A 121,896-nucleotide genomic window follows, 5' to 3' on the forward strand; every position below is an offset into this window, starting at 1 on the left:
TGACCCCGAGGGGATTCTCCCTGAGGGGCGTGTTGTCGGGTTGACTATCTGGGGAATTGAGAGGCAGGTAAAGCAAGCACTCACTCAAACTCCGTCGCCGCGCGCTTGTCCTAGGAACCTTCTTTTCGTTCCCGTTCCTACTCGTCTGGCCGTTCTTCAGTGGGCTCACTCTGCCAAGTTAGCCGGCCACCCTGGCGTTCGGGGTACGCTTGCTTCCATTCGCCAGCGTTTTTGGTGGCCCACCCGGGAGCATGACACGCGTCGCTTCGTGGCTGCTTGTTCGGTCTGCGCGCAGACTAAGTCCGGTAACTCCCCTCCTGCCGGCCGTCTCAGGCCGCTTCCCATTCCCTCTCGACCGTGGTCTCACATCGCCTTAGATTTTGTCACCGGACTGCCTTCGTCAGCGGGGAAGACTGTTATTCTTACGGTTGTCGACAGGTTCTCTAAGGCGGCTCATTTTATTCCCCTTGCTAAGCTTCCTTCTGCTAAAGAGACGGCACAAATCATCATCGAGAATGTTTTCAGAATTCATGGCCTTCCGTCAGACGTCGTTTCGGACAGAGGTCCGCAATTCACGTCTCAATTTTGGAGGGAGTTTTGCCGTTTGATTGGGGCTTCCGTCAGTCTCTCTTCCGGCTTTCACCCCCAGTCTAACGGTCAAGCAGAACGGGCTAATCAGACTATTGGTCGCATCTTACGCAGTCTTTCTTTTCGCAACCCTGCGTCTTGGTCAGAACAGCTCCCCTGGGCAGAATACGCCCACAACTCGCTTCCTTCGTCGGGTACCAGCCTCCGCTGTTCTCATCTCAGTTCGCCGAGTCCAGCGTCCCCTCCGCTCAGGCTTTTGTCCAACGTTGCGAGCGCACCTGGAAGAGGGTCAGGTCTGCACTTTGCCGTTATAGGGCGCAGACTGTGAGAGCTGCTAATAAGCGTAGAACTAAGAGTCCTAGATATTGTCGCGGTCAGAGAGTTTGGCTCTCCACTCAGAACCTTCCCCTTAAGACCGCTTCTCGCAAGTTGACCCCGCGGTTCATTGGTCCGTTCCGTATTTCTCAGATCATTAATCCTGTCGCAGTGCGACTTCTTCTTCCGCGATATCTTCGTCGCGTCCACCCGGTCTTCCATGTCTCCTGTGTCAAGCCCGTTCTTCGCGCCCCCGCTCGTCTTCCCCCCCCCCCCCCATCCTTGTCGAGGGCGCACCCATCTACAGGGTCCGTAGGATTTTGGACATGCGTCCTCGGGGCCGTGGTCATCAGTACCTAGTAGATTGGGAGGGGTACGGTCCTGAGGAGAGGAGTTGGGTTCCCTCTCGGGACGTGCTGGACCGTGCGCTGATCGATGATTTCCTCCGTTGCCGCCAGGTTTCCTCCTCGAGTGCGCCAGGAGGCGCTCGGTGAGTGGGGGGGTACTGTCATGTATTGTCATGTTGTGTCTTGTTTCTGTCCTTTCTCTTCACCCTGTCTCCCTCTGCTGGTCGTTTTAGGTTACCTTTTCTCCCCCTCTTTCCCCCAGCTGTTCCTTGTCTCCTCCTAACTACCTCGTCACCCCTTTTCCCACCTGTTCCCTTTTTCCCTCTGATTAGTCCTCTATATCTCTCTCTGTTTTTGTTTCTGTCTTTGTCGGATTCTTGTTTGTGTTATTCATGCCTGAACCAGACTATCGTCATGTTTGCCGCAACCTTGTCCTGTCCTGTCGGAATCTGCCGGTCCATCTGAGCCTACCTATGTTTTGTTATTAAAGAAGCTCTGTTTACGTTAATTCGCTTTTGGGTCCTCATTCACGCACCGTAACATTTTCATTGAAGTAAAACAAAAGTTAGAGGGAAAAAAGTATGCCTATAGTGAAAAGCCTACAAGGGGAATTTATGTTTAAATATTGTAGTGGGAGATGAGAAGAACGTTGCACGGCCAAATGCAGGCTACTGTGCAATTCCCTATTCAGGTAGGATGCAACTTTGGAACTGACATTTATGTATAATAATTTGTTTAATCATTATTATTATTGTATATCATTGTTATTATTGTAAACCTATTTATTAATTGAACCCACTTTTTTAAATATGCAAAACCTGTTTTGTTTAATTCTGTTGAGACATTTTCATTGGCTAAATTAAAATGATCTGCATTTTTAATTACGTGCTGCATATTTAGTTTAAGATGGTTTAAAAGTAGGTCTGTTGTAAAATAGTTAGTTAGTTTCTGTAATTTGTTGGGTAGGGTGGGCACTTGCCTTTGTTGGTAATTGCTGCAATATAGCCTGTGCAGAACGTTTGTGAAGGTTTAAACAACATTCATTCAGTTGTGCCATTTTCTTTGGTCAAACTAAGTTCCAACTGTAATGGTGTGTTTGCCGCAATATAATAGCCTGCTCCTATATTTCTTATGAGCAATGGCTCGACTTACTTTTGATATTACCGTAATAAAGTTTAGAAACTCTTGTGAAGGTTTGGTGTGGTGTGGTTTTTATTAAGCTTTAGCTACTGCAAGCCTATAATATGAACCAGCACTCCAACTGACTCCAACAAGCTTGAGGTGAGGAAGAATGTTTCAGGCCTGCCAGAGTTACTCCTATAATCTAACAATATAATGCTTATCTTTATAAAAACATATTCTGATTGAAAATGAACGAATGACCTCCTTCTGTAAGTCTATATCTGTATAGCAGACACATTACCCATCTGACATAAAGAAGTGTCATAGCATTTTTAAATATTAATATTATACAGTGGACACCTAAGCCTAAAAGCCTATACATGCAATTCCCTGATGCATGTGAGGTGAACGATTATTGTTTTGTGAAAGTACCCTAAAAATCAATCAAATAATTGACTATAAAGTTTTGCATATGCTACACAAGGAATAGTGTTTTGTAATTTGTTATAGGCTGTTTTTAAGGACATGTAAATGTGGCTTATTTGGCCAATTTCCCTCATTTCTTGATGGCACTGGCTGCTCAAGTCAGATCTGAATGCATATGGATGTCTGGTAAATGTATTCCCAGGCGCCAAACATTCCCTAAAGGAAACCCCAGAAATGCTCCTATTGTTGATATGCAGATTTTAGAATATTAGCATGAAAATCTGTCAGCAATTGTATGGAAACCTATAGCTATAGACACCCTAAAGACCGTGGCAAGTGCGCTAGTCCAGTGTCACTTTGATTATGTCTGCCCATCATGGTTCACCATCAGCCCCAAACATCAAAAGAATAAGATACATATTAGGTTTGGATATTTTCCCTGTATTTTACAAATGTTCCATGCCGATAATAATCACTTTTCTCCCCAAACCGGAAGTGTCATTCTAAAGCATATGTCTGGATTTGATTAGAGCTTTGATCGGCATGAAAATTCAAGTCTAATGCTACCTGAGTCTGAGGAGCCATAAATTAAATACATTTCACAAATCTTGCATTAAAGACATTTTTTTTAATCTTAGAATTTTTTTATTTATTTTAGATTTTTTTTTCTTCCAATACAGAGCCTATGATAGGCTATCGCACATTAACCAGGGCAGAAAAAACAAAAAATCCCATAGATGTAGCTATTCTCTCTTGGGTAAGTAAATGAAACAAGCTCCAGTAAGCTAATCTTTTTGGGTGTGGACTGTGTTATTGTATTGTATTATACTGTACCTGGGAGAGAATATGTGACGCTGGTGAGGCTGGTGCAGGACATGCCGCCTACTAAGTTACAATTATAGGCTAGCAAATTTGATTTTAATTTTGAAATATATTAGGCCCTATTTTACATGTTTATAATTAGTAGGCTGACACATGCATACCTTTCATAATATTTCCTCTAAAAACGTGCCATTTCCATGTTAGCCTACCTCCTCTTTCTCTATTGTTGCATCATTCTTTCCTCGCTTTCAACAGTTAAATGAAATGTTTTGTTTTCCTGATCTTCATCATTGTAATGACATGCTTGAATAATATAGGACTAGAATAAGATGCAGACAGATTTATTTACTCTTCATGAAGATTAAATAGTTAAGGGTATGAACAAATAACTGCTATAGCCCACCGCCATCCCGCGTTCTCTATTTTTTCAAACTTCCCGGCCGTGGCTATGAGTTCTATTGGCTGCTGTATTTAACAGTAAGCAAACAAGGGCTTGCATCCCTCTTCCAATAGTCTGTTAGTATAAGAAATGCTAAAAAGATCGGGCTCTGGAGGATCCTGGCTGACTGGCGGCTCTGGCGGATCCTGGCTGACTGGCGGCTCTGGCGGATCCTGGCTGACTGGCGGCTCTGGCAGATCCTGGCTGACTGGCGGCTCTGGCGGCTCATGACAGACGGGAGACTCTGGCGGCTCATGACAGACGGGAGACTCTGGCGGCTCATGACAGACGGGAGACTCTGGCGGCTCATGACAGACGGGAGACTCTGGCGGCTCATGACAGACGGGAGACTCTGGCGGCTCATGACAGACGGGAGACTCTGGCGGCTCATGACAGACGGGAGACTCTGGCGGCTCATGACAGACGGGAGACTCTGGCGGCTCATGACAGACGGGAGACTCTGGCGGCTCATGACAGACGGGAGACTCTGGCGGCTCATGACAGACGGGAGACTCTGGCGGCTCATGACAGACGGGAGACTCTGGCGACTCATGACAGACGGGAGACTCTGGCGGCTCATGACAGACGGGAGACTCTGGCGGCTCATGACAGACGGGAGACTCTGGCGGCTCATGACAGACGGGAGACTCTGGCGGCTCTGGACAGACGGGAGACTCTGGCGGCTCTGGACAGACGGGAGACTCTGGCGGCTCTGGACAGACGGGAGACTCTGGCGGCTCTGGACAGACGGGAGACTCTGGCGGCTCTGGACAGACGGGAGACTCTGGCGGCTCTGGACAGACGGGAGACTCTGGCGGCTCTGGACAGACGGGAGACTCTGGCGGCTCTGGACAGACGGAAGACTCTGGCAGCTCTGAACAGATGGGAGACTCCGGCTGCGCTGGAGAGGAGGAAGGCTCTGGCAGCGCTGGACAGGCGAGGCGCACTGTAGGCCTGGTGCGTGGTGCCGGCACTGATGGTACTGGGCCAAGGACACGCACAGGAAGCCTGGTGCGGGGAGCTGCCACCGGAGGGCTGGTGCGTGGAGGTGGTACTGGATAGACCGGACCGTGCAGGCGCACTGGAGCTCTTGAGCACCGAGCCTGCCCAACCTTACCTGGTTGAATGCTCCCGGTCGCACTGCCAGTGCGGCGAGGTGGAATAGCCCACACTGGGCTGTGCAGGCGAACTGGAGACACCATGCGTAAGGCTGGTGCCATGTACGCCGGCCCAAGGAGACGCACTGGAGACCAGTTGCGTAGAGCCGGCTTCATGGCACCTGGCTCGATGCCCACTCTAGCCCGGCCAATACGAGGAGCTGGTATGTACCGCACCGGGCTATGCACCCGCACTGGGGTAACCGTGCGCTCCACAGCATAACACGGTGCTTTCCCGGTCTCTCTAGCCCCCCGGTAAGCACAGGAAGTTGGCGCAGGTCTCCTACCTGGCTTCGCCATACTTCCTGTGTGCCACCCCCCAATACATTTTTGGGGCTGACTCTCGGGCTTCCTTGCCAGCCGTGTTCCCTCGTATCGCCGGCTCCTCTCTCCGGCTGCCTCTGCTCTCCTAGCTGCCTCCACCTGTTCCCATGGGAGGCGATCCTTTCCTGCCAGGATCTCCGCCCAAGTGTAGCAACCCTTGCCGTCCAACACATCATCCCATGTCCATTCCTCCTTGCGCTGCTCCTGCTACCGCTGCCTGTCACCACGCCGCTTGGTCCTGTTGTGTTGGGTGATTCTGTAACAGTTTTCTTCCTGGGAAGGAGAGGAGGACCAAAATGCAGCGTGGTTATTTATAAACATCTTTAATGAAAGATGAAAACGTGAACACTATACAAAATAAGAAAACGTGGAGAAACAGTCCTAACTGGTGCAAAACACAGAGACAGGAACAATCACCCACAAAATACCTAAAGAATATGGCTGCCTAAATATTGTTCCCAATCAGAGACAACGATAAACACCTGCCTCTGATTGAGAACCACTCCAGGCAACCATAGACTTTCCTAGAACACTCAACTGAACACAACCCCATAGACTACAAAACCCCTAGACAAAACAAGACACATAAATCACCCATGTCACACCCTGGCCTAACCAACATAATAAAAAAAAACACATATGTTGTTGCATTACAACCTGTAATTTAAATTAATTTTTATTTGGATTTCATTTAATAGACATAAACAAAATAGTCAAATTTGTGAAGTGGAACATTTTTAAACATTTAAAACGGAAAAGTGGTGTATGCATATGTATTCACCCCCTTTGCTATGAAGCCACTAAATAAGATCTGGTGCAACCAATTACCTTCAGAAGTCACATAATTAGTTAAATGAAGCCCACCTGTATGCAGTCTAAGTGTCACATGATCTGTCACATGATCTCAGTATACACCTGTTCTGAAAGGCCCCAGAGTCTGCAACGCCACTAAGCAAGCAGCACCATTAAGACCAAAGAGCTCTCCAAACAGGTCAGGGACAAAGTTGTGGAGAAGTACAGATCAGGGTTATAAAAATATATCCGAAACTTTGAACATCCCTCAGAGCACCATTAAATCCATTATTAAAAAATGTAAAGAATATGCCACCACAACAAACCTGACAAGAGAGGGCAGACCACCAAAACTCACAGACCAGGCAAGGAGGGCATTAATCAGAGAGGCAACAAAGAGACCAAAGATAACCCTGAAGGAGCTGCAGAGCTCCACAGCGGAGATTGGAGTGTCTGTCCATAAGACCACTTTAAGCTGGGCTTTTAAGAGCTGGGCTTTACGGAGGAGTGGACAGAAAAAAGCAATTGCTTAAAGAAAAAAATAAGCAAACATGTTTGGTGTTCGCCAAAAGGCATGTGGGAGACTCCCCAAACATATGGAAGAAGGGGTACTCTGGTCAGATGAGACTAAAATGTAGCTTTTTGGCCATCAAGGAAAACACTATGTCTGGCGCAAACCCAACATCTCTCATCACCCCGGGAACAACATCCTCACAGTGAAGCATGGTGGTGGCAGCATCATGCTGTGGGGATGTTTTTTTATCGGCAGGGACTGGGAAACTGGTCAGAATTGAAAGAATACAGGGCAATTCTTGAGGGAAACTTGTTTCAGTCTTCCAGAGATTTGAGACTGGAACGGAGGTTCACCTTCCAGCAGGACAATGACCCTAAGCATTCAGAAAGTAATCAGACCACTTTACTTTTTCCTTATTTTAAAATTGATTAATGTTTTTTCCCTCATAAATCAATACCCCATAATGACAAAGCAAAAAAAATGAAATTTTAGCAAATTCATAAAAATATAAAAACTGAAATATCACATTTACATAAGTATTCAGACCCTTTACTCTGTACTTTGTTGTAGCACCTTTGGCCGCAATTACAGCCTGAAGTCTTCCTGGGTATGATGTTACAAGCTTGGGCACACCTGTATTTTATCCCATTTCTCTCTACAGATCCTCTCAAACATTCAGGTTGGATTGGGAGCGTTGCTGCACAGCTATTTCAGGTCTCTCCAGAGATGTTCGAACGGGTTCAAGTCTGGGCTCTGGCTGGGCCACACAAGGACATTCAGAGACTTGTCTTGAAGCTACTCCTGCGCTGTCTTGGCTGTTTGCTTAGGGTTGTTGTCCTGTTGGATGATGAATCTAGACACAATCCTGTCTCATAGCTCTACGGACAATTTCTTTGACCTCATGGCTTGGTTTTTGTTCTGACATCCACTGTCAATTGTGGGACCTTACATATCAAGTTATAGAAACATCTCAAGGATGATCATTGGAAACAGGATGCACCTTAATACAATTTCAAGTCTAATGGCAAAGGGTCTGAATACTTATGTAAATAAGATATTTCTGTTTTATATTTTTTAACAAATTAGCAAAAACTTCTAAAAGCCTGTTTTCACTGTGTAATTATGGGGTATTGTGTGTAGATTACTGATGATTTTTATATATTTAATCCATTTTAGAATAAGGCTGTAACATAACAAAATGTGGAAAAAGTCAAGGGTCTGAATACTTTCCGAAGGCACTATATATAAAAAAGTATGTGGACACCCCTTCAAATTAGTGGATTCAAGCAGCTGCACACAAGCCTAAGATCACCACTCGCAATGCCAGGCGTGAAGGGAAATCTTAACTTTACAGAATACAATGACATTCTGGATGACTCTGTGCTTTCAACTTGGGAAGTCCCATCAATTTGGGAAGGCCCTTTCCTGTTTAAGCATGACAATGCCCCCTTTCACAAAGCGAGGTCCATACAGAAATGGTTTGTTGAGATTGGTGTGGAAGAACTTGACTAGCGTGCACTGCGCCCTGACCTCAACTCCATCGAACACCCTTGGGATGAATTGGAATGCCGACTGCGAGCACAACATCAGTGCTCGACTTCACTAATGCTCTTGTGGCTTAATCGAAGCAAGTCCCCATAGCAATGTTCCAACATCTAGTGGAAAGCCTATATGCACTGCATTCAGAAAGTATTGACACCCCTTGACTTGGTCCACATTTTCTTGTGTTACAGCTTCAATTTATAATGGAGTAAATTGAGATTTTAGGTCACTGGCCTACACACAATAGCCCATAATGTCAAAGTGGAATTATTTATTTTTTTACAAATGAATTAAAAATGAAAAGCTGAAATGTCATGAGTCAATAAGTATTCAGCCACTTTGTTATGACATGATTGAATAAATTCAGGAGTAAAATTGTGATTAACAAGTCAAACAATAAGTTGTGTGGACTCACTCTGTGTGCAATAATTGTATTTTACATGCTTTTAGAATGACTACCTCTATTATCTGTAAGGTCCCTTATTCAAGCAGTGAATGTCCAACATAAATTCAACCACAAAGACCAGCAAGGTTTTCCAATGCCTCACAACCAAGGGCACCTATTGGTAGATGGGTAAAAAAAAAACAGACATTGAATATCCCTTTGAGCATGGTGAAGTCATGAATTACACTTTGAATGGTGTATCAATGCAGGCATCCTTCCTAACTTCCTCTCCTAACCGGAGAGTAAGGAAATTGCCCAGGAATTTCACCATGAGGCCAATGGTGACTTTAAAACAGTTATAGGAGTTTAATGGCTGTGATAGGAGAAAACTGAGGATGGATCAACAACATTGTAGTTAGTCCACAATAATAACCTTTACAGAGTGAAAAGAAGGAAGCCTGTACAGAATACAAATATTTGAAAACATGCATCCTGTTTGCAACAAGGTACTAGAATAATACTTCAAAAAATGTGTCAAAGCAATTCACTTTTTGTTCTGAACACAAAATGTTTTGTTAGGGGCAAATCCAATACAACACATTACTGAGTACCACTCTTCAAATGTTCAAGCATGGTGGTGGCTGCATCATGTTAAAGGTATGCTTGTAATTGTTAAAGAATGGAGAGTTTCTCAAGATAGAAAATAAACGGAATTTAAGCAGTATTTACAGTATTTAAGCACAGGCAAAATCCTAGAGGAAAACCTGATTGAGTCTGCTTTCTACCAGACACTGGGAGATTAATTCACCTTTCAGCATGACAGTGACACAATGTCAAATCTACACTGGAGTTGCTTATCAAGAAGACACAATGTTCCTGAGAGGCTGAGTTACCATTTTGACTTAAATCTACTTGAAAAGCTATAGCAAGACCTGAAAATAGTTGTCTAGCAATGATAAACATACAATTTGACAGAGATTGAATAATCTTTTCAAGAATAGTGGGCAAATGTTTCACAGTCAAGGTGTGGACTCACAGCTGTAATCGCTGCCAAAGGTGCTTCTACAAAGTACTGACACAGGGGTGTGAATACTTATGTAAATGAGGTATTTCTGTATTTCATTTTCAATACACAGGCAAACATTTCTAAAAACATGTTTTCACTTTCTCATTATAGGATATTGTGTGTAGATGGGTGATTAACATTTTTTTTAAATCAATTTTGAATTCAGGCTGTAACACAACAACATGTGGAATAAGTCTAAGGGTATGAATACTTTCTGAAGGCACTGTACTGTATATGGACGAGATGGATCCTATTACTGTATGTCTGGTGAAAACCAAACACTGCATTCCACAGTAAGAACCTCATACCAAAAGTCAAGCATGGTGGTGGTAGTGTGATGGTTTGGGGATGCTTTGCTGCCCCAGGACCTGGACGACTTGCCTTAATAGAAGGAACCATGAATTATGCTCTGTATATGATAATTATACAGGAGAATGTCAAGCCATTCTTTTGTGAGCTGAAGCTGAAGCGCATCTGGGTCATACAGCAAGACAATGTTCCAAAACATGAAAATGGTTCAAAAGCAAGACATTTGAAGTTTTGGAATGGCCTAGTCAAAATCCAGACCTAATCCCAATTGAGAAATTGTGGCAGGACTTGAAACAAGCAGTTCCATGCTTGAAAAGCCACAAATGTCACTTAGTTAAAGTGGTTCTGCATGCAAGAGTGGGCCAACATTCCTCCAATGCAATGTGAGAGACTGATCAACAACTACAGGAAGCATTTGGTTGCAGTCATTGCTGCTCAAGGTGGCACAAACCATTTTTGAGTGTAATGGGGCAATTACTTTTTCGAATTGGGTATTGCGTAATTTTGTTAATTAAATTTTTTTATTTGTAAAGCGAACTCAGGTTCGCTTTATCTAATAGTTTTGGTTGAAGATCTCATAACATTCAGTATTAAAAATATGCAAACATTTAGAAAATCAGAAAGGGGGCAAATACATTTTCATGGCACTATATGTGTTTTTTTACTGACAGATCAAATCAATCAATCAATCCAAACTGTGCAGTGGCAATTTTATGAATGGAAAGAGACATCTGTTGCAAAACACTGAAAGGTTTAATGACATTCAGAGCTTGTCAAGCCAAGCCTTCAATACTGGGTAAGCCGGTCTTCCATCTAAAATGCGCGTAGTCGCGCAGCTCCCTTTGGACTGCCATGCAGATGAAATATCAGTATGCCCAGAGAAACACAAAATTGAACTTCACTCAACTTTCTAGAGTTTTCCTGTTTAGTTAACACTATGGAGGTTTCGGTCTGCTGTGTGGAATTGTGCTCGAATCAATGCAATATTAGACACTTTCAATGTAACATACCGAAACAAAATGAACTATGCAAGACTTTGTATGCAAAACTAACTGTGCAAGAGATTTTCTTGTAGTTGGAGTAGGATACTATTGCATTGACATGCATGACTCAGGCCCTTAATAAACACAGGCTGGTGCGCCATAACCAATCAGAGCAGCAGTAGGCCTATATGCAAATAGCCATGGCCATGTTTGGATCTGTTCACTTTTAACTAGACAGCATGAGTGGTCATGAGTAGATGTGCTTGAGATCAAAGCGAGAGCTACATGTAGCCAACTGTGTACATTTGTTCATATTATTTTCTAGTTAGTGAGTCATTAGCCCAGTTATAGCTATTTTCTAGTTAGCAATGGGGGAGTGGTTGCTTCCTACAAGAGCACAAAACCTGTACATTTCTAGACATATTTTTTACGTCTTAAAGGAGCAGTGTTGTATTTTGAGAAAGGCTTGAATAAGCTAAGTGGCCAACAGGCAGAGGGTAGAATAATTTGTCTGATTCCCTGAAATAATGGTATGGGAATAATAATTACTTTTATTTTGTAAAGTGGTTTCTTGCATCAAACAACACAACATTTTCAGTCACCTCCTTGTCTGAAGGACAAGTGGATAAATAGGTTAATGTCACGCCCTACATGTTTTTTTTTTTAAAGTCTCACGGAATTAGGTCGACATTGAACACCACACATTGGCTGCTACTGCGGCCTGAATGATATAACAGCTATTTCCATGTTAAATGTTATGGGATGCATTTTCTCTGTTGTTTTTGATGGTAGGCCACTCTGGTAGGCCTACATTATGATCAAATAGCCACAGTACCCTACTTGATCAGTGTCTGAAACTGTAACTTAAAGTGGGTACAGCCTCAGTGTTCACAGTAAATGTGCGCTGGAAGTTGCACAGAATTTTCACAATGTTCAAGTTTGCGCTCAGCAGACCTGAAATTTGCTCAGTAATGAAAATAATTTGAGGGAACATTGGTAGGGAGGGAAGTGTTTCTGTTTGTGGAGATTGACATATTCTATTTATTGCGGTGTTGAAAATGCAAACCATGATATTGAAGTGCCCAAAGTCAGTACGTTTTGTTTATTGTTTGTGTGGTGCATTGGTACAGAAACCTGTTGTTGGAAAAATTGTTGCATATAAAATCTGATTCCCCGTAGCTGATCATTGTCAGCAAATGGCTCTGATCGTGAAGTAATGAAACAGGCAGGGAGAGAGCTTGTCTGTGGGGTTCGGCAAACCCTCAACCTTTTGGCCCGTAGCCCTGCGTGGCATCGAAGGTGCCACAAAAGCATGCTGAAATGGCCAAGATGATTAAAAACAGGGTCGCAACAGATATTGTTATTTGTGGTCTTAAACATTATTCTGAGTTAATTCTATGAGGGGAGTGTGTTCAATTTATTTTACAGTACAAGGAGAAGGTCATGTAAAAATTATTTTTTTAATTGGGTAAGGGGGTTCATTTAAATTTTTAATGAAACTTTAAATTACATTTTGATTTTGTTGCAGCAAGCAAGGAGAAGCTGATCTCACATATCTAGGTAGAATGAAAAGGGGATTAACGTCTTCACTGCCATCTCACAGTCACGAGTATTCTAAGCTGCTGAACAGCCAGCATGTTGACATGAGCATCTCATTAAAACGAGTGCACAGGCCAAAGTACAGATCCAATAGTCATCAAGAACGGTGACAGCTGTGAGTCTTTTTAGTACTGGTGAACGGATTATGCACCTACTGCTTTCCCGGGCGTGGATCAGATTGTGAGGGGAAGTAATCCTCGAATTTGAGCAAAGTTTTGCTCAGATGTGACCCCATCAATGTATGCATGTCATCCATGTCTACATCACCCAGCCAGAGTTGAGAAAAGGGGGAACATATTGAAAATGTCACTCGCTCTCTCAAGACACCAATCTTTTCTTGAAATCTGCAATTTTATCTGTTTGTTTGGAAAATGTCACTTGAGTATCCCTGTATGGATAGGTTGAGCAGCAGTCTTGTTGGTAGGCCTACAGATCCCGATACAACGGTTCATCCTAATCCATGTCCCGTTATGTGCTCGTTTAGAACACAGAATATTTCACCTGCAGTTGTATTCTGAGGCAACACATTGCAACAAAGAAATTCTTCATATATGTATCGAATATATACAAGAAGAAGCGGGCATTTGAAATGTCAGTCGTCTCATCTAATTGGATTGCAAATCAATCTGATGTGCGGGCTCTGTCTAAAACATACATGTGATTCAATATCATCTGCCATATCCTGGATTCAACACGTGACCGTGTCATTGGGATTTCACTTATCTTTGTAGCAGCAGTTGGGCCTAAAACCTCTTAGCAAGCATCCACGACTGAGGGCATGACCAGCTTTTCAACTATACTGAAAGGAGCCTGGCACGTGGAAATATTATGAGAGAGTAAGTATGAATCCTTCAGTCAATCAAATGAATTTATAATGCCCTTTTTACATCAGCAGAAGTCACAAAGTGCTTATACAGAACGACGAGAGAGGTAGAGGTAGGGTCGAATACAGCAGCTTCGGCACAAGGTAGCACATCCGGTCAACAGGTCAGGCAGGGTTCCATAGCTGAAGGTAGAACATTTGAAACTGGATCAGCAGCACGGCCAGGTGGACTGGGGACGGGGACGGCCAGGATTCATCAGGCCAGGTAGTTCTGACGCCTGGTCCTATGGCTCAGGTCCTTCTCCGAGAAAGAATTGAATTGAATTGAATTGAGAGACACTCTGACCCTAGCCCCCCTCCCGGCACACAGACTATAACAGCATAAATACTGAAGACCGAGTAAACACTCATTGTCTGTGAAATTATTGTTCAGCATTTTTGTTTGGTTGGTCATCTATTTTTTGTAAAAAAATAATAATAGGCTTAAATAGGCTTAAAAAATATAAGGGCCTCCCGAGTGGCATAGAGGTCTAAGGCACTGCATCACAGTGCTAGCTGTGCCACTAGAGATCCTGGTTCGAGTCCAGGATCTGTCGCAGCCGGTTACGACCAGGAGACCCATGGAGCGGCGCACAATTGGCCCAGCATCATCCGGGTTAGGGGAGGGTGTGGCCGGCAGTGATGTTCATGTCCCATCGCGCACCAGCGACTCCTGTGGCGGGCCAGGCGCAGTGCATGCTGACACGGTTGCCAGGTGTACGGTGTTTCCTCCAACACATTGGTGTGGCTGGCTTCCAGGTTAAGCGGCGTTGTGTCAAGAAGCAGTGCAGCTTGGCTGGGTTGTGTTTCAGGGAGGACGCATGGCTCTCGACCTTCGTCTCTCCCGAGTCCGTATAGGAATTGCAGTGATGGGACAAGACTGTAACTACCAATTGGAGAGAAAAAGAGGTATAAAATCGGTGGATTCAAACTTGCAATCTTTGGAATCAGTTGCTTATGCCCATTTGCTGTCCCTGTCCACAACACCCTAGCAAAACTGAAACGTACTTGAAGGTAACAGCGCTCATTGTTTCCACGTCATCTCCCGACGTCCTCAGACATGGATGATGTCGAATATTGACTTGTATCATGGGTGACCTGGCTGGTTCTGGTCTGTGCTTCCATAATAAATTAGCAGTGTGGCAGTTTTCCTTGGTTGGAGTCTAAGCAAATTATTTGTTGGAATTGCAAAACTTTATAAAATGGTGTTTCCGATAGTCACAGATTATGAGGAAAAACATACAGATCCACAATATCTATTCCATGGGACAAAACTAGATCCAGGGTATGATTGTGGCCTAGGTCCTGAGACGGTTGAATAAACAGACAGAGTTGATGATGGCTTTGAAAACCTTGTGGAGTGAGTCTGTGGACTCACTCCACAAAAGACGAAAATGCAGTCTTTATTTTTTCTTTCGTTATTTCAAATTTTCTGTCATAAATGTTAGCAATATGGTCACTAGCATAGCAAGGAGGAGAGGCCTCATTTAACGCAGTAAATTCATCAGGCTTAAGCCATGTTTCAGTCAGTAAAATCACATCAAGTTTATGATCAGTGATTCGTTCATTAACAATGACTGCCTTGGAAGTGAGGGATCTAACATTAAGAAGTCCTATTTTGAGATGTGAGGTATAATCACAATCTCTTTCAATAATGGCAGGAATGGAGGACATGGTCTCAATGGGGAACGCTGAGCTGACTACTGCAAGGGGCAGACTCCACTAAGCTGGCAGGCTGACCTTCACCCTATCTCATTGTGAAGCTAGAGGAGTTAGAGCCCTGTCTATGTCGATAGATAAAATGAGAGTACCAGCTAGGATGGAGTCCATTTCTTCAGCAGGCCAGGCTTGGGCCAATTATCTACAAATTCTATCTTTTGGGAGGGGCAGAAAACCATTTTCAACCAGTGATTGAGTTGTGCAAGTCTGCTGCAGAGCTCATCACTCCCCCTAACTGGGAGAGGGCCAGAGGCAATTACTCGATGCCGACACATCTTTCTAGTTAAGTTACATGCTGAAGCTATGTTGCACTTGGTGACCTCCAACGTTAAGGGTGAAACAGTCATTGATGCTGACGTGGATAACAATATCCCTATACTCGCCAATTTTAGCCTGAGCCAGCACCATCTTCAGATAAGTATTTACTTCGGTAGCCCTGCCTACTAGTAAAAAAAATATATTTTTAAGTGTAATGTTGCGCTTAATGGAGTCGTCAATGACTAACGTTTTCAATCTGTCAGAGCTAATGGTGGGAGGCTTAAGACCATGTAACGGGTGAATGAGAACTCCGACTCACAATAAGATGTTAGTTCTCCTGAATATTATATTATGAGTACAGCAACTGCAATGAGAAGTCATAATGTTACTTAGCTTTTTTCGCCTGGTGGAGGTCCTTCAGATCCATGTCCAGAGAAAGCGTCCAGGGTGAATGACAAAAGTCGAGTGAGGACAAAACTAAGACGTTGGAAAACTTGTTAAATACAGAGTTTAATTGAAAACTACAAATCAGGTAGCGAAGTAGCAACAAACAGCACAGCAGTACAGAGACAAAGTAGACGAGAGACCATAAAGACCTAAGAGACCTGAGAGAGACAAGAGAGATCAGAGAGAGACCAGAACATGACCAGAGAGCAACCATAGAGACCATAGAGACCAGAGAGAGACTAGAGAGATCAGACACCAGAGAGAGACCAGAGAAAGGGACCATAGAGACCAGAGAGAGACCAGAGGGACCAGAGATCTGAGAGAGACCAGAGAGAGATCAGAGGAACCGGAGGGACCGGAGATCTGAGAGACCAGAGAGAGGGACCAGAGAGGTCAGAGAGAGAGACCAGAGAGAGGGACCAGACACCAGAGAGAGACCAGATAGAACAGATGGAGACCAGAGAGAGGGACCAGAGAGAGACCAGAGCCTCATTGAGTTTTTTAAAATTATTACATTTTTTATTTCACCTTTATTTAACCAGGTAAGCTAGTTGAGAACAAGTTCTCATTTGCAACTGTGTCCTGGCCAAGATAAAGCATGGCAGTTCGACACATACAACAACACAGAGTTACACATGGAATTAACAAAACATACAGTCAATAATACAGTAGAAAAAAAGAAAACAAAGTCTATATACAGTTAGTGCAAATTAGGTCAAATAAGAGAGTTAAGGCAATAAATAGGCCATGGTGGCGAAGTAATTACAATATGGCAATTAAACACTGGAGTGGTAGATGTGCAAAATATGGATGTGCAAGTAGAGATACTGTGGTACAAAAGGATAAGAATAAATAAATACAGTATGGGGATGAGGTAGATAGATGGCTGTATACAGATGGGCTATGAACAGGTGCAGTGATCTGTGAGCTGCTCTGACAGCTATTTCTTAAAGCTAGTGAGGGAGATGGGAATCTCCAGCTTCTTCAGTGATTTTTGCAGTTAGTTCCAGTCAGTGGCAGCAGAGAACTGGAAGGAAAGGTGACCAAAGGAGGAATTGGCTTTGGGGGTGACCAGTGAGATATACCTGCTGGAGCAAGTGCTACGAGTGGGTGCTGCTATGGTGACCAGCGAGTTGAGATAGGGCGGGGCTTTACCTAGCAGAGACTTGTAGATAACCTGTAGCCAGTGGGTTTGGCGACGAGTATGAAGCGAGGGCCAGCCAACGAGAGCATACAGGTCGCAGTGGTGAGTAGTGTATGGGGCTTTGGTGGCAAAACGGATGACACTGTGATAGACTATATCCAGTTTGCTGAGTAGAGTGTTGGAGGATATTTTATAGATGACATCGCCGAAGTCAAGGATCGGTAGGATGGTCAGTTTTACGAGGGTATGTTTGGCAGCATGAGTGAAGGAAGCTTTGTTGCGAAATAGGAAGCCGATTGTAGATTTAATTTTTGATAGGAGATGCTTAATGTGAGTCTGGAAGGAGAGTTTACAGTCTAGCCAGACACCTAGGTATTTGTAGTTATCCACGTATTCTAAGTCAGAGCCGTCCAGAGTAGTGATGCTGGATGGGCGGGCAGGTGCGGGCAATGATCGGTTTAATAGCATGCATTTAGTTGTATTTGCGTTTAAGAGCACTTGGAGGCCACGGAAGGAGAGTTGTATGGAATTGAAGCTCGTCTGGAGGTTAGTTAACACAGTGTCCAAAGAAGGGCCAGAAGTATACAGGATGGTGTTGTCGGCGTAGAGGTGGATCAGAGAATCACCAGCAGCAAGAGAGACATAATTTATGTATACAGAGAAGAGAGTCGGCATGAGAATTGAACCCTGTGGCACCCCCATAGACTGCCAGAGGTTCGGACAACAGGCCCTCCGATTTGACACACTGAACTCTATCAGAGAAGTAGTTGGTGATCCAGGCGAGGCAATCATTTGAGAAACCAAGGCTGTTGAGTCTGCCAATAAGAATGTGGTGATTGACAGAGTCGAAAGCCTTGGCCAGGTCGATGAATACAGCTGCACAGTAATGTCTCTTATCGATGGCGGTTATGATATCGTTAAGGACCTTGAGCGTGGCTGAGGTGCACCCATGACCAGCTCGGAAACCAGATTGCATAGCGGAGAAGGTACGATGTGATTCAAAATGGTCAGTAATCTGTTTGTTAACTTGGCTTTCGAAGACCTTAGAGATGCAGGGTAGGATAGATATAGGTCTGTAGCAGTTTGGGTCTAGAGTGTCTCCCCCTTTGAAGAGGGGGATGACTGCGGCAGCTTTCCAATCTTTGGGAATCTCAGACGATCCGAAAGAGAGGTTGAACAGGCTAGTAATAGGGGTTGCAACAATTTCGGCAGATAATTTTAGAAAGAGAGGGTCCAGATTGTCTAGCCCGGCTGATTTGTAGGGGTCAAGATTTTGCAGCTCTTTCAGAACATCAGCTATCTGGATATGGGTGAAGGAGAAATGGAGGGGCTTGGGCGGGTTGCTGTGGAGGGTGCCGGGAAGTTGACCGGGGTAGGGGTAGCTAGGTGGAAAGCATGGCCAGCCATAGAAAAATGCTTATTGAAATTCTCAATTATAGTGGATTTGTCGGTTGTAACAGTGTTTCCTAGCCTCAGAGCAGTGGGTAGCTGGGAGGAGGTGCTCTTATTCTCCATGGACTTTACAGTGTCCTAGAACGTCTTTGAGTTTGTACTGCAGGATGCAAATTTCTGTTTAAAAAAGCTAGCCTTAGCTTTCCTAACTGCCTGTGTATATTCGTTCCTAACTTCCCTGAAAAGTTGCATATCACGGGGGCTATTCGATGCGAATGCAGAACGCCACAGGATGTTTTTGTGCTGGTCAAGGGCAGACAGGTCTGGAGTGAACCAAGGGCTATATCTATTCCTGGTTCTACATTTTTTGAATGGGGCATGCCTATTTAAGATGGTGAGGAAGGCACTTTTAAAGAATAACCAGGAATAGATACTCTACTGTCGGGATGAGGTCAATGTCATTCCAGGATACCCCGGCCAGGTCGATTAGAAAGGCCTGCTCGCAGAAGTGTTTTAGGGAGTGTTTGACAGTGATGAGGGGTGGTCGTTTGCTCGCAGACCCATTATGGATGCAGGCAATGAGGCAGTGATCGCTGAGATCTTGGTTGAAAACAGCAGAGGTGTATTTGGAGGGTGAGTTAGTTAGGATGATATCTATGAGGGTGCCCGTGTTTACAGAGATGGGGTTATATCTGGTAGGGTCATTGATAAGTTGTGTGAGATTGAGGGCATCAAGCTTAGATTGTAGGATGGCCGGGGTGTTCAGCATGTCCCAGTTTAGGTCACCTAGCAGCACAAGCTCAGAAGATAGATGGGGGGGCAATCAAATCACATATGGTGTCGAGGGCACAGCTGGGGGCAGAGGGTGGTCTATAGCAAGCAGCAACGGTGAGAGACTTGTTTCTGGAAAGGTTCATTTTTAGAAGTAGAAGCTCAAATTGTTTGGGTACAGACCTGGATAGTGAGACAGAACTCTGCAGGTTATCTTTGCAGTAAATTGCAACAACGCCCCCTTTGGCAGTTCTATCTTGTTGAAAAATGTTATAGTTAGGAATGGAAATTTCAAGGTTTTTGGTGGTCTTCCTAAACCAGGATTCAGACACGGCTAGGACATCCGGATTGGTGGAGTGTGCTAGGGCAGTGAATAAAACAAACTTAGGGAGGAGGCTTCTAATGTTAACATGCATGAAACCAAGGCTTTTATGGTTGCAGAAGTCAACAAATGAGAGAGCCTGGGGGATGGGAGTGGAGGTTGACACTGCAGGGCCTGGATTAACCTCTACATCACCAGAGGAACAGAGGAGGAGTAGGATAAGGGTACGGCTAAAGGCTAACAGAACTGGACGCCTAGTATGTTCAGAACAGAGAGTAAAAGGAGCAGATTTCTGGGCACGGTAGAATATATTCAAGGCATAATGTACAGACAAAGGTATAGTAGGATGTGAATACTGTGGGAGTAAACCTGTGCATATAGTGATAATGAAAGAGATATTGTCTCTAGAAATAGCATTTAAACCAGGTGATGTCACTGCGTGTGTGGGAGTTGGAACTATATTGTTAGCCGAGGCGTGTTGAGCAGTGCTAGAGGCTCTACAATGAAATAAATCAATAGTTACAAACCAGAACAGCAATCGACACGGCATGGTGACGTTAGGGAAAGGCATGCGTAGCCGGGTGATCATACAAGTCCAGTGTGTGGCTTCAGGCAGCTAGCGGCACGGGGCTAGCAGGCTAACAGAATGGCCTTAGAGGGATGACGTGACGGAGGAAAGTCTGTTGTGGCCCCCTCGTTCAGTTACATCAGCGGATGGATCAGCAGGGCTCTGTGTGGTAAACCAGGCCAATTGGCAAAATATGTATAGTGGCCGAATAAATATGTCCGAAGGGCCTCTTAAGCCAGCAGTCCAATGTGCTTTAGATAGCTAGCAGGCCGCAGATTAGCGGCTGTGCTTTCAGGGGTCGTTAGCTGCTATAATTCCAGGTGGGGGGAAAAAATATCATAATAAAAATGTTTAAAACATTTTTTTTTTAAATTGGTTCAGAGCTTGCGGTAGGAATCCGGAGATATGGAGAAGAAAAAGTCCGACTAGCTCTGGTTTGAGTCGCGCTGTACAGACTGGTGGGAGTTGTCCAGGATAAAGGTAGCTGATGACCGCTAGCAAAGGATAGCTGACTGCTAGCTGGTAGCTTCGGAATGGATTCGATGGGCCTCGTAAGCCAACAGTCTGTTGTGCTCTAGACAGCTAGCATTCAGGGGACGTTAGCTGCAAAGTTTGGAAGGTGAGAAGATTCAGAGCTTGCGATAGGAATCCGGGGATATGGAGAGAAAAATAGGTCCGGTATGCTCTGGTTGAATCGCATTGTACAAACTGGCGAGAGCTTTCCGAGCTAGGGGTTAGCTGATGACCGTTAGCTGGCTAGTTTATGTTGGAGAGATTCCAGTTATAGAGGCAGGGAAAAATACTTTTGTGAAAAAGCAGGTCCACACCACATTGGGTGAGGCGGGTTGCAGGAGAGTATTTTGAAGTAAGGGTTTAGAAAAATATAAAAAGATATGCAAAGAAAAATATATTAAAATATATATACATGGGACACGACAAGACGAAGGACAAATACGTCTGACTGCTACGCCATCTTGGATTCAGGTTTGGTGGGTTTCTTCTCTCTACAGAATTTCAAAAGATCAATGTTCTTTCAAACATATGCTGGATATACAGAAATACATGTACGAGGTCTCTGAACATTGTGACCAGGATTAGTAGAAGTTAGAACCCCCACTGCTGTCTTCGGTCAATGAAACATGAGTTTAGCCCTACTTTTTACAGTCTATGGCTTAGACTAGTGACAAACTTGAGTTTGGGTTTGAGCTTATTTATTCTTGCTCACATATAAACTGAAATGCAGAATTTACATTACTAATAATTGCACATTTAAAATACATAACACATAATACGTGACATACAGTGACTTGCGAAAGTATTCACCCCCTTGGCATTTTTCCAATTTTGTTGTCTTACTACCTGGAATTAAAATGGATTTGTATCATTTGATTTACACAGCATGCCTACCACTTTGAAGATGCAAAATATTTTTCATTGTTAAACAAACAAAAAATAAGACAAAAAAATGTACAACTTGAGCATGCATAACTATTCAAAGTCAATACTTTGTAGAGCCACCTTTTGCAGCAATTACAGCTGCAAGTCTCTTGGGGTGTCTCTATAAGCTTGGCACATCTAGCCACTGAGATTTTTGCCATTCTTCAAGGCAAAACTGCTCTAGCTCCTTCAAGTTGGATGGGTTCGCTGATGTACAGCAATCTTTAAGTCATACCACCAGAGTAACTTCCATATGTTTGGGGAGTCTCCCACATGCCTGTTGGCGAACACCAAACATGTTTGCTTATTTTTTTCTGGACACTCTTCCATAAAGCCCAGCTCTGTGGAGTGTATGGCTTAAAGTGGTCCTATGTACAGATACTTCAATCTCCTCCTGGAGCTTTGCAGCTCCTTCAGGGTTATCTTTGGTCTCTTTGTTGCCTCTCTGATTAATGCCCTCCTTGCCTGTGAAGTTTGGTGGGCGGCCCTCTCTTAGCAGGTTTGTTGTGGTGCCATATTCTTTCCTTTTTTTTATAACAGTATTTTTATTGGAATTTCACAATTTTCACCCAAATTAAGAGATGAAAAAACAGCACGCACTTACATACACACACATATATACACACATATACATATACTGTACATACATACACAATCTTCCTCTCCCTGCTAGGCGCTTCTCACCCCATCCCCATTATTGCGTCTCTCAATACATACTTTTTGAACAAACATACAAGCAGAAATTAAACACAAAAGCTCAGTTTAAACCAAGAAGTTAGGTTCAACACATGGAACGTACAGTGTAATTCTGAAATACATAGATCACCACCATTCTAAGACAATCCTTGCAGCATAATAGCTGATATCTCAGGTTCTAGATCATTTAGATAAGGTTCCCATACTATGTAGAACTGATCTGTTTTAGAATGCAATGTACATGTCAGATATTCCAGTGGCACCCATTCAAATAGTATCTTATGCCAATCTTTAATGGAGGGAACCTTATCACTAATCCACTGTAAAAGGATGTTTTTCCTCGCTGCGAAGGTAAGGATGTTGTAAAGCCTCCTTTTACCCACAGAAGTAACCTGCCTACTAGGGAGACCTAACAGTAAAGAAACTGGGTCCAATTCTAGATCAACCCCTAGGATCTTTTCAATTTCTTGCAGAACACCAGACCAGTATCTTTGTATTTTGGTACATGACCATAAACAATCTTTCCATTTTAAATAATGGATTTAATGGTGCTCCTTGGGATGTTCAAAGTTTTGGATATTTTTTTTACAACCCAAACCTGATCTGTACTTCTCCTCAACTTTGTCCCTGACCTGTTTGTACTGCTCCTTGGTCTTCATGGTCTTCATGGTGTCGCTCGCTTGGTGGTGTTGCAGACTCTGGGGCCTTTCAGAACAGGTGTATATATACTGAGATCATGTGACAGATCATGTGACACTTAGATTGCACACAGGTGGACTTTATTTAATAACTAATTATGTGACTTCTGAAGGTAATTGGTTGCACCAGATCTTATTTAGGGCTTCATAGCAAAGGGGGTGAATACATATGAACGCACCCCTTTTCCATTTACATTTTATTCATTTTTTGAAACAAGTAATTTTTTAAATTTCACTTCACCAATTTGGACTATTTTGTGTATGTCAATTACATAAAATCCAAATAAAAATCTATTTAAATTACAGGTTGTAATGCAACAAAATAGGAAAAATACCAAGGGGGAGTCCAAGCCAACCTCTTGCAGGTAATAATTTAATGTAATAATTAGCCTTATATTTATTTACAGGTTGTAATGCAACAAAATAGGAAAAAGGGGGGTGAACACTTTTGCAAGGCACTTTAAATAGAATACAGAACACTTGAAACATTACAGGACATTTCTTCTGATGAAAATTGAAATATGATTGGGAAAGCCATTTAAGAGCTAGAGTTATTATACAGTCTGATAACAGAGGCTAGAGTGGCGTTTCACTGGCGATTCGTACAGGAAGTTATACAGGACAATTGGTGGCTGTTTCTCAGGAGCCTGGTGGTGCAGTTACCTCTTTTTGGAGGGAGCAGGTTGTTCAGTGGATGGTCAAGAGTGTGCATGTCCTTCACCAGGTGCACTGCAGCCTGCTCTCACTTGCTCTGCAGTGACGGGAGCTGTGGTTGGACTGCTCCACCTCTGGAGATGATCATCAAGGCCCTCCTCTGCACCTTGTCTCGTTGGGCCTGCTGCTTTTTGCTGCATCCAACTAACAGCACTCCACCATATACCAGACAAGGGCTGTCCATTGTAGTGTAGACTGTGACCAGCATTTTGAGGCCTTCCTCACAGACTGCTCCACATGTGTGTCACCACTGAGGTTAGAGTCTAGATGCAAACCAAGATACTTGGTTGTTGTTACCAATGGTACTTCCTGTCCTCCTATGATGAGCGGTGCAGTTTGTGGATGGTCTCTAGCCAAACATGTCCGCATTTCCACAGACTTTTTCCCATTCAGGAGCATGTTGTTGGATGTGACCCTCTGTTCCAGCTGCTTTGCCTCCAAGCCCATGGAAGTGTCCTCTTGGATGCTGGTTAATGGTATAGATCGGGACAGCCCTACATGGTCTGCATACCCAGTGTCCAGAGTGTCACTGAAAACAACTTTCGTGTTGACATGTGAAGGGGAAACAGATATGGTGAAACCACGTCCCCTTGTGGCACACCAGAGATTACCTCTGACCAAGGGCTATATGTGATTGATTGGTCTATCCTGCCACCCAGTGGTCATGCCAGGGACTGGAGACTCCAAGGCCTGAAAATAATATGAAACACAATTTGGACAATATCACAATCTTAAAATAATAAATGTAATCAATGTACACTCAAATAGCCTAATTAAACTTATATTGAGTACATAGTGAGGGGTGTGCAGAGTGAACCTTTAGGTGGATCTCATAGGCCAGAATCGACATCCCACTTCTCCTCTTTTTGTATCTCATACAGGGCCGTCTCTTGTCTTTTGGTATCCATAAGCAAGATTTGGTTGAGACCAGAGATCAGAGAGGGACCAGAGAGAGACCAGATAGATCAGATAGGGAGGGACCAGAGAGAGACTAAAGAGACCAAAGAGTTCGGTGAGAGACCAGAGAGACCAGAGAAAGACCAGAAAGAGAGGGACCAGAGGGAGACCAAAGAGATCAGCGAGAGACCAGAGACCAGATAGATCAGCAAGAGCGGGACCAGAGAGAGACCAGAGAGAGACCAAAGAGAACATAGAGAGACCAGATAGATCAGAGAGGGACCAGAGAGATCAGAGAGGGACCAGAGAGAGACCAGAGAGAGACCAGAGAGGGAGGGACCAGAGAGAGACCAAAGAGATCAGTGAGAGACCAGAGAGAGACCAGAGAGATCAGAGGGAGGGACCAGAGAGAGAGACCAAAGAGATCAGAGAGAGATCAAAGAGGGACCAGAGAGAAAGACCAGAGAGATCAAAGAGGGACCAGAGAGAGAGACCAGAGAGATCAGAGAGGGAGGGACCAGAGAGAGACCAAAGAGATCAGCGAGAGACCAGAGAGAGACCAGATAAGGACCCTAGAGATCAGAGAGGGGGGGACCAGAGAGAGACCAAAGAGACCAGAGAGAGACCAACGAGATCAGAGAAGGACCAGAGAGAGACCAGAGAGAGACCAAAGAGATCAGAGAAGGACCAGAGAGAGACCAGAGAGACCAGAGAGAGAGACCAAAAAGATCAGAGAAGGACCAGAGAGAGACCAGAGAGACCAACGAGATCAGAGAAGGACCAGAGAGAGACCAGAGAGACCAAAGAGATCAGAGAAGAACCAGAAAGAGACCAGAGAGACCAAAGAGAGACCAAAGAGATCAGAGAAGAACCAGAGAGAGACCAGAGAGACACCAAAGAGAGACCAGAGGGGCAGGATTAGTTTTCTCCAAGACATCTATGATATATATGCTGGACGTACATAAATACTTGTACGAGGCCTCTGAACATCGGGGCAGGGATTAGTAGAAGTTAGAACCCCCACCTCTGTCTTCGGTCAATGAAACATGAGTTTAGCCCTATTTACAGTATATCTATGCCTTAGCCTAGTGACCATCTTGGTCTATACTGCAACTCAGTGGTCATGCCAGGGACTGGAGGCTCCAAGCCCACAACATGGACTGCATATATGCCTGAAACTCAATTTGGACAATAACCTAATTCAACCCATATTGAATACCTAGTGAGGGGTGTGCAGAGTAAACCTCTAGGTGGCGCTCATAGGCCAGAATCCACTTCTCCTCTTCTTGTATCTCTAAGTGGCCCTAAGTGTGAAACGTTTTTTAGTGCCACCCCCCTTGACGGTGGAAAGTCAACGTAATATTTTAAAGTTAATTTTCTGCAGTTCTACACATTTTGCCATGTGGCAGAGACACATTTTAGCAATTTTATAACAAATGTAATGCAATTCTACTGATTTTGCCATGGGGAGAGATACTTTCTTTCAGTTTTATAGCTAATGTCCTTAAATTCTACATATTTTGCCATGACTTATGCCATGTTAATGATATCTGAGTGAGAATGACTAACAACATCAATGGGACCCCCCTGGAGGTCAGGGCCCCTGGGTACATCGGTATTCGGCCATGATTACTACAACTTTAGATAACTTACCAATAAAAAATGTGTTAGCTGACATGGCTAATTGAGTGACTGTCAGTGACTGACAAAACAAAATGTGATGGGTTGAGAGGGTGGGTGTTTGAAAGCTGGGCTGCTCAGACCCTTCCTGTCTGGAGAAGAACAACAGGCCTACTTTGACCTATCATATGACCAGGCTAAAGGCTACAAGGTGGTTAAGGCAGCGATTCTTGCCCGGAATGGCTACATGTTAATGACCCGGTCTTGAAGTTCCAGGAATGGACCTTTGTTCGCGCCCAGTCAGTTAGGGCCCAGATGCACGTCCTCATTCGGCTGACGAAGGCCTGGTTGCAGAGTGACCCTGCAGGGCCCAGCGTGGTAGAGAGAGTGAACCACTTCCTACGGGCCCTTCCCTATGATGCCAAGAAGGTGGCCAGGCAGGGCAATCCACAGTCCGTGGACCAACTAGTCCTCCTAGTGGAGAGCCACCGAAGCCGGATGGGTCGGTACGGTTTTGCAACGCTTTTGAAAACTAAATGAGATATCGAAATTTGACGCTTATCCTATGCCCCGTGTAGATGAGCTGATTGACAGCCTGAGCAACGCCTGGTATATATTTTCACTGCAGACCCCACAGTGAGTACACAGCAGCATATTTGGATGGCGTGATTGTGTACAGCCCTAACTGGGAATCTCACCTGAAGCAGCTCAACACTGTCTTGGAGGCTCTTCGCAGAGCAGGTCTAACCGCCAATGCAAAAAGATGCAGACTGGGACTTGAGGAAGCAGAGTACCTGGGTTTCACCATCGAGGGGGGCAACATCAAACTGCAAGAGATGAAATTTCAAGCCCTCTGAGAGTGGCCACAGCCCCAAACCAAGTCTCAGGTAAAAACCTTTGAGGGACTAACCAGCTATTAATGTAGGTTAATTCTTAACTGTGCAACTGTAGCTTGTCATCTCACAGACCTGACCAAAAAGACCCAGCCCAACGTGGTCAGGTTGACTGACAAAGCGAAAGAAGCCTTCCAGAACCTGAAGGAGGCCCTGTACTCCAGACCGGTCTTGGTGATTCCGGACTTTGGGAGAGAGATGGTGATCCAAACAGATGCCCTCGACACAGGGGTGCGAGCGGTCTTGTCCCAAGAAGTACGAGGGGAAGAGCATCCTATCCTATACATCAGCCGGAAGCTGTTGCCCCGAGAAACCAAATACTCAACAGTGGAGAAAGAGTGCCCAAGTTAAAGTACTACCTCTTGGGACGACACCTCACTCTGGTCACGGACTATACTCCTCTAGTCTGGATGTCCAGAAACAAGGTAATCAACGATAGAGTGACCAGGTGGTTTCTCTCAGTCCAACAGTATCGTTTCTTTGTTGTCCACAGGTCCTGGTCAAAACACGGGAATGGAGAGGCCTTGTCCCGTCTCAACACTCTGTGGACGATGGCCGCCCCGCCCGCCTGGTCAGAGCTGACGAGGGGGGTGTGTGACGGAGTGACAGGTTGGGTGTGTGAAGGCCGATATATTGCTGACAGTTGGCTACATCTGCTGGCCCGGAAGAGGAAGAGCCTAATTACACACATTTGAATATAATTAGCTTGAAGGTTGGGTTGTGTCTGTTTTTACCTGGCTTTGCCCAGATCCGTTTTTGGTCTGGAGCAGCAAGAGCTGACCTGCAGGGCCCTCCAACAATGGGAGGGATATCGAACCTAACTGGACGTTACTTGGCAGTAAGCCTGACCAAAGTAAGGACAAGCCTGTAGAATTTCTGTTTTCTTTTGTTGGAAAATACCTTGCCCTGCCTGTCAATTACAGTAGAGCCAACGTTCATGTAGACCTATGTTATCACACCACAAGGGCAAGGCATTTTGACAACATACTGTAAGTAGTAACCTAGGGATGTTCTTTCACCCTACCCACATGTTTAGGCATTACATCTAATAGCGGGCTATTGGTACTATCACTTTCATAGCATCATCCTTCACCCTTCACTATAGTGACACCTCTAATCTCAAATCATGCTTGTGGATAACGAAAATTTATGGGAACATACTATGTGGCTCTCAAGATCAAAGTAACGGTTAACTGTGGGTGAATGTCTTTTCCCTGGCAACAATGACAGTGTCCAGTACACAGTAAAAGATAACAGGTTTGAGTTAATTAGCCATTCATTCCATTCCTGTGATTCCAGTCACTATGCAGACTCGCTGCTGTGATAGGTCATAATGCTTGAGAAAAGGCTGTCATGTTGACCTAATAGGCTAGAAGCACACAAAACACAGCTTATCCATCCAAAGCATGTGTGGAGAGACTGGGGACCTTCCGTCTACTCTCTGCCTATTTATCGGACAGGAGATTAAGCTAGGCCTAATGCAAGACAAGTAAGTTCTTTAACTTGCTCACTTGGAGCAATTCCGAGCAAGGGTAGCATTCCAGAGGGACATCAGAGACTGTAACGTTCTTTGCTTCACGGAAACATGGCTCACTGGAGAGACGCTATCGGAGGCGGTGCAGCCAGCGTGTTTCTCCACGCATCGCGCTGACAGAAACAAACATCTTTCTGGTAAGAAGAGGGGCGGGGGCGTATGCCTTATGGCTAACGAGACGTGGTGTGATCACAGAAACATACAGGAACTCAAATCCTTCTGTTCACCTGATTTAGAATTCCTCACAATCAAATGTCGACCGCATTATCTACCAAGAGAATTCTCTTCGATTATAATCACAGCCGTATATATTCCCCCCCAAGCAGACACATCGATGGCTCTGAATGAACTTTATTTGACTCTTTGCAAACTGGAATCCATACATCCTGAGGCTGCATTCATTGTAGCTGGAGATTTTAACAAGGCTAGTCTGAAAACAAGACTCCCTAAATCAGCATATCGATTGCGCAACCAGGGCTGGAAAAACCTTCGATCATTGTTATTCTAACTTCCGCGACGCATATAAGGCCCTGCCCCGCCCTCGTTTCGGAAAAGCTGACCATGACTCCATTTTGCTGATCCCTGCCTACAGACAGAAACTAAAACAAGAAGCTCCAATGCTGGTCTGAACAAGCTGATTCCACACTCCAAGAATGCTTCCATCACGTGGACTGGGATATGTTTCGTATTGCGCCACTGACACGGCCTGCAACGAAAACATGCGGACTCTCCTTCACTGCAGCCGAGGTGAGTAAAACATTTAAACGTGTTAACCCTCGCAAGGCTGCAGGCCCAGACGGCATCCCCAGCCGCGCCCTCAGAGCATGCGCAGACCAGCTGGCCGGTGTGTTTACGGACATATTCAATCAATCCCTATACCAGTCTGCTGTTCCCACATGCTTCAAGAGGGCCACCATTGTTCCTGTTCCCAAGAAAGCTAAGGTAACTGAGCTAAACGACTACCGCCCCGTAGCACTCACTTCCGTCATCATTAAGTGCTTTGAGAGACTAGTCAAGGACCATATCACCTCCACCCTACATGACACCCTAGACCCACTCCAATTTGCTTACCGCCCAAATAGGTCCACAGACGATGCAATCTCAACCACACTGCACACTGCCCTAACCCATCTGGACAAGAGGAATACCTATGTGAGAATGCTGTTCATCGACTACAGCTCGGCATTCAACACCATAGTACCCTCCAAGCTCGTCATCAAGCTCGAGACCCTGGGTCTCGACCCCACCCTGTGCAACTGGGTACTGGACTTCCTGACGGGCCGCCCCCAGGTGGTGAGGGTAGGCAACAACATCTCCACCCCGCTGATCCTCAACACTGGGGCCCCACAAGGGTGCGTTCTGAGCCCTCTCCTGTACTCCCTGTTCACCCACGACTGCGTGGCCACGCACGCCTCCAACTCAATCATCAAGTTTGCGGACGACACAACAGTGGTAGGCTTGATTACCAACAACGACGAGACGGCCTACAGAGAGGAGGTGAGGGCCCTCGAAGTGTGGTGTCAGGAAAATAACCTCACACTCAATGTCAACAAAACTAAGAAGATGATTGTGGACTTCAGGAAACAGCAGAGGGAACATCCCCCTATCCACATCGATGAAACAGTAGTGGAGAGGGTAGTAAGTTTTAAGTTCCTCGGCATACACATCACAGACAAACTGAATTGGTCCACTCACACAGACAGCATCGTGAAGAAGGCGCAGCAGCGCCTCTTCAACCTCAGGAGGCTGAAGAAATTCGGCTTGTCACCAAAAGCACTCACAAACTTCTACAGATGCACAATCGAGAGCATCCTGGCGGGCTGTATCACCGCCTGGTACGGCAACTGCTCCGCCCACAACCGTAAGGCTCTCCAGAGGGTAGTGAGGTCTGCACAACGCATCACCGGGGGCAAACTACCTGCCCTCCAGGACACCTACACCACCCGATGTCACAGGAAGGCCATAAAGATCATCAAGGACAACAACCACCCGAGCCACTGCCTGTTCACCCCGCTATCATCCAGAAGGCGAGGTCAGTACAGGTGCATCAAAGCTGGGACCGAAAGACTGAAAAACAGCTTCTATCTCAAGGCCATCAGACTGTTAAACAGCCACCACTAACATTGAGTGGCTGCTGCCAACACACTGACTCAACTCCAGCCACTTTAATAATGGGAATTGATGGGAAATGATGTAAAATATATTACTAGCCACTTTAAACAATGCTACCTAATATAATGTTTACATACCCTACATTATTCATCTCATATGTATACGTATATACTGTACTCTATATCATCTACTGCATCCTTATGTAATACATGTATCACTAGCCACTTTAACTATGCCACTTTGTTTACATACTCATCTCATATGTATATACTGTACTCAATACCATCTACTGTATCTTGCCTATGCTGCTCTGCACCATCACTCATCCATATATCTTTATGTACATATTCTTTATCCCCTTACACTGTGTATAAGACAGTAGTTTTGGAATTGTTAGTTAGATTACTTGTTGGTTATTACTGCATTGTCGGAACTAGAAGCACAAGCATTTCGCTACACTCGCATTAACATCTGCTAACCATGTGTATGTGACAAATAAAATTTGATTTGATTTGGTCTCATCAGTTCAATTATGTTTCCAATCCCAGTTAAACTGTTGACCCCACTGCTGGTCCATTTAGAGTGCTATGGCTCATTAAACTACCATAACTTTTATGGTAGCGGCGTATCAACCAATTACAGCATCTGACCACCAGCAGTAGACTTTATAAGTATTTTTGCAAAGAGATCAGAGCCCAGAGAAATATAAGAATGAATGTTTTCCAATAACCTTTTTGAGGATAAGACATTTTGTGAATCCAGGCCTGACTGTTACATTAGATCAAATATAAACATTTAATACAGACTGAAACCAACACAGAATAATTTTGTATGTGACTTTATTGCTGTCAATATGCATGTCATTTGAAAAATATGCCAAATAACTCACTTTAAGTAACATACTCATTCAAAAATAGTCTATACCAATTATTAATGAAATACCATAAATCTTACAGGTATTCATTTATCTTAAAGTATAGTTTTATTGCTTGGATATTTTGTTCTACGTTTTACAATAAACTGACACTTGTATCTCAGTGCTTGTGCTTGTTAAATATGAACCATGTTTGTAGATAAAGATTCTCAAATGTGTCAACTTTATTAAAAAGAAAAGTTGATCAAATTAGCCCCCAATGAATCAACACATTTTACAGCAAAAACATGGACTAATCCTAAACTTAGAAACCTAGAAAATGAATATGCTGTCAAGATATACAGACAACTAACATTTGCCCCAGGACAGATCAAGATGGGAGCTGGCATATTTGGGATAGAAAACATGACATCAATAGGGACCATGATTAAGAGTGTACCATCATTTTGACATTCATCACAGTTCTATCATACTTCAGATACACTTACAATACAATATTGTTTTTGACATTATACCACGCAAGATTACAAATATAATTGTATTATATTAACGCTGCAGTATATTAGCTTTCATACACTCCTGTAAGAGTAGCATGAAGATAACAGCATAGATAAGAATCACAGTGAGTTTTGATTCATCTCATTTAATTGGCTGAGATGAATGCTTGAAGATGTTACAATTTAAATAATTTACAAACCCAGTAATCAATAAGACCACATAACCAAAAGCTCTATCTTCAAGCCACTTAGAAACTGCAATTAGTCCAAATGCAGTCCAGGATTTTTTGCACAAGTAAATAATTTAAGCCTACATTTCTACAAGGGCTGCAATGCATCTGTGAGAGCTGGCAACCGAGAAAGCTGGCAACCGAGAAAGCTGGCTGGTGGAGGAGATTAAATGTTGAATGGTTGTGAATGAATATTTGGTCATGGAACTTTGAAAAGCTGTACACTATATGCAACATTAGTTCTTGCAGAAATGCAAGACAAGTAACTTCAATATTGCATTGTCTCACTGATTCTTCAATGATATCGTAGATCATAATATTATTTAATATCCTTAAAAAACACTTACTAAATGATCACTTCATTAAAAAAGGTAATAATAAAAATGTTGCCCCACAGACAACTGGAAAAATTGTCATATTGTAAATACATGTAATTATTATTTCACTTAATCTCTCAGCGATATAATATGCGTCACTGTTATTGCATTTATTTAAATGTGATACAAATAAAAATCTCGAATTAATTAGTTACAGAGCAAAAGAAACTCAGAAAATGATAAGGTAGAGATCCTGTGCTGTGCCCTTTCATGCAAATAATTCAGTATTAATGATGACAAATCATTACATAATAATAATGGGTTCATCATACTGTACTTATAATGCCTGGCACCTACAGTACATTAATTAAGTCAAAGAGGTAGAGCTACAAATAAGTATATTTATATATTTCAATCCCTACTACAGATAATCGTAGTTGGTGTCCTCCTGTCTCTTATTAAGCCGATAGGAACAACAGACGAGGGTTAATTCCACAAATTCAATTATAATTCCAGGTCAGTCGTTGAATTAAGAGATAATTAATTTCCTCTGAATTCCAATGTTAGGTCAATTAAAATATTTTAATTCCCAATTGAAATGATCCCCAACAATTCCCTCAGGCTTTAAGGCTGATGTCAGTGTTCAGATAGCCAAGTTATACTAGAAATATAGAAATACAAGTTTAAATGATTTAAAACAAATCCTGCAGTCGATTTGACACTTTTTGCATTAATTATATTACCTGGGAAATATACAAATATTGAATTGCAATTCAATTCAAAAAACATTTTCTTTTCAATTCCAATTCAAACAGTATAATTCCAATTCAATTCCAAAACTTTAAAATTCTTTAAATTAGAATGTAATTCAGTCAGAAATTCTCCACTTCATGAGTGATTTCAAGAATTGAATTAGAAATTCTAATGACATTGCAATTGACCTCAACCCTGCAACAAACATAACTAATAGAACAGACCAATCAGAAAAGTTTATCAGTTTCATACACACTGGGAAGGAAAATAGCCAAACCAACATTTTGGTTCAAGAGCAAAAAATATTTAGCATATATAAATACGACAATACAGGTGTGAAGGACAGAAACACATGAAATCCAAAAAGGACACTATGATGATGGACAGTTGAACATGAAATGATAATGGGATTTTTAAGTTTGATCTGTTCTGGCAGGCATAGAATAGGACAGTCAAGTCCAACTTCACAGCTCCATAAGAGTTGCATAATAAAGTGTGTTGTACTTAATTACCTAACAGGCATGAATTATGAATACATGAAGCATTGTATTAGTTTAAATGCTTTATAAATCATTAATACCATACCCATGAATAAGCAATGAATGGCTTCCAAAGAACTTCAACGTTTTCCTTGGTGTAGAGCATGACCTCTACAGCAAATTAAGGATTTTCAAATGCAACCCCTACCCCTCTCATACAAACACTTACATCTCCCCGTTTCACAAGGCTCCCTCCTATACTTCTCTTCTCAAAACAAAGAATTCTGTCAGTTATCTTAAATTAAAAATATGTACTTCAGCAGGACATTTAAAAGAGAATTATAAAACAGTGCTACAGTATAAATGAGGCTGCTGTAGGGGTCTTTGTTTACATCCAACATGGCATCTCATTCCTTACATAGGGCTCTGGTCAAAAGTAGTGCACTAAGAGGACAAGAGTAGTGCACTATATAGGGAATAGGGTGCAATTTCAGATGCACTTTGTGCTGTGTTGATTAGTGCTGGTTTTGTTGGGTTGTTTGTGTTAGACTAGAGGGACATTTCAGATCCCAGAGACTAGTTTTTCCAGAAGAAACCGTTGTCTTCTGGCTCCAGGTCGATTCTAATCTGAGGCACAGCTTTTTTTCAATAGATTCAGACTGAGAGATAGAAAGAGAGGAGAGGGATAAAGAGCGAGAGAGTGAGAGAGAGAGGAGACAGAGAGAAGGTAGAGAGATTGAACAACCATGACACGCTATACTCTGACTGATTGTCACACTATATAAATCTGTGGGTGTCTGGGGGTATAGAATAAGTCACACAGGCTCGCTCACACAGATACCTTGCTACAGTAGTGGGCTCAAAGTAGTCCTCAACATGGTGAGTGTTGGTCACGGAAAGACGACGGGGGTCCTAAAAGAGAAGACAAAACACACACAACATTAACAAGTTTCAGCCACTTAAATATTCACTCTCAAAATATCATCATAATTCAGACCAGGTCCAGCAAAAGAGGAACATTTGAGCAAGCGTTGCAAAGCCATGATGTTTCACAGTAGAAGCAGCTGTTAATTAAGCATTTGTAAGCAGCTGTTAATTAAGCATTTATAAGCAGCTGTTAATTAAGCATTTATAAGCAGCTGTTAATTAAGCATTTATAAGCAGCTGTTAATTAAGCATTTGTAAGCAGCTGTTAATAGAACAATAAGAAAGGATTAGAAAAGTAAGCTCATCTGCGTTAGTGTGCAGAATACAGCTGGATGTCTGCAGAGTCAGAGAAAAGCGAGAGATCTGATCAAGACTCAAAGATGAGGTTAGTGCTTCACAAAGGGGAAGAGGGAGAAGGAGAGACAGAGAGAGAGAGAGATATACAGTGCCCCTGGAAAGTATTCAGACCCCTTGACTTTTCCCACATTTTGTTACATTAGATTTCTTATAAAATTGTTTAAAAAAAAGATATCCACACACAATACCCCATAATGACAAAGTGTAAACAGGTTTAAGGCATTTTTGCTAATTTAAGTCGGTTAGGACATCTACTTTGTGCATGACACAAGTCATTTTTCCAACAATTGTTTACAGACAGATTATTACAATTCCAGTGGGTCAGAAGTTTACATACACTAAGTTGACTGAGCCTTTAAACAGCTTGGAACATTCCAGAAAAGGATGTCATGGCTTTAGAAGCTTCTGATAGGCTAATTGACATCATTTGAGTCAATTGGAGGTGTACCTGTGGATGTATTTCAAGGCCTACCTTCAAACTCAGTGCCTCTTTGCTTGACATCATGGGAAAATTAAAAGAAAGCAGCCAAGAAAAATTGTAGACCTCCACAAGTCTGGTTCATCCTTGGGAGCAATTTCCAAACACCTGAAGGCACCATGTTCATCTGTACAAACAATAGTACGCAAGTATAAATACCATGGGACCACGCAACCGTCATACCGCTCAGGAAGGAGAAACGTTCTGTCTCCTAGAGATTAACGTACTTTGGTGAGAAAAGTGCAAATCCATCCCAGAACAACAGCAAAGGACCTTGTGAAGATGCTGGAGGAAACGGGTACAAAAGTATCTATATCCACAGTAAAACGAGTCCTATATCGACATAACCTGAAAGGCCACTCAGCAAGGAAGAAGCCACTGCTCAAAAACCGCCATAAAAAAAAACTGACTAAGGTTTGCAACTGCACATGGGGATAAAGCACAGGGGTGGCAGCATCATGTTGTGGGGGTGCTTTGCTGCAGGAGGGACTGGTACACTTCACAAAATAGATGGCATCATGAGGAATGGAAAATTATGTGGATATATTGAAGCAACATCTCAAGACATCAGTCAGGAAGTTAAAGCTTGGTCGCAAATGGGTCTTCCAAATGGACAATGACCCCAAGCATACATCCAAAGTTGTGGCAAAATGGCTTAAGGACAACAAAATATAATTACAAGCATTTCATTAGTGTCAAAGGCTTTTATTGACAATTACATGAAGTTGATGTAAAGAGTCAATATTTGACCTGACCTAAGTCAGGGAATTTTTACTAGGATTAAATGTCAGGAATGGTAAAAAACTGAGTTTAAATGTATTTAGCTAAGGTGTATGTAAACTTCCGACTTCAACTGTAGTATTCAGACCCTTTGCTATGAGACTCGAAATTGAGCTCAGGTGCATCCTGTTTCCATTGATCATCCTTGAGATGTTTCTACAACTTGAATGGAGTCCGCCCGTGGTCAATTCAATTGATCAGACATGCAAAAACAAAGCCATGAGGTCAAAGGAATGGTCCGTAGAGCTCAGAGACAGGACTGTGTTGAAGCACAGATCTGAGGAAGGGTACCAAAACATTTCTGCAGCATTGAAGGTCCCCAAGAACACAGTGGCCTCCATTCTTAAATGGAAGAAGTTTGGAACCACCAAGACTCTTGCTAGAGCTGGCAGCCCAACCAAACTGAGCAATCGGGGGAGAAGGGTTTTGGTCAGGGAGGTGGCCAAGAACCCGATGGTGTAGTGTGAATTTCCTGCATTACCAAATCATGAGAGAGCAAACCACACACCAGACAGTTATCATGAAGTCCATCTCTAATTTTATATGAGCTCCATCACAACCCTGTGACTCTCAGATCAATTCAGTGTCTATAAATGAATTCTCTGAGAGTGCTTACACATTGCAATTGAGATCCTTTATAGCAAAGACACACATAGCCAGACAGCATTGGCTATAAATTATCGTTCAGCTTTGGTCTCCTAAACTATGTTCTTATCTCGCTCTTGGTACCACTCAGGACCAACACCATTACCTCAACCAATGGCATATATCAAATACACCCCCTCCTGGACAAGATCACAGAGAGACAGTGACCTCCACACAGACATTGTGGAGCCAAGAGATAATTGGTTCCCCCTCAATCATGCCTTCACATGGTTTAAAAGATACGTTTACATATGAAGACAAGCTTGACCTCTCCCCTTTCTGTGGCCCAAGTAACTGAACCCTGACAGAGAACAGATAACTGCAAACGGCCAACACTATAGTACAACAAAATACATTATAAATGACAAGTATCTCACAAGCATATTATGAAAATAAAACATCTTAGCTATGTTACCTAACTAATTCTGATTCTGCCACGACAGGGCTCTAGAATTCCTCTGTGGATATGGGAGAACCTTCCAGAAGGACAACCATCTCTGTAGCACTCCACCAATCAGGCCTTTATGGTAGAGTGGCCAGATGGAAGCCACTCCTCAGTAAAAAGGCACATGACAACCTGCCTGGAGTTCGCCAAAAGACACCTAAATTGACTCTCAGACTATGAGAAATTAGATTCCCTGGTCTAATGAAACCAAGATTGAACTCTTTGGCCTGAATGCCAAGTGTCACGTCTAGAGGAAATCTGGCACCTTCCCTACGATGAAGCATCATGCTGTGGGGATGTTTTTCAGGGACTGGGAAACTAGTCAGGATTGAGGCAAAGATGAACGGAGCAAAGTACCGAGAGATCCTTGATGAAAACCTGCTCCAGTGCGCTCAGGACCTCAGACTGGGGGGTGAGGGTTCACCTTCCAACAGGACAACAACCCTAAGCATACAGCCAAGATAATGTAGGAGTGGCTTTGAGACAAGTCTCTGAATGCCCTTGAGTGGCCCAGCCAGAGGCCGGACTTGAACTCAATCAAACATCTCTGGAGAGACCTGAAAATAGCTATGCAGCAACGCTCCCCATCAAACCGGACAGAGCTTAAAAGGATCTGCACAGAAGAATGGGAGAAACTCCCCAAATACAGGTGTGCCAAGCTTGTAGAGTTCTACGCAAGAAGATTTGAGGCTGTAATCGCTGCCAAAGGTGCCTCAACAAAATACTGAGTAAAAGGTCTGAATACTTATGTAAATGTTATATTTCCGTTTTCTTTTTTTTTGTTGTCATTATGGGGTATTGTGTGTAGATTGATGAGAAAAAAAATGTTTTTTAATCCATTTTAGAATAAGGCTGTAACCTAACAAAATGTGGAAAAAGTCAAGGGGTCTGAATACAGACAGACAAAGAGCGAGCGAGACAAATAGAGACAGAGGGGGAAGGAGGCAAGAAGGTAAGAGAAACATTTCCAAGAAGGCCTTAGCAGCACTCATTAAGACTGCTTTTACACATAATACGTAAATATGTGTAGTAAATATCTCTCTCTCTTCACCACAGATGTGCAACTTTCCTGCTTACACTATCCTTACTTTACCCATGTGTGCAGTTATTAGCATACCGTAAATACACAGTACATAGACAAACAAAACAAGGATAGCTATTCAAACTATACAGGAGTTTGTGATCTAAACCATATTGCACATACTGTTAAACACTTGATTAATAAAAATATTCACAAAAGTGTGGACCTTTTAAAAGTCTTGGCTGACAACAAATGCCGTCTACTCTACTGGTATAATGGTAATTAGCATCAGAGAGTCATTGGGAGAATCTCAATTGCATATTCCCCGCGTCCTCTCTCCGCGCCTCCTTCTCAAAACCCCTTGGAAGAGAAGGTCAGAGGGGACGGACCTCTGGCTTCCTCATCTAATGGATTTTGAGAAGGAGGCGAGGAGTATGCAATTGAGATTCTCCCATTCTCTTTACACTATACCCCTCAGAGGGGGGTATGTGGTGCAGAAGTGTCCAACACTACCTAAAGAGGTGGCTTGGAAAAGAGATTTGAATCTAGATCTGTCTCTTTACACAACAAAATATGTGTTGTGGAACTGGTATGTGTCGTCAAAGAAGTATAGTGTAAAAGGGCTCTAAGCCCCGTACAGTTGTGGGTACGAAACCCCATGCAGTCTTGTTGTACTCACTGTCCGAGGCCTTATCCTTATTCCCCAACATGGGCTCCGTCTCCATTATATCCATGGAGATTTTAATACTGGGGATTTTGTCATTGTAGGGGTACTCAGGGGGCTGGAGGGAGAGAATAACAATGGCTATACTTTCTGCTACTTACTTCAACTCATTTAACACATTGGCAACTAACTACCTGGGTCATACTCATTAGGGCACACTATAGCAAATCATTTTGCAATGGAAAACCAAAATGGGGGTTTCTCATAAGTTTAGGTACTGTAGTCCCTCCCTGTTTCATTGTGTTTTCTTCTGTTTGGTACCTAATGAATATGACCCATGTATCTACTGTAATGGCGTCCAGTGGTGCGCCGTTTAAACAAACAAACAAGTAATTAATGATGTCATCCATGCTGTGTAATTATCATTTTACAATGTAGTTTCTACACAAATACCTGGTGATATCTGTACCATATGTATGTCCGTAGGAAAAGACAGTGCTCAGACAGACAGTGTTCATTTCAGTACCGTAACATAAAGTGTTAGCCAGTTCTCATTTGGAGAACAGTGTTCACAGAAGGGATAGTTTCGGATAGGAGGAGTGGTGTGACTGTTAGGAGGGAGGACAGGTCATGAGTTAAGCGTGCTAGTGTTCTACAAAAAGTAACATGCTACTGTTACTACTACTGTTACTACTACTACTACTACTACTGTTACTACTACTGTTACTACTACTGTTACTACTACTACTACTGTTACTACTACTGTTACTACTACTGTTACTACTACTGCTACTGCTACTACTGTTACTACTGCTACTACTGTTACTGTTACTACTACTACTACTACTGTTACTACTACTACTGTTACTACTACTGTTGCTACCACTACTGTTACTACTGTTACTACTACTACTACTACTACTACTACTACTACTGTTACCACTACTGTTACCACTACTGTTACTACTACTACCACTACTGTTACCACTACTACTACTACTGTTACTACTACTACTACTACTGTTACTACTACTACTACTACTACTGTTACTATTATTGCTACTACTGTTACTACTACTGTTACTATTACTACTGTTACTACTACTACTACTACTACTACTACTACTGTTACTACTACTACTACTACTGTTACTACTACTACTACTACAAGGTAGATCCCTTGGGGGAAACACATAAAATCAAGCAGACTGATCCACTTTCAATAAAGCCTCAAAATGACTTACAAAATCGATTTCACTGTCGATGCTTCCTTTCTTCTGTTTCTTCTTCCTCTTCTCATCCTCCTTCTTCTTCTTGTCTTTCTCTGGGATGACATCATCCAGGTAGCTGAGATCTTGCTGGGAGAAGATGTAGTCCATGGCCTTTCTGACTGCCACCAGGGCCAAGATCTGGAGAGACGGACACAGACACGTCAGTGGGGATAGATAATGGCTACTATATACTGTGTTGGTGGGTACATGGCTGAATGCATTGTATAGTATTGTGTGTTTGTGTCTGTTAGTAACGGTTTCCACACTGCTTAAGTGAATGTGTCACTACTGTATTGTACACGTGTATGAATGGTTTATTATTGGCTCCTTGGTACATTTCATCGTGTAGGTGTACTTGTTTGTGTATGTCGGACTCTCACACACGTACCTGTGAGTGTGTGTCTGTGCATGCCTAGGTGTACTAAAACTCTAAACCACTTTTATTCTCCCCACAGAAACACATAAGGCCCTCCCTCACCCTCCCTTCGGCAAATCTGACCATGACTCTCTTCTCCTGCTTCCTGTTTACAAACAAAAGCTCAAACAGGAAGTACCAGTGACGCGTTGAAGCAGTGATCCGATGAAGCAGACGCGAGGCTACAAGACTGGGAGTACAGACTGATATGTTCCAGGATTCTTCCGATAGCATTGAGGAGTTTACCACATCACTCAAGGGCTTCATCAATAAGTGCATAGATGATGTCATCCCCATAGTGACTATTCAAATGTGTCCAAACCAAAAAACATGGATTACAGGCAATATCCTCGCTGGGCTAAAGGCTAGAGCTATTGCTTAAAAGAAAGGGGACACGGACATGGACGCACACATAGAAAGCATGCTACGACCTCTGATCAGACATCAAACATGCAAAAGAAAAATATAGAAGGAAGGTGGAATCCTATTTCAACGGCTTCAATGCTAAACGTACTGTATGTGGCAGGGCTAGCAAACGATAACGGAGGAAACCCAGCCGTGAGATGCCCAGTGATGCTCCAAAACGAGCTAAATGCATTTTATGCTCGCTTCAAGGAAAACAATATTGAGTCCTGTTGTTCCGGATGTGATCTCGCTCTCCATGGCCGATGTAAAACTTTTAAACAAGTTGACATTTTCAATCTCCACCTGTAATGTTTTAAACTGACCACCCATTGTCCCTGTTCCCAAGGACTCCAAGGTAACCAGGACCATCTACCTGTAGCACTCACATCTGTAATTATGAAGTGCTTTCGAAAGGCTGGTCATGACAAAAATCAACACTATCATCCCAGGCACCCTGGACTCACTCCAATTCGCATATTGCCCCAAGATCACACAGCTCCACAGATAAAGCAATCTCAACTTAACTTCACAGTACCCTCTCGTACCTGGACAAGAGGGAAAATAGCTATGTGAGAATGCTGTACATAGACTACAGCTCAGCATTCAACACCATAGTTCCCTCCAAGCTCATTACTAAGCTGGGGACCTTGGGACTGAACACCTCCCTCTGTAACTGGTTCCTGGACTTCCTGATGGGACTCTCCAAGGTGGTGAGTGTAGGCAACAACACCACTGCTAAGTGAACCCTCAACACGTGGGCCCCTCAAGGGTGTGTCCTTAGTCTGTTTATCCACGATCGTGTGGCCACGCAAGACTCCAACACCATCATTAAGTTTGCTGAAGACACGACAGTGGCTGGCCTGATCACCAATGGTGATGAGAGCCTACAGGGAGGAGGTCAGAGACTTGGCAGTGTGGTGCAATGACAACAACCTTTCCTTCAACATCAGGAAGAAGAAATAGGGGAGAGCATGCCCCATCCACATTGACAGGGCAGTAGTGGAGAGGGTTGAGAGATTCAAGTTCCTTGGACCACCCCACACAGTCGTGAAGAGGGCACGACAGCGCCTCTTCCTCCTCCGGAGAGTGAAAAGATTTGGCATGGGCCCTCGGATCCTCAAAAGGTTCTACATCTGCTCCATCGAGAGCATCTTGACTGGCTGTATCACCGCTTGGTATGGCAAATGCACCACCAGACCACAAAGCTCTACTGAGGGTGGTACAGACAGCCCAGTACATCACTGGGGCCGAGCTCCTAGTCTGTCCATTAGACTAAGTTCACTGATGTTGAAGGAAAGGTGCTCTCTAGATGGAGGGTTGACCACATGTTGACAACATGTGACTAACAGTGCATTTTTATGTGGGGATTTAAGTGCCTTGGTCAATGGCAGGAGGTGGTAGGTCTACATGGGATCAGACACAGCAGCTTTCCAGTGTCAATAATGCTTACGTTTTCATGTAGGCTATAATACTAGCCATGAACATTTGGTTAAAGGTCATAGAGAGGTCATGGAAAAGGTGTATGAACCCTTAACAGTGAATATTCAGAGGTCTCTATAGCATAATGTAATTTAGGATTTCGGTAAAACTTAGTCTAATGGACAGACTAGGAGTGTCACTATGGGGATGACATCATCTATGCACTTATTGATGAAGCCCTTGAGTGATGTGGTAAACTCCTCAATGCTATCGGAAGAATCCTGGAACATATCAGTCTGTACTCCCAGTCTTGTAGCCTCGCGTCTGCTTCATCGGATCACTGCTTCAACGCGTCACTGGTACTTCCTGTTTGAGCTTTTGTTTGTATATATAGATATATATCAATAAAAGGCTCAAATATGAATGTTTCAGGCGAGATCTATGCACACTAAGTTAGTTGTAAATTAGACTATTCTTAGAATGTTTTTTACGTTGTCACAATTACATGGCTACTGTTTAATAGAGGGGAATCCCAGCTTTCCAATGGTGCAGATTTATTTAGGCTCTACAGTGCCGGTGGAAAGGCCACAGCTAAATGAAGGCTTAGTTAGCTATAGTTAACTAGAGAGATACGTGCTACTAGTTATGTTTTGAATTGGTGATCTAGTTGGTCTGTCTGTCATTATTGTATACCTGCTCTTTCTCCGCGGGCAACGACCCACTCACACTGGTACACTCGCAGCACCACAGACAGGAAATGAAGGGTCAAAACGATAATGGCTGATATGTAGTTTTATTATTGATTGATCTTATTTAAAAGTGTCCTTTCATGAATTACATTAACAACAATTATGAAACTAATTTCCATGACCTTACAAACCCTAATTTGACGACTTGGCACAGTGCATCATGCCATTCAGGCTGGTGAAATCTCAAACAGCCTACTGTCACACACAGATTCACAGACTAGCAGTAAATAAACTGAAACAAAGCAGAATCAGTAAATGAATGCACATTCTCCATTACTATTCAATGAAGATCCCGCCTTCATTCTGCTTTGATCAACCTTTTTTGCCTCGTGTGTGAATCTGGGCCAGAGATAGGCTATTTTGTTTTTATAGAGGAGCCGGTACGCAATTCCCCAAAAATGTGCCGGTACTACGTTCCGATCAGCTCCGGCCCAAGTCAAGCACTGGTCATAAGTTAATTAATGGTTACCTGGACTGTCTGCACGGACTCTATGCACATTCACAAAACTATACATTTATATACACACTATATGCACACACACTACACTGACACCCTCACACAAAACCCTCACACATTCACTACATACGCACACACACACAAACATACTGACAACACAAACACACACACTTTTACCTTCATTTGCTGCTGCTACTCTGTTCTTTATTTTACTCTTATTATTATCTATTATGATGCCTAGTCACTTAACCATGTGTTAAGGGAATTTTTATCAATGATTACTAATTATGTATACATTTCAATCAGGACTGACTAATCAGAATACTATTATGTTACTGTATATGTACTAATCCGAATACTATTATGTTACTGTATATGTACTAATCAGAATACTATTCTGTATGTGTATGAGTTTTCTTTCTTGATCCCAGTACTGAATATAATGTGTGTGAATGTGGTCAAGAGTTTAGAACAATGACTGTCTGTTCCTTGGTAGAAATGAATTAACTATATCTCCAGACTGACTAGAGTGCTTATCTACACTGGCTGACCTTGGCTCTAGGCGAGGAGGGAAGGCTTGAGAACTATAGAGCCTTTCTACCAGTGTCAAGAAGAGACGGAACATTTAGAAAACGCTGACGTCATTTTCAGTTTATAACCTGTGGTAAAATGTGTAAGGAGCAGTACTCTCGTGAATAAAGGCTGCTATTTGACTTTAAGACCGGGCTCTGTCCATTTCTATAAAATAAGGGTCTTACAAATTCTTATGAATTGACAGAGTGTTTAATTTTAATTGGGTATTAGAAGAGAGGAATTAAATTCCTGTAACACCATGCCTTCATGTACAGTATACCTCAAATACCTCGCACACTTGCACAACGATCTAGTACTGGTACTTCCTGTATATAGCTATTACCCCTGCACATTTATCTGGTACTGGTACTTCCTGTATATAGCTATTACCCCTGCACATTTATCTACTTTACACCCGTTGTATTCGGCGCATGTGACAAATAAACTTTGGTATGTGTGTGTGCACGTGTGCTGCATGCTTAATCTTACCATGACAGGGAAGATGATTGCAGCGACAGTGGACTTGAGGACCCATAGAAGGGCAAGGCAGAGGGCCTGTATGAAGGTGAACAGGTGGATACGACGCTGGGGAACGTGGCGCAAGTATATCAGGTCAGGCTGGTGCTTGGCTGGCATCAGGAGCAGCTGCAGCCGGTCCAAGAACTGATGGACAGACACAGTCGTACAGAAGTAAGGCCAGGATACATGGGGTGGGGAGCGACTGGCATCGCAGACAATATTATTGATGGGCTAATAACTAACAGGCATAGAGTTACAGACTCCATTTTGGCTCTATCTGAGTGTTCTTTGACTTACAGTTGTACAGAGGTAAGGCCCAAATACATGGGAGTGGATGCAGCTGGTGTACCATGTTGGTTAGCAGTGGACTAATATCACTAACGCCTAGAATTTCAGACTGCATTTTGGGTCAGAGTCACTCACCTGGACACCGTTGAGAGATGCCACACCCATGTAGAGGAACACGCCATAGAGCACGGGCATAGGGATGAACTGGGAAGACAGAACAGGAATGGGTGAACAAGAGAAAGGTAATAGAGGCTGTATTTCCACAGAAATAATAACCAAAAAACAGCATTCCTCCCTTTTACTATTTTTTAGGGCTGATATGAAGTTAGGGTTAACCCTGTTTTCAATAACAACAGTGAGAGACAAATAACGATGCAACATGTTGTCAAAAGTTAACTCTCCAATTAATCACTGGGATATAGAGTATATACACATAGATAGGGTGTGCTACCTTCTAATGTTTTGCAAGTTTATAGTCGGTTAGTCTGCACCTCGTTAACCTTTTTGGTGTATGTCGTTAGCTTCTACTAAAAAACATGTTGTATTAAAACAACACACACATTTATTCTACGTAGAAGGTGATCAATGCATTTACAGTCAGAACCAGCCTAAAATAGCAGTCTGTCGACATGGCCAAAGCACCTTATCTGGCATTACTAGAATGTGCTGTTACTAGAGTCGACCTGTCATGTGGCTGAGCTCTGAACAGATCTGATAGAATGTGCTGTTACGAGAGTCTACTACAGTAGAAGCTTAAGATCTCATCTTCATTAGAGATAGAGATATCCCCCAGGTAGTAGCTTGTCGTCTCTAGCTCTCTATTCTGGTCTTGTTGATCCATTACTTTCATGTGTTCTTTATTCTGATGAAATGTTCACATGACGTTTCGCTGTCTGCTAATGTATATTATATATATAATGTATAGATCATGCATTCTATTGTACTTTTCTTTTTTTCCTTTTACATTTTATTTAAATGTAACCTTTATTTAAACAGGCGCGTCGTCCGGCCAAATCCGCCGCCCTATGGGACTCCCAAGCACAGCTGGTTGTGATACAGCCTGGAATTGAATCAGGGTGTCTGTAGTGACGCCTCTAACACTGAGATGCAGTGCCTCAGACGGCTGCGCCACTCGGGAGCCTAAGTTGTACTAGGTACTGATTTATAGGTTTCCTGATTTTCTTTCTTGATCATGTGACATATGTAATTATTATTTAAACAGAAGCCAGGTGTGGGTGCCTACCTATTACACTGATGGTGTGATTTCTGCCAAAACATTTATATTTTGTTTTTCACCTTTTTGGCATCATGACGACCAAATAAAATAATTTAGATTTTTGTATTTAAGCATCAGTTTTGGATCTTTATTTTCACCAGCGTGTGGGTTTCCATCTAAGTATTCCTAGTTTTGATACCTCGCACCTGGAACTAACACTATTTGATAAAAATTACCTTTAAAGAGCACAGACGGCCTCATAATTTATACTACTCTAAAGTGTCCACAAGGGGGAGTACCATTCCCACTCACTAAGGACAATGACAGCTTTTATATTTATAATGGTCAGGTTAACAAGAGAACAAGAAACCTGACTAACCTGCTCACTGAGCTGCAAACTGAGCCTAAGCCCCGATTCACATCACCTCAATTAGGCCACTCACTAATTGGATGACTACAATATTTCACAATTTGAATGAGTGATGGGATTTTCCACTAAAAGGGGAGGACAGTGATCCAGTAAGATTTAAAGGGAATGACCATGTCGATTTGTGGGTTAGATTCCCGCTGGGACCACACATATGATAAAGTAAACAAGTACTACTGTAAATCACCTTGGATAAAAGTGTCTGCTAAATGGCATATATTATTATAGATTTAAGGGAAATGAATAGGCAGATTAAAAGGGAAGAGGTGTTTGAAGTGTTACCTTGAGGATGGGAGCCATGAAGACAGACAGTCCAGTCAGAACAAAGACAAAGACACCGGTCACTCTCTGCTCTCTGACGTAAGAAAAAGCATAGTTCATCACATCACACTGCACAGACACCACAGTCAGTTTTCTAACTTTTCTGTCCAAACTATTGACCACTGTTCTGATATGACAATCAAATAACTTCAACATGTTCATGTAGTGCTATGGGAAGGGCTCTAAATGATCATTTGTTAGCACTGGTGCTGGTAACTCTTACAAGTTGGGAGTACCACATGAAATTTAGCAGCACCAGAAAATACAATTAAATGTTTTTGTTGTTGGTTGTGATAAATCTTATATTCTAACTACTTTTAAAGCACATGTTGTGCCCTAGAAATTAATATTTAACACTGTAAAGACATTTGTTTATTATAAAAGCTCAAATGTTTATACTTACACCTGTCACTGAAATTACAAAGTCAGTTGTCGTATACTAGGTTTTTACATTGTCTAAAAGCATTGTGTAAAATTGCACACTCTTTAAAAACGTCAGGTTTGTGATGACTACATGCAAGAGATCTCATTCATTCAATTGCTATGATCATTGGTCTCCTGAAGAAGCTATCCCTTTTCCTTTCTGTGCCCCTAAATGTTTGGATATAGGTCTACTGGTAGTCACCAGGTTGTTAGCGGGTGTTACAATGATGTTACATGACATAAGTGTAAACAAATGGTTCATGACACACAAGTAGTTTTAGAATGGCCCATGACGTGGTTTATGAATTTTGAATATAAAAGTCGGTCGCGGTGATCCGCTTATAGGAAGAAGGTAAAAATGTTGCGCCATATGGGTCAGATATTTTAAACATTTTATTATTTTCGGACAACTTAGGACGTTGCACACCCTTGGCTGAATGCTGTGTGCAATATCCTAAGTTGTCAGAAAATACGAAAATGGTGGTAGAAAATGTTGTTTTATTAATTAAGACAGTACATATTTTCCCCAGTGTTTCATGGCAGCTCACCATTAAAGCTAGTTAACGAGGAAAATGATGCCTTTGCAGCCTGAATGGAAGATGCTTCATGTATGAGCCGGAAATGCACATCAATCCTAGATGATAGTTCAGATCTCCCGGCCACTATCGGCTTTGTGTTTTTACTCGAGGGCACTCGGAAACAACGGTATAGTGAAACCGTATTATTACAACATTATCTGGGAGATATTTTTTCTAGACGCAGTGCTCCCAAAATAAAACTACTTTTGCGGTCAAATTGGTGGCACTTTAGAGCCCTGTCTATGGGATTGTAAAATGTCATGTATCAATTTAAAACAAAACAAAAAACATATCTTAGGTGGGAATGGCAACAAAGTGAAACTAAGGCCTTTGTAGGCTGCATGTGAAAGAGCCAGGAATCGTTCTGCTCTGATAACTCTCTTCGCTCCACTGACCCTCCCTCCTCGCTTACCTCCCAACTCTCAAACTCCCTCCCTCCCACCCGCCCTGCTCACCTCCCTCCCCGCTCACCCACCTGACACCCAGGAACTTGGGTTGCTCCCCAGGGGCAGAGCACTGGGTCTCCATCTTCAGAGAGTCGATGTGGGCGATGGAGATGACAGTAGCAGCCACGTACCAGGGCAGGCCCATGAAGGAACAAACGATCAGTAGTATTGCTACCCAGAACAGGTCCAAATGGTAGCCTGCCCCTTTCTGTGAGGACCAGGAGAGGAGAAGGTGTGTCAGTAACCACTAACCACAAGCAAACAGAGTCTAGTTCCTTAAACAAGTTACTATTGATGTAACATCCAATATAAAGTGTTGAAAAACACCCCCAGAGCTCCCATTTCAGTCTCTACCCCTCTTCACCTACCCCCTAAAGCCATTTCTTCCCTCTTCTGCTGTGCCTCATTCTCTTATCTTAAGACATTATCTTGTCTCCTTACCCCTCTGACCCAGTGGCCCTTTATCCCTCAATTTTCCCCTTCCATCCCTCCCATCCTCCCTTCCTCTACATCCACCCCTCCCTTTCCCCTCCATCCCCTCCACCTTAAGTTTGTGCTCCTTCCTGTTCACGATGACGGCGGTGATCTGCTGGTCCATGAACACCAGGATGGTGACCAGGAGAGCAGGGAGGGCTGCTGCCAGATAAACCCACCACGGGTTCCCTCCAAATGGGGGCACGAACCAGCCACGGTTGGGGCTGGTGGGCTAGGGACCAGGAGCAGAGAGACACAGCCAGTCAGATATATAGTAGGTTAGGGTGGATAAACACACAAGACAACAGACACACATCATCCTTGCCAAGTAAACATTCATGGTTGAAGGATGTTGTTAGAAATGTCATTTTGTTGTTATAACATTACACTAACTCATGGAATATATTTTATATTACAGTTGCCCAGACAATAACCTAAAAAGTTACTACTTACTCTGTTTTCACAATTGACAGTAAGAAATGTGAAGGGAGGGTGACCACAAAAATGTGTGCGTAAAGTAGAGGTAAAGAAACACTTGCGCAGAATGTGATATATATTTTTTATTCTGGGGAAGAGGCTTCCAGTTGGGGGGGATTGGAGCAGAACGGGGTGGTTAACTTCAGAACCGATACTTCACCCCTCCTCACCCACACTCCCTCCACCACCCGAGACAGCCTAGAACCTGCCCCACATCGAGACACCCTAGGCCCTCCACCACTCGAGACAGCCTAGAACCTCCACCACTCGAGACAGCCTAGGCCCTCCACCACTCGAGAAAGCCTAGGCCCTCCACCACTCGAGACAGCCTAGGCCCTCCACCACTCGAGACAGCCTAGGCCCTCCATCACTCGAGACACCATAGGCCCTCCATCACCTGAGACAGCATAGGCCCTCCACCACTCGAGACAGCATAGGCTCTCCACCACTCGAGACAGCATAGGCCCTCCACCACTCGAGACAGCCTAGGCACTCCACCACTCGAGACAGCCTAGGCCCTCCACCACTCGAGACACCATAGGCCCTCCATCACCCGAGACAGCATAGGCCCTCCACCACTCGAGACAGCATAGGCCCTCCACCACTCGAGACAGCATAGGCCCTCCACCACTCGAGACAGCATAGGCCCTCCACCACCCGAGACAGCATAGGCTCTCCACCACCCGAGACAGCATAGGCCCTCCACCACTCGAGACAGCATAGGCCCTCCACCACCCGAGACAGCATAGGCCCTCCACCACTCGAGACAGCATAGGCCCTCCACCACTCGAGACAGCATAGGCCCTCCACCACCCGAGACAGCATAGGCCCTCCACCACTCGAGACAGCATAGGCCCTCCACCACCCGAGACAGCATAGGCCCTCCACCACCCGAGACAGCATAGGCCCTCCACCACTCGAGACACCATAGGCCCTCCATCACCCGAGACAGCATAGGCCCTCCACCACTCGAGACAGCATAGGCCCTCCACCACTCGAGACAGCCTAGGCCCTCCACCACCCGAGACAGCCTAGGCCCTCCACCACTCGAGACAGCCTAGGCCCTCCACCACTCGAGACAGCCTAGGCCCTCCACCACTCGAGACACCATAGGCCCTCCATCACCCAAGACAGCATAGGCCCTCCACCACTCGAGACAGCATAGGCCCTCCACCACTCGAGACAGCCTAGGCCCTCCACCACTAGAGACAGCCTAGGCCCTCCACCACTCGAGACACCCTAGGGCCTCCACCACCCGAGACAGCATAGGCCCTCCACCACCCGAGAACCCTAGGCCCTCCACCACCCGAGACAGCCTAGGCCGTCCACCACCCGAGACAGCCTAGGCCCTCCACCACTCGAGACAGCCTAGGCCCTCCACCACTCGAGACAGCCTAGGCCCTCCACCACTCGAGACAGCCTAGGCCCTCCACCACTCGAGACAGCCTAGGCCCTCCACCACTCGAGACAGCCTAGGTCCTCCACCACCTTTATTTTACCTTTATTTAACTAGGCAAGTCAGTTAAGAACAAATTCTTATTTTCAATGACGGCCTAGGAACAGTGGGTTAACTGCCTGTTCAGGGGAAGAACAACAGATTTGTACCTTGTCAGCTTGGGGGTTTGAACTTACAACCTTCCGGTTACTAGTCCAACGCTCTAACCAGTAGGCCCTCCACCACTCGAGACACACTAGGCCCTCCACCACTCGAGACCCCATAGGCCCTCCACCACCCGAGACAGCAGAGGCTCTCCACCACTCGAGACACCCTAGGCCCTCCACCACCCGAGACGGCATAGGCTCTCCACCACTCGAGACGGCATAGGCCCTCCACCACCCGAGACGGCATAGGGCCTCCACCACCCGAGACGGCATAGGCCCTCCACCACCCGAGACGGCATAGGCCCTCCACCACCCGAGACGACATAGGCCCTCCACCACTCGAGACACCATAGGCCCTCCATCACCCGAGACAGCATAGGCCCTCCACCACTTGATACACCCTAGGCCCTCCACCACTCGAGACAGCACAGGCCCTCCACCACTCGAGACAGCCTAGGCCCTCCACCACTCGAGACAGCATAGGCCCTCCACCACCCGAGACAGCATAGGCCCTCCACCACCCGAGACAGCATAGGCCCTCCACCACTCGAGACACCATAGGCCCTCCATCACCCGAGACAGCATAGGCCCTCCACCACTCGAGACAGCATAGGCCCTCCACCACTCGAGACAGCCTAGGCCCTCCACCACCCGAGACAGCCTAGGCCCTCCACCACTCGAGACAGCCTAGGCCCTCCACCACTCGAGACAGCCTAGGCCCTCCACCACTCGAGACAGCCTAGGCCCTCCACCACTCGAGACAGCCTAGGCCCTCCACCACTCGAGACAGCCTAGGCCCTCCACCACTCGAGACACCATAGGCCCTCCATCACCCAAGACAGCATAGGCCCTCCACCACTCGAGACAGCATAGGCCCTCCACCACTCGAGACAGCCTAGGCCCTCCACCACTAGAGACAGCCTAGGCCCTCCACCACTCGAGACACCCTAGGGCCTCCACCACCCGAGACAGCATAGGCCCTCCACCACCCGAGAACCCTAGGCCCTCCACCACCCGAGACAGCCTAGGCCGTCCACCACCCGAGACAGCCTAGGCCCTCCACCACTCGAGACAGCCTAGGCCCTCCACCACTCGAGACAGCCTAGGCCCTCCACCACTCGAGACAGCCTAGGCCCTCCACCACTCGAGACAGCCTAGGCCCTCCACCACTCGAGACAGCCTAGGCCCTCCACCACTCGAGACAGCCTAGGTCCTCCACCACCTTTATTTTACCTTTATTTAACTAGGCAAGTCAGTTAAGAACAAATTCTTATTTTCAATGACGGCCTAGGAACAGTGGGTTAACTGCCTGTTCAGGGGAAGAACAACAGATTTGTACCTTGTCAGCTTGGGGGTTTGAACTTACAACCTTCCGGTTACTAGTCCAACGCTCTAACCAGTAGGCCCTCCACCACTCGAGACACACTAGGCCCTCCACCACTCGAGACCCCATAGGCCCTCCACCACCCGAGACAGCAGAGGCTCTCCACCACTCGAGACACCCTAGGCCCTCCACCACCCGAGACGGCATAGGCTCTCCACCACTCGAGACGGCATAGGCCCTCCACCACCCGAGACGGCATAGGGCCTCCACCACCCGAGACGGCATAGGCCCTCCACCACCCGAGACGGCATAGGCCCTCCACCACCCGAGACGACATAGGCCCTCCACCACTCGAGACACCATAGGCCCTCCATCACCCGAGACAGCATAGGCCCTCCACCACTTGATACACCCTAGGCCCTCCACCACTCGAGACAGCACAGGCCCTCCACCACTCGAGACAGCCTAGGCCCTCCACCACTCGAGACAGCCTAGGCCCTCCACCACTCGAGACAGCCTAGGCCCTCCACCACTCGAGACAGCTTAGGCCCTCCACCACTCGAGACAGCCTAGGCCCTCCACCACTCGAGACAGCCTAGGCCCTCCACCACTCGAGACAGCCTAGGCCCTCCACCACTCGAGACAGCCTAGGCCCTCCACCACTCGAGACAGCCTAGGCCCTCCACCACTCGAGACAGCCTAGGCCCTCCACCACTCGAGACAGCCTAGGCCCTCCACCACTCGAGACAGCCTAGGCCCTCCACCACTCGAGACAGCCTAGGCCCTCCACCACTCGAGACAGCATATGCCCTTCATCACTCGAGACAGCATTGGCCCCAGTGAAGTATGGTAAACTAAGATAAGGTAATAAACTCAGTGAATGGTTCTGTGTCTGAGTTTCAGGATCTCGGCAGTAGTACCCTGGATTATATAAGACTTTATAACAATGATTACAAAGACTTTATGTCTGCCTAAGACAAGGCAGCATTGTTCAGGCAGAGATCAGATTGATACATCAGTCCCTCTTGTGTAATTCTAGAAAACGATAGCACCTCAATCTATCAATCAAAACCAGGACCAGAGTATACTACATACACCTTTTCCTGTATTTGAATGTAAAGCCTTATCACTAACGTGAATGCATGTGTGAAACTGTGCACTATAGAACAAAATAAAAATAGAGGATTGTGGACATTATACAAGGTCAAAGTTGTAGAACAAGGCCTGTCTCAATGCTACTGTAATCCACCCAGGTTCTCACCTTGAATTCAGTTGGCACGATGAGCTTGGGTGTGTCCACTCCGACAAAGGCATCCACTCCACAGAAGATAACAATAGTCAGGATGATGGCAAAATCACTGATCAGCTTCCTCACCTACAGTACAATAGGGGGAGGAACATCATGTTGATTTTGACAGTTGACAGTTAGGCAAGGCTTTTGGCTGAGGCAATACAGTAAGGACTTCCCTTTTTCAATGTTACGTCCAGGGAAAGACTGACTGTACGTCACACAAAAAATGTTCTAAGGTGGAGCAGAATGTTTTTTAGCTAACCCATTATGGCCTGTGTAGTTCCTTTACTCATTGAGCTAATCAGGGTGTTCTAGCCATAATAATCACATTTTCTCACGTTTCACATACATATACACTACCTGTCAAAAGTTTTAGAACACCTACTCATTCAAGGGTTTTTCTTTATTTGTACTATTTTCTACATTGTAGAATAAGAGTGTGCAAAGTTGCCATCAAGGCAATGGGTGGCTATTTGAAGAATCTCAAATATAATATATATTTTTATTTGTTAAACAATTTTTTGGTTACTACATGATTCCATGTGTTATTTCATAGTTTTGATGTCTTCATTATTATTCTACAATGTAGAAAATGGTAAAAATAAAGAAAAACCCTTGAATTAGTAGGTGTTTTAAAACTTTTGACCAGTAGTGCATTCAGAAAGTTTTCCTATCCCTTCACTTTTTACACATTTTATGACATTACAGCTTTGTCCTAAAATGGATTAAATCCCCCCTCATCAAACTACAGACAATACCCCATAATGACAAAGGAAAAACAGATTAATAAAAAAAAATATATATATATAACATTTACATAAGTATTCAGACCTTTCACTCAGTACTTTGTTGAAGCACCTTTGTCAGTGATTACAGCCTCAAGTCCTGTTGGGTATGACACTACAAGATTGGCACACCTATATTTGCGGAGTTTCTCCCATTCTTCTCTGCAGATCATCTCAAGCGCTGTCAGGTTGGATGGGGAGTGTCGCTGCACAGCTATTCTCAGGTCTCTCCAGAGATGTTCGATCAGGTTCAAGTATGGACTCTGGCAGGGCCACTCAAGGACATTCAGAGACTTGTCCCGAAGCCACTCCTGGGTCGTATTGGCTGTGTGCGTAGGGTTGTTGTCATGTTGGAAGGTGAACCCTCGCCCCAGTCTGAGGTCCAGAGCAGGTTTTCGTCAAGGATCTCTCTGTACTTCGCTCTGTTCATCTTTCTCTTGATCCTCACTAGTCTCCCAGTCCCTGCCTCTGAAAAACAACCCCACAGCATGATGCTGCCACCACCATGCTTCACCGTAGGGATGGTGCCAGGTTTCCTCCAGACGTGACACTTGAGATTCAGGCTAAAGAGTTCAATCTTGGTTTTGTCAGACCAGATAATCTTATTTCTCATGGTCTGAGAGTCCTTTAGGTGCCTCTTGGCAAACTCAGAGTGGGCTGTCATGTGCCTTTTTACTGAGGAGTGGTTTCCGTCTGGCCGCTCTACCATAAAGGTTTGATTGGTGGAGTGCTGCAGAGATGGTTCTCCTTCTGGAAGGTTTTCCCATCTCCACAGAGGAACTCCGGAGGTCTGTCTTAGTGAAAAATTGGGTTCTTGGTCACCTCCCTGAATAAAGGCCCTTCTCCTCCGATTGCTCAGTTTGGCCAACTCTAGGAAGAATCTTGGTGGTTCCAAACTTCTTCCATTTAAGTATCAATAAGCAAACTTATTGAAAATGAAATACATAAGTATCTCATTTACATAAGTATTCACACCCCTGAGTCAATACATGTTAGAATCACCTTTGGCAGCGATTACAGCTGTGAGTCTTTCTGGTTAAGTCTCTAAGAGCTTTGCACACCTAGGTTGTACAATATAAATAATATAAAGTCTTGCCATAGATTTTCAAGCAGATTTAAGTCAAAACTGTAACTCGGCCACTCAGGAACATTCACTGTCTTCTTGGTAAGCAACTCCAGTGCAGATTTGGCCTTGTGTTTTAGGTTACTGCCCTGCTGAAAGGTGAATTCATCTGCCAGGGTCTGGTGGAAAGCAGACAGAACAAAGTTGTCCTCTAGGATTTTGCCTGTGTTTAGCTGCATTCCATTTATTTTGTATCCCAATCCTTAACAATTACAAGTATACCCATAACATGGTGCAGCCACCAGCATGCTTGAAAATATGGAGAGTGGTACTCAGTAATGTGTTGTATTGGATTTGCCCCAAACATAATGTTTTGTATTCAGGACAAAAAGTTAATTACTTTGCCACTTTCTTTGCAGTATCACTTTAGTGCCTTGTAGCAAACATGATGCATGTTTTGGAATATTTTTATTCTGTACAGGATTCCATTGTTCACTCTGTAAATTAGGTTAGTATTGTGGAGCAATTAGAATGTTGTTGATCCATCCTCAGTTTTCTCCTATCACAGCCATTAAACTCTGTAACAGTTTTAAAGACACCATTGGCCTCATGGTGAAATCCCTGAGTGGTTTCCTTCCTCGCCGGCAACTGAGTTAGGAAGGATGCCTATATCTTTGTAGTGACTGTAGTTAATAACCATGCACAAAGGGATATTCAATGACTGTTTGTTTTTTCTGTCTGTTTTATCTTCTTCTCAAAACTTCCCTGGTCTTTAAGGTTGAATCTGTGTTTGAAATTCACTGCTCGACTGAGGGACCAAACAGAAAATTGTATGTGTGGGCTACAGAGATGAGGTAGTCATTCAAAATCATGTGAAATACTATTATTGCACACTATCCATGCAACTTATTATGTGACTTGTTATGCAATTTTTTACTCCTGAACTTTTAGGCTTGCCACAATAAAGGGGTTGAATACTTACTGACTCAAGACATTTCAGCTTTTCATTTGTAATTGATTTGTTTAAAAAAATCAAAACATAATTCCACTTTGACATTACGGGGTATTGTGTGTAGGCCAGTGACATGTGAACAATGACATCACAATAATAATTGATTGTATGTAAACTTCTGACCCACTGGGAATGTGATGAAATAAATAAAAGAATTGTGAAAAACTGAGTTTAAATGTATTTGTCGTGGCCAAACATTTTGAGAATGAGACAAATATTAATTTTCACAAATTCTGCTGCCTCAGTATCTTTAGATATTTTTGTCAGATGTTACTATGGAACACTGAAGCATAATTACAAGCATTTCATAAATGTCAAAGGCTTTTATTGACAATTACATGAAGTTGATGCAAAGAGGATGTGTTCGTACCATTCTTTATTCATGGCTGTGTTCTTAGGCAAAGTTGTGAGTGAGCCCACTCCCTTAGCTGAGAAGCAACCCCACACATGAATGGTCTCAGGATGCTTTACTGTTGGCATGACACAGGACTGATGGTAGCGCTCTCCTTGTCTTTTCCGGACCAGCTTTTCTCCGGATTCCCCAAACAATCTGAAAGGGGATTCATCAGAGAAAATGACTTTACCCCAGTCCTCAGCAGTCCAATCCCTGTACCTTTTGCAGAATATCAGTCTGTCCCTGATGTTTTTCCTGGAGAGAAGTGGCTTCTTTCCTGCCCTTCTTGACACCAGGCCATCCTCCAAAAATCTTCGCCTCACTGTGCGGGCAGATGCACTCACACCTGCCTGCTGCCATTCCTGCTCTGTACTGGTGGTCCCCCGATCCCGCAGCTGAATCAACTTTAGGAGACGGTCCTGGTGCTTGCTGGACTTTCTTGGGCGTCCTGAAGCCTTCTTCACAACAATTGAACCACTCTCCTTGAAGTTCTTGATGATCCGATAAATGGTTGATTTAGGTGCAATCTTACCGGCAGCAATATCCTTGCCTGTGAAGCCCTTTTTGTGCAAAGCAATGATGACGGCACGTGTTTCCTTGCACGTCACCATGGTTGACAGAGGAAGAACAATGATTCCAAGCACCACCCTCCTTTTGAATCTTCCAGTCTGTTATTCAAACTCAATCAGTATGACAGAGAGATCTCCAGCCTTGTTCTCGTCAACACTCACACCTGTGTTAACGAGAGAATCACTGACAATGATGTCAGCTGGTCCTTTTGTGGCAGGGAAGTGGAAATGTTTTTGGGGGATTCAGTTCATTTGCATGGCAAAGAGGGACTTTGCAATTAATTGCAATTCATCTGATCATTCTGGAGTATATGCAAATTGCCATCATACAAACTGAGGCAACAGACTTTGTGACAATTAATATTTGTGTAATTCTCAAAACTTTTGGCCACGACTGTATATGTGTGTGTTCTATATGTAAATAAGTGTTAACTTATTGCACTATACAGTATCATTTAGCTCATAACTCTATAAATATAGCCATATTGTAAAGAAGTAGCAGGCATCTTCAAACACTGACTGAACCCACAGAAACCCCCTAAACCAGATACTGGACTCATGTTGTGCAATAACCAACAGTTCAAAGCCTTTACGATGTTCAACAGGGCCCTCCCTGGCCTGGCCTGGGTGATGGAGGAAAGCTACAGTGCATGGCCTCCTGGGAAAGTTCAGCCCTCCCTCTCTGTCCCTGCCATGGGGAAATTAATGAGTGATATTTTAACATCTACGGTCCTGCCGGGCTGTACAGTAACAGCCAGCCATGCCGTGAGATGCAGAACAGATAAGGCAGTTGGCAGAGAGAGGAGCAACGAGCAGGGTGAAGTGAGCCTTGCTCTGGGCCTGTATTCAAAAGGCGTCTCACAGTCAGAGTGCTTATCTAGGATTAGGTCCCACCTGTCCATAGGATCTTAAGTTATTATCTAAAAGGCAAGGTAACTAATGTCTTTGCGTGAATGAGAACAAGAGGAGGTGGGTAGATCTTCAATAGGCAAGACAGAGATGAGTACTACTTCTCATGTATCAGACTCTTCATGTATTTTAGGATTCATGAGGTGGAAGTGTAGTTGTTTAGTGTTGGTGTGAAGTGTGGGGTTAATACACAGCATCTTAAGCAGTTCGTCCACTAGGTTTGTGTGTTTTAGGACACTGAAGTGCAAGTGTAGGTGTGAGTTTGTTTGATACATAGCACCTTAAACAGTGTCAGAGAGTGACATCTGACTTTCCTGCTAAGACTCTCTTTGACATCAGAGCCTATCAAATAACCTGAGAATGTCACAGCAAGGAGGAGGGAGCAGGGGGGTATAGAGCGATGTGCTGTACATCATGAGAAATCGCAATGTAATAAAACCTGGAATACCAGCAGCTCAGTAGATACTAACCGGATCAAAGGGTCAGGGCTGTCGGGGGGGGGGGGGGGTTCCTCTGAAGTAAGTTTCACTCCACTGAACCCAAACATGGCTCATGGAAATTCGCCAAGAATTTAAAGATATTCGCCAAGAAAAAAAAGATATGGTAGGAACATCATGCAGTAGGCATATGACTTCTGTCCATCAATACCATCTGTATGCACAATAACCTGATTGTATTGTCTACACAATGTTGACGTTTTAATTTCTTTCGCCCTTTTCCCTTTTGAAAAATCAACCAAACTTGTATCCTGAAACATGATTGGCCAACTGGGCAGTAAAACTAAGAACCTGCAACATGATCGGCCTACGGAGCTGTCACAATTTTGATCCTGAAACGTGACTGGTCGGGGCTGTCAGTCACTCACAGTGGTGGGGAAGAAGCGGCTGAACTTAAACTTCTTGAGGGACATGGAGCAGGTGTAGGTCCCCAGGAAAAGGATGAATGACATCAGAGTGACGTCAGGGACGAAGCCACAGGCTGGACCAATCAGCTCGCCGCCGTACACCACACACTGCTTCTTGTCGAGAGACGCCCATGTGGCATTTACCGACTACGGGAGAGACAGGCACACACAGACAAAACCATTACCTTTTTTGTCACGACTTCTGGTTTAAATGAATCAGTACATACAGAAGCTGCTAAAACCAGACCAAAAAATTAGTTCACAACATTTGTGAATTAAACACCTTTACTATTTATTGAAATATTGATCTAATTTAAAATCAGGTAATGATAGTGTTCTCTATCAACAATGCATCTGTATGGTTGATGGATAACACTGTCATAACCTAATTAACCCACACCAGCTCAGACTCATTCCTGTCTGAGACACACTCAGAAATATAGATTTCCTTCAGACCTTCTTGTGACTGAAGAATATATGGCTGTCAGAGAAGAAATACTCCAGTGACTGCTGCTTACCAGATCAGCATTGTTTATCCAGGCAGAGGCATCGATATAGAGACCCGTCATATTGCCTGGATGGAAACAAACAAACAGTGAGGTCTCCTCAAAACCACTTTACGGGGAACTTGTCAAAACTATAATGTGCATTTTCCTCAAGCATATGCAGTGTTACCACAGATAGAACAAAGAGACAGATATTTCACTGGATGTATAAATGTGGCGCATCCGCTTAGCGTTTCCACTCACTACCAAACATGGTAGTGAGAGGAAGCCCACTGGCCGGCAGTGGGAGAAGATGGAACGACATGGATTTTGGCCGACATTCTGCACATTTTCTCATCGATTAAACATTTGATCTCCATGCAGTTTTCTGTTCCCAAAACTAGAATCTGTTATGAACAGAGTGGACTAATGATATCTCTTAAGTGAACACAAACTTGGACCATGTGATTATCTCCAGTTTAAATATTGTGAAAAATGGTGTAATGTTTGCTTTCTGGACTGTTCCGTCAGCAATAGGAAGTGAGCAATTTGAGAGCCCAAGAAACACAGGCCAAACCACAGAACCAGAAAGAGATTACATTTATATTGACTAAACCCTCTTCGGTAGCTACACCCCTGTTGTCACCTGGACAGGCCCACCTTAATCATTAGCACTTCCTGATCTGATTGGTTTAAACTACAAAACAGCCAATGGGCTGCGAGCACAGTGCTGATAAGCGTACCGTCGTCCGGTGGGGGCATGCAGCGGCAGTCGTACATTGTGACGTAGTTGGGGTCATAGTCAGCGTTGATGGGGTTGTAGTGGGCCAGCTTCAGCATCTTCTTGAAGGCGTCGTAGATGAAGATGAAGGAGATGAGGGAAGAAAAGCCCTCCTCTGTGAAGCGTGTGAAGTACTTGACCAGGGAGCTGGCATCTGTGGCAACCAGCACCAGGCAGAAGAAGGCTGACCAAAGGCCGATCCACAGCCTGAACTCCAGATAGTCAAAGTCATGGTCTCTGGAGGGGAAAGAGAGAGAGTGAAGGTATGACCATGGTTAGTCTAAGAGCAGGCCGACCCACAGCCTGAACTCCAGGTAGTTAAAGTCATGGTCTCTGGATGGGAAAGAGAGAGAGTGAAGGTATGACCATGGTTAGTTAGTCTAAGAGCAGGCCGATCCACAGCCTGAACTCCAGGTAGTTAAAGTCATGGTCTCTGTAGAGGGAGAGGTCGGAGAGATGGTAGAACCATAGTTTAATATTAATGGATTAACCTTTATTGAAACCGGAAGTCCCTTCTAAGGCACTTGGAAGTTTCTATCCATAAATCAATGTTTTCACAGCATGTATGCGTGTATCAGAGTACCAAAAGAAAGACTGATGGAGGCTGTAAATCCAGCTCACAAAGTAATAGAGTGCATGGCGGCATAGGGTCAGACCCGACCCGAGGAAACATGGCCCCGTCGGCTCATCGTTGATAGTTTCCATTCACGGTGTGACATTCAATGAATGTAAATGATTGATAATGGAACATAGCTAAGCCAGTGTTGTCTGTAATGTAATGCTAGAAGAGGGTCTACTCTCTGGGATGGCAAGAGAAGGTAAGGAGGAAGAGAAAGAAGACGGAACTGAGGGCAGTTTGTTTGTTACTGTGAATACAATTTTTGTTCAAGATACAAATACTTGACAGTGGCTAACGTCTGACTGCAGAAAAAATTCATATTGTTTATGTCTATCATGAGTATTATTATACTGAACAAAAATATAAACGCAACATGTAAAGTGTTGGTCCCATGTTTCATGAGCTGAAATAACTGACCACAGAAATTGTCAATACGCACAAAAAGCTTATTTCTCTCAAATTGTGCACAAGTTTACATCCCTGTTAGGGAGCATTTATCCTTTGCCAAGATATCCCATCCACCTGACAGGTGTGTCATATCAAGAAGCTGATTAAACAGCATTATCATATGATCATTACACAGGAACACCTTGTGCTGGGGACAATAAAAGGCCACTCTTAAATGTGCAGTTTTGTCACACAACACAATGCCACAGATGTCTCTAGTTTTGAGGGAGTGTGCAATTGGCATGCTGACTGCAGGAACTTCCACCAGAGCTGTTGCCCAATAATGTAATGTTCATTTCTCGACCATAAGCCGCCTCCAACATCGTTTTAGAGAAGTTGGCAGTATGTCCAACCAGCCTCACAACCACAGAGCCCGTGTAACCACGACAGCCCGAGACCTCCTTCTTCCCCTGTGGGATCGTCTGAGACCAGCCACACGGAGAGCTGATGAAACTAAGGAATATTTCTGTCTATAATAAACCCTTTTGTGGGGGAAAAACTACAGTAATTCTGATTGGCTGGGCCTGGCTTCCCAGTGGGTGGGCCTGGCTCCCAAGTGACTGCGCCCCTGCCCAGTCATGTGAAATCCATAAATGAGGTCTTAATGAATTCATTTCAATTGACTGATATCCTTATATGAACTGTATCTCAGTAAAATCGTTGAAATGGTTGCATGTTGCTTTTATATTTTTGTTTAACTAGATTTTTTATTAAAGGAAACAGGAAGCCGGAGGTTGTCAATAGAAAATCGAGATTCTACGCTGCCCAAAAGGAACACTAAACACTTGTGGTTGGAGTTAGGATATGTGGTGGGCACCATGGTACCCTTGAGCCAGTTCCACATACTGTACCACTGGTAATCCTCACAACAACAGTCCAACTCTGAAAACAAACAAAACATCTCTAGGACCATTATAGCTGCTAATTTGTTTTACTTCTATTGAATTCTCTCACAGACACATACAGTGGGGCAAAAAAGTATTTAGTCAGCCACCAATTGTGCAAGTTCTCCCACTTAAAAAGATGAGAGAGGCCTGTAATTTTCATCATAGGTACACTTCAACTATGACATACAAAATGAGAAAAAAAAATCCAGAAAATCACATTGTAGCATCTTTAATGAATTTATTTGCAAATTATGGTGGAAAATAAGTATTTGGTCACCTACAAACACGCAAGATTTCTGGCTCTCACAGACCTGTTACTTCTTCTTTAAGAGGCTCCTCTGTCCTCCACAGTTATTTGCAAATTATGGTGGAAAATAAGTATTTGGTCAATAACAAAAGTTTCTCAATACTTTGTTATATTCCCTTTGTTGGCAATGACAGAGGTCAAACGTTTTCACAAGGTTTTCACACACTGTTGCTGGTATTTTGGCCCATTCCTCCATGCAGATCTCCTCTAGAGCAGTGATGTTTTGGGGCTGTTGCTGGGCAACACAGACTTTCAACTCCCTCCAAAGATTTTCTATGGGGTTGAGATCTGGAGACTGGCTAGGCCACTCCAGGACCTTGAAATGCTTCTTACGAAGCCACTCCTTCATTGCCCGGGCGGTGTGTTTGGGATCATTGTCATGCTGAAAGACCCAGCCACGTTTCATCTTCAATGCCCTTGCTGATGGAAGGAGGTTTTCACTCAAAATCTCACGATACATGGCCCCATTCATTCTTTCCTTTACACGGATCAGTCGTCCTGGTCCCTTTGCAGAAAAACAGCCCCAAAGCATGATGTTTCCACCCCCATGCTTCACAGTAGGTATGGTGTTCTTTGGATGCAACTCAGCATTCTTTGTCCTCCAAACAGGACGAGTTGAGTTTTTACCAAACTGACCATATGACATTCTCCCAATCTTCTTCTGGATCATCCAAATGCTCTCTAGCAAACTTCAGACGGGCCTGGACATGTACTGGCTTAAGCAGGGGGACACGTCTGGCACTGCAGGATTTGAGTCCCTGGCGGTGTAGTGTGTTACTGATGGTAGGCTTTGTTACTTTGGTCCCAGCTCTCTGCAGGTCATTCACTAGGTGGGGGAAGATGAAACGTGGCTGGGTCTTTCAGCATGACAATGATCCCAAACACACCGCCCGGGCGTGTGGTTCTGGGATTTTTGCTCACCATTCTTGTGATAATTTTGACCCCACGGGTTGAGATCTTGCGTGGAGCCCCAGATCGAGGGAGATTATCAGTGGTCTTGTATGGCTTCCATTTCCTAATAATTGCTCCCACAGTTGATTTCTTCAAACCAAGCTGCTTACCTATTGCAGATTCAGTCTTCCCAGCCTGGTGCAGATCTACAATTTTGTTTCTGGTGTCCTTTGACAGCTCTTTGGTCTTGGGCATAGTGGAGTTTGGAGTGTGACTGTTTGAGGTTGTGGACAGGTGTCTTTTATACTGATAACAAGTTCAAACAGGTGCCATTAATACAGGTAACGAGTGGAGGACAGAGGAGCCTCTTAAAGAAGAAGTTACAGGTCTGTGAGAGCCAGAAATCTTGCGTGTTTGTAGGTGACCAAATACTTATTTTCCACCATAATTTGCAAATAAATTCATTACAAATCCTACAATGTGATTTTCTGGATTTTTTCCCCTCATTTTGTATGTCATAGTTGAAGTGTACCTATGATGAAAATTACAGGCCTCTCTCATCTTTTTAAGTGGGAGAACTTGCACAATTGGGGGCTGACTAAATACTTTTTTGCCCCACTGTACACTGAGTATACAAAACATTAAGGACATCTCCTCTTTCCATGACAGACTGACCAGGTGAATCCAGGCGAAAGCTATGATCCCTTATTGATGTCACTTGTTAAATCCACTTCAATCAGTGTAGATGAAGGGGAGGAGACAGGCTAAAGAAGGATTTTTAAGCCTTGAGGCAATTGAGACATGGGTTGTGCATGTGTGCTATTCAGAGGGTGAATGGGCAAGACAAAAAATGTAAATGCCTTTGAACAGGGTATAGTACAGTAGGTGCCTGGCACACAGGTTTGGGTCAAGAACTGCAACTCAGCCGAGGTTTTCACACCGAACTGTTTCCGACAGACAGAGGCAGACAGACAGAGGCGGCGAGACGGAGAAGCAGAGAGACGGAGAGGCAGAGTGGCGGAGAGACATAGAGACAGAGAGACAGAGTGGCGGAGAGACGGAGAGGCGGACAGAAGAAGAGATGGAGAGGCGGACAGAAGGAGAGACGGAAAGAAGGAGAGACGGAAAGAAGGAGAGACGGACAGAAGGAGAGACGGAAAGAAGGAGAGACGGAAAGAAGGAGAGACAGAAAGAAGGAGAGACGGAAAGAAGGAGAGACGGACAGAAGGAGAGACTGAAAGATTTAGAGACCGACAGAAGGAGAGACAGACAGAAGGAGAGACAGACAGAAGGAGAGACAGACAGAGAAACAGAGACAGAGAAACAGAGAGACAGAAGGAGAGAGACAGACAGAAGGAGACAGACAGACAGATAGAAGGACAGACGGAGAGAGACAGACACACGGAGAGAGACAGACAGACGGAGAGAGAGGCAGACGGAGAGAGAGAGGCAGACGGAGAGAGAGGCAGACGGACGGACGGAGAGAGACAGACAGACAGAGAGAGACAGACAGACAGACAGACAGACAGAGAGACAGACGGAGAGAGACAAACAGACAAAAAGACGGAGAGAGAGACAGACGGAGAGAGACAGACAGACAAAAAGACTGAGAGAGACAGACAGACGGACGGAGAGAGAGACAGACAGACGGAGAGAGACAGACAGACGGAGAGACAGAGAGAGACAGTCAGACGGACAGAGAGAGACAGACAGACGGGCGGACAGACAGAGAGAGACAGACAGACGGAGAGAGACAGACAGACGGAGAGAGACAGACGGAGAGAGACAGACAGACGGAGAGAGACAGACAGACGGAGCGAGACAGACAGACGGAGAGATACAACCCATATTTCTGTTTATTTATTTTCCCTTTTGTACATGGTTATAACACTGTACATAGCCATAATATGACATTTGAAATGTTTCTACACCTTTGAAACTTTTGAGAGTGAAATATTTACTGTTCATTTTTTATTGTTTATTTCACTTTTGTTAATTATCCATTTCACTTGCTTTGGAAATCTAAACATGTGTTTCTCATGCCAATAAAGCCCTTTCAATTTAATTGAGTGAGCGAGTGAGAGAGCTAGAGAGAGAGAGAGAGAGAGATGAAGTATCAATATCTGTGGTGCTCAAAATGCGGGTGTAAGAGAGCTCACTTGCTGAAGTTGAAGAGGAGCCTTTCAAACACCAGTACAGGACCTGTGCTGCTGAGAATGGTGAGAGGCTGGCCACCCAGCAGACAGAATATGGCCCCCGTCAGTGCCGTGCCCAGGAAACTCTCCAACACACCCTGAAAGAGGAGAGGGACACGGATAGGCTGGTGAGTCAAAGAAACAGCATACAGATAGAGACACGCAGATAGATATGTTTGTCCCAAATCCATTGAAAGTGTTAGTGGGTGTCCTGGTGGGGTTAAAGGTCAAGGACACAGTAAACAGTGATGGTCACATTCCAACCACTGTTGTATATGTTTAAACCAAATGGGACTGGACAGAGAGCGTTTGGTGGAGGACTGGCGGCAAGGTCTGGTTGCAAACTACTGTTCTGGTACCCTACCCTCACAAATAAAACGAAGCACATGGTAACATTTTTATCATCTAAAGAAATACATTTAGTTTCTGTGTATGTATGGGAACTGGGAATTGTCAAGTGTGCAATTGAAGCTAACTACATCATGATATCAATCTGCTGATTCAGCGAGATCTCTATTTCCCCCATCACACAGCTCCAGACACACAGAGAGCTGTTATACTGCCCCATCAGGACAGACAGCCCTGTTCAAGTTCACATTGTGACATCATGTGTTTTTACTAGGTGTCATTTACACAGCATATCCAGGCCTGGGTGGGAGACAGTGGACAGCTGGGATGCAGGATCAGAGCTGCGCTACCTGGAACACTGTGCTCCTGTGGCTTGGACAGTTAAGGCTTCTGGGAAAGGTCAGAGGTCAGTCGAGGAATTCCCTTCCCCTTCTCTCATGCAATCGGGAAGACAGGGGAGGGTGAGACGGGGCAGTGACAAGGCTATCTGAGTAATCTGGATCTGTGGTTATTTCCAGAGCAGCCAAATCCCCTGAGGACAGCCCTCCCTGCGCATGCCTTCCTTGACCAACACATCCGGGGGAGGCTGTGCTTGTTTTTAGGTTCAGGAGTTCTCTGTAATCATGTCACCTGGTCAGATCACATAGCGATAAAACGATATCTTCGCTGTTTGACAAAAACCTCTTATCTCCCAAACAAACTTTTTAGGAAATGTAAAAAATTGCCATATTTTACAATTAACAACCAACCAAACTTCAGAAGCTAATTTGAATACATTTTCTTGGTCCTAGAGTCTTGAAATGTTCAGAGTACATTTAGGGGAGTTATGTAATTTTAAATCCATGTCAGAAAGTATTAAAGTGCACACTATGTTATAAGGGTGGAGAATCGGGACACAGTCAGGTCTTTGCCCTTACTTACATTCACTTATGCTGTTTTGCTCCTTTCAAATGATTCTGTTTCGAGAAGAGAAAACAGAAAGAGACTCACCTGCATGTTTTCTGTAGCATCTCCTAGCAACCCTCCGAAGGTGATGGCGTTGGTCACGGTGCCCAGGTAGATAAACAGGATGGCGGAGAGCGACTGGATGTGTATGGCGTCGTAGAAATCACTGGCGAAGAACGGCAGCTTTCGCTTGATGTCCAGGATGAGGCCACCACAAAACCTTAACAATGAAAATGTGACAGTTACATTTATGCCACAAAGTCTTTATTTATGGTAAAATTATCTTAAGATGTAGCCTTGTAAAGCGGACGGATCCCTACGATCCCCATGCTGTTTTGGTGAGCGTAGCTATTTGTCTGATTTACGAGACTACTAAAGATGCTGTTTCATCACAAATCAGTGTCTGCACAAAGCAGAACTAAAAGGCAACAGTAAACAGTGGCTTGCTTTGGCCACACACCTGAGGTGTTATTTTCTGAAATTCTTCCACCCTGAAGAAGGCACAGTGATGCCGAAACGTTGGTGGTTTACCCAATAACTTGCTGGGCACTTGTATATAGCGTGCGAATGTCTTTATTTTCATAGCCTACAGTTTACTCGTTGTTAGTCAGCACCTCTAATAACTATTTTGGGTGTGAACCAGCTCATGCTTTTCACTGGAATTCTTTAGTAACATGCGTAGTGTTACAGTGTTATAGCTAATCATTTTAACACTGTACTCCAATATCAGTGAGAGTTGAGGCCCTGCTGAGTAACATTTTGTCACTGTACTACATGTTGGTATCACAGGAGGTTGGTGGCACCTTAATTGTGGAGGTTGGGCTTGTGGTAATGGCTGGAGTGAAATGAGTGGAATGGTATCAAATACATGGTTTCCATGTGTTAGATGTCATACCATTTACTCAGTGGGGACCCATCAAGTTTTGAGCCCCACATTTTAGCGAAAAAAAAAAGAAAAAAAAATAGATATGTATTTGTTTATTTTGGGGGGGGGGGGGGGTTGCCTGTTTTGCGTGTTATTTTGGCATTAATACGTGTCACATATCAGTTTGCTTTCTGTGGTGGTGGAGCAGGCCAGCAGAAAATAGGAGCATTGCACCGTGATTGGCTCAGTGTTCTGTCACTCATGGGGACACTACATCACCCGCCTTTAGTAAGGGTAGACATCAAGAATGTGAGCCCTTTGGGTCCTGCCATAGACTTAGATTAGAAGTGCCCTTCCAAGAAAGCTCAAGATCATTGGCCACAGATAAAATCTACAGTAGCTTTGATTGGACTGATCATGTCAACATCTTACTTTCAAAATCTTAGCTAGCAGTCATCATCATGAATCAAGTCAACAATCTACTGGCAAATCCTTTTAAATCCTTGTCATATGAAGAGAAATAATGAAGAGAAATTATAGATAAAACGTATCGGTGCTCATCGGCCATAAACATCACACAACAAGTTGAAAATTGCAAATTCAACAATGAGTTGTTTGGAAGGAATTGGTGACAGTAGCTAACCTGGGAAGTCGGGAATAAAAGCACTCTCACTGAGAAAATACGCTTTGAACGGTCATCCAACTCGAAACCTTTCTCTTTCTCTGATGACAACATTTTCCAACGGAGGACCGCCGCGCACAACAAGGGGAGTCCAAAAATGGCGTATATGCCGCTGCATAAATTATGTAATATGTCAGGGAGATATGTATACTGTAGCAAAAAAAGTCATACTAAGTGTATGTTGTGTAGTAATATGTCAGGGAGATACAGTGCCTTGCGAAAGTGTTCGGCCCCCTTGAACTTTGCGACCTTTTGCCACATTTCAGGCTTCAAACATAAACTGTATTTTTTTGTGAAGAATCAACAACAAGTGGGACACAATCATGAAGTGGAATGACATTTATTGGATATTTCAAACTTTTTTAACAAATCAAAAACTGAAAAATTGGGCGTGCAAAATTATTCAGCCCCCTTAAGTTAATACTTTGTAGCGCCACCTTTTGCTGCGATTATAGCTGTAAGTCGCTTGGGGTATGTCTCTATCAGTTTTGCACATCGAGAGACTAACATTTTTTCCCATTCCTCCTTGCAAAACAGCTCGAGCTCAGTGAGGTTGGATGGAGAGCATTTGTGAACAGCAGTTTTCAGTTCTTTCCACAGATTCTCGATTGGATTCAGGTCTGGACTTTGACTTGGCATTTCTAACACCTGGATATGTTTATTTTTGAACCATTCCATTGTAGATTTTGCTTTATGTTTTGGATCATTGTCTTGTTGGAAGACAAATCTCCGTCCCAGTCTCAGGTCTTTTGCAGACTCCATCAGGTTTTCTTCCAGAATGGTCCTGTATTTGGCTCCATCCATCTTCCCATCAATTTTAACCATCTTCCCTGTCCCTGCTGAAGAAAAGCAGGCCCAAACCATGATGCTGCCACCACCATGTTTGACAGTGGGGATGGTGTGTTCCGGGTGATGAGCTGTGTTGCTTTTACGCCAAACATAACGTTTTGCATTGTTGCCAAAAAGTTCAATTTTGGTTTCATCTGACCAGAGCACCTTCTTCCACATGTTTGGTGTGTCTCCCAGGTGGCTTGTGGCAAACTTTAAACAACACTTTTTATGGATATCTTTAAGAAATGGCTTTCTTCTTGCCACTCTTCCATAAAGGCCAGATTTGTGCAATATACGACTGATTGTTGTCCTATGGACAGAGTCTCCCACCTCAGCTGTAGATCTCTGCAGTTCATCCAGAGTGATCATGGGCCTCTTGGCTGCATCTCTGATCAGTCTTCTCCTTGTATGAGCTGAAAGTTTAGAGGGACGGCCAGGTCTTGGTAGATTTGCAGTGGTCTGATACTCCTTCCATTTCAATTTTATCGCTTTCACAGTGCTCCTTGGGATGTTTAAAGCTTGGGAAATCTTTTTGTATCCAAATCCGGCATTAAACTTCTTCACAACAGTATCTCGGACCTGCCTGGTGTGTTCCTTGTTCTTCATGATGCTCTCTGCGCTTTTAACGGACCTCTGAGACTATCACAGTGCAGGTGCATTTATACGGAGACTTGATTACACACAGGTGGATTGTATTTATCATCATTAGTCATTTAGGTCAACATTGGATCATTCAGAGATCCTCACTGAACTTCTGGAGAGAGTTTGCTGCACTGAAAGTAAAGGAGCTGAATAATTTTGCACACCCAATTTTTCAGTTTTTGATTTGTTAAAAAAGTTTGAAATATCCAATAAATGTCGTTCCACTTCATGATTGTGTCCCACTTGTTGTTGATTCTTCACAAAAAAAAATACAGTTTTATATCTTTATGTTTGAAGCCTGAAATGTGGCAAAAGGTCGCAAAGTTCAAGGGGGCCGAATACTTTCGCAAGGCACTGTAGCAAAAAAAGTCATACTAAGTGTATGTTGTGTAGGAAGTTGTTAGTAGCCCATGTGCCTCACCCTAATAATCTATTTTCTCCTCTTATTTTCGCCTAACCTTACTGTTCTGACTTGGTGGTGCTGCACATATAACCAGTTTTTCAGAAATAACATCATCTAATATTGTAAGAGGTTTCATTGTCTGCTTATTTTCACCCTTTATTTATCCTACGGCTCTGACTTGGTGTACAGGGAAAATACTGTAAGAGCAGCCCATATTCTGCATTCTGTCGCTGTACATTTCAAAAATGCTGAACTTATAGTTATTTTGACTACATCCGTCGTCGCTCGCTCATTAATGTCTTAATCAAAATTACAGAACGCCTCTTATCCGCTCATTGTTCCCTTATGCCATAGTTTGTACATCTCAATTGTCAGTAGAAACCGCATTTGTTTAAGCAAATCAGCTGTGTTTTTTAAAAAGGCAGTAAATGAGGCTGAATGAACTGTTTCACTGACAAGGCTCCGCTGATAGCCAGGTGTAGTGATGGTAAAGATTCACTCCATGGTGCTGAAAAGAAAGCTCTGCTGTTGGGACAGCTTTATGTAGGCCCTAACAGTTTGTGGGCACAGTTTGTCACTGTTAAAGTGCAATTAATGTATGGTTTAATGCTGTGTAGTGACTTTGCTGGCAATTTTTTTTGCCCCACCAAGATTTACATGCTAAAAACCCCACTGCATTTACTCCATTATTATGAGCCATCCTCCCCTCAAGCAGCCTCCACTGGTTGGTATTGGCAACAGTTGAAGACTGCTCTGTTATTCAATACTACGCCATACGCTATGGGCTAGGCTAGTGGTAATGAGCAGTCTTACTTTCCAGTGTTCATGAGCTCTTCTCCAACATGTCCATGTCCCCCTCCTCCTCCTTGACCCCCGTCATGTCCCGGCGTGTCCCCGTTCATCTGGGGGCCATCCCCTCCGCCTCCAGCATTATACTGGTTCTTCCTATACAGTCACAAACAGCAGGTTAGCCTACAGACGTCACTCTCCAACACAGTGTTGAAGGTTCATCACGAGCACCCAATATTGACATAACTTTCAAAACTGTCCAAGGAAATACGCACAATTGAATTAATTTTCTGGAACTAGGACAATTTACAGAATTATACAACTGTACTAGGACTAGAGTTGTGAGTGGCAGAGCTGTACCTCTTATCTGAGGAGGGCAGGGATTTGGGGGGTTCTATCCTGATGTCAGGGTCCCACTCCCCAGGAGGTAGGACGATAACCTCATCAAGGAACTCCTCAATGCCTGCCAGCAGGTCCTGTCTGTCCTTGGCCTTGTAGGCAATGTCATGGAACACCTGACCCCACACAACCAATCAGAAATCAAGGTAACATCAACACCAGCACACAACCAATCATAAACAATGTTAACAACAGCTATGTTACTTCCCCACATAACTAATCAAACCCACCGCAGGTCCTGTCTGTCCTTGTCATGGAACACCATACCACAACACAACCAATCAGAAACCATGTTAACATCAACACCAGCCAACAACCAATCCTTTTTCACACTGTTTTCTTCCTGATATTGTGAATAATTGGATCCCAATCATTATAATTATCCCCAATCATAATCACTTCCAGATGGTGTGTTTGTAATCACCATCTATATAAGCCATATCCCATTATATCAATCTCAGACACAGAGCGTTGGGCCACCCAGGCCAGGGAAGATCACTCAGAGTCACATCAGTCAGATAAAGATCTCTATGGGACTGAGTGTTCACAGGGATCCTGAGGGTTTTGTTTAACTATAACTTAAGGTAATCCCGGGGGGGGGGGGGGGGGGTTCCCTGTCTAATTCCAACAGTGTGGATAGAAGCAGGGGGTGTGGCTGGGACCTGTGGGAACGTGAGTCAGGTGCAGTATGGTTAACTGGAGGGGTCCAGTCTCAGTCTGCTTGAAAATCAGAGACAAGGTTTGAATATTGCTGTCCATCAATGATTCCCAACCAAATTTACTTATCTTGAGCAATTTTTACAAAAACAATGGATATATGTTGCCCTAAGAATTGTGCAGAGTTGTCAGAATCTTATTCAAAATTATTTACAGCAATGTGCCGGGGTACGAGGTAGTTGATTGAGGTAATTGAGATAATATGTACATTGAGTTAGGGGTAAAAGTGACCAGGCAATCGTGATAGATAATAAACAGAGTAGCATCAGCGTATGTGAAGAGTGTAAAAGTGTGTCTATTTGTGAGCGTGTGTGTGGCATCAATATGCATGTGTGTGTGTGTGTGTTTTGTGTGTGTGAATGTATGTAGTGTGTGTGTGTAAATCTAATTGAATCCCCTTTTAGATAACATTTTAAGGCAGCAAAGTGTGACAACTGTCCAAGGGGTGTGTAGACTTCCACTAGCTACTGTATATGCGCGTTGGACACGATGGTAACGTACCTCATCAGACATGAGGGTGGCGATAGCTCGTCCGATCTCATGGTAAGACTTGGCTTTGCTTTTGGGCCCCAGCAGCACAAATAGGAACCTAAAAGGAGATAAAGAGAAAAGCAGAAGCATGTTCAATAAAAAAGCCCAAATTGAATATAACTGGTGGTCACTAGTGGTTAAACTATATAAATATAGCATCAGCCTCTATGACATAGGAGATATCTATGAGAGAGATATGTGGTATATTTGGTGGATTTGCTAAGTTGGTTGAGGTGGTATCAGTAGGGTACCTGGTAGGGACAGGGACCTCTGTCAAACCTCCCAACATGGCAGCCTGCTGCAGGCGGACAAACGCCACGAAGGGTGTGTCCAGGAAGTCCACCCCTCCGACCAGGACGTTAGACGCCTCAGCATCACGTGGAAGCTTCTTCATCAACTTATTCTTCAGCTAGAGAGAGGGGGAGGGGGGGGACAAAGATGGACAGAGAGAAAGAGAAAGAGAGGAACACGCACAAATATAGAGTGAGACAGAAAAAAGAGAAGGAAAGCAATGAGCCTTGACACACATTGGAGAGAAGCGGTGCTTGAAACGACTGTCCTTATCAAAGTAGTATGAGGATAGCAGTAAAGGTACTGTAACTATGGACATTTCACATGCCCCAAAGTTGTACACATGGATGAAATGGGGCAGCCGAGTACAGCCCACCCCTGGCACATAGGCATTACATGCTGTATTGTGTGGCAACACCACTGCAGTTTGTAGCTTTTTAGAAACAGATTAAAGCGTCTTTACCACTCTGTGAGTCACCATGACACAAGCAGTATGATTAACAAGACACAATAAAGCCCTTTCTGTTCATTGCTGTTATACACTTGAACCAGTCTACATAATGATATGTAATGAGAATGAGGTAGCAACAAAAAAGATTAACCTCTGTGCAATTGTATACAAAAGAACAGGCCAGGTGAATGCATACGAGCCCTTCACTTTAGGTCAAGGGGAGACAGGGGTCCTAGTGGTTAGAGGCGCGAGCCAGCAACTGTTCGAATCCAGGGTCTGACGGGAAACAAAATCAGACAGGAAGTGAGCTGGAAACTGGAGGGTTGCTGTTATCAAAACCTAGATGTAATTGCCTGCCGTTGTGCCCTTGAGCTAGAAACTAAATCCCCACAACAACTGCTCCCCGGCGCCCAGTGTGGCAGACCCCTGCTCCAACCCGTATATGTACAGTGCCTTGCGAAAGTATTCGGCCCCCTTGAACTTTGCGACCTTTTGCCACATTTCAGGCTTCAAACATAAAGATATAAAACTTTATTTTTTTGTGAATAATCAACAACAAGTGGGACACAATCATGAAGTGGAACGACATTTATTAGATATGTCAAACTTTTTTAACAAATCAAAAACTGAAAAATTGGGCGTGCAAAATTATTCAGCCCCAGTAAGTTAATACTTTGTAGCGCCACCTTTTGCTGCGATTACAGCTGTAAGTCGCTTGGGGAATTTCTCTATCAGTTTTGCACATCGAGAGACTGAATTTTTTTCCCATTCCTCCTTGCAAAACAGCTCGAGCTCAGTGAGGTTGGATGGAGAGCATTTGTGAACAGCAGTTTTCAGTTCTTTCCACAGATTCTCGATTGGATTCAGGTCTGGACTTTGACTTGGCATTTCTAACACCTGGATATGTTTATTTTTGAACCATTCCATTGTAGATTTTGCTTTATGTTTTGGATCATTGTCTTGTTGGAAGACAAATCTCCGTCCCAGTCTCAGGTCTTTTGCAGACTCCATCAGGTTTTCTTCCAGAATGGTCCTGTATTTGGCTCCATCCATCTTCCCATCAATTTTAACCATCTTCCCTGTCCCTGCTGAAGAAAAGCAGGCCCAAACCATGATGCTGCCACCACCATGTTTGACAGTGGGGACGATGTGTTCAGGGTGATGAGCTCAGGGTGATGAGCTGTGTTGCTTTTACGCCAAACATAACGTTTTGCATTGTTGCCAAAAAGTTCAATTTTGGTTTCATCTGACCAGAGCACCTTCTTCCACATGTTTGGTGTGTCTCCCAGGTGGCTTGTGGCAAACTTTAAACAACACTTTTTATGGATATCTTTAAGAAATGGTTTTCTTCTCGCCACTCTTCCATAAAGGCCAGATTTGTGCAATATACGACTGATTGTTGTCCTATGGACAGAGTCTCCCACCTCAGCTGTAGATCTCTGCAGTTCATCCAGAGTGATCATGGGCCTCTTGGCTGCATCTCTGATCAGTCTTCTCCTTGTATGAGCTGAAAGTTTAGAGGGACGGCCAGGTCTTGGTAGATTTGCAGTGGTCTGATACTCCTTCCATTTCAATATTATCGCTTGCACAGTGCTCCTTGGGATGTTTAAAGCTTGGGAAATCTTTTTGTATCCAAATCCGGCTTTAAACTTCTTCACAACAGTATCTCGGACCTGCCTGGTGTGTTTCTTGTTCTTCATGATTCTCTCTGCGCTTTTAACGGACCTCTGAGACTATCACAGTGCAGGTGCATTAATACGGAGACTTGATTATACACAGGTGGATTGTATTTATCATCATTAGTCATTTAGGTCAACATTGGATCATTCAGAGATCCTCACTGAACTTCTGGAGAGAGTTTGCTGCACTGAAAGTAAAGGGGCTGAATAATTTTGCACGCCCAATTTTTCACTTTTTGATTTGTTAAAAAAGTTTGAAATATCCAATAAATGTCGTTCCACTTCATGATTGTGTCCCACTTGTTGTTGATTCTTCACAAAAAAATACAGTTTTATATCTTTATGTTTGAAGCCTGAAATGTGGCAAAAGGTCGCAAAGTTCAAGGTTGCCGAATACTTTCGCAATGCACTGTATGTGTGTCTTGGGAGGGGTTGGGATACAGCAGAAGTCAAATTTTAGTTGGAACTTGTACAATTGACAAATAAAGTGATATTAATCTTAATCTCTTAATTTTAATAGACTGCTAAATGAAACCTAAATGAAACGTCCAGGTGGTACACTGAGTACTTAGTCACAGTGAAATGCATAAAACTTAAGCAACCAGAGACCTCGGGTGTAAGGAGATGATTAACAAAGCAAGGCCTTGGTGTTTTATCAAAGACCAGATCAATTTGACGAATTAGCTACTGTTGTCCGTGTAATTCCAGGAGTTAGTTATTGTGTCTGTGTAGTTTCCGCAGGCTTCAGGAGGAGTGGTAACATTGTTACCAAACATTTGAGAGAGAGGGTCAGGGCTCTTATTGTCGTGTGTGAGGCTCAGACTTTATCAGTAGAGTGAGGCCGTGCTCTGGTTCCCACACACACGGTGTCGACTCCTTGACCCTGCATATTGTTACAGCAGGAGCTAAGATTTAGAGTGCCCGGGGAACAGCAATCGCTTCTTAAAGTTCCCGCTAAGATCTCACACACACACACACACACACACACACACACACACACACACACACACACACACACATACATACATATCCTCACCTGGTCTCTATCTGGTTGGTCAGAAAAGTCGTTGAGGCTGTTGGAGGTTAGGTTCCGATGGGCCGTGGCTGGGCTACCTGTGGGATCAGAGGTCAAGAGCTCAAAGACCAGGCCTGAGAGGGTTCACCAGGGTCGTGTTCATTAAGGCAAAAAACAGAAAAAAATGCTTAAAGCCTTCTGAAACAGAAATGAGTGTTTCTTATTGGACCAGGCAGTCTTTCCCCATTTCAGTCTGTTTTCTTCTTTTCGGTGCCTAATGAACACAACCCAGGGGTCAAACAAAGTCACTGGGATGAAAGGTAGATCGCAACTCCCAGAACAGACAGAGGCCCAGTTAGATTAGACTGATCTCAGAGAAGGAGATGAAGAGAAACAGAAGATGAAGAGAAACAGAAACTTCACAAGGCCTAATATAAATGTGGAAGGCAGCAAGGACTAAGTTAAGCTTTCGGGCCGATGCCAGCTGCAGTGGATCAGATGTACTGCCTGAAATCTCCCACTGCCGTGCCCTGTCTTTCACTGATCTGATGCCAACTGGTCATTCACTTGCACGGCAGAGCAGAGGGGGCACGGACAGTGTCTTATTAGTAGTCCACGATGGGGTTGGTGGGAGAGATAGACATTTTTCTTTAGCCTCTTTTAGCCAGCAGTATCAGACTCAGTGAGAAGGCTGGCTTTACGTTGGAGTTGTGATTACCTAAAAAGGTTGGTCAATAGCCGAGTAGCATCTACATTAGCTAATTGTTTGTTTGCGGTTTCTCTTGGCATGAAGGACTGTGACTTAGATGCTGTTTGATGATGCCCTTTTTTTGAAACATTAAAAAATGTTGGATTGTCATATCCCATGAGAATATACCAATGACAGTATTGTTTTCGGTCATCAATGCTCATATCAACAATATGAATGTGGATCGCAAATTGTCTTGGCACAGACTATTGTGAAGGTATGTGTTATACCCTGTTATAAACTCTGTATATGAGTGTTATAACCCGCCTTACAAAAGTATCCCACACTAGGGTGCTATAATGCATTATAACCTGACTTAAATGGATCACATGTGCTATATGTGTTATAACCTGACTTACTGAGGTATCCCATGTGTTATAAATGTGTTCTGAACTAACTTACTGAGGTATCCCATGTGTTATAAATGTGTTCTGAACTAACTTACTGAGGTATCCCATGTGTTATAAATGTGTTCTGAACTAACTTACTGAGGTATCCCATGTGTTATAAATGTGTTCTGAACTAACTTACTGAGGTATCCCATGTGTTATAAATGTGTTCTGAACTAACTTACTGAGGTATCCCATGTGTTATAAATGTGTTCTGAACTAACTTACTGAGGTATCCCATGTGTTAGAAATGTGTTCTGAACTAACTTACTAATGTATCCCATGTGTTATAAATGTGTTCTGAACTAACTTACTGAGGTATCCCATGTGTTATAAATGTGTTCTGAACTAACTTAGTAATGTATCACGTGTTATAAATGTGTTCTGACTTACTGAGGTATCCCATGTGTTATAAATGCAATGTAACCTGACTTACCTTTTATCCCATGTGTTATAAATACATGCATTATAACCTAACTTACCAAGTTATTCCATGTGCTGTAAATGTGTTGACCTGACATATCCTGTTATAAATATATTATAACCTAACTTACCAAGCTATCCCATGTGTTATAAGTGTTCTGACCTGACTTACTGACCTATCCCATATGTTGTAAATGCATTATAACCTCACCTAGTTATGCTCTGAACCGGTACTCCTGTATATAGCGCCGCTATTGTTATTTACTGCTGCTCTTTAATTACTAGTTTTTCTTAACTCTTACTTTTTTTTGTTGGTATTATCTTAAAATTGTTGGTTGCATTGTTGGTTAAGGGCTTGTAAGTAAGCATTTCACTGCTGTAGTTGCGCATGTGACAAATAAAATTAGATTTGATCCCATGTGTCTGACCTGACTTACTGACTGACGTATCCAATGTGTTTTAAATGTGTTCTGACCTGACTTACTGACTGATGTATCCAATGTGTTTTAAATGTGTTCGGACCTGACTTACTGACTGACGTATCCAATGTGGTTTAAATGTGTTCTGACCTGACTTACTGACTGACGTATCCAATGTGTTTTAAATGTGTTCTGACCTGAATTACTGACTGACGTATCCAATGTGTTTTAAATGTGTTCTGACCTGAATTACTGACTGACGTATCCCATGTGTTTTAAATGTGTTCTGACCTGAATTACTGACTGACGTATCCAATGTGTTTTAAATGTGTTCGGACCTGAATTACTGACCTATCCCATATGTTATAAATGCATTAATACCTAACTTACCTAGTTATCCAATGTGTTATAAATGTGTTGTGACCTGACTTACTGATGTATCGCATGTGTTATAAATGTGTTGTGACCTGACTTACTGATGTATTGCATGTGTTATAAATGTGTTGTGACCTGACTTACTGACTGACGTATCCAATGTGTTTTAAATGTGTTCTGACCTGACTTACTGACTGACGTATCCAATGTGTTTTAAATGTGTTCTGATCTGACTTACTGACTGACGTATCCAATGTGTTTTAAATGTGTTCTGACCTGGCTTACTGACTGACGTATCCAATGTGTTTTAAATGTGTTCTGACCTGAATTACTGACTGACGTATCCAATGTGTTTTAAATGTGTTCTGACCTGACTTACTGACTGACGTATCCAATGTGTTTTAAATGTGTTCGGACCTGACTTACTGACTGACGTATCCAATGTGTTTTAAATGTGTTCTGACCTGACTTACTGACTGATGTATCCAATGTGTTTTAAATGTGTTCGGACCTGACTTACTGACTGACGTATCCAATGTGTTTTAAATGTGTTCGGACCTGACTTACTGACTGACGTATCCAATGTGTTTTAAATGTGTTCTGACCTGACTTACTGACTGACGTATCCAATGTGTTTTAAATGTGTTCGGACCTGAATTACTGACCTATCCCATATGTTATAAATGCATTAATACTTAACTTACCTAGTTATCCAATGTGTTATAAATGTGTTGTGACCTGACTTACTGATGTATTGTATGTGTTATAAATGTGTTGTGACCTGACTTACTGATGTATTGCAAGTGTTATAAATGTGTTGTGACCTGACTTACTGATGTATTGCATGTGTTATAAATGTGTTGTGACCTGACTTACTGATGTATTGCATGTGTTATAAATGTGTTGTGACCTGACTTACTGATGTATTGCATGTGTTATAAATGTGTTGTGACCTGACTTATTGATGTATCGCATGTGTTTTAATGTGTTGTGACCTGACTTACTGATGTATCGCATGTGTTATAAATGTGTTGTGACCTGACTTACTGATGTATCGCATGTGTTATAAATGTGTTGTGACCTGACGTACTGACCTATCCCATATGTTATAAATGCATTATAACCTAACTTACCTAGTTATCCAATGTGTTATAAATGTGTTCTGACCTGACGTACTGACCTATCCCATATGTTATAAATGCATTATAACCTAACTTACCTAGTTATCCAATGTGTTATAAATGTGTTGTGACCTGACTTACTGATGTATTGCATGTGTTATAAATATGTTCTGACTTGACTTACTGATGTATCGCATGTGTTATAAATGTGTTCTGACCTGACTTACTGACCTATCCCATATGTTATAAATGCATTATAACCTAACTTACCTAGTTATCCAATGTGTTATAAATGTGTTGTGACCTGACTTACTGATGTATTGCATGTGTTATAAATATGTTCTGACTTGACTTACTGATGTATTGCATGTGTTATAACTGTGTTGTGACCTGACTTACTGATGTATTGCATGCTGGAGCTTCTTTGGATCTCCTTTATCGGTTCCTCATGGCCAAGCGTGGTTGCATAAGGCACAGACGGGGGTTGGGACTGGGTGTGCAAGTGGGGAAAGGGCTGGGGGTGCTCATTGAGACCGCGTGCTTTAGTGCAGACAGAGAGAGACAGAGAGAAAGCGAGATGGAGTGACGGAAGAAAGGAAGGAACGAAGAAAGCAGGAAGACAGGCAGGAAAAAAGTGAAGAGAACACAAGGGAATGTTAATCTGTGCAGGAGAGTGAGAGTACAGATAGAAGACAGAAAACTAGAACAATCTCACACTTCAAACTGCAGTACCATATTATTATTATTTAATGGCATCCAATAAGTTATTGTCTTCTAAATAATTAAATCACATGCTTTATATTATAAAATGATATGCAAGTCGGAATTCACTTTGGAGATAGTAGTATTTAGAAGAATAACAAAAACAAGCATCAACACTCAGGCATAAAATAATGTTGCCAGTCACATTCACATTACTAGTTAAAACTATAGCCACCTAGATATATGTACCTGTAACATCTTTACTGCACTCAAATGATGGCATATAAAAGTTGAACATACACTACACCTTATCCTATAGTATTGATGACCACCAGAGGAAAAAGGATGTGATTGGTAGAATTGATTGGGATAAGATAGGAATTAGGAGGCAAACAATAATAATAAAAAAAGGCTGCACCAAACTGGCATCTACATTACCGTTCTGGTCTTGGTTGGAAAACAGCCTACTTGCACTGGACACCGTCTTGCCGATGTCAGCAAGTGAGCGCAGGTTGGACTTCTTGGTCTGGTGACGATGTTTCCGTAGCAACGTGTACATGACCTGATCCTTTAGCTCAGGCTTCAGCTGACCGATCTCGATCTGGCTGTCAGTGATCAGCTCTGATAGAGGATGGGGAAACAAGCAGGGGGAGGATAACAGAGAGACAAAAGTGGATGGAGAGAATGTCAATACTGAGGACGCTTGGTTTCAAAGTGCACCGTTTTGGAACGTTCCCATTCTAACTTATGGGAAGTGTACTTGTCTTACCGACCACCTGTGGTAGAGTGGAGGCTTCCAGGTCCAGCAGGATGGTGCCTTTCTCGATGCAGGTCTTCAGCTCAAACAGACTGTGAAGGGACAATGTGGCCACATGGGGCTTACTCCAACGCTCTCCTCCCTTCTCCACCTTCTCCTCAAACTTTATCCACCTAGAGAGAGAGGAATAGATTGAGACAGAGCGAAAGCATGAGAGGTGTGTGTGTGTGAGAGTGTGAGAGAGAGAGAGAGAAAGAGAGACCCAGAACAAGAGAGATACAGAAGTAGAGGGAATAACCTTAAGTTTGATTTAAAAATAATACTCATAATTACAAAGATGCATGTGCACAGCAGGTCCTGCAAGGTACAGTAGGTCACATCACAATAAAGGTCTGTAGACAAAGCCTTTCATATCATTCACTGCCAAATACGGGCCGCTGACAAAAGGAGACAAGGAGAATTTTATTTTCTTTACAAAACAGCCTCTATGTTATTGGTTCATCACAGGTCATGAAAAATAGCAGCGGATGCGGGATGACACAAATAAAAATACTGGTAAGACTACTTTAAGGGTCCAGAGTAAATCATTTATAAGGCATTTACAAACTGTTTGCTCACCATTCAGTAATCATTACTCCCACATTTGTAATCATTCGTAAGTTAGTTATTCACACATGTATACTGTATATATTTCCTTAAACATCCTGTTTTGTGTTCTTACTCTTTTATCAGGTACTGCAGGAACGTCTACCAATGGAATGCCCATATTTTTGGAGAAATTACAGTGGTCACTCAAACATTAATATAAAGCATAAATAGCACTAACTTTACATTAGGGACTGCAAAAATATTTTACTAATGATTAGTAAATGGTTTATTCATGCGGGAGTAATGATTCATAAATGGTGAACACACAATTTAAACACCTTATAGATGGTTTATTACAGACCCTTAAAATAAAGTGTTACCAAAATACTTTATATACTACATGTACAGAACGAGGGGGGGGGGGGGGATTGGACAGAAAGGCCTCAGAGACAGTCAGAAAACAACCTGTCCAGGAAGATATCACAAGATATCTGGGTTTTGAGGTTGTGTTCTGGGTTTTGAGGTTGTGTTCTGGGTCCTGAGGTTAAGAACAAATTCTTATTTTCAATGACAGCCCAGTGGATTAAGTGCCTTGTTCAGGGGCAGAATGACAGATTTTTACCGTGTCGGTTAAGGGATTCGATCTTGAAACCTTTCGGTTACTAGTCCAACGCTCTAACCACTAGGCTACCTGCCCTGATATGTCCTGGGTTCTGAGGTTAAGGTTGTGTCCTGGGTTCTGGGGTTAAGGTTGTGTCCTGGGTTCTGGGGTTAAGGTTATGTCCTGGGTTATGAGGTTAAGTCCTGGGTTCTGGGGTTAAGGTTATGTCCTGGGTTCTGAGGTTAAGGTTATGTCCTGGGTTCTGGGGTTAAGGTTATGTCCTGGGTTCTGGGGTTAAGGTTATGTCCTGGGTTCTGGGGTTAAGGTTATGTCCTGGGTTCTGGGGTTAAGGTTATGTCCTGGGTTCTGGGGTTAAGGTTATGTCCTGGGTTCTGGGGTTAAGGTTATGTCCTGGGTTCTGGGGTTAAGGTTATGTCCTGGGTTCTGGGGTTAAGGTTGTGTCCTGGGTTCTGGGGTTAAGGTTGTGTCCTGGGTTCTGGGGTTAAGGTTGTGTTCTGGGTTCACTGAGGGAACAGAGCAGTGTTTCATCCAGATAAGAGTGAGCTAGTAGTTCACCAGAGGACACACTACTCCCCTATGCATGCATACATGGACACCAGGGGTTCCCAAACTGACAGTACTTTTGACAGTAATTCAGTCTGAAGAAAGTATGGTTTGAAATGACTGAAATGCATGCATCAGAAAGATATAAGTTCAGAATATCATCAGGCAATATGTAACAATCCTCTTCCAGTGAATGACTGGACCAAAGCGCAGCGTGAGACGTGTTCATGATATTTTATTAAAATTAGAACACTAGAACGAAAAATAACAAAGAGGAAAATTAACAGTTCTGTAAGGAAACTAACAATACAGAAAACACAAAACAGAAAATAACTACCCACAAAACCCCTGTGGGAAAAAGCTACCTAAGTATGGTTCCCAATCAGAGACAACGATAGACCGCTGTCCCTGATTGAGAACCATACCCGGCCAAAACAAAGAAATACAAAAACATAGAAAAGGGAACATAGAATGCCCACCCAAATCACACCCTGACCAAACCAAAATAGAGACATAAAAAGCTCTAAGGTCAGGGTGTGACACAATCATTTAGTATGAACCTCTTTCTAATACAGCCTGATACCAGTGCTGATGGAGGCCTAAAATCAGCATGTTGTTTGTGCAACAGTATATTTTAAATCAAAGAGGAATAGGAGAAGCATGGATATGTTGGCTATATGAATAAATATTTAATGTAGCCAAAGATTATAGGGCCCCCTAGGAAACATGGAACTTTGGTTCCTACCCTGTGACAATGACTGGTCCATGGCATTTTCATTCTTTGTCATGTCAAACACTGTATTCAAAGCGCCCACTGTTGTTTATATTCTAACTATAGAATTATAAACATTCTATTTCCATGATTCCAAAAGTTCACCCAAGTGTTTTGATCTAAATCACAATTGCAACATTTGGTTAAATTTGGTTATTTTTGCCCATATTGTGGCAGTTGTGGAAATGATCTCAAATGAGTGCAGGAAATGATTTTAGGTTGAAGTTGAATTGAACAGTAGAAAACAATCTGAAATGGAGAAAGACCCATTAAAATAATTTTGAATATATGTGTTGCCACCCTAGGGTCACTCACTACTCATAAAGCAAATGTAGAACTTTTATTAATCAAAAACATAAAATACCGTCATACTGTCAAAAATACCATATGATATTTTGGCCATATCGCCCAGCCCTAGCTAGTGGCTGTTGAGAACCTAAGTGGGCATTCTGTGGGCACACTATACCTCTGTGAAGTAGAAAATGCAGCCTAATGTAAGCTAATCATAGACTGCACTGATATTAATTTAATCTGTAGAAGTGGTGATTTAGCTACATTGATTATCAAGATGTGTATTGATTGTGAAACTCTTTGTACATAATAGATGATGTAGGCCTACTGAATATTACAGTTTGGTTTACATGTATTTTTCCCTGTACAAATGAGTGAGCAGGATAGAACGAGGCACCATCACTATAAGAACATGGACAACTGTTCTACCATTTACTACATTCCAGCATTACCAACAGACGGCTCCAAATTCAGACTGCACCTTACAACACACAACTGCTACCATTTAACCACTGCACTAGTCTATTTATATATTACCAAGTATGTGTTTACATAACAGTTAACCACTTTCCACGAGTATACTGTATGTATTCTTTATCTGGATCCCAATTAGGAAAAATATTGGATATGGTGACATCTTTGTAAATAGTTTTTTTGTTATTTGGTTTGGGTGCAGTTCTCAACTTGAATGTTTTCCTTAGAGAAGGTTACAGAGACTACATTGTATTCTTGTTTATCTCCCAATAAACCTTTATCTGACTTGATCTTTGTAATCGAAACTACTGTATTTATACCAGGGTAGTCCATACGTCTTCCTGGATATCTGCCCTCAAGTAGGTAGGCTAATTTGGAGTGAAGACCTTTACATTCTCCCTTTTGTACATCGTTACAACACTGAATATATACATAATATGACATTTGTAATGTGTTTATTCATTTGGAACTTCTGTGAGTGTTATGTTTACTGTTTTATTTTTATTTATTTCACTTTTGTATATTATCTACCTCACTTGCTTTGGCAATGTTAACATGTTTCCCATGCCAATGAAGCCCCTTGAATTGAATATTCAGGAAAGTTTACAGTTTAGTCAAATAAATCTAAAACCATTCCAAAAGTACAATATGCTAGGTAAAGAATGAACAATTATGGTTTCCCACACAAGTTTATTGTTGTCCACACAAACGTCCCATATTTACATATGATTCATGTGTTTGGTTTGTGTGTGGCACAGCGGGAGAGAAAGTAACCCAACCGACTCAGGCTAGTTACGATAACCTATGGCAGCAACAAGTTTTGCTATCATACTCTACCATCTGGTAGTGCCTGTCTTGACTTCATCAAATCATTGTAAAGAAGCTAGCTACAATAGCAAGCTACGTTTGCTAGCTAAAGTAGCAAGGCTAACCTAGGTTATTTTGAGGCATCCTTGTCTAAAACAACTCCATTCATATGAAACAAGACTACCTGTTGGTTGATCATTGTAGCCTACTCCTCGTTGAGCCAATTTAATTTTAATTCAATTTTGCATTGATTAGAAACCTCCCACTTCACTTGCTACATATGGAGCATCCGACTAGCGCCGCTTTGATTGACCAACAATAATATGCTATATGTGCGTCTTTTTTATGATAAAAACGGTAATAAAACGTATTATTAGAATGTAAAATGTAATGGTCTATCCTTGTAGGTTATGTAGCAATGTCACATAGATATTACAATTTTAGCCAAAGCATTTAAAAAAAAAAATAGGCCTGTTTTGAAATATTTGTATGAGTACTCTGCCAAGTATATCGACTCTGCCGCCCGAGAATGCTTTTGTGGCACAGTCGATAGCGCGCTGGACTTCGGGCTAGAAGGTCGAGGGTTCGAGACCTGCTCCCTGCCGTTTCATTACACTGGGGTCAGAAGTGATCGGACCTTGCATCCACGACAGTGCGTGTGCTTGGCCGGTGAGCGCGGTCCTATAAGACGTTGAGTCGCAAGCTAGCGCGAGGACGCGCTCTTTGAAAGGAGGGAGTAGTGTAACGACCCTGGGTTTATAAACGCGGATATCGACTGCCGCTTGAGCATGCTTTTGATATACCACAGCTGGGTAGGTGTTGGTGACAAGGGGGTTAAGATTAGAACGCCTTGAAGGCACAAGGTTAAAGAGGGTTAACTGTGTAAGACCACGATGGTTGAACTGACGCACAAGAGTGACTATGATTTACTGACCAACTGACTGACTCTTGGACTAAAGTAAAGGGTCTGTGTGTGTTATATACTATACTTGTCCTCGGGGGTTAAATTTGACTGAACAGAGAGTGCTTCTGCTTCCACATAAGTACATACAATCAATTGACACAACATACATAGTGTGTGAGTGAGAGAGTTCTTTCTTTACAAAACAACCCCTCTATGTTATGGGTTCATCACGGTTCACAGAAAATAGCAGGGGATGTGGGACGAAGCAATACAGATACTTGTACATTTTACCTTTATTTTAATCAGGGAGTCGTACGGAGATCAAGGTCTATTTTACAAATGAGCCCTGAATTACAGAAATTATAAACATCAATATCATCAACACAAAATGCAAGCTGAAAGAAAAACACGGTCATTTTGTTTTATTTTTAAACACGGTCATCTGCAATAATAAAGTCCTTAGTCAGCTTTTTGAATTGCCCTAGAGCAGTGGTCACCAAACTTTTCTGAGTCAAGATCACTTTCTGAGCCAGAATGCATGCCGAGATCTACCATTTTATTTTACATGACTTAAAAAGCACAAGACTATTCAACATTAACTAATTAAAAACAGTTCTGCAGCAATGAGGTTAGCGCAGTAGGCTATTTTTTCTACTGGAGTGATGGCCGGCATCTGATAGTCAGTGTGAGGGAGGGAGCAGCGGTGAGGCTGCCTCTCACCCGACTCACCGTCCCTTCTTTCTCCCACTCTCTGCTGAGAAAAGGGGACACAGTCTTCCAGCTGATGGCGAAACTTAAGTTCCACTGCATTACTTATGCCTCACGCACCAATTAATGTTGTTACTCCTATGACCAGGGAAAGTGAAATATTCCTTGATATAAAAAAAAAGACAAGTTGCAAATAACGCAAGTTTATCGAAATTAGGATTTTATGGTTTATCAAACTGTTGACAGTGTTGACAGTGCTGAATATAAACTTAAACTTACTCAAAAACAGCAGCCCTGTATCTGTTGAGTCTCGCTGTAGTTATGGTTTTAAAAGTTTTGAAACCTCACATGATCAACTTCGCTGTGCGTTCGAGGCTTAGTTTTACAGTCTATGGCGCTACGAAACTGTGCAGACACTGATCTGAGCTATCTGATAGGCCAGCGGTAGGGTTATAGCTGCACTTGATGTGCTCTCTTGCCCTACCGGGTAGGCAGTGTTCTGCACTAACCGCCAACAGCGAAAAACGAACAAAAATTAAATAGAAACGTAAGGCTTTATCGTATTTTTTTTTTTTACATAAATGTTTGGTGATCGACAAGGAATGGCTTGGAGATTGACCGGTTTGTACAAAAACATCACATTTAAGAACATTTTGAAGATTGTTCCACAAATAAGGTACATGCAAACTAAACGCTGATTTACCTAACTCAGTAAAGACCAATGGAATTTCCAGAGTTAATCATCCCTGAGACCAGGTGTGGCATGTCTAAAGTTTAGTAAAGATGTCAAGTAACTTTTAAATCAGTTACATGCAGCCTGGTCTAGAACAATTGAGGAAAGCCTCTGAATTCACAGTGAGTGAGCAACAGGTCAATGAAGAGGGCAGGACAATGTATTTTATCCATAAAGTTAACCACATCATTTATAAACTAGGAAGGCAGCAGAGACAATGTTATGACCTGGTCTAAAACCAGACTGATGTACATTTAGAATACATTTAAAAGATAAGATTTAAGCTGAGAATTAATCAAGGATTCTAATATTTTAGCTCGGCAAGAAAGTTGAGAAACAGGGCGATTAATTATTTAGGTCACAAGGGTCACCACCTTTGTGAAGAGGGAGTACATGGGCTAATTGGGGATATTACCAGATAAAATCGTCAGGTGAAAAATATGTGTTAATGATTCAGCAAAAAGGGGAACAGAGAGCTGCAGCAAAAATGGATCAAGCATATCCGCCCCAGTGTATTAAAAAACATGTTTTTACATCCATCTTAAGCAAGGCATCTAGCACGTCACAGATAGTAAATTGTTCAAATGAAAACTAAGATTCTGTCGAGTCAGCTAGAGTCTAGCAGAGGGAAGAGGAGTCGATTGACTGACCAAGGTCAGTTAAACCACTGTTTCTCTCCAATATAAAGCCTTCAATATAAAATGATGATTAAAAGCATCAGTTATCCCATTTCTCAGTTATGATGCAATCAGAGAGAAAGTGCTTAGGCAGGGAAGAAGAGGAATTTGTACGCTTCAGTGCATTTACTGTTTTCCAAAATTGAGAAGGATAACCAGCAGAGTCAGAGATATAGCACCAATAGCATCCACCATGGCAGCAGGGGGGCTGTAAATCTTAGCAACAAATACATGTGCATTCTGGTTTATGGACACATCTACATATAGAGAGAGGGTTCACCCATAAAATTATTAATTAATTCAAGGTTTATACAAATATGTCCATTCCAATGAGAATTCTGTCAGAAAAACAACAGTCCAAACCGCATGCCTCTACCATATGGCTCAAAAGTTACATACAATTTACACTGAGAATTTAGCATGTTCAGAGTGAATTGAATGTCATCACAGGCAAGCAGTAGTGAAAAGAACTTAAGTAAAAATACTTTCAAAAGTACTACTGGAGTATCTGTACTTGACTATTATTTGACAACTTTTACTTCACTAGATTCCTAAAGAAAATGATGTACTTTCTAATCCATACATTTTCCCTGACACCCAAAAGTACTTGTTACATTTCAAATGCTTAGCAGGACAGGAAAATGGTCTAATTGATACACATTTACTATATTAAGAGAAAATTCTGGTCATAATTTACAAACAAAGCATGTGTTTAGTACTGCCTCTGATCTGGCGGACTCACTAAACACATGCTTCGTTTGTAAATTATGTCTGAGTATATTTAAAACAAAATACTTTTAGACTAACTCAAGTAGTATTATACTGGGCGGCTTCCCCTTCAGTCATTTTCTATTAAGTAATCTTTACTTTTACTCAAGTATGACAATTGGATACTTTTTCCCACCTTTGCAGGCATGATCAAACAGTGGTCACTGCTCAATAAAAAACTCTTTGGCTCTTGTTATTTCAACAAAACTGTCAAGTACAAATATATTAAGAAAACAATCTAATGATTCATTCTATGTATTTTACAATGAAAAAGGGCAAAGAAAACAAAGTGTTTACAAATTTCCTAACACCATTTTGAATTACCCCATTTTTCTTTACATTGTTCAGCAGTGAATGAACACACTACATACTACATATACAGAACCGATCGTGGTCTTCTTTACATTGTTCAGCAGTGAATGAACACACTACATACTACATATACAGAACCGATCGTGGTCTTCTTTACATTGCCAAGTACGTGTAAAATAACAAGCATCTTAAAACAACAACGTGTCACTGAACTGAGACCAGGACCACACACAACCGATGTGGCGGTCAGAGCACTGAGACAAAGAGGTTTGACCCTTTGGAATTCTCCACCTGCCTCACCTAACCTCGCCTCCCACATCTAACTGCCCTACCTCGCCTCCCACATCTAACTGCCCTATCTCGCCTCCCACATCTAACTGCCCTACCTCGCCTCCCACATCTAACTGCCCTACCTCGCCTCGCACATCTAACTGCCCTACCTCGCCTCGCACATCTAACTGCCCTACCTCTCCTCCCACATCTAACTGCCCTACCTCGCCTCCCACATCTAACTGCCCTACCTCGCCTCCCACATCTAACTGCCCTACCTCGCCTCGCACATCTAACTGCCCTACCTCGCCTCGCACATCTAACTGCCCTACCTCGCCTCCCACATCTAACTGCCCTACCTCGCCTCCCACATCTAACTGCCCTACCTCGCCTCCCACATCTAACTGCCCTACCTCACCTCCCACATCTAACTGCCCTACCTTGCCTCCATTTAGGCCCTTTGAGGGGAGAGAGGAGACAGGCCTCAGGGACAATCACCTCTATAGGGGAAGGAGGAGACAGACCTCAGGGACAATCACCTCTATAGGGGAAGGAGGAGACAGACCTCAGGGACAATCACCTCTATAGGGGAAGGAGGAGACAGACCTCAGGGACAATCACCTCTATAGGGGAAGGAGGAGACAGACCTCAGGGACAATCACCTCTATAGGGGAGGGAGGAGACAGGCCTCAGGGACAATCACTTCTATAAGGGAAGGAGGAGACAGACCTCAGGGACAATCACTTCTATAAGGGAGGGAGGAGACAGACCTCAGGGACAATCACTTCTATAGGGGAAGGAGGAGACAGACCTCAGGACAATCACCTCTATAGGGGAGGGAGGAGACAGGCCTCAGGGACAATCACTTCTATAAGGGAGGGAGGAGACAGACCTCAGGGACAATCACTTCTATAAGGGAGGGAGGAGACAGACCTCAGGGACAATCACTTCTATAGGGGAAGGAGGAGACAGACCTCAGGGACAATCACCTCTATAGGGGAGGGAGGAGACAGGCCTCAGGGACAATCACTTCTATAAGGGAGGGAGGAGACAGACCTCAGGGACAATCACTTCTATAAGGGAGGGAGGAGACAGACCTCAGGGACAATCACTTCTATAGGGGAAGGAGGAGACAGACCTCAGGGACAATCACCTCTATAGGGGAGGGAGGAGACAGGCCTCAGGGACAATCACTTCTATAAGGGAGGGAGGAGACAGGCCTCAGGGACAATCACTTCTATAAGGGAGGGAGGAGACAGACCTCAGGGACAATCACTTCTATAGGGGAAGGAGGAGACAGACCTCAGGGACAATCACCTCTATAGGGGAAGGAGGAGACAGACCTCAGGGACAATCACCTCTATAGGGGAGGGAGGAGACAGGCCTCAGGGACAATCACTTCTATAAGGGAGGGAGGAGACAGACCTCAGGGACAATCACTTCTATAGGGGAAGGAGGAGACAGACCTCAGGGACAATCACCTCTATAGGGGAAGGAGGAGACAGACCTCAGGGACAATCACTTCTATAGGGGAAGGAGGAGACAGACCTCAGGGACAATCACCTCTATAGGGGAGGGAGGAGACAGGCCTCAGGGACAATCACCACTACAGGGGAGGGAGTAAAGCACTCCATTGAATTGTCCTCCAATAGGTGCCTAGTCCTTCAACCAACCATCAGTGCAGATAAAGTCACCATGTAAGACAATGATGTAACAATGTGCATTAACTAAGATTTAGTCATCTTTAATGTAAAACTGGAAACAGCTGGGGCCGTATGTATCAAGGGTCTCAGAGAAGGAGTGCTGATCTAGTGTAGGATCAGGTCTCCCCTTGTCCATCTTAATCACTGCGATGTAAAATGCTAAATGGTTCCTAAATCAGCACTCCTACTCTGAGACGCTTGATACATAGTCCGAACCGCAGTCAGAAAGCAACCTGTTCAGGAAGAGGGACAGATCACATGGGAGGTCACAGAGGTTGTGTTCTGGGTTCACTGAGGGAACAGAGCAGTGTTTCATCCAGATAAGAGTTAGCTAGTAGTTCACCAGAGGACAAACTACTACCCTACGCACGCATTCATGGACACACAAACAAACACATGCTACACACACACACACACTTCCTCCTACTCACGCATACATGTAAATACACACGCTACTGCCCTACTCAAGCAACTCCATATTGGAGCCAATCCCTGGACTTTAGCAGAGCACTGAAACAGGAAACACTTAACCCTAATGAAGATAAACACAGCTCTCGAACAGAGAGAACATCAAGCTGAGATGTTGTTAAATGTGTCCCTCACCGATATGATGTAGATAGTATGACTTTGATATACCACAGCTGGGTAGGTGTTGGTGACAAGGGGGTTAACGTTACAAAGCCTTGGAGGCCCAAGGTCAAAGAGGGTTTACGGTGTAAGACCACGATGATTGAACTGACCACTCCTTCTCTGAGATGCTTGTACTAAAGGAAAGTGTGTGTGTGTGTGTGTGTGTGTGTGTGTGTGTGTGTGTGTGTGTGTGTGTGTGTGTGTGTGTGTGTGTGTGTGTGTGTGTTATGATACAGTATAGTTTATTGTCCCCAAGGGGGACATTAGACTTTGGACAATAGAGAATGCTGCTGCTCCCACATAAATGCATATAATCAATTGACACAACAAACAAAGAGTGTGTAATTCAATGCATGAGTGTGTGCACACATATACACATAAAAGTATTTGGACACCACTTCAAATGAGTGGATTTGGCTATATCAGCCACCCCCATTGAGGACAGGTGTATAAAATTGAGCACACAGCCATGCACTCTCCATAGACAAACACTGGCAGTAGAATGACCTTACTGAAGAGCTCAGTGACTTAATTTGGCATCGTCATAGGATGCCACTTTTCCAACAAGTCAGTTCGTCAAATGTCTACCCTGCTAGAGCTGCCCCGGTCAACTGTAAGTGCTGTTATTGTGAAGTAGAAATGTCTAGGAGCAACAACAGCTCAGACGCTAGGCCACACAAGCTCACAAAACTGGATTGCTGAGTGCGGAAGTGTGTAAGAATTATCTGTCCTCGGTTGTGACACTCACTACCGAGTTCCAAACTGCCTCTGGAAGCAACATCGGCACAATAACTGTTAGTTGGGAGCTTCAAATGGGTTTCCATGGCCGAGCAGCCACACACAAGCCTAAGATCACCATGCGCAAGGCCAAGCGTTGGCTGAAGTGGTGTAAAGCTCGCTGCCATTGGACTCTGGAGCAGTGGAAACACGTTCTCTGGAGAGATGAATCATGCTTCACCATCTAGTAGTCCGATGGATGAATCTGGGTCTGGCGGATGGCAAAAGAACGCTACTTGCCCCAATGCATAGTGCCAACTGTAAAGTTTGGTGGAGGAGGAATAATGTCTGGGGCTGTTTTTCATGGTTCGGGCTAGGCCCCTTAGTTCCAGTAAAGGGAAATCTTAACGCTACAGCATACAAGGACATTCTAGATGATTATGTGCTTCCAACTCTGTGGCAACAGTTTGGGGAAGGCCCTTTCCATTTTCAGCAGGTCCATATAGAAATTGCTTGTCGAGATCGGTGTGGAAGAATTTGACTGGTCTGCACAGAGCCCTGACCTCAACCCCATCAAACACCTTTCGGATTAATTGGAATGCCGACTGCGAGCCAGGCCTAATCGCCCAACAAGTCCCTGCAGCAATGTTCCAACATCTAGTGGAAAGCCTTCCCAGAAGAGTGGAGGCTGTCATGGCAGCAAAGCGGGGGACCAATTCCATAATCATTAATGCCCATGATTTTAGAATGAGATGTTCGACAAGCAGGTGTCCACATACCATATAGTGTGTGTGTGTATACAGTACCAGTCAAAAGTTGACACACCTACTCATTTTCTACATTGTAGAATAATAGTGAAGATGTCAGAACTATGAAATAACACACATGGAATCATGTAGTAAAGCTGCCTTGATGACACCTTTGCATACTCTTGGCATTCTCTCAACCAGATTCATGAGGTAGTCACCTGGAATGCATTTCAATTACCGGGTGTGCCTTGTTAATTTGTGGAATTTCTTTACTTCTTAATGCTTTTGAGCCAATTAGTTCTGTTGTGACAAGGTAGGGGTTGGTAAAAGATCAAGTCCATATTATGGCAAGAACAGCTCAAATAAGCAAAGAGAAACGACAGTCCATCATTACTTTAAGACATGAAAATGTCAAGTGCAGTCACAAAAACCATCAAGTGCCATGATGAAACTGGCTCTCATGAGGACTGCCACAGGAAAGGAAAACCCAGAGTTACCTCTGCTGCAGAGGATAAGTTCATTAGAGTTAACTATACCTCAGATTGCAGCCCAAATAAATGCTTCACAGAATTCAAGTAACAGACACATCTCAACATCAACTGTTCAGAGGAGACTGCGTGAATCAGGCCTTCATGGTCAAATTGCTGCAAAGAAACCACTACTAAAGAACACCAATAAGAAGAGACTTGCTTGGGCCAAGAAACACCAGTAATGGATATTAGACTGGTGGAAATCTGTCCTTTGGTCTGATGAGTCCAAATTTGAGATTTTTGGTTCTAACCGCTGTGTCTTTGTGAGACGCAGAGTAGGTGAACAGATGATCTCAGCATGTGTGGTTCCCACCATGAATTAAGGAGGAGGTGGTGTGATGATGTGGGGGCCTCCACAATCACCCGACCTCAACCCAATTGAGATGGTTTGGGATGAGTTGGACCGCAGAGTGAATTAAAAGCAGGCAACAAGTGCACAGCATATTCCTTCAAGACTGTTGGAAAAGCATTCCAGGTGAAGATGGTTGAGAGAATGCCAAGAGTGTGCAAAGCTTTCAAGGCAAAGGGTGGCTACTTTGAAGAATCTAAAATATATTTTGATTTGTTTAACACTTTTTTGGTTACTACATATGTGTTAATTCATAGTTTTGATGACTTCACTATTATTCTACAATGTAGAAAATAGTCAAAATAAATAAAAAACATTGAATGAGTAGGTGTGTCCACACTTTTAACTGGTACTGTACATATATATAAATAATAAATGAGAGAGAGAAAATCTCTCTCCTCACCTGGCTGTCTCCTTCCACTCCATCTCCTGTCCATCGACGGCCAGCAGTTCGTCCAGTTCAGTGAAGAGCTGAGGGGGCGGGGGGCCGTCATCCTCCTCACCCAGGATAAACCTTATCCTCTCTGCTGCTGCAGAGACTATGGGGAAAGAGAGCAGGCAAGATGGATGGATGATAGAGAGAGATACTTTTGACTGGTACTGTATATATATATATATATATATGTGAGCAATGCAGTAAAAGTTAAAAAAAAAGTAAAAGTATTAAGTGTTGACATCTGCGATCACTTTTAAGAAAAGGAGAAAAAAAAGTTTTGCAACACCTGTAGAAGTGATGGCTCTAAGAAGTTGTTAAGCTGTTATTCACCAGACTCTCTAAAGGAAGAGAGTTTCCTGTGGCCATTATTAAGCTCCACAGACTGACTGACTTAATTCAGGATTCTTTTCAGATGCAGTTGCAATGTTAGCATCTGCAATTCTACACATTTTTTCATGTAGCTGAGAACAACAACAAAAAAACTGTTTTTAAGACAATGTCCTGCAATTCTATACATTTTGCCATGAATACTTTCAAATGTTGGCATCTCAGACTGTCTAGTTTTTATTTTGGTCATTGTTAGTTGTCGTGTTTTTGGCTATGCCGGATTAAGTGATATTTTTTAATTATTTATTTTTATCCGTTGTTTTACCAGGTAAATTGACTGAGAACACATTCTCATTTACAGCAACAACCTGGGGAATAGTTACAGGGGAGAGGAGGGGGATGAATGAGCCAATTGTAAACTGGGGATTATTAGGTGGCCGTGATGGTTTGAGGGCCAGATTGGGAATTTAACCAGGACACAGTGGTTAACACCCCTACTATTACGATAAGTGCCATGGGATCTTTAATGACTTCAGAGAGTCAGGACACCCGTAACGTCCCATCCGAAAGACGGCATCCTACACAGGGCAGTGTCCCCAATCACCCCAATCATATTTTTTAAGACCAGAGGAAAGAGTGCCTCCTACTGACACTCCAACACCACTTCCAGCAGCATCTGGTCTCCCATCCAGGAACTGACCAGGACCAACTTAGCTTCAGAAGCAAGCCAGCAGTGGTATGCAGTGACATGACATGCTATTCTATAAAATCATTTATCTGTAATTAATATTACCTGATTAAGCTAATCAGATGAATGTAATTAACTAGAAAGTCGGGGCACCACAATAATGTTTATAGAGCTGTTATCTTCCGAATAAACTCTTAAAGACCTAGTAATCTTTTACATCAATAGCAGTCAATATTTAATCCTCGCCTTATTTAGTCTCATCTGAAAGTTGTAAATTCTTGGTGGGGGTCATATTTATGGGGCTCATAAACCTCCCCCATCAGGCCAATGTCATGACATAGTACACAAACATTATTATTTAAAAATATATAGCTCCATTATCTCTACATACTTTGGATATGCTTTTAGTCGTTTAAGTTTACACTTAAAACATTTGACTATCCCGAATGTTTGTTTTTTTTTAAACAGGAAAAAAAAGAAAAGTGGCCCGCCTTTGCTAAATGAGTATAGGGGAAACACTGCTTACTGACAACTAAGAAACACTCACACACCACACCAGAAAGGACTTAAGAGTTGTTTTATATAGTTCAGCAAATAATTATGAAATAGTTAGCTGTGGATTCAAAAGTAATCTTTTAATCCATTACTAATCACTTTGTGCTACATTGGTAGTAGTTGCGCTCTATAAATACAGTTTTCCGTTCTAGTTAATTATACTGATTTATTTTCTAGGACAACTTTATCCTGTTCCATTAGGAGATACCCATATACAAAGAAATAATGCAAAAGTGCCCAAAATAAACAAAGAGGGGACAAATCCCAGAGTGAATATTTCAGACGAGACAAGGGGCCGACAGAGATCTATTTTCCACCTGCTCGTTGAACATCTCATTCCAAAATCATGGGCATTAATATGGAGTTGGTCCCCCCTTTGCTGCTACAACATCCTACACTCTTCTGGGAAGGCTTTCCACTAGAACATTGCTGAGGGGACTTGCTTCCATTCAGCCACAAGAGCATTCGTGAGGTCGGGCACTGATGTTGGGCGATTAGGCCTGGCTTCGCAGACAGCGTTCTAATTCCTCCCAAAAGTGTTCGATGGGGTTGAGGTCTGGGATTTGTACAGGCCAGTTAAGTTCTTCCACACCAATCTCTAAAAAAATATTTCTGTATGGACCGCTCTTCCCTAAACTGTTGCCACAAAGTTGTAAGCACAGAATCATCTAGAATGTCATTGTGTGCTGTAGCGTTAAGATTTCCCTTCACTGGAACTAAGGGGCTTAGCCTGAACTATGAAAAACAGCCCCAGAACATTATTCCTCCTCCACCAAACGTTCTCCTGGCATCAGCCAAATCGAGATTTATCTGTCGGACTGGCAGATGGTGAACGTGTTTCCACTGCTCCAGAATACAATGGTGCAAGCTTAGCATTGTGCCCAGTGATCTTAGGCTTGTGTGCGGCTGCTCAGCCATGGAAACCCATTTCATGAAGCTCCCGACAAACAGTTCTTGCGCTGGCGTTGCTTACAAGAGGCAGTTTGGAACTCGGTAGTGACTGTTGCAACCGAGGACAGATGATTTTTTACACACTTCAGCACTCAGCGGTCCCGTTCTGTGAGCAGTTGTTGATCCTAAATGTTTACACTTCACAATAACAGCCCTTACAGTTGGTCGGGACAGCTCTAGCAGGCCATAAAAGTTGACGAATTGACTTGTTGAAAAGGTGGCATCTTATGACCGTGCCACTTATAAAAGTCACTGAGCTCTTCAGTTTGGGCCATTCTACTGCCAATGTTTGTCTATGGATATTTTATGGCTCTGTGCTCGATTTTATACACCTGTCAGCAACAGGTGTGGCTGAAATAGCCGACGCCACTAATTTGAAGGTGTGGACACATACTTTATCTATATATACAGTACTAGTCCAAAGTTGACACACCTACTCATTCAAGGGTTTTTCTTTATTTTGACTATTTTCTACATGTTGCTATTGAATACAACTCTCAAGTGAATGGCTTCACACAGTTTGCCAACATTAACAGGATTATGTATGTAGTGTAGACTAGCAGGGTAGGTGTCTGTGTGTGTTTTGAGGTGGCAAGGTGATGCGGATAAGAGAGGAGATTATGATAAAGTAGCAGGTACTGGCTGGCAGGGAGCCTTGTCACGGCCAAAGGAGTCCCCGGTCCCTGAGTCTGTCTAGTTCTGTTCCACTTCATCCAAACAGAGATGAAAACATTCAATTAAAAAAGCCAATAATGCATTGTTTTTATTTCTGTGTGTCGCTGTTTGGATCGAAAACGTATAGAAATGTTACCGGGCAAATCAAGGGCAGACACTGACAGAGATGAGATAATATGGATAACAAATGTCCATCAAGAGTATCTCTATGTATACAACTCAATGCTATGAGGCTTCTGGCATTCTGGCTGTCATTATACAACACAGGAGATTGGTTAGGTAACCCAAAATAACTTGAGTTAATCACACACAGAAGTTCATTTTCAGCCATGTGTGATCAGTGATGGTTATTCTGTGAGTCAACGTGAGTTATACAATTCCATAACTTTGAGATCTCGGTCTACCTCAACTTGCCTTCCTTTTAAAAAGTGTAGGCTTACTGATGGTCACTTCCATCCATGGGGTCAGTAGGATTTTTCAACAAGATCTAACCTCCAGTGACCAAAACAGAGGAGAATTAAATCTCCTTATGTCCCCTCGTTCTCAATCACCGGACCACCACGTGATTGTCTCTTTACTGCTGTTAGGTCATCAACTTTGAGCCCCAAAGTAATAAAAGAAACATTGAGGTCTATCAGTATGAACACGCTGGATTAGAGAAGCTGATGACTGTAAGCAGGGGAAACTGCAGAGTCAAGAAGAACTGAATGTGTGACACGTTGCTTATGGTCTTTTGAATTATTGTGGTTTTGACACATCTCTATTTACATGGCACTAAAAAAGTTTCACTGAAACAAGCTATTGAACATGTCTACTGTGAGTTTCTGGGTTAGAGTTAGGACAATCATCTCTACCCATTTATTCTCTGGTGCAGTACAGAAATAGCATCCTTGGATTGAGACTCGCAGCAACACTGTTGAGTGGTCTAGTGTGAACTAACAGCTAAAAGTAACACAGCCATGAACACTGACATAGTGAGGTTTGGTTAACAACAATGTGTTTCTAGGCAATACTAAGCCAGGGGAATTAGTTGCTCAGTCAGTAATGCTGTCTATGAATATTTTTCTAATGTCAACATACAGTATTTCAGTGCAGACAAACTGAGAAAAGTCAGAAAGTTCAGGGTGACTTAGAAATGTTAGAAATTGTTTTTGAAAGAAAAGCACATTTTTTGTCCATTAAAATGACATCAAATTGATAAGAAATACAGTGTAGACATTGTTAATGTCGTAAATGACTATTGTAGCTGGAAATGGCTGATTTATAATGGCATATCTACATAGGCGTACAGATGCCCAAAAATCAGGAACAATCATTCCTGTGTTCCAATGGCACGTTGTGTTAGCTAATCCAAGTTAATAATTTTAAAAGGCTAATTGATCATAGAAAACCCTTTGTTATTACAGCTAAAAACTGTGCATCGGGGCCTCCCACTCCTTTCTATTCTGGTTAGAGACAGTTTGCGCTGTTCTGTGAAGGGAGTAGTACACAGCGTTGTACGAGATCTTCAGTTTCTTGGCAATTTCTCACATGGAATAGCCTTCGTTTCTCAGAACAAGAATAGACTGACGAGTTTCAGAATAAATTATTTGTTTCTGGACATTTTGAGCCTGTAATCGAACACACAAATGCTGATGCTCCAGATACTCAACTAAATGTGTCCAGTTTTATTGCTTCTTTAATCAGAACAGTTTTCAGCTGTGCTAAAATAATTGCAAAAGGGTTTTCCAATGATAAATTAGCCTTTAAAAATTATAAACTTGGATTAGCTAACACAAGGTGCCATTGGAACACAGGAGTGATGGTTCTTGATAATGGGCCTAATTAAAAACATCTGCTGTTAACAATGTCTACACTGTATTTCTGATCAATTGAATGTTATTTTAAATGGACAAAAAAATTGCTTTTCTTTCAAAAACAAGGACATTTCTAAGTGACCCGAAACTTTTGAACGGTAGGTAGTGTCTCAAGATATTCAGGAGTGAAAAGTGATCAATCCCCTTTAGTACTTCACTACTTAATTCTATTCACTTGTTTCCACTGATATCATTGGTTGATAGATCCCTGGAACTATCTTGATGCGTTTGCACTGGCAGAGTTGCATGCTGGGTAGTGTAATTTGTGCTGTCATTACTCACTGAGGGGTTTGAGGATGTTGGGCGCTGCCTCGTCAGCATTCTCTCCATCTGATTTGTCCCCCTCCACGTTGTCCGCCGGCCTCCCCTTCCTCTCCTTGTGGCTGGACTTGCGTCGGTGGCGCCGTCTCCGCTGGTAGCTCTTGGGCACATGCACACCAATATACACGGTGTGGTGACCTGAGGGAGGAAGAGGGGACACCATTCAAGGGACACAGGTCAGATTAGGACTACCATGCTGATAATTTGCATCAAATGGAAGAAATGCACAAAGTCAATGAATATCAGTTGGGTAAGTGAAACTGTAGAATAAATAAGGAGGATGGATTAGATATGATAAAGGGGAGGATTGGATGTCAAAGAATCCATAGTGATGTAAGCTTACTGACCAATATGGTGTATGTTCAGGTATTAATTAAGCGGTGGTGCATTTCTGTTAGGGAACAAAATTCCCACGATAAACCCCACACACACGAATGCATGCAAGAGTCACAAGAACACGTGCACACACACACACACACAGGCATGCACACACACAGGCACGCACACACACAGGCGCACACAGGCACACACAGGCACACACAGGCACGCACACAGGCACGCACAGGCACGCACACAGGCACGCACACAGGCACGCACACACACTCCTACTGACTGATGATGGGCTATTTAGTCAGCTTGTTTGGTAAAATGTTTGGTCAGTTCTTTGTGCGTCAGGCCGTTTCCCTTGGGCCAATCAGGACGGAATCTGTCCTCATCCTGACACACGCTGAGGATGTAAATAAATGCCAACCACTTCCTGTCCATCAGCTCAGACAGGAAAAGGCTAAACTTATCCAGGAAGCCATTTCAGAGAGAGAGAGAGAGAAACAGAGTACCACATGCTCCAGCTAACAGCTGTCTAACACACAGGCCAAATGTTCTGGGCTATATACCCAATCCTCATGTACTGGTAAACACTAATGTAGATATTGGTTGGCATGGGTAATCTACAGAACTCACACCCCACTCCCTAGTGTGATCTCTCACACATGCTACATGCCTGTATGTAGCCTTCACAGTGGATTTGGGAGAGTCATGAAAAAGGGAATTTTACAGGCCGCTTTTCAATAATGTTCCTTATATATTTTCATCTTATTTGAAACAAATATTATAAATATTATAAACTTGACTTTGCAAAGGTAACTTAAAATCAGAGTGCCAACTACACTACAGAACAGGCTGTGTAAACAAAGAACGAACAGGAGTTTAACCAGGGGTCATTCACCAAAAGGCGACACCCATTCAAACATGAGGTTGGTCCTGACTGAGTGATTTCACATTCAATGTGACTGGGACTGGTATTTTTGGTTGTTGATTCTTCTCACTGTGTTGCTCCATGTGATGTGAAACCTGGGTTTGGGGTTTGTTTGAATTTTAACACAGAATCTCAATTATAACTCAAACATGACATGATTATGTGTGTATGTATATATATACATACATATATATATATATACATACACATATATATACATACACACATATATACATACACACATATATATATATATAGATAGGTCAAAATGTGTGAAAATGTAGGAATGTGTGAGTGCACAAGTTTGTGTTTTTGTGCAAAAGTAAGTGTGTGTGTCACTGCAGGGGGATTAAAGTAGTAAACATCTTCATGTGGGGGGCAGGCATTACGTGGCTTGATAAACCTGTAGTTATTTGCTCCACATCTTTATCTTCAATATTAATCCCTCCTATACTTCATCCTGAAATTAGAGCGAGACCTAGAGAGAGAGAGTATTATAGCCTTCGGCAAATCAGATCACACCTCCATCCTGCTCCTCCCCCCTATAGGCAGAAACTTAAGAAGGAAGCACCTGTGGTAAGGACTGTTCAACGTTGGTCTGTTCCGGGTCGCTTCTGGGAATAGTATCGACGTATACACAGACTCTGTGACGAAGTACATAGAGGCTGTTGTTCCTACTGTGACGATTACAACTTATCCAAACCAAAAACAGTGGATAGACGGCAGCATTCGCGCAAACCACCACATTTAACCATAGCAAGGTGACTGGGAACAAGGACTTGTTCAAACAGACCAGTTATGACCTCCATAAGGCAATTAAAAAGCGGCAAAATGACAGTACAGAGACAAAGTGGAGTCGCAATTTAACGGCTCAGACACCAGACGCATGTGGCACGGACTCCAGACAATAACGGATTATAAAGGCACAGCCAGCTACGTCTCGGACACTGAAGCCTTGCTCCTGGAAAAGCTAAACACCTTTTTCGCCCGCTTCGAAGAAAACATAGAGCCGCCGACATGGGCCCCCGCTGCTCACATGGTCCCCCGCTGACTGTGTGCTCCTGATCTCGGTGGCCAACATTTAAGCATGTTAACACTCGCAAGTCTGCCGGCCCAGACAGCATCCCAAGCCACGTCCTCAGAGCATGTGCAAACCAGCTGGCCAAACTTTTAGTGGCCATGACTGCAAAGAGAAACATTTTAGTTTGAAAGTTAATTTCCTGCATTCCTATACATTCTGCCATGGGGAGTACAGAAAATGTTGAATTTTTAAAACAAGCTTTCTACAATGCTTGCCATGGGGCGGAGAGAAATTTCGTAATTTTCTAACATATTTCATGAAAGTCTACTCATTTTGCCATGGGGCAGAGATTATTTTTTTGTAGAATTACAGCAAATTTCCTGTAATTCTTTTTTGAATTTAATTCTTTTTTTAAAATTCACCCCAATTTCATTCAATTGGTAGTTACAGTCTTGTCTCATCGCTCAAACTCCCGTACTGACATAGGAGAGGTGAAGGTCGAGAGCGGTGCGTCCTCCGAAACACGACCCTACTAAGCCGCACTGCTTCTTGACACAATGCCAGCTTAACCCGGGAAACAGCCCGTGTTGGATGAAACACCGTACACCTGACCGTGTCAGCGTGCATGCACCTGGCCCGCCACAGGAGTTGCTAGAGTGCTATGGGACAAGGACATCCCTACCGGCCAAACTCTCCCCTAACCCAGACGACACTGGGGCAATTGTGCACCGCCCCATGGGTCTCCCGGTCGCGCCCGCTTGCGACAGAGCCTGGACTCGAACCAGGATCTCCAGTAGCACAGCTAGCACAGCGATGCAGTGCAGTAGCCACTCGGGAGGCTACATTTCCGGTAATTCTACCCATTTTGCCATGGGGTGGAACAAAATATTTGTAGTTTTAAAGCAAATTTCCTGCAATTCTACATATTTTGCCAAGACTTATGTCATGTTATGATATCAGAGTGAGAGTAACCCAAAAAAATCTAATGGGGCCCACTTGATGTCAGGGCCCCTGGTCTCATGGTCCCCGGTCAGTTTTCAGCCATGATTACTGAAAGTTTAGATAGCTGGCTAGACTAATTTACCAATCTAAAAATTGTTAGCTGGCTAGACTAATTTCCCAGTCTAAAAAATGTTAGCTGACAAAGCTAATTGCGTGAATGTCAGTGGTTGACATAAGAGAAACTGCTGATGCACAACCAAATGTCGAACTTGCATATTCCCCTATTCTAACTCTCAAACAGTAAGTTGAGACCCTGACTGGGGGGGGGGGGTCTAGTGGCCAGGGGCCCTAAGCGATTGCTTATGTCGCTTATGCCCGGAGCCGGCCCTGGAGTGAGGTGGCGAAACATCAAGGGATGGAAGACAGAGAGGAGAAAGGAAATAGGTTGACTCCATGGAGTTGGTGCTTGAGAGAAATGAGAGGAGACATTATTGAATAACATTGTTAGCCAATCATTAATACAGCAGCCATCATGGATGTCACAGAAGCTCAGTGCTCTTACCTTCCACCTCCTCCTCATCACAGACATGCTTGACAAAGCATGCCCCTCTGTCCAGCACTGCCTCATCCTCCACCCTGCAGGAACAACAGGAACACTGTGAGAACGGGGGAATATACCTAGAACACTAGTAGAACAGGGGAATATACCTAGGACACTAGTGGAACAGGGGAATATACCTTGAACACTAGTGGAACAGGGGAATATAGCTAGGACACTAGTAGAACAGGGGAATATAGCTAGGACACTAGTAGAACAGGGGAATATACCTAGGACACTAGTAGAACAGGGGAATATAGCTAGGACACTAGTAGAACAGGGGAATATAGCTAGGACACTAGTAGAACAGGGGAATATACCTAGGACACTAGTAGAACAGGGGAATATACCTAGAACACAAGTAGAACAGGGGAATATACCTAGGACACTAGTAGAACGGGGGAATATAGCTAGAACACTAGTAGAACAGGGGAATATACCTAGAACACTAGTAGAACGGGGGAATATAGCCAGGACACTAGTAGAACGGGGGAATATCCCTAGGACACTAGTAGAACGGGGGACTATACCTAGGACACTAGTAGAACGGGGTAATATACCTAGAACACTAGTAGAACGGGGGAATATCCCTAGGACACTAGTAGAACGGCGGAATATACCTAGGACACTAGTAGAACAGGGGAATATACCTAGGACACTAGTAGAACAGGGGAATATACCTAGGACACCAGTAGAACGGGGGAATATACCTAGGACACTAGTAGAACAGGGGAATATACCTAGGACACCAGTAGAACGGGGGAACATACCTAGGACACTAGTAGAACGGGGGACTATACCTAGAACACTAGTAGAACAGGGGACTATACCTAGAACACTAGTAGAACGGGGGAATATACCTAGGACACTAGTAGAACGGGGGAATATACCTAGGACACTAGTAGAACAGGGGACTATACCTAGAACACTAGTAGAACGGGGGAATATACCTAGAGCACTAGTAGAACGGGGGACTATACCTAGAACACTAGTAGAACGGGGGAATATACCTAGGACACTAGTAGAACGGGGGAATATACCTAGGACACAGGTAGAACAAGATACTATACCTAGAACATAAGTAAAACAGGGGAATATACCACTGTCAACATTAATTAATTCCAAAACATGTCCTCAGGACCACCAGCAGCCAGTCCACATATTTGTTTAATTCTAACACGAGCACACCTGATTCAACTAATCAAGGGCTTGCTGATTAGTGCTGATTAGTTACCACATTTGAATCAGGTGTGCTTGTACTGGAATAGGTCAGATATGTGGAATGGCTGGGTCAGGGTGTCTCGAGGACCGGGTTGGGAAACACTGAGCTACATGATTGGATTAATACAGAGGCTGAAGCATTCTGAACAGGATGTGTGTGTCATCACACCAGGGACGTCGTTTCAGCCCAAATCCCCTATTGTTATGAGGGTGACACACACACACACAAAGCCTTAGTCCTCCATCTGGCTCACACTTGCTGCGTCTATCTCTCACTCTATCACCTTAGTCCTTATTTGTGAGTCACGTGGGCTTCTTACAATGATCTGCCCAGGCTGTCAGGATTAGCCTAGCTTTACTTAGGAGTGAAACCTTCTCTGAGCACACAAATACAAACACACACACACACGGGAAGCCTCTCTACTACAGTTACCTGCAATAAGAGCCTAGTTACTAGATCAAGGGCACCATGTTTATTTTGATCTGTTATGAGCCCTGTTGAAAAAAAGTATATTATGCACACCACCTACCGTCTATATCCAGATACATGCAGAGAAAAGAAGAACATGAACAGATTGATTATCAAGCGAAGGTTATAAACACTCATTAGATTCCATGTAGAAGATTTCAAAAGAGAGTTATTTTATGCTCATGTACTCTTTCTAAGGCAACAATGGAAAAGTCCTCCTCCTACAGGTAACCTCCTCCACTTCTACTAACCTGCTTAAGTTTGCAGACAACACAACAGTGGTAGGCCTGATCACCGACAACGATGAGACAGCCTATAGGGAGGTCAGACCTGGCCGGGTGGTGCCAGAATAACAACCTATCCCTCAACGTAACCAAGACTAAGGAGATGATTGTGGACTACAGGAAAAGGAGCGCCGAGCAAGCCCCCATTCTCATCAACGGGGCTGTAGTGGAGCAGGTTGAGAGCTTCAAGTTCCTTGGTGTCCACATCAACAACAAACTAGAATGGTCCAAACACACCAAGACAGTCTTGAAGAGGGCACAACAAAGCCTATTCCCCCTCAGGAAACTAAAAAGATTTGGCATGGGTCCTGAGATCCTCAAAAGGTTCTACAGCTGCAACATCGAGAGCTTCCTGACCAGTTGCACCACTGCCTTGTACGGCAATTGTTCGACCTCCGACCGCAAGGCACTTCAGAGGGTAGTGCATACGGTCCAGTACATGACTGGGGCAAAGCTGCCTGCCATCCAGGACCTCTACACCAGGCAGTGCCAGAGGAAGGCCCACCCCTGTCATAGACTGTTCTCTCTACTACTGCATGGCAAGCGGTACCGGAGTGCCAAGTCTAGGACAAAAAGGCTTCTCAACAGTTTTTACCCCCAAGCCATAAGATTCCTGAAGAGGTAACCAAATGGTTACCCTGACTATTTGCATTGTGCCCCCCCAACCCCTCTTTTACACTGCTGCTACTCTCTGTTTATCTTCTATGCATAGTCATTAACTATACGTTCATGTACATACTACCTAAATTGGCCCGACCAACCAGTGCTCCCGCACATTGGCTAACCGGGCTATCTGCATTGTGTCCCACCACCCGCCCCTCTTTTACGCTACTGCTACTCTCTGTCCATCATATATGCATAGTCACTTTAACCATACCTACATGTACATACTACCTCAATAAGCCTGACTAACCGGTGTCTGTATATAGCCTCACTACTTTTATTTTCAAATGTCTTTTTACTGTCATTTTATTTATTTACTTACACACACACACACACACACACACACACCTTTTTTTCTCACTATTGGTTAAAGCCTGTAAGTAAGAATTTCACTGTAAGGTCTACATCTGTTGTTTTCGGTGCACGTGACAAATAAACACAACCCCACACAGTGGTGCATCGTCCTGACAGACAAACACTAATTATTTTCTTTATTTCAGACCTGTCAAACGGTTATTGTGCAATCACAATAGGAGAGGGCAGAGTATCCTACTACAATGGAGAAGGACAACATCAAATCAGTTCAGTTTCTGTTATTCACTCCATTCAGTTTTTATTGCCCATCCTTTTCATCGGAAGGCACAGAACCTGACTTAATAGAACATAATAGAACTAAGTTCTGCAACTCCATTGCATTGGTCAGATACTCTTTCACATTCCCATGACTGACCAAACACAGCATGATGTCTATGAGAGCGTGTGTGGCTGTGCTTATACCTGCCCGATGTCCCGGGCTGGAAATTAATTATTTGCGGGATTTCTTCAGAGCAGGATTTCTACACACTCGTTACACAATGTTACACCATTAAAGCATGTGCATGCATGCATGTCCTGCAGGTATTTATCGGTGTCCATGGTAATATGGTTCCTATTTGTGCATACTGATATATAGGCCTACTTGTGTATTTTGCCTAAAGCCATACGCCTGACAATGATAATACACCTGCCAGTCAGAACGGAGAGAACAAAACAGTTTGTGCCAAAAGCCTTCTGCAGGACAGGTAAGTTCCTGGTGTATAAGGAAGCTCAGAGCTCATGTTTAGTTCCCTGTCCAAGCGTTGGATCACTTTGTGGGGCTACATGGCCTACAGCTCTACCCTGATCCCTCAGCCAGCTGGTTCTTCATGGAGCAGGGAGGCCTATAGGAACGTGGCCCATAGCTGACTTTAGTTTCAAGACCAGCTGTTTAGACCCATGGAGAGCCAGTCTCAGTCAGAACCAACAGCACCGGGAGAGGAGCAAGAAGGAGAAAGAGTAAAATATTAACCCGTAGGCTTAGGTTAACCAGAACACAAAGACAGTTTGCTCATTTTTCCTCTTTCTACCCCCTTCTTATTTTCTCTCTCTCTCCATCTTGCTGTTCCTCTTCTTATCATCCCTCCATCTCTAAGAAAAATATGCTGTTCTGCCCTTGAGCAAGGCAGTTAACCCCCAACAACAAGCACCTCTCTGATTCAGAGGGGATTGGGTTAAATGCAGAAGACACAGTTCGGTTGAATGCAGCCAGTCTGACTAGGTATCCCCCTTTCCCTTCCCTCCAGCTTTCAACACAGATCATTAACAGGATGAGGTCATAACTGTGACCATCATCCCTCCTTCTCATTTTCCTCAGATTTTTTTCAATAGAAAATGTACTTTAACTTATCAATAATAATCCAATATAGTCCTGTAGACATGTTCAAATTAGTTTTTTTTTGCAGATAAAGATGTGGTATTTAAAACTAAACTTCCAATATCCACCAGGAATATCCAGTTTGTTCCTTAATTTGAGTACCTTGGACGGCAAGGTAGGCTAGGGAATATTTACTTTCTGCTTTTACACTGCCCCACCCCGGGCCAGAATAATGCTGCTATACAGTTTGTGGGGGGTTGCCTCTTGTTACACAAACCACTAAATAAGCAACAACAGGAAGGATACAACTTGTTCCTGAGACAGATAGCACCAACTAGCATCTCATCTTCATTTCCCCAGCGGAGGGACAGCCTTATCACATTATCTGGCCTTGAGATATGATTGGGGCCAGAGCATAACCATAACATTAAAGCAAAGCCCCAACATCAAACACACAGGGGAGAGGAGTAGCCTGGGGGCCTGACGTTGTGCCATCCTGCCAAGCGCGGCCAAATATTGGACTCTGACTCTCCTTTGGTTTTTCAGTCTTGAAGGAAAGAATGGAAGAAAGAATAGAGGAATGGTTTAGTTTCAAGAGTTGAGTGTTGAGCAGCATCAAAGCAGTCTTGAGTTTCATTGTGAAGTATAGTAGGGAGTGAAATGGAGGGGTTGTACTGTACTCCATCTTCATCTCCCACCATTCTCCTTGTCCTGTTTCTTCTTCAGTCTCTCCAGGACAGTATGTGCCTTCCTGGTAAGAACAGTTACAGAGCGTCATCTCTGTCACACAGAGAGCATGCCATGGGTTCAGCCAGTCCCTCCAGGTTACTACATGCCTTCCAGGCAAACAGCTATAGAGAGTCATCTTATAGTTGTCAGAGAGCCGGCTATAGCTTCAGTCAGTCATCCAGCCAGTCAGTCAGTCATTCAACCAGTCAATCTCTCAAGAGTCCCTGAGGTGTCATTGGCGATGTGACGAAGTCAGCTCTTCCTCTGAGGCTCTGGGGCTCCGTTTAAGGACTTAGGGAAATGTCTGTTCGGACAGCTGCAGGCGCAGAGGGAGAGTGAGAGAGCCTTGGAATGTACATGGTCAGGGGTCATTCCTATTCACATTAACTAAAAAGATGAGGAAGATCTGGTTGGTGGTTTGAGAGGGTTTCTGAGAACCCTCTCTCAGTGTCAGAAAGCCACATTTAAACATTTGTAAGTTGTATGTTAAATCAAGCAATAATGGTCCAAGAGTGAATGAAGTTATAGTTGCTTACTTCCATCCTCTTATAAAAGCTTAAAAAGGAAGTTGCTGCCACTATTTCAACTTCATTTCCTGTCCTTGAGAGGAAATGCACGTTTAGGTTCCACCGACAAAGAATGACAAAGGCTACTTGTAGATTGTCACAAATTGGGTGTCGGAATTTCCATTCTTAAACATCAACAACCTGCTGTCAGTATAGCTAGCTAGCATGCTAACCTCATCAAGCTAAATGTTATCAGTTGTTGCATTTTACTACACCGTAATCAAAAAAAATTGCCAGCTGGCTCTATGGCTGGTTCTGGAGCTGGATTTGTCATAAGTATTGATTTAGTGAAAACTTTGCCACAGATGGAAACCACTGGTCTCTTTGACTTCACCATTATTGTTATCTACAAAGTTTTGTCATCTTTCAATAAATTGCAGCTGCGAATCCACCATAGAAATAGTTAGGAATTATAGGATGAAGCACTGGTAATATGGATAACTATTGAAAGATACAGACTAGCTAAAAAATACGTTAAAATAGAAAAATTATGAAATGTTCCTGGTTTTAAAAAAGTGGGAGGTGCAAAAACCCCTGCACCCCCTGAAAATCATTTGTATGTCATATCATAGGAAAAGACACCACATTGACACTGATTTGCACGAAGTGGACACTTCGGATGTCACTTCAAGCCCAAATATAGAATTATTTGACTAAACTATAACTTATTGATTTAAAATCGTTGTGCAACACCCATTTTATTTTTTAAACCATTTTCAAATAAGGCTGTAACGTAACAAAATGTGGGAAAGGGGTCTGAATACATGCACTGTACATCAACTTTAAAAAAGCACATGTAGCCTACATATCAATACATACACAAACTATCTAGGTCAAATAGGGGAGAAGCGTTGTGCCGTGGGGTGTTGCTTTATCTGTTTTTTGGAACCAGGTTTGCTGTTAATTTGAGCAACATGAGATGGAAGGAAGTTCCATGCAATAATGGCTTTATATTATACTGTACGCTTTCTTGAATGTGTTCTGGATTTGGGGACTGTGAAAAGACCCCTGGTGGCATGTTTGATGGGGTTTGGTGTGTCAGAGCTGTGTGTAAGTTGACTATGCAAACAATTTGGAATTTAACACAATGTTTCGTATGAAAGAAGAAGTGATGAAGTCAGCCTCTCCTCAACTCTTAGCCAAGAGAGACTGGCATGAATAGTATTTATATCAGCCCTCTGACTACAATGAAACGCTAGATGTCCCGCTCTGTTTTGGGCCAGCTGCAGCTTAACTAGGTCTTTCCTTGCAGCACTCAACCGGACAATAATTAAGACAAAACTAGAGCCTGCAGGACTTGCTTTTTGGAATGTGGTGTCAAAAAAGCAGAGCATCTCTTTATTACGGACAGACCTGTCCCCATCTTTACAACCATTGAATCTATATGTTTTGACCATGACAGTTTACAATCTAAGGTAAGGCCAAGTAATTTAGTCTCCTCAACTTGTTCAAAAGCCACACCATTCAGTACCAGATTCAGCTGAGGTCTAGAACTTTGGGACTGATTTGTACCAGATATGATCCTCTAGACAGGTACAAAATCTTTAACGGATCCAATCATGTAGCATTTACTGTACATAGCCTTCAAGTAGCATTTAGTTTAGCATTCGCCATGATAGTCTTCTTCTTCTGCACACAGAGGGTGTGAAGGGGTGAGGCAGGGAGGGGAGGGGATGCAGCCGGTTCAAGTAACAGAGTGATGTGGCAAGGCTAGAATGAAGGCCCTAAGAGGGGGAGGGGGAGAACCGAGAGAGAAGAGTCATGTTGCAGCAGGCTCGATGCTGGGGATGGACGGGGTCATGGGACTAGAGCTCCTACCACACCAGGGGCCCCATATACCCCCAGGACAGGAGCCACATAATCAGCCTGTGATGAGGTTTCTAACAAGGTGGGCCTTATGGGGAACACAGCACAGGGATGGACGTACACACACCAAGGGGTGCAGGGCTAGATGTACAGTATACCCACACCAGTGGTGGGCGAGAGATGTGGAATGTTCAGCATTCCCACCTCGGTTAAAAACAAATCAAATCATCATCAAATTTTATTTGTCACATACACATGGTTAGCAGATGTTAATGCGAGTGTAGCGAAATGCTTGTGCTTCTAGTTCCGACAATGCAGTAATAACAAGTAATCTAACTAACAATTCCAAAACTACTGTCTTGTACACAGTGTAAGGGGATAAAGAATATGTACATAAGGATATATGAATGAGTGATGGTACAGAGCAGCATAGGCAAGATACAGTAGATGGTATCGAGTACAGTATATACATATGAGATGAGTATGTAAACAAAGTGGCATAGTTAAAGTGGCTAGTGATACATGTATTACATAAGAATACAGTCGATGATATAGAGTACAGTATATACGTATGCATATGAGATGAATAATGTAGGGTAAGTAACATTATATAAGGTAGCATTGTTTAAAGTGGCTAGTGATATATTTACATCATTTCCCATCAATTCCCATTATTAAAGTGTCAGTGTGTTGGCAGCAGCCACTCAATGTTAGTGGTGGCTGTTTAACAGTCTGATGGCCTTGAGATAGAAGCTGTTTTTCAGTCTCTCGGTCCCAGCTTTGATCCACCTGTACTGACCTCGCCTTCTGGATGATAGCGGGGTGAACAGGCAGTGGCTCGGGTGGTTGATGTCCTTGATGATCTTTATGGCCTTCCTGTGACATCGGGTGGTGTAGGTGTCCTGGAGGGCAGGTAGTTTGCCCCCGGTGATGCGTTGTGCAGACCTCACTACCCTCTGGAGAGCCTTACGGTTGAGGGCGGAGCAGTTGCCGTACCAGGCGGTGATACAGCCCGCCAGGATGCTCTCGATTGTGCATCTGTAGAAGTTTGTGAGTGCTTTTGGTGACAAGCCGAATTTCTTCAGCCTCCTGAGGTTGAAGAGGCGCTGCTGCGCCTTCTTCACGATGCTGTCTGTGTGAGTGGACCAATTCAGTTTGTCTGTGATGTGTATGCCGAGGAACTTAAAACTTGCTACCCTCTCCACTACTGTTCCATCGATGTGGATAGGGGGATGTTCCCTCTGCTGTTTCCTGAAGTCAACAATCATCTCCTTAGTTTTGTTGACGTTGAGTGTGAGGTTATTTTCCTGACACCACACTCCGAGGGCCCTCACCTCCTCCCTGTAGGCCGTCTCGTCGTTGTTGGTAATCAAGCCTACCACTGTTGTGTCGTCCGCAAACTTGATGATTGAGTTGGAGGCGTGCGTGGCCACGCAGTCGTGGGTGAACAGGGAGTACAGGAGAGGGCTCAGAACGCACCCTTGTGGGGCCCCAGTGTTGAGGATCAGCGGGGAGGAGATGTTGTTGCCTACCCTCACCACCTGGGGGCGGCCCGTCAGGAAGTCCAGTACCCAGTTGCACAGGGCGGGGTCGAGACCCAGGGTCTCGAGCTTGATGACGAGCTTGAAGGGTACTATGGTGTTGAATGCCGAGCTGTAGTCGATGAACAGCATTCTCACATAGGTATTCCTCTTGTCCAGATGGGTTAGGGCAGTGTGCAGTGTGGTTGAGATTGCATCGTCTGTGGACCTATTTGGGCGGTAAGCAAATTGGAGTGGGTCTAGGGTGTCAGGTAGGGTGGAGGTGATATGGTCCTTGACTAGTCTCTCAAAGCACTTCATGATGACGGATGTGAGTGCTACGGGGCGGTAGTCGTTTAGCTCAGTTACCTTAGCTTTCTTGGGAACAGGAACAATGGTGGCCCTCTTGAAGCATGTGGGAACAGCAGACTGGTATAGGGATTGATTGAATATGTCCGTAAACACACCGGCCAGCTGGTCTGCGCATGCTCTGAGGGCGCGGCTGGGGATGCCGTCTGGGCCTGCAGCCTTGCGAGGGTTAACACGTTTAAATGTCTTACTCACCTTGGCTGCAGTGAAGGAGAGACCGCATGTTTTCGTTGCAGGCCGTGTCAGTGGCACTGTATTGTCCTCAAAGCGGGCAAAAAAGTTATTTAGTCTGCCTGGGAGCAAGACATCCTGGTCCGTGACTGGGCTGGATTTCTTCCTGTAGTCCGTGATTGACTGTAGACCCTGCCACATGCCTCTTGTGTCTGAGCCGTTGAATTGAGATTCTACTTTGTCTCTGTACTGGCGCTTAGCTTGTTTGATAGCCTTGCGGAGGGAATAGCTGCACTGTTTGTATTCGGTCATGTTACCAGACACCTTGCCCTGATTAAAAGCAGTGGTTCGCGCTTTCAGTTTCACACGAATGCTGCCATCAATCCACGGTTTCTGGTTAGGGAATGTTTTAATTGTTGCTATGGGAACGACATCTTCAACGCACGTTCTAATGAACTCGCACACCGAATCAGCGTATTCGTCAATGTTGTTATCTGACGCAATACGAAACATCTCCCAGTCCACGTGATGGAAGCAGTCTTGGAGTTTGGAGTCAGCTTGGTCGGACCAGCATTGGACAGACCTCAGCGTGGGAGCCTTTACCCCTTTTTTAACATGAATGAAAAACATCCTCACCCCTCACAATAACATATTTTTTTGTAAAGCCGCCACATGGGTTGACTCTCACCTTGTCTGACACACACATTCTATACTATATACATTCACCTCTAAAATTACTGGCAACCACGATGAAGATACTGTATAAAATACTGTACAAAATAAATCATATAAATACTGAGCTATATCGAATGCGCAATTTTTTGGGGAAATGATTTTAAACTAAAACAAAATCTCTTTCTCTGAGCAATTGTATAACAAGTAATAAAAACATTTTCAGAAAGATAGGGATAGCAATAATTTTGACTCCCTTTGTGAGGTTAACAGCACGGAGTCTTTTCTAAAATGTTTTATGAGATTGGAGAACACATTGGGAGGGTCTTAGACCATTCCTCCATACAGAATCTTTCCAGATCCTTGATAACCTTTGTCCGCACTTATGGACTGCCCTCTTCAATTCAAACCACAGGTTTTAAATGGGGTTCAAGTCCGGAGACTGAGATGGCCATTGTAAAAAATTTATTTTGTGGTCAATTAATCATTTCTTTCTGGATTTTGATGTGTGCTTGGGGTTAGTGTCTTGCTGGAAGATCCACTTGAGGCCAAGTTTCAGTCTCCTGGCAGAGGCAACCAGGTTTTTGGCTAAAATGTCCTAGTACCACCACTGTTGTGCGTGGCTATTTCCATGTCATCTGACCATAGCATCGGTTCCAATCCAAGGGATTAGTTTCCAGCTACAATAGTCATTTACACATTAACAATGTCTACACTGTATTTCTGATCAAATTTATGTTATTTTAATGGACAAAAATGTTTGCTTTTCTTTCAAAAACAAGGACATTTCTAAGTGACCCCAAACTTTTGAACTGTAGTTTATTTGCAAAACTTGCGCACACACCGTGGGCAGTCTGGTCAGCATGTTAGTCAAGGCCCACATCAGTGGCTCAGGGGGAAGAGCAGGTTGAGGACCTTGATTGCCTGCACCCTGGCTTCCCTAGCTCTCTCACATGGTTGCTTTTGCAGTGTGCTTGGAAAAATATATTTGGGAAATTTACTAACAGCTCTAAAGGATTGTACAAAGACTATCTTTCCTAGTCGCTGTGCACTTTTAAGGGTGCACTATGCAGAAATCGCTCTGCCATTTGCTAAAATTCAAATAGGTCGCACTATAAATTGACAAAGACCCCAGCCACCCCAGTCATAGACTGTTCTCTCTACTACCGCATGGCAAGCAGTACCGAAGTGCCAAGTCTAGGACAAAGAGGCTTCTCAACAGTTTTTACCCCCAAGCCATAAAACTCCTGAACAGGTAACCAAATGTCTACCCGGACTATTTGCATTGTGTGCCCCCCCCCCCAACCCCTCTTTTATGCTGCTGCTACTCTCTGTTTATCGTATATGCATAGTCACTTTAACCATATCTACATGTACATACTACCTCAATCAGCCTGACTAACAGGTGTCTGTATATAGCCTCGCTACTGTATATAGCCCGTATTCTTACTGTTGTTTTATTTCTTTACTTACTTATTGTTCACCTAATACCTTTTTTGCACTATTGGGTAGGGCCGGTAAGTAAGCATACTACACCTGTTGTATTCTACACCTACAGTAAGTCTACTACACCTGTTGTATTCTACACCTACAGTAAGTCTACTACACCTGTTGTATTCTACACCTACAGTAAGTCTACTACACCTGTTGTATTCGGCGCACGTGACAAATAAACTTTGATTTGAATTTCAGTTTGTGACAAAACAAGGAAGTATATTGGAGAGAATCGTTGTGCCATCTAAACCGCTATGATATATATTTTCCATCACCAAAAATACCGAAACCGAAGACCAAAAACTAAATGTAAAAAAAGTGTAGAAATAGTGCACATTGAAGCAGTAGATCTGGGGCCGAGCTCCCTGCCATCCAGGAACGCTATACCTGGCGGTGTCAGAGGAAGGCACAAAAAATTGTCAAAGACTCCAGCCACCCAAGCCATAGACTGTTCTCTCTGCTTCCGCACGACAATTGGTACCGGAACGCCAAGTCGTACCGGAAGGCCAGGTCTGGAACTAACAGGACCCTGTATATCTTCTACCCCCAAGACAAAAGACTGCTAAACAATAGTGCTAAATAACTAGTCAAATGGAAACCCGGACTACCTGCATTGCCCTTTTCTTGCACTAACTCTGTCGCAGCAACTACACACACACAGAACACACACTGAACTCTACCCAAACACTCACACCAACACCCACCCACACATAACATAAGCACACATGCATAATGATGCCACACAAACACTTTCACTCTCACCACATACACTGCTGCTACTGTCTTATCTATCCCGTTGCCTAGTCACCCCTACCTACAGTGCCTTCAGAAAGTACTCACACCCCTTGAATTGTTGTGTTACAGCCTGAATTCACTGGCCTACACACAATACCATAATGTCAAAGTGGAATAAAGTATTTTTTTTATTTTTTTTTTTATGAAAAGCTGAAATGTCTTGAGTCAATAAACACTCAACCCCTTTGTTATAGCAAGCCTAAATAAGTTCAGGTGTAAAAATGTGCTAAACAAGTCACATAAGTTGCATGGACTTATTCTGTGTGCAATAATAGTGTTTAGTTAATTATTCAAATATCATGTTAATCGCTGTACCCCACATATACAGATAATTGTAAGGTCCCTCAATCAAGCAGTGAATTTCAAACACAGATTCAACCCAAAAGACCAGGGAGGGTTTCCAATGCCTCACAAAGAAAAGCATCTATTGGTAGATGGGTCAAAATAAAATAAAAAGCAGATGCTGAATATCCCTTGAGAGTGGTGAAGTTATGAATACATCCAGTCAAACGGAATAGAGGTGAGCACAGGCAAAATCCTAGAGGAAAAGCTGGTTCTGTCTGCTTTGAAATAGTCACTGGGAGACAAATTCACCTTTCAGCAGGACAATAACCTAAAACACAAGGCCAAATATACACTGGAGTTGCTTACCAAGCCGACGTTGAATGATACAGATTGGCCTAGTTACAGTTTTGACTTAAATCAGCTTGAAAATCTATGGCAAGACTTGAAAATGGCTGTCTAGCAATGATAAACAACCAACTTGACAGAGCTTGAAGAATTTGTAAAATAATAATGTACAAATATCGTTCAATCCAGGTGTGCAAAGCTCTTAGAGACTTACCCAGAAAGACTAATTAATTCTAAATTAATTCTAGTAATTCTAACATGTATTGATTGACTCAGGGGTGTGAATAATTGTGTAAATTATATATTTCTGTATTTGATTTTCAATAAATTTGCTAAAATGTCTTGTTTTCACTTTGTTATTATGGGGTGTAGATGGATCAGAGAAAAAAATATATTTAATCCATTTTGAATTCAGGTTGTAACCCAACAGAATGTGGAATAAGTTAACGGGTATGAATACTTTCTGAATGCACTGTTCATGTACATAGCTTCCTCGTCTTCCTCTATTACCTGGTTCCCCTGCACATCGGCCCAGTACTGGTAGTCCCTCTATATAGCCATGCTTTATTTTACTCGTTATTGTTATTCACTGTGTATTTATTCCCGTGTCTATTTCCATTATTTTTTATCTTTAAACTCTGCATTGTTGGAAAACGACCCTGTAAGTAAGCATTTCACTGTTAGTCTACATCTGTTGTTTATGAAGCACGTGACAAATAAAATTTGATTTAGGTTACAAAATCTAACCCGCATAGCACCTAATCAGCCTGAAGCGTCTGTCACTGGTTTCCTGTATCCGCTCTCTAAAGTAAAGACAACAGGAAACAACGCACTGAAAAATCCAGACAGTAAGTAGATGGGGGCTCCCAAGTGGCGCAGCAGTCTAAGGCACTGCATCTCAGTGCTAGAGGCGCCACTACAGACCTCGGTTCGATTCCAGGCTGTATCACAACCGGCCGTGATTGGTAGTCCAATAGGCGGTGCCCACTGTCGTCCGGGGTAGGCCGTCATTGTACATTTTTATTTATTTTTATTTAACCTTTATTTAACCAGGTAGGCAAGTTGAGAACAAGTTCTCCTTTACAATTACGACCTGGCCAACATAACTAAGAATTTGTTGTTCTTAACTGACCTGCCTAGTAAAATAAAGTTAAAATTTAAAAAATAAAGATGACATCATGACAGATAAGAATGATTTCCCTGTCAAACATAATCCGATTAGTGGGTTAGTCACTGAGGAAACAAAATATAAATAACAGATTTTTTTAGTAAAGGTATTTTACAATGTGGTTCCTTGTCAAACTATGAAGCAATAAATGTACATTGAATGAGTATGGAAATTATTCACAAGGAGATCACAAATGGAAATAGATCTCAAAGGTTCTCTCTGCTCTATTTTTCATTGCATGTGACCAGATGATCTTTTTTCCACCACCCAGTTTCTGCTTCAGACATATTTACCAGAATAAATCTACAGCATGAATGGATTACATATAATGTACAAAAAAACAAAGAGTATAATGTAATCTGGAGGTTTAGATCTAAGGAGAAAGAGTGTGTAGTTTAGAAACCTATACAACCCATACAAAACTTTCCACCAGGGTGCATGTTCCTGAGAGGCAAGCGATGTTGGTTGGCTATACCATAGATTATCTATTACATTAACAAGAAAGTTGAGTGTCTGCTCTAACAACGGAAAGACATGTCCTTGAAGATGGAAGTAAGGCAGGAAGAGGCGAGATCAGGTGGGACCATTCTAGCCAATGAGAGGGCAGATATTCATGTGAACAACGGATAACGTCTATATAAAGTCGTTTTTTCCCGAAGTTGCCGAAATGCCACGTTCTTCCACATATCAGTGCATTCATAACATAAACATTACGAAACTTCTATTCGATCAAGTAAACCTCACTTAACAAATTAGCAATTACATTTTTTGTTTTACAAATTCACTCATTGACCCTCATACAACAAAATCTCACTTTGTAGTCTTATTTTCGTGGACAGATGTTGTCAACCGAACGTAGCAAACGTAAAAGAAATGCCTGAAACTAGATCTATGACACAGACCTTAAGGACAAGAAAAAAAAACTTTGTTTTAAGGTTATCTTCTGTACTGTTCAACCAATCCAGTAAATGTGGAGGAGGAGTTAATATAGAGCGCCACCCTCTCGCCAAGTTAATGTCCAAAAGCGGAAGTCGTGTCACATACCTTTCTATTTCCCCTGAAAACCGGAACATCCGGTTGTTGGGGACTCAGCAGGGGCTAGGGCAGAGTAAACGCTCTCGCTTTGCCTCTTCCGCTATACTTTCAAGAGAGGCCACACAGACCGAAGGAGAGTTAAACGTTTTGTGGTGTTGTCAATATTCAGACATGTATGTATTCACCCTGACGAGCGATACACTTGGCTCTAGTGTCTTATTTAGACACGTACAATCTAATTGATTGTGACAGGCTCTCGGAAAAGAAGATTATCGTGCACTCTTATGCCTCAGCCTTGGAGAAGCGGCGGTAACAGGCAGCTTATCCAGACCTCATTTGTGTATAAGATCTGTTAGCTACTGAGAATTAATCAATGTAGGGTGCTAAATAGTTAACGTGGCTAATTCGCTTTACCACAAGGCACCTTCCTTGAAAGGTTGTAATTTATTACTTCATAGTTTCCCCCTGCTTTTAAGGTTTCTCAAAAGGTAAACAATGCCATGCCATAAAGATTTTCCATGATGGAACACTTTTGGCGACAAAATGGCTTTGCGTAATTACGCGTAGATTCCAGTATAATGGCCGTGGTTAGCGTGTGTTGAAATATGAACTCTATCCAAGTAGCTAGTATTAGGAACATCTGCTAACGTTACTCAGCAGTAACGTGATATGCTATTAAATTACCTCACTTCTGACCGGGACAATATTTGAAGCGCAACATGCCCAGTCCAACAGACACCACCAAAACCACTACATAGGCTAGTGGAAAATAAAGATTAACTTTAGGAAATTGTCACAAAAAAAACTGGTTCATACTCACTTGTTTTTATCGGTGCTCATTCTGCCGGAGTTTTGTCCAGCTTTTCCTCGGGGATGACTCCAGAAGACTGAAGCCGATGTCCCAATCGCCTTGCTCAATGAAAGCAAGAAATTTGTTGAGATTTGTTTCAAAACAATGCGTACAAACTGTATTACACGAAACAATTTAGCAACGTTGGTCTCACTCCATTAAGCAACTCTCTCCTGCCTTTGAAAAGAAAGAATAAACTCTTAAAGAAAAGTTATTAAAATGCGTATACAACTATCTGGCAGTAATCAATGACATTTAATCGGTTCGACAACACATATAGAAACGGACTTTTAGATTATGTATACCGCGATAGCTTTTATCACACCATTCTAAGTAAATATTCGAAGTTTCGCGATCGTTTTCGTATTTCTCTGCGCGTGTCTGAAGAAGCTCTGAGTGCGGCGTGTCTTTTTCCATTTTTTTAAGTTCCATCCCTCTTTCAACGTCACGCCACAAGTGGGAGGTAGAGGTCAAAAAGTTAGAGATATTGGGCTCTGCTGGATTTCTAGTTATCACACATCTTTCCAATAATGAATTTCTCAGCAGCACGGTGTACAAAGAAAAAAAAGTAAAGGTGAAACTGATGCGTAGGCCTATGTTTACCATCTAAACAAATGAATTATGGGTCAACATTCCAAGGCCTATTGATAAGGGATAATTATCAAATGTGAAATCACCAAATTACAATTTTTTTACCCATTTTTTTTTTGTTGTGGTTCATAAATATAGGCTAATGATTAATATATATGATGAATACATTTATCCACTACTATGAATTAGAAATGGCTATTTATTTTTTTACTTTTTGGATGATGTGTATTGTTATTGTATCAGTGGAGGCTGGTGGGAGGAGCTGGTTTCCATATGTGTCATACCGTTCCAGCCATTACAATGAGACTGTCCTATAGCTCCATTGCTAGATAAAAAATAAACTTTGTTTATCATTTTCAATGACTGTCTGGGAACAGTGGGTTAACTGCCTTGTTCAGGGGCAGAACGATAGATTTTTTTTACCTTGTCAGATCTTTCGGTTACTAGTCCAACACTCCAACCATTAGGCTACCTGCCGCCCCATATTACTACACTGTTGGAGCTAGAAACATAAGCATTTTGCAGCACATGAGATGACATCTGCAAATCTTTGTATGCGAATAAATAAACTATAACTGCACTAAACCACCTACACTCAAAGTTCATCTATATTTCATGGCCATGATAGGTCTATCATACAGGTACACATTTGCACCTGACAGACTCTTTTATTGTGTAGATTCACGGCCTGTC

General features: G+C 43.3%; 1 protein-coding gene across 2 annotated transcripts; it reads right to left on the reverse strand.

Moving 5' to 3' along the window:
- Positions 1-31,636: 31,636 nt before the first annotated feature.
- Positions 31,637-121,048, reverse strand: nbc (sodium bicarbonate cotransporter). 2 transcript variants are annotated; one of them, XM_036976497.1, is made up of 27 exons: positions 120,583-121,048; positions 104,463-104,536; positions 100,644-100,820; positions 95,277-95,412; positions 81,739-81,899; positions 81,408-81,590; positions 80,667-80,807; positions 76,814-76,890; positions 73,608-73,765; positions 73,327-73,414; positions 72,070-72,224; positions 71,734-71,865; positions 67,543-67,717; positions 66,169-66,302; positions 60,821-61,095; positions 60,111-60,166; positions 59,554-59,739; positions 53,927-54,040; positions 49,333-49,494; positions 48,818-48,996; positions 47,303-47,375; positions 45,513-45,581; positions 45,060-45,233; positions 40,526-40,690; positions 39,297-39,399; positions 34,806-34,876; positions 31,637-34,623 (listed from the first exon to the last, which is right to left on the reverse strand). In XM_036976497.1, the coding sequence occupies exons 1-26, from the start codon at positions 120,600-120,602 to the stop codon at positions 34,836-34,838; spliced, it is 3,408 nt and encodes a 1,135-aa protein (XP_036832392.1). In that variant the 5' UTR covers positions 120,603-121,048; the 3' UTR covers positions 31,637-34,623; positions 34,806-34,835.
- Positions 121,049-121,896: the final 848 nt, after the last annotated feature.

The sequence above is a fragment of the Oncorhynchus mykiss genome, chromosome 5, assembly GCF_013265735.2.
Source record: "Oncorhynchus mykiss isolate Arlee chromosome 5, USDA_OmykA_1.1, whole genome shotgun sequence".
In the NCBI taxonomy this organism is placed as follows: Eukaryota; Metazoa; Chordata; class Actinopteri; order Salmoniformes; family Salmonidae; genus Oncorhynchus; species Oncorhynchus mykiss.

Coding starts and splice junctions, on each gene's coding strand:
- nbc (XM_036976497.1), bottom strand. CDS start 120,602: ATGAGCACCGATAAAAACAA. Junction 66,303..67,542: donor ATGCTACAGAAAACATGCAG/GTGAGTCTCTTT, acceptor CTCCTCTTTCAG/GGTGTGTTGGAGAGTTTCCT. Junction 48,997..49,332: donor GGAAGGAGCACAAACTTAAG/GTGGAGGGGATG, acceptor TGGTCCTCACAG/AAAGGGGCAGGCTACCATTT.